This window comes from Molossus molossus, unplaced genomic scaffold, assembly GCF_014108415.1.
Source record: "Molossus molossus isolate mMolMol1 unplaced genomic scaffold, mMolMol1.p scaffold_m16_p_19, whole genome shotgun sequence".
NCBI lineage: Eukaryota > Metazoa > Chordata > Mammalia > Chiroptera > Molossidae > Molossus > Molossus molossus.
Genome location: NW_023425354.1, coordinates 9,631,142 through 9,775,320, shown reverse-complemented (window position 1 = coordinate 9,775,320; position 144,179 = coordinate 9,631,142). Strand labels below are relative to the sequence as shown.

Below are 144,179 nucleotides of genomic sequence, written 5' to 3'. Positions count from 1 at the left end.
AACACTGCGGCTCTCTGGCGGACACTACGTGTCAGCACCAGCTCACCCGGGGCAGGTTTGAAAAGCACTGGTGAGTTCGTCCCGTGGAAGTGGCCAGGCCCAGGAGAGGATGCGGAATGTCTCAGCACCCCGCTCTCCTTCGCTCTTTCATCAAGAGGGGCACTGAGGGGGGCGGGAGGGGGGTAGGGGAGGGTCAAGGGGCATAAATGGTGATGGAAGGAGACTTGACTTGGGGTGGTAAACACACAGTACACTATACAGATGACGTCTTATAAAATTGTACACATGACACCTGGATAAGTTTATGAACCAATGTCACCCCACTAAATTCAATGAAACTAAAAATAAAAAAGCGGGGCCCTGGATCGAGGGAGTCTACAGCGCCCCAGGCGGAGGGAGCTGTAAACAGCACACGCCCAGGACTGGAGCCCACCAGGGGGTCGCAGGATGCGGGTCTCGGCCTGGCCGCCTTGAGGCTTTGGCCTTTCCCGAAGCTCAGTTACCCACGGGCAGGGGGTGTCTCCCTTCTCCTCTGGTCCACCCCGGAAGGCTGGGATGGGGGAGTTCATCTCAAATTTTTGAGCTCCAGGAAGAAACTGTGTTTTCTGGGGGACTCTCTAACCTGAGTCTGCTTTCCATTGTCTCTTCTTTCTGCCCAGATACTGGCTTAGATTAAGATGTGGGTTCGAGGAGGTCACTCAGTCTTCGTCTGGGCTCAGAGCGCCAGTCAGTGGGGTCCTGGTGGCTTATACACAGGAAGGTTTCCACACAGAGATCTGGGCCCCAAGCTCGTGGTGACAGACAGCAGGGCTTATCTAGATGGCTCCTCTGCGTGTGTCCTCTGTCATCCTGTCCCAGTAAATAGATCGGGGGTTCAGAGCCCGGTTCTCTCCCTCTCTCTCAATCTCTCTTTATCAGAGTCACAGAAGTCGTTCTGAGTGTGTTCAGACACCAACCAACAAACAAACCAAATGGCCTATTCATCTGATGACACTGGCAGCTCAGAACTCTCAGAAAAGACCCTAATCCGAGTGCCTTTTCCAGAGGGCAAGCCTACATCAGAGATTAATGAGTAACTGCTGTTTGGTAGGAACACTCATTGCTAAACAAATAAGCACGGAGCCTTTGAAACTGCCCCATCGTTGAATCTGAATGCACCGCAAGCTGTCAGCTCCCAAGAGATGCAGATTAAATTCTGGGGAGAAAGACGTTTCCTCTCCGGCTCCCCTGCGGGGCACGCACTTGTGCCCACTAAAAACAAGCCAGGAAGCTGCGTGCCGGTTCCCACATTCGGCCGGGAGGTGGCGCAGTCTCAGTACTCCAGCTGGAATCCACAGCAGTTTCTGTTTTTCACACCGAGGTCAAAAGTCCAAAGCAGAACCGGAAGGAGGCCAAAGATTGTAAAAGACCCTAATTCAAATCCTGAAGATTTATACAATTCTTGGGTGTATTTCTTTGGGAGGGCTTGGGGGGAAAAAACACAGGCCACAGAAATCTCCTGTGTACGTCCTGGGAACACGACGTGCCCCTGGTGTTTAAGGGCTGGGTGCAAAGACAAAGCACTGTTGTGTTGTTGTAAATAACAAGCTGGGATGAGGCTGGGAGAAGGGCTTTTCGTTCTTCTGCAAAGAAAGGCTTTGCAATCCCAGTCCCTTGACCTTTCTCGCTGCCCCTCCTGGAATAGAAATTTCCTGACTCGGACAATCGGAGCGTTTGACCATTCTTATTCTCGTGGAATTTAAGAATTGGAAAGGATGTTTGAGAACATTTGGTGCAAGCTCTCCCCGGCGCAGGAGTTGATCTCATTAGTAGAAACGCCATCTATTTTGCAAAACCTCACATCTATGTTGCAAACCTCACCAGGGTCCAACGGTACGTCGACTTTCAGCTGGTTCTCAGACCGACAGAGAGATGCTGGCTCCAGCCGGGCCACTGCCCTGCCTGCTATGCCTCAGGCTGCTAGGGAGCCCTGGACCCACTCACAGTTCACTCATTAAGTGGATATTCGGTTATTCAATGGCTGGTTACCCGTGGCTTCAATGATTGGCACAGGCCACGTGCTCTCCCCTACTGAACCCTATCACTGATACCTGAGACAGGTGCTGTAGCTGCAGGTAAGGAAGGGCTAAGGAACTTATCCAAGGCCACACGGCGAATTCATGGTGGCCGTGGCAGGGGCCTGCTTCGAACCAATTCGGCCTGACACTGAGTTCATACGCTGAGCAACAATGTTCTGTGTCTCCCCAACTGCATGTGGTCGGCCCCTAGGGACCCTGTCTGCTCACTCTGCCCCATGAGCACTCTCTCTCGAACCCTGATAGACACCGCAGCCTTACAGGGCACCTGGATCCGCACCCTTCAGCTCCGCCGTCCAAAGTTGCTCCTCCTTCCATATGACAACCCTTCAGCGAGTTGAATGTCTTAGCACTCACTCTGTTTTTTAAAAAATTTTTTATATAGGCTAAAAAGACCCAGTTTTGTCCGGCTGGTGTGGCTCAGTGGTTGAGCGTTGACCCATGCACCAAGAGGTCACCAGTTCGATTCCCGGTCAGGGCACATGCCCAGGTTGTGGGCCCGATCCCCAGTGGAGGGCATGAAGGAGGAGGCCAATCGATGTCCTCTCTCATCGATGTTTCTATCTCTCTCTCCCTCTCCCTTTCCCTCTCTCTAAAATCAATAAAGGCAAAAAAAAATTTTTTTTAAATAAAAAAGCGACGCAGTTTTCCACCTGTTCCCTAAAAGACATGGCTTGCGACCTCTCCGTCCTCACTGTCGAGGTCCCTCTCTGAGCATCGAGCCCAGCGTGGAGGCCCAGCGGGAGATCCGCGCTCTGGTCACGGGTTGGCCTCGCTCAGCATGTGTTCAGCGAGAGGACATGGGTTCTGCTACGTTTCTGCAACCCGACCAGCTGCCATTTGACCCTGGGTGAACCTCTTAATCCCGTGGGGGTTCTGTTTCCTTACTCACAGGCCTCTTTGTCCCAGTTGTAACCTTCTGAGAGCTGCTGTTTCTCCTTGGTTGGAAAGCCGCCTCCCCCGTTCGCCTGTGCTCTGTGAGGCCAGAGGCCAGGGCGGTTCCTGGCACCGGGCAGCTGGTGAGCTGGGGAAGAACGAGTCTACTACATGGGACAACTGTGCCCTCTCTTCCTCCTTCACGGGGTCGCTGTGCGAAGCAGATGAGGAAACACACATGAAAAACACTCTGTCGTGCTAAAAACAACTGCCGTTGCCATTACCAACAGACACCATTGAATATACTTTAAAAAAAAAAAAAAAGTCTAACAGTTGCTTTGCATGGAAGACAAAACTCCCAGGCCTTTTATTCATGCATTTATTGAGGTGTCCATTCATCCTTCATGTGTGAAGAGTCTATCATGTGCTCAGTTCATGTTTTAGTTGGAAGTGCTATTGATAAGCTCAGCGAATTCTTCTCATGGACTTGAGTGCACTATTTTCCTGGCTTCACATCCTGGCCTTTTCCTATTGCCCCGCCTCCTTCTGTCACTTACATGTGTACAGTGTAAACCTATTACTTTTAGTACCACGTGTGAGGAAACGTTGGGTTTCAGCCTGCGTTGGTGAGATACGTAAAAGGGATCTTTATTTGTTTCTCGCTTGCTGGAAAAAGTCGTGCGGGTAGAACACAGTCAGGCCTGTTCCGAGTACAGGAAGGTGCGGACACGCCTTAATCTCTTTCTACTGATGCATGAAGAAAAAGAAAGCAAGGTTCAGGTGGTTTCATTGCACCAGGGAAAACTTCCATCCTACTGCAGTTTGTCCCTTCCTGGCTGTCAGAGGGAAGGACCTTGGAAGAAATTGACAGCGGTGACCACAGGGTATCTTTCTGAACCACGAGAGGTCTTTAGAGTGGTTTTTTTTTTTTTTTTTTTATCCTCACCCGAGGACATTTTTCCATTTTTTGTTCAGATAGAGTGGGAGGGAGAGAGAGGAAGAGAGAGAGAGAGAGACAGAAACATCAACATGAAAGGGACACATCGAGTGGTTGCCACCTGCACAACCAACCAGGGCCGGGGATAAACTGCAACCGAGGTACATGCCCTTAGTGGGAACCGAACCCGGGTCTCTCTGTACCGCAGGCCGACGCTCCAACCACTGAGCCAAACCGGCCAGGGCCCTTTTTACTTTCTAATGCTTTGTACAGACATGTGCCATGAAACTGGATCTAACCAGATTCTTCACAGAAGACTCACCGACTGTGTGCCCTTCTGGGAGATTTGTCACGTGCAGTGAAGAAGCCCATATGACTGTTTAACCCATTATTTTCCAATCTTGACCTTAGAATCCTTTGTTCCTCGGACACCTGCTTATCACCTTGGGAAACAGAGGTGTGGAATGATTTTGGACAGATCCAGCTCTAGGAGCCGAGAGGTCACTCTCAAGCTATCACGGACTCTTCCTTCTAGACAGTCTTCTTTATTCTGACACCTACGCCATTCTTACAACTCTCCAGCAAATATGGAAAGAAGCTAAAAATAAGAGTCTCTTTCCTTCCCGCAATTGGAGATGCAAACATCAGATGAGGTCTCAGGATTCTCTGTTGCAACAGTATCATTAAGGCCCGTGTAAGCCCCGCCCTGAGGTGTGTGGAGCCTCAGACATCCAGAGGGCACGTCCTCCCGTTCTCCCAGCTACGGAGGCTCCTTCTGTAAGTTCCACCAATATGGTCAAGGCAGTGCCACCTCGGGAGAGCCAGCTGAGCGGAGGGGAGATTCCTGCCATTCCGGAGACTCTGCTTCGGTTCCTCCGCACAAGGCAAAGCTAGATGCAGTGGCCACCTAAGCCTCAAGCCCTGCAGGTTCCCCTCTGCCCAACACTCATGAACAAATGCACCTGGGTCGTGTCAAGTGTGGAGTGGGGTTTCCATTAGCGTCTGCTGTCCTATTGTCCTATCTGCTCTCCCTTGGGGGGTCCCACCAGGCGGGGCCTTACAGTCCTTTCATCTGTTCTTTGGAAGGAGAGACCACCGGAGGCGTTTGAAGACCAAGTCTACTTTGGGGCATCTTTCGGTTTCCTGGTCTTAATCCCCGACCCTTGTGGCATGTCCCGGGGCCACAGGCTCACTACTCAGCCTGTCAAGGCTCGGAGCCCAGCTGCACCCAGCTGCTGGTGGGGAAGGTTCTCTTCCTCTCAAGGATGCGCACGTTGCGGGGTCCGGCTCTGCCTGCTCCCCAGGCACGTCGGCGGGCTCTCTGCCACGCCGCCACCAGGGTGAACATAGCCTCATACCTGGCTGCCCTCCACAGACAGGTGTTTACGGTCACACTTTAATACTTCGTCCTTCAATGCCAGCAGCCAGGTCCCCGAGTCGTCCCTAATCACATCGGTTATTTGACATGATCTTGCCTGGTCCTTTCTCCTGGAGGACAGGGACACGCAGTGCCATTGGGCCCATGGAGCAGGCCCAGGTTTCATGAGATGGTAAACATGGAGGTTTTTGCACAGATTCTGGGGTCGGACTGGTTCGGTTCTGGTCCCACCTCTGATGCTCAATACTTAGTGACCCCCTGGTAAGTTATCTGGACTTTTCAAGCCTTGATTTCCTCACTGTGAATAAAAAACTACAAACTTATACAATAGAATCGGGTAATTAAGAACATTAAATTAAATACCACACTTAAAGATTTAGCATAGTGCTTAGCACCAAGTAAGTCCTCAGTAAACAATAATAAAAGGAAGGAGGCATCTAAGAAAGAGTTCTTGGCACCTCAACCTCCAATGCCTGGGTCTGAGGTCATGACCACCATTGTCAGTAACCTCGGATGCCATCCTTCTGTTAAACCGGGGTTTCTCAACAGTGGTAACATTGATATTCTGAGCTAACTTTTTTTTTTTTTTTACTTTTTAAAAATTATTTTATTTATTTTTTGTTAATCCTCACCTGAGGATTTTTTCTCCATTGATTTTTAGAGAGTGGAAGGGAGGGAGTGTTGGGGGAGAGAGAGAGAAACATCGACGTGAGAGAGACACATCGATTGGTTGCCTTCACATGCGCCCTGACAGGGCCGGGGATCAAACCTGTGACCCTTTGGTGCATGGGCCAACACTCTAACCACTGAGCCACACGGGCCAGGGCCTGAGCTAGATAATGCTTTGCTGTGAGATGGTGTTCTGTCTAGTGGTGTTGCTGGCCTCTGGTGTGACAATCAAAAATATTTCCAGACATTGTCAAATGTTCCCCGGGGGACAGTGTGTCCTGGTTGGGACCACTCCAGAGGCCAGAAACAGATTGCTAAAACACGAACGGCTTGAACACATGGCCACCTGCTTCTGGAGCAACACGGTGGTGTTTCATCCACTTTTTCCTTGTCCCCTTCACTGCGCAACACTGGGAACACTCCGTTGCGTAGCAACACGAGAGCCCGAGCTGCGGAGACATCTAAACGTTGTGTGTGTGGAGCATTTTTACGTACTTTTGGACCATCTGTAGATCTTGGTCAGAGACATGTCTCCTTAAGTCTTTGCCTATTTTTCAACTTATTTATCTTTACCTATATTTCAATGTTTTTATCTTTGTATGTTGAGTTGCAAGAGTTTTAAAATATATATTTAGGATACTAGATCCTTGTCATGTTTGATTTGCAAAAAATGTACTTCCGTCCTGTGGGTTCCCTGTCTATTTTCTTGATGGTGTCCTTCAACACACAAAAGTTTTTAATTTCAAAGTCCAACTTAATGCATGTTGCCTTGTGATTTTGGTGCAATAGCTAAGAAACCATTGCTTAATCCAAGGTCACTAAGAGTTATACCTATGTTCCTTTTCAAGAGTTGTATAGCTTTCACTCTTACACGTGGGGTTTTGATTCGCTGCGAGGTAGCTTTTGTATGTGGTGTGAGGAAGGGGTCGGTTTCACTCTTCTGCGTGTGAATATCCAAGCGCGTACTCTTGCCTGGTACTTTCGTGTTGGGAGAGGACCGAGTGGAGTCTTGGCACATACGTCAATTCCAAATCAGGAAAATGATACTTGATTTTCATCGCAAGTATGTGTACCTGGGGCTGTGATTTGGACGCCAACTGTTAAGGGCCAGAATCTCATCCCAACAAAGCCCAAGGGACTCGTAAATGACTCCCGTGGTTTTTCGAGACAGAATTCTGTAGCTTTTAGTTACGTGCAGCGCAGGGCATTCTTGCCCAGGGTGGAGATATCTTTTTGACAGACGGGGATTTGGGGTGCGATGGCCTTTGGCTTGCAAGGACCTTGCGGCACTGAGTTCTGGGACCGAGGGTAGATAATGTGATGACAAGGTCAGTTTGTGACCCGATTTCAGGGAGGACAGCAGGCTCCCCTCTAAGAATCGGCTCCCTTCCTGTTCGCCATATGTTCCTGAGAACTCGAGACATGCCAGACCCAGGAAAATGCTGCAAATCCCACCCTTTCTGCAAAGGGGGTTCAGAGAGTAAAATGAATGGCACCCAGACTTTATATTCCTCCTCAGCAGTGGATAAGCTGGTTTCTAATTTTTTTTTATCACCCTTAATGAAAAGTCAGACTTCATAGAGCTTTACTGAGGGTCCCCTCACTTTTTTTTCCTTATTGATTTTAGAGAGAGAGGAAGGGAGAGAGATATAGAAACATCGATGAGAAAGAACATCGATTGGCTGCCTCCTGCATGTCCCCCACTGGGGATCAGGCCCATAACCTGAGCATGTGCCCTGACTGGGAATCGAACCGGCGCCCTCTTGGTACACAGGTCGATGCTCAAGCTGTGAGCCACACTGGCCAGGCGGGTCCCCTCACTTTTTGAACCATCTCTCTACTCTTAGATTTGATTAAAAGTAAGTGTCCAAAGATTTCATTAGGATCAATATTTGTGATAAAAAAAAAATTGCCCCTGGAGAGCAGGTAAACCAGGAGGCCCCCTTTACCCTGGGGACCAGGCCCAGAGTTTTCACAGAGACCAATCCTTTGACCAGGTGAAGGGGTGACTTGTTATTCCGAGCTGCTGTGCGACTTGCCCTGGCCCATGTGGAGAGTGTGGAATGGAATGTCATGTTGCCCCACAGGATGATCGGAGTTTGGTTTCCACATAATGAAGACTGTCCATCTGTGATCAAATGCCAGTCCTAAGGATGTAACCTTCCTAGAGAAGGGACCGCTTGTTCCCTTGGCATACGTACAGCCCCCGCTGTGTTTGTGTGGCATCGTGTGCCAGTTTCCAGCAACGCCAAGGGACCTTGAGCAGACACCGTGGGACAGGATCCAGGACACCAGTGGCCAGGATTAGGGGACCATTCTGGCACAATGGCCTCAAACATGGCTGGAAGGGAACAAAGCAAGAAGCTAAGGATTTTTTTTTTCCCCACACAAAGCAAAGCAAGTCCCTGTCACCCTGAGGACTTGTCCCTTTGGCACAGAACCTTTATTCCACTTATTAATCCTCCTCACTGTTTGTTCATTGCAAGTAGTTTACGGACAATAAACATCCGAGTAGAATTTACTATGATGACGGTTTTGAATTCCTGGTAGGGAACACAGGATATGGCTTATAAACCCCTGCTGGGGAATAAGTGTTCATTATCTTCTCTCAAGGAACTGGAAGACATCCTGGCGGGCAAACGTGAATGCAGCGGGTTGCCCCTTGCCATCGGATGTTTAAAGCAGCAGGAAAAACTTCTGTTCTTCTCCAACTGAGTAGAAACACAGTAACAACCTGGGTTAACTCACATTTCCACTCCCCCAACTCCCAGGAGTGAGGTTACTAAGGAAACATGCTCCGAGCATGGAACACACTATTTTACCAATAGAATACTCGCAGAATACCGTGTTCACACAGACCCATACTGCAGCTGAGCGAAGCAAATCCTACCTGTACCTGTCTGCATCTTTGCCTACAGGGATACTTGCAAAGGGAAACCCAAGATCTAATTTCTGCTGATCATATTGTATCTTTAATGCTGACTGTCATTAATTTTTAATACTCAAATCAGAGGTAGTCAGGTGATCTTCTTATACAATTTTTTTTATGCTTTAGAATTTCATATTCTGTGCTAGAATTTGCTGCCCTGAAGTCACACAGGGCTTGGTTTCATATTTATAATTTGTCCACCTTATTACATACAGCTGGGAATGCTTTCCTCCCTTTTTGGGGCTTATTTTCTTCCATTTACTCAGATAGATTTATTAAATGAAAGAATTAAAGCAAATTAAAAAGCGCCTGACAATGAAAAAAATCCTCCCTCCCTCCCTCCCTCCTTCCTTCCTTCCTTCCTTCCTTCCTTCCTTCCTTCCTTCCTTCCTTCCTTCCTATGTTCCTCCTACCCTCCTGGCCTCTGTCCCTTCCTTCCTTCCCTTTATTTTCTTAAAAGGCGTAGTGGAAAGATCCTAGACTTTGGATCCAGGCAGCCCTCTATTCATCTCAAGCTCAGACACTTAGGAGCCATTTCCTTTCCTTCTTTGAGCCTTAATTTTTTTATTTGCAAAAGGTGGAATTACTCAACCAAAGCACAATTGATGCACCAGGCACTATCCTAAAAAAGTACTTTATTATGAGAAATCTACAGTTAATAGCAACCCCGTTCCTTTCAAATGAGGACCATTTAGTTCAAGATTTACTGAGTGTCCACTGAGCGTCAGATGCTGGAGTTTCAGAGATCCTGGTAGTTAACTGACAGGGACACAGAGACACGGAGCAGCCTGACCGTCTCCCTAGTGTGTGCAGAGCACGGCGCCGAGGACAGGGCTGAGTCCCGCCGGAGGGGTCAGAGGGCCTCCTTCCGCGTGAATCACGGAGAATGAGCTGGAGTTGGCAGGAGAAAGGGAAAGTGAGGATAAGAGAGAAGAGGCAACCAGGTGAAGGAGAACACCATGAGCCAATACCCGGAGGTGTGAAACAGTATGTTGTGTGCCTGGAACTGTGGTGGCTGGAGGTGAGCATTATTGTCGCACTCTCGCATCCCCATGAAAAAGCTACCCCCATCGTACATTACTGCTCAAAGATGATCACACAGTGCAGACAAACAAGTAGGCAGCTCTTCAGCCAGAAGGGAGGGTACGGGGAAGGAAGACAAGCAGAGTACACATGAAGTCAAATCCTGGGCTTGGCACATATAAGTTTGCAGGCAACTAGAACTGGCACCAGGCCAGAGAGCATCCCGTTATGGCAGCTACAGTGGTGGCCAGTGAATCAAGTGTCATCATCTCAAGTTGCACGTCTGGTCTTTAATGTCATGTTCCAACATGGGGCTCTGCTCTTGGTGTGAACGTGTCAGCTGCAGGGGCTGGGACTTGGCACAAGCAAACTGGGTTCAAAGTGGACCCATGACGATCCCGAACTCCTACCCCCAGACATCCAACCGCGTAGCAGAGCCAGCCCTACTACCCAAGCCCCCACGCCTAACGAGAACAGCTGGATTCTGTCACTGGCCACGTGGGCTACGGCGGGTTTGAGGTGATGCACTTCTCCTCTTCTCTGCCCTCACCGAAGCCAAGAATGAGAGAGGGTCACCATGAGAATATTTAGTAACGATGAGGGGATGGGGGGACACCTGGTGGGATTCCTGCTTAGACCCTGCACTTGCTGACCTGTTCCTGGGGGATGAGACCTGGGAGGGCGGGGAGAGGGGTGAGAGCGGAGTAGTCACTCTGTCAGCATTTTACGTCTAAGATGCAGAGTTTCGGAGTCGTGCTGGGCCACCCTGGAAGGCGACTGGATTTGCACCATCTTGACTCCCAGAAGGGTTGCCCTTGGGGTGAGGGGGGCACTAGCAGCCTGAGGATGAAGGTTGCAATGCTCAAGCAGAAAGTAGGGGGGAAGTTGCATCTCCTCTGTTAGGGAACTCGGCAATGGGAGGGCATGGAACTCACAGAGGGCTCAGCAGGGGGCCAGTGTGGGCGGACCCGCCTCTCAGACAGCAATGAGGGCCCGTGTTGGCAAGAGATGCATCTTACGGTGAACTGAGGTCCACAGAGCAGCTGGTGAGGCAGGGATCCATTCGTGCCCGCATCCACCTCAGTCCTTCCTCCCCAACGAGCTAGACTCAGAGGGAGGGGACAGGGAGGTGTTTTAGAACAGACCTCACTTTGAGAAGTCAAAGCCCTAGCTCAGTCCTGCATTTGGCCGTAAGGGTTTTAAGGCTTATGAAAGGAAAGGACAGATGGCTGGAGGAGTGGATAGTCAGAGATGGGGATAAGCTCGACAAAAAACACAGGTCAGATGAGTGTGTCGCCTTTTGGTCCACAGGACAGATCTGAGTCAGGACAGATTTGTCCTAGTGTGCCTGGAACCTTCTCCTTTTTAAAACCTCAAGTCCTATGTCCCTGGGAACGCCCCTAGTGTAGGTCACCCAATCTGTCAGCAATCGTGGAGTGAACCCTGCTAGAGACAGCTTCACCACTCCAAGTCTGACATCTTCTGGGGCCCACAATGGCCCAACTTATATAACGTACATAAGAGACATCAACTTTTAAAACAATAGCACCTGGGTCCCTGGACGCCACAATACACATAGATAATAAGAGACGAGAGGATGTTCTTTTTGGTTATTTATCTCTAAAGTCTAAAAATGTATCAACAGCTGCAGGAAATCATTAACCAATACCAAATGTCACCCCTACCCAAAATATCCAGGCGAGAAAAAGTGTCCAAAATACTCCATTCGAAGCTCAACATGGAGATAATGGTGACCAGAGACAAAGACCGTGAACTCATTTGCAGCTGCTGGTCAGTTTCTTGAACTCGCCCTCTTACGATAAGTGAGGCATTTCGTTTGCTGTTTGTGATGAATTTGTCTGAGACTCAAATGAGACCTTGCACAATGTTCTCTGAAACGAGACAAAGTCAACATCTTCCGACTTCTTTTTTTCTGTCCTTTCTCTCTCATTTCAAAACAAATATGTTAATCTTTCGCCAAGATTCATTGCAGACGACTGAGTCATGTGTGAGTGGGGAAAACAGGAGAACCCAGGGAAAAGGGGTTCGGTGATTGTCACGCATGAGGGGCGAAGGGAGCGACAAGACAGGTAACGGGAGCCTGGCCTTGAAGGTGGTTTTATAATTTACAAACATTGTTTATATTTCTATCACACAGAGCTAGAAGGACAAAGGGCAAAAAAGTGGGTGAAAGAGAGTAAAAATGTGGGTGCAGGGAGAAACTGTCTCCATGAAACATTTAGTGCCTCATCTCTCTGGAATTTAAATAGGTTTAAATACATGGTAGTTGGGACAATCAGAATCCAAATAAGAATGAGAAACAAGCAAAAAATGTTTTCCCCATACACCATGTTGTCATCAATAATAACAAGAGGTTGGTTTTGTGTTGTTATTTCTGTACATATTGTAAACAGAAGGCTTTCTCTGTAGATAGGTTTGAGCATCATGGATTTCCCTTGTTTTGTGGTTTATAGACCACTGGACATATTTATTCCCATGATAAATCTGGAAGGGAAATCAAACTTTTAGCCGGGATCTTTGCCATCTTCTTTCCTCTTATGAACCAGAGTTGATAAAAAATTTTTTTTTCTTTTTGGCAATATACACGTTGTTATTTTTTTTGCATACTGATGCTTGGGCTTGGGGCACATTCCGCAGTACAACTTTGAACTAGTCATTCTATTTCATCTTTCGGCCTCCACAGAACAGCCTAACCAGAAAAAAAAACATCATGAATCAAAGCTACAAAGGGCAGTTATTTCATGTACCTAGGCCCATGCTGGTCAGATCATGCTGGCTGGGAATCACCATGTGTCTGTATCTATACTACTATAGGCTAAAATGATAAAATCAGGTAACATCACCCTTAGGTCCCCAGGGCTGGGACCTTTTCATGGGTTCTGCAGCAGGTAGTGTTAGCCACATTCTGCCTTCCTAGAACCAAGTATTCTATTGTCCTATGCTGTAGTAATACACTAATACTAGATTCCAAGATGAATGCAAAGTCAACCTTCACATTCTGTGCCAAAGGAAGATACATTTAATTCTGGGGCTATTTCTGGAAAGAAAGCTTCCTTTTGATAATCTTCATTTATCCTCAGGGTTTCTGACAGTGGCTACTGGAGGTTAAAGGACATCAAAATAGTATCACTAAAGTCAAGACTAAGTAATGAAATTAAAAGTTTATTTTACATCTAAAATTTTTTTGAAAAGGAAGGCAAATGAGTAACTTCTACAACCACTTTTCCACAGTCAGAATACTAAAATATAGAGTGGTTTTTTAAAAATTAAACGTTTTCCCTCTTGGAGCATACAACTTAAGCACATGCATGACTGATTTGTTTTCAAGAAGACAGCATATGTTCATGCCCCAGAGAGTCCTCCTTCCTCAGATGGAAATTTTCTCCTAAGTAGTTCTAGAAGGCAATGTGGTGGCATTCTGGCTACGAAAAGGTTCAGAGGACCCCATAAAATTATGTTTAAAAACATACCAACAACTCTGGCTAGTGTGGCTCCATGGTGAGAGCATTGGCCTGCGCACCAAAGGGTCATGGGTTCCATTCCCAGTCAAGGGCAAATACTTGGGTTTCAGGTTCAATTCCGGCCCTGGTTGGGGCACGTGTGGGAGGCAACCAATCAATGTGTCTCTCTCACATCAATGTCTCTCTGTCTCCTCCCTCCTTCCCTTCCACTCTCTCTAAAAATAAACGGGAAAAATATCCTCAGGTGAGGATTAACACACACACACACACACACACACACACACACACCAAAACAAAACAAAAAATGTACCATATAATGTAATAGTTCCCTGTCCCAAAGGACGATTGACCAGAAGGCTGGAGCCTGGTCCTCCACCTGACAAATCGTCTGATGCACAGACGAGAGCCTGACGCTAAAAGTTTGCAGTGCTTAGCTCAAAAATGAGGACTACAACAGAAGACTTGGAAGTAAAAATGCTCCTTGGTGTGTTAAAAAAAAAAAGATTCAAGTGAAAATGCAACCAAACCCAGAAACATGAATAATCCCATTCTATGCCTCTTGTCCCTGGGTGGATTTGGGTCAGGGTCATGGAGCCAGTGGGCTGGCACTAGGCTGTTTGCCTGGGAAGTTGCAGGGCTTTGCAAACCAGCTACGACTCAATGCACAAGGAGTTATTTGAGGTTTTCAGAATCAGAGGAAACTGGTCTATGTTTGCAAGAAAGTGGTCTGGCCGGCCAAGCAGCATAGAACCACAGCATTCACCCAGCGTGGGGCGTTCCCCACCAGCGTGGGGCGTTCCCCTGAACACCGCGGAGGCGCTGGCCCCGGAATGGCCCTGCTTCCTTTCCAACGGCCATGATTCAAGCTTCTGTGGGTGAAGAACTGAATTCTGCATCGTTACTTTACTTAAATTGAGGCCTTTTCTTGGTTGTGCAGAGTGGACCCCAAGACAGCACAAACGCTAAACGTTGACAGAAGGGGAAACACTTGGAACTTTGAAATAACAGAAACCATGGTTCCCCCTTTACATAGCAGGGTTTTGTCTGTTTTTCAGAACCAGCGCGTTCTCCAGCTGTGCACAGCCCCAGATGTTCTCCCTGTGAGGTTCGGGTGCAGAGAGCCCGCCCTCCGAGGCCCGGAGCCCACCCACTCTGTCCACGTCCACGCTGTGTACAAGAACAAGCCATTATTCTTTTCATCAGCCACTTGCAAGTCTGCATAATGCTCTAAGGGCCGGAAAAATAAACACGAGCGAGCTAGAAAGAAAATGACGGAAATACGGTAAACTGCTGGTACATCCAAGAGCAGGAAAAGAAAACCTGAGAAGAAGCTGGGAAACAAGGCAGCGGGCGTGTTGATGCTTTGTGAAGGGAATTGGCCAAAAAGGTTTTTAAAACACAACCAACCAACAAACAAAAATAGACCCCCTCCAAAAAACCCCCAAAACCAAACAAAACCAAAAAAACACCCACCCCTTCAAACCCTAACTATTCATGTATTTTGTTGCCATTTGCAAAATATTAGGTTTAATGGGCTTTCGTTTTCCATCAGAACAAGTTATTTTTATCTTACAGATGCAAACAGAATGAGAAACTAGGACCAGGACAGATTCTCGTCTTGGGCTCTAAGTCGTTACTGTTCGGTTGAGCCACACGAAATTGCCAACAGTCGATTTCATGTGGTTCAGTATACTTGGTTACAGAATGCAGACAGTGGTCACATATGTCAGGAACAAATCTTAGGTCTACGAGCTAAGAGTGGCTTTTATATTTTTATTCCACACCCGAGGATATTTTTCTATTTATCATAGGGAGAGAGAAACATCAATGTGATAGTAAGAGTGGCTTTTCTATTTGTAAAGATTTGTAGGAAAAAAGAACATGCAACCAGGACCCTATGTGGCCTCCAAAGTCTGAAATATTTATGATCGGACCCTTTACAGAAAAGTTAGTAACCCATGGAGTCCCAAGGAACAACAGCACCCTTGCCGCTTTATCTTGTCTTGTTTAGTCTTATTTTATTTTTTGCCTTTATGGTGATCATCACAACCTAGTATTTATTGAGAACAAACCATGTGTCAGGCATTCTAAAAACTTACATGTGTATCTATTTAATTCTAAAAAAAAAACAAAAACATCGGAAGTAGGTACCATTGTTATCATCCCCATTTTACGCAACTGGGAAGAGCTGGAATGGGGATTGGAACCCAGGGACCGGACTCTGCCAGTGTCACATGTGACACGATTTCCTTCTGGTGTGATTTCAGACTTTTATCACCTATCATTCTGACAAACTCCATCCTGGTGGTTTGTGACGTGGGAGCTAAGGGCAGGAGGAGAAATTAATTCTCTAAGCGAATAAAGCATGTTTATTCACTTGAATGCCAATTGCTATGCCAAAGTATTTTACTGAACGTTTAGTTCAGAGGTTGAACAAATATTTATTAGGTGATTGTTTTGTCTTAGGTATTTGGGAGCTTAAGCTTGTTCTCATCATTATTGTATGAAAAGATTAAAAAAATAAGAGCAAAAAATCAAGAGCCCAGCAAAGCAGTTATCTCAGGTAAACTCTGACCCCCAGAGTATGTTTGGGTGTCTTCTTAGTAGGAATTCTGGTCAGTTATGGCCCACTGAATGTATTTAGGTAGCATTAACTTGTAGTCAGTCTACTTCTGAGCAGGGTTTCCAAGGAGGATAAAAGAATATTCACAAGACCCACCCAAAGAACTGCTAGGAAATCAGGATGAATTAAACATTGATAATCAGGAGGCTTCTCCCACACCGTTCACTGGAGCCATAGCCAACCTTGGACTTGGCCAGTGTGAGACATTTAGATGGAAGGAGCCGCTGAGCTATGTTTGAAACATGATCAAATGTTATATTTTCTTATAATATTTTTATAATTTGTGCTGTGTGTGTGTGTGTGTGTGTGTGTGTGTTTGTAGCTTTGCAAATAAATTTGTAGTTTTTATTTCTGAGAAATGTGAGGTAGAGGTCTATATTTACTTTTCCAACAATTTTTGAAATACAACTCTTCCAGAAAAATTTCCCAGCACCCTTTATTAACCACTCTATCTCCCCCCTCCAAATGAAATATTTATATTTGTGTAGGAATATGTGTATAAAAGAACGTTCATAATAGTTGCAATTGGAATAATAAGATACAGAACCACATTTAAAAGTCCATCACGACTTAAATGTGTTTTTATTGTATTTAGGCTGCTTTGGCTGTGAGTCCCGAATCGGTAGCTTGATATTTCCAGCAGTTTGGGAGAATTCTCTGCTCGTTTTTCTTCAGACACTGCTTCTGCCCCATTTAGTCTCTCCTTCCCTCCTGGGAATCCCAGTGATAGGCATGTTAAACCATTTGACTACATCACAAGTATTTCTTGTGCTCTGTGTTACCTTTCCTTTCTTTTTCCTTTTTTGTGTTTTAGTTTGGGTATTTTTCTGACCACTTATCTCTGAGTTCACTAATTCTGTTTTCTGCTGTTTCTAATCTGCTGTTAAGACCATGTGATGAGTTGTTAATTTCAGATATTATATCTTTGTCTATAAAATATTTACTTGAGCCCAGCTGGTGTGGCTCACTGGTTGAGCATCGACTCATGTACCAAGAGGTCACCAGTTTGATTCCTGGTCAGAGCACATGCCCAGGGTATGGGCCTGATCCCCAGTGGGGGGCATGCAGGAGGCAGCCAATCGATGTTCTCTCTCATCGATGTTTCTCTCTCTCTCTCCCTTCCTCTCTCTCAAATCAGTGAAGGAAAACAAAACAAAACAAAATAAAATATTTACTTGGTTTTAACGATGCATCCCGATTCTCTGGCTTGCCTATCTATTCTTTCTTTTCTTTCTTTCTTTTTTTTTTATCCTCACCCGAGGACATTTTTCCATTTTTTGTTCAGGTAGAGTGGGAGGAAGAGAGAGGAACAGAGAGAGAGAGAAACATCGATGTGAAAGGAACACATCGAGTGGCTGCCACCCGCACAACCGACCAGGGCCGGGGACAAACTGCAACCGAGGTACGTGCCCCCAGCGGAAACCGAACCCGGGTCTCTCAGGACCACAGGCCGACGCTCTAACCGCTGAGCCAAACCAGCCAGGGCTATTCTTTATTTTCTTTAACAAGTCAGGAGGGATATCGAGGTCCTGGTTTGCTCAGTTCAGTATCCGAATCTCCTGAGGTCCCAGCTCTCTTGTTGGCTCTTTCTCTTAGTTATGGTCAACTGATTCTTTTTTATCATTGACTGAATAATAAAGCATAGGGATTCTGGAGGCTGTTTTCCTTCAAAGAGGATTAAATTTTCTTTTGGCAATAGACCGAGAACTAGCAGTTCATACTGATCATGACTTAGCAAGGGCTTGTCTGCTTAAGTTTTGCCTTTCTGGCTTTCAACAGAAAATCCCAGGTGCGTACAGAGCCCTCCAACTTGGCAGACTTTGCAAGTACAGGGTAGCTGCTGACCTGTCTGTCAGCAATACTGCCCCCTTCTGCTGCTTTCTACTACATTTCTTTGAGTCTCAGTCTACACATTGCTGCTTTACATAGACACCAGCTCTTTCAGAGGCACTCACGTTGTGGGTCTCTTCTCTCCAGGATTAATTTCCAGCCACTACTGAAGCCGTGAACTCTGAGCTCTGTCTCCTAAATTCAGTATGACCTCTGCTTTCTGCTGAAGCTCTAGTCTCAAAATTGGAAAGTATTGGAAATCTCCCTGAGGAGAAAAGCTGGATAAATATGGAGCTTGTCTAGTGTGTGTACCTTCTTTCAAGGGTCAGAGCCTATCCAGTTATTATGTTAATTGGTTATTCTCTGCTGCTTTTGAATATTTTCCCCCAAGTTTTGTAACTGCTATTATCAGGAAGGTTGCTCTAACATAAAGCTCTTTGTCATGGTGGGAAGTGGATTTAGGTGGTTCATTGCACTCAGAAGAGTAAGACAGGACTGTAAAATTTGACCTGATGCATTATTTAGTGACTCAAATAAGGGAAGTGCAACACGTGGAATAAGCTTCAGATTCCAGGGTTGATGCCATTTGGAACATGTATGAAAAACTGTAAAGCACGTGGTTTGTGGACTTTTGGTTCCTTTGGCAAGAAAAACCCTATGGGGCAGCATCCCGTCCCCAGTGTACAGGACTAAGTGTATTTGTGAAACACAATGTTGACACTTAAAAGCTGCCTTTGAGTTGGCACGCACGGCGCTTTTGCAATCCTCATTCTGTGGGGGTGTGTTTCCAGCCAGCCTTGCCAAGAGGCTTGGGTCAGATTTTCAGAAGACTGAGACATTTGATGCCACCCAGGTGGCTGGAAGTAGAAAGTCAACATTTCCCTGTCTGTGCAGGGTCACTGAATAGTGAGCTTCTAGAAGCATTGGAAGTCCACGGACATTTGAAAAACCAGACTCTTAGATGGCACCCTTTGAAAATTAGCTTGGCAGATAAAAGAAAACAATACACAGAAAGGTGTTCTTTCTTTCTTTCTTTCTTTCTTTCTTTCTTTCTTTCTTTCTTTCTTTCTTTCTTTCTTTCTTTCTTTCTTATGTCAATTGTAGAAATGTAATGCACAGCTGGGAAAAAAAACCAGCATTTTATGAATGACCTTAAATAACATCTTAATGATGGTGTGAGGGAGATTTGTTGTTAGGTTGTTTTCAGTTTTAAAAAATTGGCAGAGGAATTTCATGTACTTTCTGGGAAAGCTGGAGACGTTCTACAGTGTTCCAAAGAGAGCTGCATACAAAGGTTTTTTTTGTGGTTGTTAATAACAGGATTGAGTGGGAGGCTCTTTAAAATTTTTTTTTTATTCTTTCTTTACTAGGTAACAATAACTACTAGCTAAAAAGGCAGGAAATAAAATAAGGCTGTAAGCCTTGAGTTTTCCTGCACCAATGTTACATGTTGGTATGATTGACTTTCTAATACCTAACAGCAAAGTTAATTAGTTCTTCCCATCATGAACCCAAAGTGCCCCGGATAAGAATTTAATGAAAACCCTGCTATGTTTAGAAGCTGTAACACATTGGAATATCTTTTGCTCTAACTCAGTTGGTATTCATATTCTGCATCCATATCTTAGGATATGGGGCTCGAGATATATTGAAAATTGTAATATGCTGTTTCCAAATTTCGGGAACCCACCCTTTAGCTGACAGCCTTCAGGACGCCTTCTGTGCTCTGGGGATCCCCGTGGTTTTGCTCAGAGTGTTATCAGCGATTGGGAAAGAGCATCTTAGCTTCTCTATTGTTCCTTCTCTAAATCACTGTGATCCCTTCACCTGTCTACCTGCACTGGTTTGTTGCCAGGGATCAAAGAGTTATTGGCTCATGGCCGACACGAGGTGTTGCCGAGACAGGTGGGAGCAAGACCTTATGAAGACACCAAAATAGGAAGCCAGCCAGGTAGCCCAACCTGGTCATTGATCCTGAAGGACAAAGATGCGAAGGAAATGCAGTTCTGGGATGAAAGACAGAGTTCAAAGTAGAGAGAAGGCGGAGCTTGGAGGAATTCTCTGGGCTGTAGGGACACTTTTCTAGATTTTCTAAGTGGCTCCCAGCTACACACAGTTACTCTCTTCTCCCAAGAACTGCCTCTGGCCAAATGGGAGCCACTTCATCACCCCTGCGACAGCCAGCTCATGACGAACTCACACGGGGTGCAAAGGACCAGCACACTGCGTCACATGTGGGGCAAGTCATTGTCCAGAGCTGCTCACGGAAGAGGCTGACTCTATTTCCCAGCCTAGAGCTCTCCTGGACTATTGGATGAAAATGCCAGGCAGTGCCCTTCGGAGGAGAGGGTGTCTCCTCTTCCCTGACCACTGTGGCACCAGGATTCAAGTCCTCACCAGTACAACAGGGGCACCCCCCTGGGGAGGTCAGAGCTCCTCACACCGGCTGTGCAGCCAAGGCACGCCCTCCTCTGTCGCCGCAGACCTTGCTGCTGCCGCACCTCTTGCCCTGTCCCTGGGAGATATGTCGCTCTCACCCCTGGCCTGTGCTGGCATAAGACCTACTGGCCTGATACAAACAGCCCGAGTACCAAGTTCTGGTGCCACCTAAGACACCCGAAGAAGTTAGCAAGCTCCCACTAAACGGAAAACACCCATAGGAGTGGCCTGGGCACTGCTCAGCACCCCGGGGTGCCCACATGCCAAAGGGCTGCTTCTAGGCTCTCGGGGTCAAGGGTCAGCTCCAGTGATGCTGCTGCCATTGTGGTAATGGAGGGGGACCCCAATCCTAGTGAGGTAGATTGGGACACCCTGGAGAGGGAAGTAGCCATTTAAGATCTAGCCAATGGGGACACCCACCACAGATCTTTCTGGTAACAACTCATTAGCTCCAATCAATGGGAGAAAATAGAGAATTAGAAACTGAAACTCAAAACTTCACATGTCTGGAGATTCAACCTATTTTAAAAAGACTTTGAAGAGCAGGAGGGGGGTTCATCTTAGCTCGGAGCTACTACTTGCGGCCCCAGAAATGAGGCAGCTACCTGGCATTTCCAGAGGCTCCAAAATGCATAACCTTTGAACCACCTCCGTAGTCTGAGGGCCGTTCTCCAGGGACACTGGTGCTCCCCCACCCACCAGGGGCAGCCCCAGGGCCCATGCCACTAAGTCAAGCAAGGCTGCTGCTGTGGGTGTTTCCAAGGCCACAGTCGAGGTTTCCAATGATGAAGGACAGTCCAAACCCGAAGGCCCGCATGCGCATGCGCACGCAAACACACACACACACACACACACACACACACACACACACACACACAGCACGGGGTATTCGTTTAATATCCAGGGGAAGGCCACCGGGGCCTTCTACACTTTCCAGTCATTGAGCCAGGAACCTTGGACCGCATAAAAAGGCCCCTTTTCCCAAATCATTGGCCCTGGTCCATTCTTCAAGCCGTTTGTCCTCTAGTCTCCCAGCATGTGACCTTCTGCTCCTTCTATTGATTCTTTGGACTGAGACCCCATTTCTACTTTCTCTTGACTGAGACCCCATCTCTACTTTCTCTTGGACTGAGACCCCATCTCTACTTTCTCTTGGACTGAGACCCCATGTCTACTTTCTCTTGGGCTGAGACCCCATGTCTACTTTCTCTTGGGCTGAGACCCCATGTCTACTTTCTCTTGGGCTGAGACCCCATGTCTACTTTCTCTTGGGCTGAGACCCCATGTCTACTTTCTCTTGGGCTGAGACCCCATCTCTACTTTCTCTTGACTGAGACCCCATCTCTACTTTCTCTTGACTGAGACCCCATCTCTACTTTCTCTTGGACTGAGACCCCATCTCTACTTTCTCTTGGACTGAGACCCCATCTCTACTTTCTCTTGGACTGAGACCCCATCTCTACTTTCTCTTGGACTGAGACCCCATCTCTACTTTCTTTTGACTGAGACCCCATCTCTACTTTCTCTTAGACTGAGACCCCATCTCTACTTTCTCTTGGACTGAGACCTCATCTCTACTTTCTCTTGGACTGAGACCCCATCTCTACTTTCTCTTGACTGAGACCCCATCTCTATTTTCTCTTGGGCTGAGACCCCATCTCTACTTTCTCTTGACTGAGACCCCATCTCTACTTTCTCTTGGGCTGAGACCCCATCTCTACTTTCTCTAGTGACAAACCACAACGTAGAATTATAGACGTTCCTCAACTTATTATGAGTACACATCCCAGTAAACCCATTATTAGTTGAAAATATGGTAAATTAAATACATCGTAAGTCGAAAATGCATTTTATATACCCAGTTTACGAAACATCATGGCCTAGCCTAGGCAACCCTAAATGTGCCCAAAATGCTTATGGGAGCCTACAGCCGGGCAGAATCCTCTCGGACACAATGACTACACTATAGAGTCCGTTTTCACCCTCCTGACCACGTGGCTGATGGAGAGAGGTGACCACTGCCCCTGCCCAGCACCACAAGATGTCGCTTGCCTGGAACAAGATCAAAATTCCAAATCAGAAGCATGGGTTCTACTAAATACATACTGCTTTCACATCATAAAGGAAAAAAAAAAAAAAATTGGATACTTGAGCTAGAATAAAATTCTAACTTCAGAATTCTTTTCATTTATTCACATTGAAAATATCACTCCAATCTCATTTCATGTACACGATTCCTGTTGAAAAGATCCTGAGTGCTCTTGTGGTCTGTCTGCTTTCCCTCTCTCGATGCTATAAAATCCCCTTTCTATCGGGTGCTCTGACATGTCAGGACATGGTGGTTAAATGTGAACTCACCTTTCATAGCCCCATGTTTAGCACGCTATGCACTTGAATCTCGACTCTTACATCTTTGATTCTAGAAAACTTCAATTAGTAGTCTTCACATATTTTCATTCTTCCATTTACTTTTTCCTTCTTAGGAGGACCCTAAGATGTTCTTTTGACCTGTTTCATCCTATAAATCTCTCATTTAATTGTATTTGTTCTCGTAGGGTTATGCTTTGCAGGGGCTTTCGGGGAGAGTTCCTTGACCTGGCTCGGTGTTTTTCACCGGCATCCCCGCTGGAGCTCTGAGGCTGGAGCTCTGAGGTTGGGGTACCCGCGTGACTGGGCTCTCGTGAAAGCATTCTTCCTGGCTTCAGGAAGTCACCTCTGTCTCTGTGCTTATGTGGCTTTTCCTCCTTGGTGTCCACTTATGACCTCACTGAACCTTAATTACCTCCTAAAAGCCCTGTCTCCAAATACTGTTGCCTTGGGGGTTAGAGCTTCTACAAATGAATTTGACAGGGGACACGATTTGTCCATCTTTTCTAACATGTGCCATTGCACATAGTATACTCAGTAAATCTTTTTTAAAAAAACCACACTACATTAATCCCATTAACCTTTCTTAAGCAGTGGTGTAGATCTGCCAAGTGTCATTATTTTTAAATATGACATATTTTGTATCGAGCTGTTTTTGTTTTTTTTTCCCTTAAACCTCAGTTATTCCCGAGGTTACCTCAGATTTGTAACAGTAACACAGTGTCCTTGTCAGAGAATAATGCTTATCTTTGTATGTGCCAGGGCAGAGTTCATGCGTTACAAATTGTAACATCTGTTCAACATCTCTGAGTCCCAGGAGACATGCAGGGATTTGAAGTCACACACAAGTGTGGCTCTGTCACTTAGCTTTTGACCATAGGGCAAACCTCAGTAAAAACTTGTTGAGCTTCATCTCAGTTTACTCATCTTTAAAAGAGAAATAATTGCTCTTGCTTATTGGGCGATGACGGCAATCAAATTATATAAGGATGCTCTTAAGAAAAAATAAAATATTTTACATTTCAGTTGATAGGGAATCATACTTCCTGTATCAAGAGAAACTAAAGAAAGTGTCCGAGCTGTGTGTGGTTTCTGCACCCTTTCTAAGACCTTTGCCCTCCTCCCCCAAATTCAAACTCAGAGGCTGGCACTACCCTTGTTAAAGTTTTAGTTTAATGAGCCAGAGACTGGGAACCCAGCCCAAAGCCCATTAGAATCTATTGTATCATTTTAGCTCTCTCTGTGCTCCCACGAAGTTTTAGAAGTAAAGAAAAATATCTTTTAGGTAGAGAATTTAAATAAAATATTTGAATAAAACAAAATGTTTCTTTACTAACTGTGTCTCCCAGAATCTCAGCTCTGCAGTGACTTCAGGAGCAGGAGGATCACCTTGTGGGGACAGAGGTGGCAGAGGCTGTGGTAGACGGAGCACTTACTGCTTGTTCCCGAGGGTCGCTCAGTACCATTAAGCCCACCCCACTGTTGTACACCCACCACCGTCCTGCGACCCCAGATCTCTTCTGTTCTTGCAAAGCTGAAACTCAGCATCCATTACATACGAATTCCCCATGCCCCTCCTCCGTCTTCAAGTCAAGAGCAACTTGAGACTGGCTTCTTTCTAGCTTTGTGATTGTGAGTAAACCCCACCCCTTGCCTGATCTCATCTTACATCCTACTCACCCGCAGGGCTGCCCCGGGACTCGAATCCAGAGGTGAGGAGGGAGCGCTTGTGAACCCTAATATTCTTCATACACGGCATCTAATGTAATCACACAGCAACTTCATTTCTTTGCTATAACCTTTTCTCCTGTCTTTCCTTTTGATTCAGACTGGCCGCATCCAGCCCCTTGACGCACCTGCCCCCTCTCGTGCATGTCCACTCCCTCAATCATTAAGCCCGCAGGACAACGGGGCCTTGGTCAGCAGGGAGCAACCTCCAGAACAAAGCCCGGGTCTGTTGACCACAGAGAGAATTTCAGTCAAAGTACAGATAACATCTAGCCCCCCCCACCCCAGGATATATTTTTATTGATTTTTAGGGAGAGATAGAGATAGAGAGAGAAATATCGATATGAGAGAGAATCACTGATCCATTGCTGCGTACTCGCCCTGACCCTGGATCGAACCCACAATCTAAGTATGTGTCCTAATCAGGAATTGCAGCCACAAGCTTTTGGTGGACAGGATGTTACTGTAGCCCACTAAGCCACCCAGCCAGAGCAGGTAAGCAATCTTCAAAAGAAAGAAAGAAAGACAGAACAGGCCCCAAATGGAGCCATTTGCTCCCAGACAGCAAACCAAGACTTGGCTGCAGTTTCCACCACTCCTAGAAGTGTGAGCATTAAGCAATCAATCTGACATTCCCCGATAAGCACCAGTGAGGTCATCACCATGATAAAACCTCTGCCCTTCCCTTCTCCCCTAAAAGAAGACGGCCAGGTCTGAAATAATCATTTCTTTTCTTTGGCTAATGACTTCCTTGCCCCTCCCTCCTTCTGCTCAAAAAACCCTTCTGCTTTGTACAATTCCTTGCAGCACCTCTGTATTTGCTCAGTGGGATGCTGCCTCATTTGTGAACCACTCAATAAAGCCAATAAGGTCCGACTGGTGCGGCTCAGTGGACTGAGCACCCTCCCATGGACTGAGAGGTCCCGGTTCAATTCCCGGTCGGGGCACATGCCCAGGTTGCGGCCCGATCCCCAGTGGGGGGCGTGCAGGAGGCAGCCGATGGATGTTTCTCTCTCATATCAATGTTTCTATCTCTCTCTCCCTTCCTTTCTCTCTAAAAAAAAAATCAATGAAAATATATTTAAAGTAAATAAATAAAGCCCATAAGATCTCAAATTTACTTAGTTGAATTTTTTTTTTTAACACTAGTACCAACAAGTGTGCCACCAGTGAGAATTAAGGGAAGAAAAAGATATTGTGCACTAGGCAGAGTTGGCTAAACTTTTCAATAGGTGGTTAGACATTTGAGCTTGACTTGGAAGAAAATGTACAACATAGTGGGGGAAAATTAAAAGATAATCGAATGAAGGACAAGCCAAAGAGCATAAGAGCTGAGTGTAATTCTGTAGTAATATTAAGAAGTATTTTCTCTGAATCGATAACAAGCTAAAGCAGAAAAAGTGATATCATGCTAATGAGGTTTTAATCCAGGAAGGAAGGAAGGAAGGAAGGAAGGAAGGAAGGAAGGAAGAAAAAATGGTCTTCAAGAAACAATTCAGGATCTCATTACATTACTGAATATATATATTTTTATTTTATATTTATTTTCTTTTTTTATCCTCACCTGAGGATATTTTTCCATTTTTGTTCAGATAGAGTGGAAGAGAGAGAGATGAAGAGAGAGAGAGAGAGAGAGAGAGAGAGAGAGAGAGAGAGAGAGAGAGAGAGAAACATTGATGTGAGACACACTAACTGGCTGTCTCCCACACAACCCCAACCAGGGCCAGGGACCAATCACAACCGAGGTACGTGCCCTTGACTGGAATCGAACCTGCAACTCATTGGTCTGCGGGCCAATGCTCTAACTGCTGAGCCAAACCAGCCAGGGCCTGAATATATTTCTTAGAAGAGTGAAAGCCATTTCCTAGTGCACCACTCTGAGAAAAGGGCAGTTCTGGTCCTAGAACCACCTTCAAAAGCTAATATAATAACTATGGCAACGATATGGACTCAAAATCCTCTGCAAAACAGGTGCCACGTTTCTGCTTCCCTACCGCCGTTCTTGGACCCTAACCACTTGGGAAATAGTTTATGAGCTTTAAATAAAGTAGAGATTTCAAAATGTTTCTGATTTGCCCAAAGAAGCCCAAAGAAGCTTGTTCTGCATTAGGAAGGGGCGGTCAGAGCTTGGGTGTCATGGGGGGCAAGGCCCTGAGACGGGAGAGGCAGCGGAAGGTGCCCCCGCTGTGGTGACGACACGGTGGAGTGAGAACTGATTCCGGAGAAGATCATGTTCGTGCCCCTTTCAATCAATTTCTTTTGCATTCCCACTTTTACCTGCATGTTTTCACTATTTCCATCCTGTTTTTTAAAAGTTCATCCCAGGATATGTTTATTGATTTTAGAGAGGGGAAGGGAGAGAGAGAAACATCCATCGGTTCCCTCCTATATGCGCCCTGACCGGCGATTGAACCTGTGACATTTTGGCCTACAGGGCAATGCTCCAACCAACTGAGCCACCCAGCCAGGGCCACACTGTTCCTCCTTTCAGAGAGTTAGGACTGCACCATCTGCTCAATCAGGTGTCATCTCCAGCAGTCCTTAATACTCATCAACACTGGCTTGAGACACAAAGACAAACAAGCCACATCCTGGACCTCAGTTGGGTTACCTTTGGGTTGTACAAGTTAAAAGGAGTCAATGAATGAGGATTATACTGGAAAAAACTCCTGATAACCACACCTGGGAGAACACTGAACTGTCAATGGTGGGTAGATGCCAGTAAGTGCAGAAGGTGCCACACCAGAAATATTAGTCGTAGACATTTTAGAGCAAAGAACAGCAGCAAATGATAGATGTTTTCCCTAAGGGATGCCCCATGAGCCTTGGTCACATGACCTGAGGGCACCCATATAGGCCTAATTGTATTACTTCCTTCAGCATCTTTTAATTTTACGTTCACATTCCCTAACTAAACAACACAATCAGCCATATTTCCTTTTTCTCACTGCAGAACTTTCTTCAAGTTAATTTTGAAGCAAAATGGGACAATCATGCTGTTGAACTGCCCGTTTAATCAAAGTGACATAAATTTGGATTTGTGAACTTTCAACTAGCCAACCTGGCTGGAGACATAGATTTCACTGATCACTTCCTTGTAGCACTGAGAAGCAAAATATGAACAGGAGGGCCAGACCTTTGATGTGTCTGGAGTGTGAATTAGAGATTTTTTTAACAGCTGCAGGGAGTCAACAACTTAATAAGAAACATTACAAATACTTCATCCATCCAGGGTGACCAAAACACTAACTTTCCACAACAGAGAGATGAGCACGATGTTTTCTGAGCCCAGCAGTGTGAATCAAAGCAGATGTTAGCCTCTTGCTTTCAAAGCAGAAAGTTAGGGCTCAGTGCTACTGACGCTTCTCTTGGTTGTGTATCAATGTGGTCAGGTGTCAGGGGCTAAGTCGTTCATTTATTTCTTGCAACATGGAGACCATCAATGCTTCAGTGCACAGGACGGTGCCCAACCCACTGAGTCACACCAGCCAGGGCTGAGTGCCTCTCGTAAACCCTTCTCACCTAATAGAATGTAGCATCTCAGGTACAACTGAAGGTGTAGTGAGTAGCCCTTGACCTCTGATCTCCACCTCTCTTGAACTGCATTTCTCTCTGAATCTGGAACATGTCTGTGGGCAGCTCCAAGCTTTTTTCTCCTTAGCTTCACCATCAGAAGTTAAATAGAATCCTCAATCTCGATTCTCAACACAGAATGATGGATCTAAGTGCCCTCTCTTGGGTCACAGGCTCACAACTGTTTTGGACTAACTGCTAGGAACTTTCGATGTGCTTCAGATACTGAACTAAATAATAGCACTTGATATTTTAATATATAATTAAAGATCAAGTTCCTCTATACCACAGCCTAAGGAAAAATCATTAAAACCCGAACAACTTGCCTAATGTTAAATTATGCTAATGGGGTCATTACTTCAGAACCCAAATTATTTCAAAATCAATGAAGGACCTAAATTCTTGAAGACACTAACATGATGGTTAGATCCTGTCTGTGTGGACACAGAACACATGTTTAATTTTAAAAAAATAGAGTCAACAATTAAAAAACAACAACAACTCACAATTTACCTCTCACCACCCTGAGCTCAGAAATTAATTCCTCTTTGATCAAGATCCATGGTCATGTCCTCAGAAAAACCTGTTAAAATTATTAGGAAAAGCTATTAAAATTATTCTTTGTCTAATTTCATGGTAGTATGTTATGTTTATTATGAACCCCAGACTGCTTTCATTCTGATCTGTTTTTTCAATATCATAATTGAATACAACTAAAATGACTGTGTTTGATCAGAATACTATGTCTGCTATAGAGGATTTTTTTTTTGGGGGGGGTACAGCTTTCAAATCCTATTTCTTGCCAGAGTTAGTAGGAAACACCACAATACTGGGTCTTTCTAGCTCATTTCTCTCCTATCTCTACAGCCCAATAGATCCTTTGCTGAAATCTGTGCCCTTGTATTACTTGAGTTTTGAGGCATGAAGAATTCCAGGATTGGGAATTCTAGTAATTTGCACTTTGGGGGTACCAGAGCCAGAGATCCTGGCAGGCAAAGAGTGGTAACATGTCAGGTGGACATGCCCAGGTCAGGAAGCGATGACTCATGAGCTGCTTTTCAGAGAAATCAAGGCTGGGGCGTTCCTGATCATCCCAACAACCCTTGATAAATCAGAATTAGTAAAAGGAAAGAGACTCGGGCTGGTGAGAGAAGAGTTAATGGCACAACTTAGTGACTTCAGTGGGGAAGAATTGATACTAACGTAAACAACCTGCTATTATGAGAAACAGATGTGGCTTCATTTAATTAAATACCCAATGAGGTGAAAAGCTTGCAGGGAGGTGTATTCAGGACTAGTCTATTAGAAATGCAGTATTAGTCCTAATACGTCCCTCCACCGCAGTCCTGGTTAATCACTCATTGCCCTTTTTTCTCAAATATTCCCTATCATGTAGCACGAACACTGTTGGCCCAAATGGAGGGTGTTGTACAGAGTCAACCTTTCCCAAACACCACCTGTGATTTGGCCTCGGGCCTCACTGCTCCTGGTGCCCCCCCCCCCCCCCCCCCCCCCGCCGACCGGGGTTCTACATCACTCTCCCTTTCTCAGTCCTCTGTGATCTGCACGGGGGGTATGTTTCCTTTTTCTAATGTGTTCTTGGTAGCTTTCGTTTCTTCAGGAATTCTTCACAGTTTCTGGTCTACCAACTCTCTCTTTTTTTCAGACTCATTGTGCATTTTTCTCTTCTTTTTGAAATCTCCAAGGATTTGGAGTGGGAGGGAAGACTGCATTTATTTATCGTGAAAAAGAAACCTTCCATTTAAGATCAAGATGGCAAACAAGGAAACCAAGCATTAGACTCCTTCTATTCTCCCCTCTCCACGCGCCCAAGACACACCACCTTCTAGAATATTTGAGAAAGAATGACATGTTGCTCTACACACAGACTTGACTGAACAGTTAGAATAACCAAGGAAGCAGCATAGGGCTCCATCCTCCTCCTGTTCAAGCAAAACCTTGAGAGAGCGTAGACAGAGTTCCTCAAGTTCTCACGGGACAGGGTGGTAAAAACTGGATTCACTTAGAGCCAAAGTCTCAAGAACAAGCAAAAGAATAAAATGTACTTTATTTTTTTTTTTAAAGATAATTTACAGAAGAGCCCAGGTGGTGTGTTTCTCTTCCAGCATCCATCAAAGGCACAAAGGTTCAGATCTGAGTCTATTCTTCTGACGTGCAGAAGGCACAGATGAAGTTATACTCAGTTCTTAATGACGGGCCTACTGCGTTTCCCAGTTAGCAGGTTAAAAGCAAACAGTGTTGGAGAGACGGTCTTTTATTAGCCTCTACCGATTAGTCCCAAGTCGGTGAAATTTCGGACTCCCCTCTTGACCTTGAATAGGTTCACTTGGCTAACTATCCAAATTGTCGCATATCCTCTGTTGAAGACAGTGCTCGGTGTTTGGCTCAGAAACAAACTTGAACTGGAGAGAAGAGGGAAAGGCCTCAGAGGAAAGCTTACATACAAAGCTGGAACCCAGGACAGTTCTTGGTGAATCTGAAGAGTGTTAACTGTGTTTCCACTGTGCCATTAAACAGTGGTTCAGGACTGAAACCAAGTGGTAATCACTCTTGTCAACATTCAGGAAGTTATTTGGAATCTGTAGGCTGTTTGTCAAGCAACCAGCAAAGTGGTTTGCAACTACAACAAAGTAGATGTAACCAATCCTTCACCGAACCCTTTGGTCATCACGTTGGGAACGATCAATTAACCTGAGCAATCAACCACTGATAGGATTTCATTACTCTTCTCTCCATCATAAAATATACAGATATAGACATAGACATCGATGTAGATATTAAACTAGAAACTTTTCTGAGATTTAGAGTCTATGGTTAGTGATTTATTTTTGGGCCCAGGGTATTATTTGGATATGGAAGTAAGTCTTATAGGAAGTCCAAATATTTAAAATATTTAAATTCAAATAGATACTTGATGGGTATCAAGAAAAGTATGAAGGTCTTGGAGTAGTGACAAAAAATAATTTAAAAAACCAAAACAAAACATGACAAAGAATAGAACAAGAAAACCCTGGGACAGGTCGGATTTTTTCTGTGTCACTGAGTGATCTTCCTCCTCTCACACTTCCACAGTGTTCTCTCCTGTGACTTTTTGTCTTTTAAGGGATTTATTCCATGATAAGTTAGTCTTTTCCATCCCTTGAAGCTTTACTGGCTCAAAGCAAGCCATTAAAAATAAATCTTCACGCAACCTTTCTTAAATTTAGTACAGTTCTTTCAAACACGAAGTTGGGCAGTTGATAGAGTCTAAGCCTTGGTGGAGGGTAGAATTTAGCTGCTCACCAAGGAGCCAAATGGACAGACCTTGCCTCTCAGCCCAGCCAGTAGAATCCTTCAGCTGGAGACTTCGAACCCGGGGTAGTGAGGTGAAGGTGGAGGGACAGTAGAGACGATCTTCGTGGTGGCAGTGTCGGAAGTCCAGCAGCAGGGACAGCATCGAGAATTCAGGGGCTGTGACGACTCATGTTGGCATCACTGGTCTTGCAGTAGCGGTGTTGGTGCTGTGAGCCCGAACCGGATTGGCCCTGAGGTGTGACATGGGCTGCATGTTCCTACTGCCTCACCCCTTCTGGTTCCTGACCACTTTCGGAGACAAAGTCTTCCGTTCTTTCCAGTGTTTGTGTGAGCTCCCCAATATTTCTTTAGACTTGATTTCTATTAGTTCAACCAAGACGGTTACATCATCCACAAAACAATTCTTTGAAGGTTTGGCTTGTGAGCGGGACCCTTCTTGAGTTTCTGGTGGTGGCACAAGGCTATCACTGTCCTTAGCCATGGGTCATCAAATACTTAAATTGGATTATCTTTCCAGAGAGAGGACAGAGAGAAAAGAAGTTCAAACATGTCCACGCAAATTTGCTATCTTGATCCAGGTCCTTTTCCTATGAACTACACTGTTTTGGTTCAAGGTCATTCAGGAAGGCAGAAGGGTTTGTGTCTACCTCCCCTTGCTGCTGTCTGGCTCCCACCAGGAACTCCTGAGATTGAAACACTCCTGTGCCTTTTTCTCCCCAATGAGTACATTTTTCCATCACACACGGTTACACATTCCTCTCTCTAGGGTCAGAACCGTCTTTCCTTGTGCTGTGTATCTCTGCTGACTACACTTTCTATGGTGCCCATCACTACCCACAGCTCCTGGTGCGTAGGTAGCTATGATTTATATAAATGATCCCGTTCCTCATCCCAGTGCCCCAAAGCTACCTGAAAACCAGTGTCGTGCTGGGGCAGAGGGAGCAGTGGGTCACAGGACAGGGGAAAGCAGACCGTTGTCAGGTTTTGCAGGGATCTACTTGAGTCCTTGCACTTGTGAGGTCAGGTGGTGATTTGGGCCGGGAAGGTCTCCTCCTTGGGCTGCCTGAGCTGCAGGCGAGTTAAGAAATGCATTCCGAGTCCTAAGCAGGTCCTCACGTCTCCCTTTGCTTTCATGTTTTGCCAGACCAGCACGGCATTCATAGGGTCGTGGACAGTCGTGCGCATGCAGTGAGTTTATTTTCGCAGGCTTTCTGTGGCTTGCTAATTTCTGGGATCTCTCCGTTAAATGTCTAGCTGCCGGAATTGAGGTCCCTGCTTGCAGCCGCAGAGTCGTGGGTCTTCACTGCGGCTCTGAGCTGTTCACGGTTTCCTGCCCGGGTAAGGCTGCAGGCTCTGCCACCTCACCAGGTGTGGGTGGGACCCTTCCAGGCAAGAATGCCGCACACTCACCACTGCCTGCCCACACACAGAGGCATGCTTTCAAGAGGGAAATCTTCACAATGTCTTGCCTTCTTTTGGTCATTTTTAGTACCTTGAAATGGTCGTTTATAACAATTCTGTTCAGTTTTATACTTGTTTTCTAGGAAAGAGAATTACTTGCTTGCCCCATGCTACTTTTACTGGAAGTAGTCTTACCATTGCTCTGTGGTCTGTGAAAGACAAATTTAAGTATTTAAAAAAAAATTTTTTTAAAATATGTTTTTATTGATTTGAGAGAGAGAGGAAGAGGGAGAGATAGAAACATTGATCGGCTGCCTCCTGCGCGCCCCCTACTGGTGATTGAACTTGCAACCCAGGCATGTGCCCTGACCGGGAATCGAACTTGCGACCTCTTGGTACATGGCACAGTACCCAACCAACTGAACCACACTGGCCAGGCAGACAAATAAACTTTCATGTCAGTTCGTCTCATATACCAGTGTTTATTTTTTTATAGGAAAAATTAAGTTTTTCTTAAGACTATGTCATTGTTATGGAGTTATTTTCCTACCTACTTTCAAGTACTATTTTTTATTTTCCCTCTGTTTTGTGGAATTGTTCCAGACTGATACATTTCTCTCCCAGAGGTCTTTTGCAGCTGCAGTATTTTCAAGTGTTCATTTGTTGTGAAATCTAGCTGGCCAGACTAGGTATATTCTTTTGAGATACAGCTGCAGTCATTTTTAAAAACAATTTATTTATTTTTGCTACAGATGTTTCTCCTTTCCCCCCCATTGACACCCTCTTCCCTGCTACACTCCCCTGCTTGCCTTCACCACACTGTTGTCTGTGTCCATTGGTCATGCATATGTGCATATACGTCCTTGGTTTATCTCTCCCCCCACCCCGTGCCCCTTCCCTCTGAGGTTTGTCAGTCTGATCCCTGCTTCCACACCCCTGGGTCTATTTTGTTCATCAGCTTCTTTTGTTCATTATGTTTCACAAATAAGTGAGATCATGGGATATTTGTCTTTCTCTGACTGACTGACTTCACAGGTGCAGTCATTTATTAATGAATAAAAATTATTCAGTTGTCTTTTAAAACCATTTTCAGACATGGAGTATCATTTTCTGTGTGCCTCATATTTTATTCATCTCTTTTCCTCCTCTCGCAGTGTCTTCTTGGTGGTGTTTAGTGTTTCTATTTTTTCCCCCTTGTCCTAATAGTCTGGTGGTATTTTATTTTTATTGTTAAGTACCTCGACTCCATTAATCAGTATGAGGTAGCATGAATAATTAATAACCACTAAGAAATCATATTCAGTAATTCAGCCATTAAAAAAATCCTGGTACATTTACACTAAAGATACATTCTTTATGTGGGGAGCTAACATCTATTAAATAACCCACATTATCCTTTCTGTATCTGATACTTCACCGAGAGGGAATAAATAAATCTTTCAAACCACGTTTCTCAGTTTTTAAAAATCCAAGTTCCCTTTCAGTGAGCAAAATACTCTCACCGTGTTTTTGATATTAGGTGAAATGTAGAACAAACACATTATCATCATCTTGTTTAACTTGAGAATATCTCAATCTATCAGTTTAATATCTTTGAACCCCAGCAGAGGAGGAAGTTAGAATGATAATAGTCTTCACTAGAACACTCCCCAATTTTATTTTAATTCACAAACGTAGTTAGGTGCTCGAAAAAAACGTAGTTAACGCGACTTGGTGGCATCAAAGTCGGGAATACAACATGGATATGTGGAGAAGGGCAGAGAAGCCCACCCACTCAAGTAAACTGTGATGTTACTATCAACTCTAGAGTTACCTTTTATTACAGCCAAAAGGTAAGGAACCAACATTAGACGAAGCTCTTATAAAACTCTTGCCCGGGAGTGTTGGGAGCTTACAATTAAGTAGCATGGCTTGATAAAAATAAAAACCAAAGCAGTGGATTTTGGAAGTCCTGGTAAGCAGAAGTAATTTGCATGATGGTTTTGAACTGTTCTTGAATCGGGATTTTTATGCCAATTGCTCTTTCTCACTAGTCTTAAAGGCTCTAGTGGCTTAACTGACCTTCCCTGATGCTTTTTATACAAACATCCATCCTTCTAGAGTTCTGGCAAACTTTCATGACCGCCCCAAAAGCAACAGAACGGCTCCTTCCCTCTGCGGCTCAGGGTCTCTTGGCACCAACCCTCTCTTCCCAAAGCTCACTTCCTCCTGCTCTGTGTTCTTTGCCAACCTCTTCTTTCTGCTCTGCTGGGAATTCTTAAGGAAGCCAGGCTCTTCAACTTTCTGAGCCACAGAATACAGTTTCTTCATAAGTTCCCTCTTTTTTTGGAGTCAATATGCAGCGTAGAGGGTCAGAAATCTGTGTTCACAGCGAAATAGCATCTCCCTGTATTTGTGCTGAAACTGTTCACAGCCCCTCTTCAGAGCAAACAAAGGAAGTGGCTGTTCACAAAGGAGCCCACAGGGTTTATGACAAGCACAAACTGGGCATGTCATTGCTTAGACAGCTGCAACTCAATGCCCAGCAGCTGTGGTTTGCGTTTTGCAACAAGTCCATCAAAATGCAATAAAGGCCACAAATCATGGCCATGTCCATTACAGAAAAAATGGTCGAAGGGCACAGGTCTGAAAAAAGGGGATGTGGGCATGCTTTTGGTCTCCCTTCCCAGTAGCCCTTCCTTCAACTTTCCCGGCCGTTCAAAGAATTATCTTATAGTTTATTGATCTTGGTATTCTCTACCTTGGAATAGGAACTGGAGAAGCCAGTTCATGATTCTCGAACTTTTCACCTGCTATTCATTCTTTCCCTTGATGGTTTGTTATATTCCTACTCATCCTTTAGAATCTAAGCTAATGGAAACCTCTCCTGGAAATTTGCTTTCCTTCAAACTTTACATGTCCTCCCAGGACGAGCCAAGAGTTGAAATGTTATCATTTTGGTTGTATGTACTTATTCTATGTTCATTCTAGATACACTGAAATGATCACAGAGTTTGGGAACCAGACAGACTTGCGTTCAAATTCAAGCTCTGCCGATTGTGTAGGTGAGTTACTCAAACTGAAATTTGGTTTCCTCACCTGTCAAGTGGTAATAATCATCCCTTTAAGACAGTAATCTGAATGCCTGGTACATAGAAGATAATTAATTGAGCCCTCTTCCTTCCCCTTCTTTTGTTATTTTTATCCTCACCCAAGGACATTTTTTCCATTTTTTGTTCAGATAGAGTGGGAGGGAGAGAGAGAGAGAGAGAGAGAAACATCAACGTGAAAGGGACACATTGAGGGGCTGCCATCTGCACAACCCAACAAGGGCTGGGGACAAACTGTAACCGAGGTGCATGCCCTTAGCAGGAACCGAACCCAGGTCTCTCTGGACCGCAGGCCAATGCTCTAACCGCTGAGCCAAACTGGCCAGGGTTCCTTCCCCTTCTTAATGGCATTTTATTGTGATATTCCTATAACTGTATCAGTGTTTTGCACATAAGGGGGTCAGAAGGATATAGTTATTGAGGAAATGCATAAGATCTCTCTATGAGGTAGATTACACCTCGTGTATTTTTATCTTGAAATAAAGTAAATCACCCATCTTAAGTTTGTTCTATTTTCCTAATCGTTGATTTTGTCTTTTCCATTTGTAGTTCAATTTTCTAGAGTTCTTTGGATTGTAGATGCTCCCAGATTATAACTAGAAGAATTAGTCACTATTGCTCAAATGCGAATGGCCTTTTGTCAAACAACACTCAGTAAGAACAGTTTGTCTCAAATAATTCCTAATCCCCAACATGTCCTTTTGTTTTTAGTTGGAGATGGCTTTTAAAGTAATGGCTTGGGCCACTTGGAGAAGTCCCTCCTTTGTATCAAACATGTTATCAAACTTCTGTTTGTGTTTCTCCTATTCATCTTTTTATTATGGGATGGGGGGTGGGACTTAGCCAAGGGTAAAGCAAAATTATTTTTCCTCCCCTACACTTCAAAAAGTGATCGTCTAATGGAGAAAAAACTTCTGTGACAGATGATTATATTTCACAGCAATGAGTGCTAGAACAGAGAGAAGTAGGGCTTATATTTAGGTAGCTGATTAATTTAGTAACTAGTTAGTGTTGTCTATTATGGGACAAATATTGTTCCCGTCTACGGGAAAACAATAAGACAGATAAAATCCCAGCACTCATAAAGGTTATCTTTAGCTGGGGGTTAGGGGAGGGAGACAGTTCATTCACAAATAAATAAATACACTAGATAATTTGAGAAGAATAAAGCAAAGCAAATAGTGAATGCGTCTGGGAGCGACTTTAGATTTGGTGGTCAAAGTGACATTTTTGAAGCGGAGACAGCTAAGCTGAGGCAGACATGAAAGGTAATCCAGAGCCAAGCATGTGCATATCCGGGAGAAGAAGGTTTTTGGCAGAAGGAAAAGCAGATGCAAGGTCCTGTGGGGAGAACAGACTTGGTGTTTTAAGGAGCAGATGCAAGGCCATGTGGCTGGAGTCTCAGAGAGGTGGGGAGAAGCCGCATCATGGAAGGATCTGTAAACTTGAACAGGGAGTTTATTTTAGTGCAATGGTGGATTTTAAAAGGAATGTACTGATGTAGTCACAGAACCAGGTCAAAATAGTCATATCCTGTTTAATAAGATACTGAGTTGCTGTTCAGAGACAACAGACCACAACGGCATGTTATGCAGCCGAAGCACGCTCAGAGCAGATACCTTGAATCTCCAGCAGCACCTGGAACCAAAGTCCCGTACCACCCCCGCTACAGACACACAGACACAGAGAACCAGAGGACCAAGACGTAACTGGAGTTTGAACACCGACACCCTTTCAGAAGTGAAGGCTGTTGTCCAGGAAGACCCAGTGCTGATGCCTTTTACCATAAATGGCCAAGTTCCAAGATCCTCCAATTAAAACCTGTCCCACCAGCTCTGTTGCCCCTAACTCCTCAGAACCCCCTAACCTCGTCCAGCGAGCAAGATGGCTTTGAGGCACCATTAGCTCTCCCATCTTCTCAGTTGGCACCTTCTTGATCAATAAACCTGTCCTGACTCCAAACTCTGATGTTTTGAATTCTGGCCTTTCAAAATGTCGGGCACACAAACTTTGGTTTAGTAACAGTGACGTGAGATGATTTGTGGCTGCTGCATGGAAAATGAAGTATAGAGTAAAAGACTGGATGCAGGAACAATAGTATGGAGGCCAATGCAGAAATCCAGATGAGAATGTTCCAACCATGGTGGTAACAGTAGATGGAAAGAGATGGATGGACAAACTGCTAGATTTAATAAATGAATTTGGCAATACAGGATTCAAAACTAACATCCAGAAATCGATGACATTTTTATATACCAATAATGAACACTCAGAAAGGGAAACTAACAAAACAATTCCATTTACCGTTGCAATAACACAACTACAAAAAATATACCTGGGAATAAACTTAACCAAGGAGGTAAATAATCTGTATTTGGAGAACTTTAGGACATTGAAAAAGAAAATAGAGGAAGATACAAGTGATATATACCATGCTCACAGATTGAAAGAATTAACATCATTAAAATGTCTATACTACCCAAAGCATTCTACAGATTCACTGCACTCCCTATTAAAATACCAATGGCATATTTCACAGATCTAGAACAAATATTCCAAAAATTTATATGGAATCGAAAAAGACTCCAAAACAGCCCCAGCAAGCTTGAGAAAGAACAAAATTTGAGGGATCACAGTACCAGATATCAAGTTATAGTACAAAGCCATAGTGATCAAAACAGCCTGGTACTGGCACAAGAACAGCACATAGACCAGTAGAACAGAACAGAGACCCCAGAAATTGACTCATACCAATATAGTTAATTGATATTTGACAAAGAAGAAAAAGCATAAAATGGAGTAAAGATAGTGCTTTTAATAAATGGTGCAGGAAAAATTGGACAGGTATATGCAAAAAAAAAAAAAAAAGAAATTAGATGACCAACTTACACCATACAGAAGAATGAACACAAAATGAATAAAAAACTTAAATGTAAGCCACAAAACCATAAAAATCCTAGAAGAAAACATAGGCAGTAAATTCTCAGACTTTTCACGTCATAGTACTTTCACCAATACATCTCTTAGGGCAAGAGAAACAAAGGAAAAAATAAAAAATAAACAAATGGGATTACATCAAACAAAAAAGCTTCTGTACAATAAAAGAAATCACCAACAAAATGAAAAGATAACACACTCTATAGGAGAACATATTCAACAATAATACATTTGATAAGGGGTTAATTTCTAAAATATACAAAGAACTCATACAACTCAACATCAGAAAGACAAACAATCCAATTTAAAAAATGGGCAAAGGACCTCAATAGATGCTTCTCCAAAGAGGAACTACAGCTGGCCAATAGACACATGAAAAAATGTTCAACATCACTAATCATCAAATTAAAACTACAATGAGGTATCACCTCACACCTGCCAGAATGGCTACCATCAATAAATCAACAAACAACAAGTGCTGCCAAGGATGTAGAGAAAAGGAAACTCTCCTGCCCTGTTGGTGGGACTGCAGACTGGTGCAGCCACTGTGGAAAACTGTATGGAGTTTCTTCAAAAAATTAAAAATAGAATTGACTTTTGACCTAGTGATCCCACTTATGGGAATATATCCAAAGAATCCCAAAACACCAATCAGAAAGAATATATGCATCCCTATGTTCATAACAATGTTATTTAGAATAGCTAAGATCTGGAAAAAGCCCAAGTGGATAAAAAAACTGTGGTCTATTTACACAATGAAACACTATGCAGCTGTCAAAAAGAAGGAGCTCTTAATCTTTGTGACAGCATGGAAGGACCTGGAGATTGCTATGCTAAGCATAATAAGCCAGTTAGAGAAAGATAAATATCACATATATGTAGAATCTAATGAATAAAATAAACAATGAACAAAATAGGTCCAGAGGCATGGATGCATGGAACAGAATGACAGATCTCAGAGGGGAGGAGTTGGAGGGGATAGGAAGAGATTAACCAAAGAACACATATGCGTATATACATGATCAATGGACACAGACAATAATGTGGGGAAGGCCTGGGGTGGTACAGGCCTGGGATGGGGTGGGGACTGGGTGGAGGGGGGCAAAGAGAGGAAATGGGGGATATCTGTGATACTGTCAACAATAAATTTTAAAAAGAGGAAGAGCCCTGGCCAGTTTGGCTCAGTGGTTAGAGTGTTGGCCTGAGGACCAGAGAGTCACAGGTTCAATTCCCTGTCAAGGGCATGTACCTGGGTTTCAGGTTTGATCCCTAGCCCCAGTCGGGGTCATGCAGGAGGCAACCAATCGATGTGTCTCTCTCACATCAATATCTCTCTCTCCCTTCCACTCTATCTACAAAAAAAAATCAATGGAAAAATATCTTCAGGTGAAGATTAACAAACAAAAAGAGAGAGAGAGAGAACGAGGAAATGGATTTGGGATACAGTTTGGAGGTAGGGTCAACGATACCATTTGATGAGCTGAGGGGAAGGAGGGAGAGAGAAATCAAGGATGGCTTCTAGGTTGGCAACTAAGTGTTACTATTTACCGAGAAGGAAAAGGCTAAGGGAAATATATTAGGACTTCTATTTTGGACACATTTTGTTTGAGATGTGAACTAGACATTCAAATGGAGAAATTAAGCAAGTGGTTGGATATATGAGCGGGGCTCCAGGGCAAGGCCAGGGTTGGAGATATTTGAAAGTTTTGTTGCATTTGAACGATCAGATTCCAACACTTATTCCACCCTCCTTCCATGAACTTTCCAGTAAGTATTGTAGAGGCTAGAAATTTAAAATGGTGCAGTCTCCTGTCCTTCATTACAGGACCACCTTAACCAGTTCAGGGAGTCAGACTTCAAATAACCAACATAATAGGAATCACTAGCATGTTTTATACTTCTCATGAGTTCTCTAATGTTAGCAGAGCCACTTCAGCCTACTCAGAATGTGGATACAGATGACCTCTCACTCCCCAAATCAAGACTTATATCACTCAGACTCCCACTGGTTAAGATCTCAACATCAGAATCTCTATTTAGTTTGAGTCTCATGCATTTTTTCCTTGGATGTGAAAAAAAAGGTGAAAACACATATTTCAAATCATCAGAAAAACTGTAAGGAAATTCTGGAACTTATAAAAAGAATATCAACTCTTCCCCTTCCAAATGTTGCTATTTCCCCTGTGTTATGTGATGATAATGATTCGTCTCGCCCCTCAATCCTTTCACAGATGTGAATGGTCTCCTTGTCTGAAGTAGACAAAGGATGTCTCTTGAGACATTCAACTCTCACCATCGTAAAGATATTTTCATATCTTCCCTGTCCCCTTAGGCATCTCTCATTCAATGTAATATATTACTTGGCCTCTCTGGGATCTTGGAAGACTAAGTGGTGTTTTTTTTTTTTTAATTGTGGGAAAAATTCTCTCTCATGGTTTTAATTCAACAAAGTCTTGGAAAAGGTTTTAAAAGTGTCATAGACCTAGAAAGAAGAAAGGGATACAAACATGTGAGCAGAACAGGAATCACAAGCATAGAAACGAGAATAAGAGGAGACAGAGGCCAATGTTTCCTTGCAGTTATATACCTGGGTGAAAAGTAACAATGTTGGTCATTAACCAGGAGTATTGTCTCTACCATGACAAGCAATTTACTTTAATTGAACGTTTCCCGTGAATACATTTTGTATGGTCTCTACACAACCAGAGAAGAGGCAAAACCAAGGAGGTTAAATGAATATTATGGAATATAAGTGAGACGATGATTTATAAAAGGATGGACAGAGTAAGATTGATGATGCGAAGCAGAAAGAATGATCTTTTGCACAGCAATATGTTTCCTGACTTCTATGGTCTAAATATGTAAGTGGCTGTGACATGTTGAGGGTAAACTCTGCAGTTAATCTGTGCTTTTAGTTCTCATTGGCCTCAGAAATGTCAACAACTGCCATCTGGTCATCAAACATTTCAAAGGTCACCATCCTCCCTGTAGCGTCAGATTCCTGGTAATGGATTTCCTTTGTAGATGAAGAGGACCAAACGTTTTGTTTTGGGGGGAATACTGATTTTAAGTTGTTTCTTAAGAAACAAAAGACTCAGAGAGAAACTCTGACCCTCTCTTCTTTACTGCCCAAGAGATTCAAATAGGAAAACCTACTTCGGGAGGAAGTCTTAGGATGTTTACCTTAGCCAATTTGAATCCAGTACAGTAAGTGGGGAGGCGTTAGTGTCCCATTGTCTGTGAGTCACCTAGGAAGAACGTACCTGTGATGTGTGTTCTGCTCCTCAACTACCTATGAATCCCCTGAAATCTAATAGCCCATTCTCCCCCTTTTCTCCCTTGTCCAAAATGACATATAGACCCCGTGTTGCCTTGCATCTTTGCAATTTTCATGCATATGCGAATTCCCCATGTGCATGTATTAAAATTTGATTTTTCTCCTGTGAATCTGTCTCTGCTAATTTGAGTATTAGCCCAGCTAGAAGAACTTCGAAGGTGGAAGGAAAAGTATTAATTTTTTTTAGCTCGCACACAGATATATATATATCACTGGACGCCAACACCGGACTTTTGTTCCACATGAAGCCGCATGAAGAACTGGGCAAGCTTCGCCTTGCCAAGAGCAGGGAACACTTAGGCTCAGGTTTGACATAATCATCCGTTTCATTTTCCCAAAGACCTGTTTGTCTGTGCTATCAAGGCTGGTTCAATCCAGAGGCTGAATAAAAAGCTCTTTGATCGCAAAAGTTTGGCTTGTCCCAGGGTCTCTCTCCCGCTCACTGGTTTGTATTATTTCTTTGGGTTACAATGTGAAATCCTCCATTAAAATACATCTATTCAGTGTTCTATTTACACACACCTCCTCTGGCCCCTGGGGAGGGAGTTGAAAACACATCCACCTTGATGTGTCCTTGAGAAGTGAAGGAATTGGAACAAGAAGGGAGCTGTCCCGGGCATAGCAGAGCTCCCTGGAGTCCCTAGGCACTGGTAACAGCCGGGCAGCAGGTTGGCAGTGTTGCTGCCCTTGTTATTTTTGGTTGTCATAGTAACCTTCAGCCATGGGGACTGAGATCTCCATGTTATAGATGAGGAAACAAGATCTGCACAGATAGTAGACAGTAGATCCAAGATTGAATATAGGCCACGCTCTGAATCACGGGCCACACAGCAGCGTTCCCTCGAGGTAGGAACTGAGTTTCATTCATCTTTTTCTTCCTAGCACAAGGTGAATAAACAGCTCACACGAGAGCCTGGGAAGGCAGTCCAGGGAGGGAGTGCTCTCCAGAGCAGAATTTTCTGGGATGCTAAGAATTTTTTGAAAGGGATGAAAGGATATGCAAACCACTGGCAAGAAAGCTCAGAGACTCATCTTCACAACTTGGAAATCCTTGCATTTATGCATTTATCACACCTGGTAGGTTTAGAAAATTTCCCTAGGAAACGTCGCTGCTTGCCACCACTTTTTACTTCCTTACTCATGGTGTGGTGTGGTCTTTGTTTAGACCTTGGTAGCACATTGATTAAGGCAGCAGACTTGCTCTTATATGGGAAATTATTTTTAATTGGATAGCCATGACCTTGTAAATGGGAGGCCGATGAGTCGAGAAGAAGACACATGAAACAGACATTTCAACACTGAATATATGATTTATTTTATATTTTCCACCAATTTGGTCATTTGACCTGTTACACTTATCAACTGCTGAGATGAAGTGGCGGTATTCGTAAAAGATCAGATACAATTGATGAAGATTTAAAAATACAATTAAAATAGGACTCTGTTGGTTTATAGAAATAGAAAAAAGTATAATAAATTCCTAAGAACAAGTTTTTAGTTTTTCAGACTATATCTATATGATTGATAGTGTTGCCACTAGATATATTATCAAATATATTAATATCAGATATCATGACCAATGAATGATGTTTTAATGTTTCTAGTCATAAAAAAATACATTAAAATCTGTTTCAATAAGTATGATACTTTTTGACATGGTCACTTAAATTATTACTAAAAAAAAAAAAACAGCTCTACAAAGTATCAAACTTGCTGAAGAGTAAACAGCTGGATTTCTCAGTTTAGGTTAGAAAAAAGAGTTTTAAGTTTTCCATAAAAAAATTAAACAGTTTGTATGTAACATTCAGAAACTGAAACAATCCTATAAAAGTAAATTTATTTATTATTTATTAGAACAGAAATATGGGATCAGGGTGACCTACAGAGACACAGAGGCTGTTATTGGGAGGTGGGCTCAGTTGGGTGCCTCTGTCCCTATTCTTTTTTTAATCATCACCTGAGGACATTTTTTTTTTTTTTTTTTTTTACCATTTTGGCCAGGGACCGAACTGCAACCAAGGTACATGATCTTGGCCAGAATTGAACCCGCGACTCTTTGGTCCGCGGGCTGACACTCTAACCGCTGAGTCAAACCGGCCAGGGCTCTCTGTCCCCGTTTTTACTGTGTTTATCTAGCACTCGCTCCACCACACCAAAAGCCATGTCAGTGTTTCCATTATAGGGTCTAAATATAAACCCTGGTGCTCTACAAGGAAATGCCGACCACACGCTTGAATGGAAACACGGGTAGTAGGGGTGTCACGGGTCTTCCTGTGGGAGCAGCTTCCACTTCATGGAGGATTCAAATTCATCATCAAAATTCTTCAGCTCCTGCTCCTTGGAGAGCTCCAGGAAGACCTGAGAGGGGGTAAGGAACAGAGAGAGGGACGTCGCATTGTCTCCTGTAGCTCCAAGTGAGTGGAAGGTGCACATACTTATTGTACATTTATATTCCATGGATGCCACCAAATCACCGCAAGGACCCACCTGCTCCAGGGTGGACTGAGAGAGGCTGTACTCCTCCAGGTCGAAGCTCTGTTTAACTGCAGAAGGATGAACATTAGGGGGTTGAGTGTTTTTATATTCAGATGGTCTTAGAAGTCAGCACAGAATACAAATGATAATTTTTTTAAGTAGTAAATGAAAAGGTCAAGGCATTGAGAGCTGATGGTTTAAGTACAGCACGCAGCTGAGAGCACGGATGCATCCACTAGGTTAGGGGAGTTACGCTGGGATGCAGCACCGTTTCTGAGGTCTCTGTGGAAGGGAGGGAAGGCCCGGAAGGCCTCCTTCCCTGCAGGTGAGCAGGGTCCCGCACAGGCCGCACAGGAAGAGGTGGAACAGACACGGTTTATAAAGGGTCGCATCAGAAGGTTGCAGAGGAAGATGTGTGCAGTGTGCTAGGGAGCAGGTAGTCCTCACGGGCCTCTTTCCGTCCGTGCAGTTGGACCCAAATCAAGTTGAAAACCCTTCTCCTTGACCACAGTGGACTGGGCAGGGGGCGAGAGCCCGGATGAGAGCCCAGCAGACTGGACATACGCCGCCAAGAGCACCAGGTGGGAAATACACCACCAAAGGTGCCGGGCTAGGACTGGCTGCGCCAGCCTGGGGAGCCCTCAGAACGCTGGGGTGCTCCGTTCAGAGACTGGAAGGAGGAGGCATCCCCGCGACCACGGATGCTACCCACACGAGTAAGACGAGTCTTCCAGAGCCTGGAAGCTCGAACCTGTTCCTCAGGGAAGGTGTGAAACAAGCGAAGAGACCGCCGGGCAGTGACAATGAAAGAAGAGAAGGGGGCGGTCCAGCCGGCACAGGAGAGCAGCCAGGTCAAAGGGCTCGGCTGGCAAGGACGCCGTGAGACCGGCCGCGACAGATGCACTGCGGTCAGTTTAAAGTGCAGCAGACACAAGAAGATCGTCTTAATGACCAGACAAGAGGTCAGTTTTTCAATATAGATCCCAAAGCAAAATGATAATAATAATAATAATATGCAAGTCTACATAAAATTTAATTTAATTTTTCTTTATTGATTTTAGAGAGCGAGGAAGGGAAAGAGAGAGAGAGAGAAACATTAATGAAAGAGAACATCAATTGGTTGCCTCCTGCATGTCCCCCACTGGGGATCAGGCCCACAACCTGGGCATGTGCCCTGACTGGGGATCGAACCAGTGACCTCTTAGACAGCATTCTTCTTATTCTTCTTCTTCTTTTTTTTTTGTTCAGGTAGAGTGGGGAGTGGGGAGAGAAACATCGACGTGAAAGGGACACATCGAGTGGTTGCCATCCGCACAACCCAACTAGGCCCGGGGACAAACTGCAACTGAGGTATGTGCCCTTAGCAAGAACTGAACCCGGGTCTCTCTGGACCGCAGGCCAATGCTCTAACCACTGAACCAACCCGGCCAGGGTGACAGCATTCTTCTTAAATGCACGTGTAACTGAATTTTGACTTCGCTTGTACGAATATATATACAGAAAGACACGGAAAAGACCCAGAAAGCAAGAGAAAAATCACTCCCATTACCCCACCCCCACAAAGACACACAGAATTCCTCTACTTCCTTGATAGTGTGCTCCTCAAATTCAATCTGCGACTTTAACGTGTGCATTGAACATTATAGCACATTTTGGGTTTGTCCCGGAGAGGGGTTATTTTATGCTCCGAGATGATCTGCTTTCAGGCTCTTATTTCAAAGTGCATCACTCTTACCGCTCTCCAATTTGAAGAAGGCCTGGGCCAAAGGTCGCACATCCTCCATCGGCAACTTATAGACCATCAGAGACGAGTACCTGGGCGGAGAGGAGGGAGAGAGGGGCTGTGATACCACCTGTGACCGATGCAAACGGATTCAGCATCTCTCTGGGCTTGGTTTCTGCAAGTGTGGTTGGGTGTAGGTAAAATGCATAGGGGGGAGCCATAGTAAAAAAAAAAAAAAAAAAGAAGGAAGTTCACACAGAAAACTGGGGATGGGAGTCAGACTCAGGTTAATGCCCTTGGCCACTGGGATGGAGAGGGACAGCAACAGGCCAAGGGAAATGTTCAGATCTGCCCCAGTCACCTTCTGCCTCACTTTCTTTCTTTCTTTTTTTTTTTTTTCATCCTCACCCGAGGACATTTTCCCATTTCTTTGTTCAGATAGAGTGGGAGGGAGAGAGAGGGAGAGAGAGAGAGAGAAACATCGACGTGAAAGGGACACATCAAGTGGCCGCCACCCACACGACCAACCAGGGCCGGGGACAAACTGCAACGGAGGTACGTGCCCTTAGCGGGAACCGAACCCGGGTCTCTCTGGACCACAGGCTGATGCTCTAACCGCTGAGCAGATTGGCCAGCGCTCACCTCACTTTCTCAGCTCAACACTTATTCCGTGGCCTCATCCTCCAACCAGGCCCTCACACCAGGGAGTTTCTTCAAGTTTCCCAGTTCAGGCAGAAACCTGAGTCTATTCTCCAGAGAATTTATAGCTCCCCCACGTTCCCCTCTCCTTCTCAAACTGCTCTCTTAATACAGGATAACATAACCGAGTCTCTGATTAGGAGACTAGAAATCTCTAGAATGCAAACACCAAACAATGTCCGGCAACGATTTTTAAAAATAATTAGTTTCTCAGAGCAGTTTGTCTTTCCATCATTTGAAAATCAGGAAGATTTAGATTTCAAGCCCTCAGATACGATGCCCGATATTGATGGAGCAATTGTTCTCATCCACTGTGCTCATTTCCTGTCCCTCTGTGACATGTTTCTATCGAGTCCTGGGCTGTACGACGAGTTACAACTTGGCTTTTCTCTATACTCCACTGTAGAAATATATGTTCTGACCTTGTCATTATGACATATTTCTCTTGACTATTTCCCTCCCTAACTCCTAAATTATCTGTCTTCTGCAGTAAATTGTAGTTGTTAAAAATGACCCTAAAGTTAATCTTTGTTTTTCTTTGGTGCAATACTTTTATGAGGACTGTTCCATATTGCCAGACTCCAGATAAAATTGAAAATATTAATAGATTTGAAATAAAATAATCATTTTTATAGCTGAGTTCTGTCACTTCTTAGCTGTCATGTGACCTAACCTATCTACCAGTTTCCATTTATTAAGGTCCTTGCTTTAATTTAATTTGTGAGGGCCAGACTCTCACAAATGCCTTTTTGAAATCATCTCATTTTTCACTGGGGTACCAGAGTCCACTTTAGGAAGTTTCAGTGAGGATTAAATAAGATAACCCAGATACTTCCCCAAACAGGACACACAAATGGCCAAGAGACATATGAAAAAATGCTCAATGTCACTAATCATCAGAGAGATGCAAATTAAAATGACTATGAGGTATCCCCTCACACCCGTCAGAACGGCGGCCATCAACAAATTCTCAAACAACAAGTGTTGGCGAGGGTGTGGAGAAAGGGGGACTCTAGTGCACTGCTGGTGGGAATGCAGACTGGTGCAGCCACTATGGAAAACACTACGGAGTTTCCTCAAATAATTAAAAATGAAACTACCGTTTGACCCAGTGATCCCACTTCTAGGAATATATCCTGAGAAGCCTGAAACACCAATCAGAAAGAATATATGTACCCCCATGTTCATAGCAGCACTATTTATAATAGCTAAGATCTGGAAACAGCCCAAATGTCCATCAGTAGACGAATGGATAAAAAAGCTGTGGTACATATACACAATGGAGTACTATGCAGCTGTAAGAAAGAAAGATCTCTTATCCTTTGAGACGACATGGAGGGACGTGGAGAGTATTATGCTAAGCAAAATAAGCCAATCAGAGAAAGATAAGTATCACATGATCTCACTTACTTATGGAATATAATGAGCAATATAAACTGATGAACAAAAGAGATTCAGAGACATGGAAGAGGGGGACAGACTGACAAACCTCAGAGGGAAGGGGGGAGGAAGAGATAAACCAAAGAACTTATATGCGTATATGCACAACCAGTGGACACAGACAACAGTACAGTGAAGGTGGAGTGGGGGAGCAGAGAGGAGGACATCAAAGGGGGACAAAGGAGGGACATCTGTAATAAAAATATAATTAATAAAGTATTTATAGAAGATAACCCAAGACCAGGACAGTAGCTGGCACACAGTAGGACCACAACGCGCAACAATAGCTCTCACGTCCGCTCTTCTCTAGATCACTTTCTGCATATCCAACAAACCATTTCTTTCTTTCAGATTTCCTTTTGGCTACACATGGTCATGACCACATGAATGACTACACATCAGTGAAACTGACCGGGAAAAGCTGGCATTTGATACAGATCAAAGCCGGCCACCAACTTTACCTCTCCTGCCGAGCAGCCTGGGGGAAAAGCCGCAGGATTTCGCCGTGGAGGGGCTCCACCTGCGTGGGAGTCTTCACCTTCATCTCCAGCAGGTAATCTTTGCCAAATTTGTTCTTCAGGTGCTGGATGGAACCGATGCATCTGGAGGGAGGAGGAGGAGGAGGAGGAGGAGGAGGACAAGGAGGAGGAGGAGGAGGAGGAGGAGGAGGAGGAGGAGGAGGAGGAGGAGGAGGTCATAAGAGAAAACCATGTAAAGTACAACATTTGAGACTTGTGACTTCCTACCAGCCTTTCTGAAGCCTCAGACATGGGGCTCCTGCAAAGCCAGCTCTGTGGTGGGGCCATTAAGTCAGATCCCAGGCTGGGGTCCACCATGATCCCCAGCTTCTCCTCTCTAATCATGGGGCTCCAGTGAAGAGGAGCTAGTTTTTCTCTTCCAAGAAGGGAGAAAGGGATGAAGAACAGAGGAGAGTGAAGAGACAGAGCAGGCATTTGGCGATGCTTCACTGGTAGAGCTGCTCAGGTGGTCCCAGTTCCTCGCAGCGACCCCTCTGCCCACCTGAGGGTCAGGCGTGGGCTGACACCCACCTCAGCCTCCCGGACACCATGATGGCCACGCGGTCGCACACGGCCTCGGCCTCCGCCATGTAATGGGTGGTCAGGAGGGCGCCCCGCTCCGTGTTTCTAACGGTGGCCCGGATCGCCTGCCTGCAGCGTGAAGAGAACATCTGCAGTCAGGGGGCCTCCGGGGTCATCGGAAACGGACAGAGAAGAGCATTTCAGCGGGAGGGGTGTGAACGGCTGAGATCGAGCAGGGGCGAGCGGGATGAGGACGTGAGAGCTGCTCCCCTGGAGGCAGGCTAGGAGAGGGGTTCACCGAACACAGGTGTTGTGAGGTTGTCCTGAAGGAGAAATGCTGAGCCAGAGACTGTTCAGCACAAGTCTATACAGAGGGTACAGAGTGGTCACAGCCTGGCAAAGAAAACAAATGCACAAGAAACATTCGTGACAGCAGTCAGCCCCCCCCCTTCACATCCTGATGCAAATGACCTTCTCACGAGCAGTATGGCCACTGGGTGATTGTGTCATAGTGTGTCACAGAGATGCACCATCGCTACGGACACGTCAATCAAGCAATCACAATACTCAGAGTGGGTATCCCTAACCATGATTGTTTTTCCTTTAATGAGAAATGCTTAGAAAGCAGCAGGAAAAGATTTTTTTTTTGCAAAGAATTGGCTATACTAATGATATTGAGAGTTTTGTTTTGTTTTGTTTTTTCCCTACATTAAGAGACAGTTTAAGGGAGGCGTGGAGTTGGTGGCTGTGGCCTCTGGCTGGGACGCACTGGGTGCAGGGGTTCGAGCCGGAGCCACGCCTGTAGGGGGTGGGGTGGGACTGACCGTTCCTGCCGCGGGCTGTGCGGGCTGTTCTGCTTTATAAGCTGTTACAGAGGTGGGTTTGAACCCCAAATAACAACATGGGAAGCAGCATTGACATAGGTATCAGCCCTACTGCCGGTAAAGGAAAAATAAGAGCTGTTCATCGAGGAATTATGCTTTTAAATACCCCACACAAGGGAGGAGCTCTTTATGTAGCAGCCAAATCAATGCCGCTAGGTTCACTAGGAGGTCAAGCTGAAAAATGAAGGAAACGTATGATGAATTTTTTTTTTTAATCCTCATCTGAGGATACTTTTCTATTTATCTTCAGACAATGGGAGGAAGAGAGAGGGAGAGAAAGGGAAAGAGAGAGAAACATTGACGTGAGAGAAATACACTGACTGGTTGCCTCCTGCATGACCCTGACCAGGGCTGGGGACAAACCGCAACCAAGTTATGTGCCCTTGGCCGGAATCGAACCCAAGACTCATTGGTCCGCGGGCTGATGCTCTACCGCTGAGCCAAACCGGCCAGGGCCATATTATTAATTTTAAGTTTTTATCAGCCATATACAAGTACCAGCTTTTTATAATAAAATGTCCTGAAGCTGCAAATTTTAAAAATGATTTTGCACAAAGTAAGCCAAAGCCTCGGTACACGTTTCCTGTTTAAATTTGAGGATTTTAAAAATCAGATTGTAGACTATTTGGAGATTCATGCTTAATAATTATTAAAAAAAAACACCATTTGAATGGAAATATTATTCATTACTCATTTAGCAACAATTTGGTACTTATTTCAAGGCAAAATGAGCATGAAAGTTTCTGCTCTCAGGGAGCCCCAGTCTAAGCGGAGACTGATACACTGGTACATGAAATAACACGAGGAACACTATAATGGGGTTCGTGCAGGTTGGTAAGTGAACTCATCTCACTGGGTGCAGAGGCCTGGCTGAGCTGCTTGCCTCTGTGAATTTATTTTTTTTCTTTTCTTTTCTTTTAATCCTCACCCGAGGACACTTTTGCATTTATCTTCAGATAGAGCGGGAGGGAGAGAGGGAGGAAGAGAGAGGAAGAGAAACATCGAAGTGAGAGAGACACATGGACTTGTTGCCACCCACACAACCGCAACCCGGGCAGGGGCAAACTGCATCCCAGGTTCATTTGTGCCCTTAGCAGGAACCAATCCCGGTCTCTCTGGCCCATGGGCCCACGCTCTAACCACTGAGCCGAACCGGCCAGGGCAGCACTATGAATTTAAAAGTGAACTTAACCACAAATTTGACCTAAGAAGTTGATGTAATAAGTGTGTGTGTGTGTGTGTGTGTGTGTGTGTATATATATATATATATCTATATATCTCAGTGGAAGAATTTAGATTTCATTCATTAAAAACTTGGAGAAAAAGAAAAAAAACCAGGAGCAGTTTAAGGGACGGTGTTGACGGGAGTACAAGGTCACAGATTCCCGGCAGGCCTCCACACTGGCCCTGACTGAGCGGGGCTCTCACCACATCTGCAGCTGCCCCTCGGGGTCCATGCCCGTGGACGGCTCGTCCAGCAGCACCACCGAAGGGTTTCCCAGGATGCTCAGCGCGAAGCACAGCTGCAAGGAGAGGAACAGCGTCTGGCTCCCACCTGCGGGCTGCGCAGAGTAACCCGAGCCCCGCCCCTACCTTTCTCTTTATCCCCTCGGGTAAGGCCTTCACGGGCCGCCTCTGCTGGTCCCACAGCTTGAGCGCCTCCACCAACCTGGAGGAAACATGATAGGGCCTTGCAGGCTTCTTGACAAGGACACTTGGTGGGGGGACGGGCCACGCAGACAAGGGTGAGGCACAGAGCTCGGAAATGTGGCTCTGAAAATGGACGCTGGGCCCTGTTACAATGGGCTGGGTTCACCCTTCCTCCCCCCAGATTAGTTTTTCCTTTGAAAAGATTTTAAGTACATTTCATGGTATCCAAATAGCTGTCCTAGCATAGCTTACACTTAAATTTTAGTATTTGTTTTTTTATCTTCACCCAAGGACATTTTTTGTTCAGATAGAGTGGGACGGGGGGGGGGGGAGAGAGAGAGAGAGAGAGAGAGAGAGAGAGAGAGAAACATCGACGTGAAAGGGACACATCGAGTGGCTGCCACCCGCACGACCAACCAGGGCCGGGGACAAACTGCAACCGAGGTACGTGCCCTTAGCGGGAACTGAACCCGGGTCTCTCTGGACCGCAGACCGACGCTCTAACTGCTGAGCCAAACCGGCCAGGGCTAAATTTTAGTATTTTTGATGCATTTACCGACAAATGCCTTTTTCTTTCCATATTTAAGATGAGAAAGTAGTGTAAAACTTGGAAATCACAGAAAACAGTTTCTGATCGCAAAGCTGCCCAGTGTGGTCTAGGTCGGCATTGACAGTCTCTTGCCAAGTCCTGAGTTTCCTGGGAAGGTTGTCACTCCCAACTGTCCCTGGACCCCTCCAGTAGAGGACGGTGTGTCTCCCCCACGTACCGCGCGATGGTGACCTCGGCGTCCGCTTTCCTCAGCCCCTTCACCGCCGCGAACACCTCCAGGTGCTGCCTCACCGTCAGGCTGGGCCACAGCGCGTTCTCCTGGGGACAGTACCCCAGGAACTTGGGGGCGTCCCCTCCGCTGCTGCCTTTTAGTAGCACCTGAAGAGAAAAATTCCTTTCAGACACTGACCTGCATTGCTCCTCTGGGATTCCAGGACATCTGTCTCCTTTCAAACCTAGAAGGACTTGGAGATCTTCTTGGATCTCATTGACTTGGATCACCTGCAACCATTTTGCACTGGAGGGAGGTTGTCAGAGTGTAAATGCATGGAAACAAAGAAATATTTGAGGGAGCTCTGGCTGGTTTGGCTCAGCGGTTAGAGCGTTGGACCCCCAGACCAAAGAATCACAGGTTCGATTCTGGTCTAGGGCATGTACCTCGATTGTGGTTCAGTCCCTCACCCTGGTGGGGGTCATGCAGGAGGCAGCCAATCGATGTCTCTCTCTCATGTGATGTTTCTCTCTCTCTCTCTCCCTCCCATTCTGTCTAAAATTAAAAAAATAAATGGAAAAATATCCTCGAGTGAGTGTGTGTGTGTATATGTGTGTGTGTATGTATGTATAAATATATGTGTGTGTGTGTATATATATACACAACTGTGTGTGTATGTGTGTGTGTATATATATATCTATATCTATATATATCTATAGATATATATATTTATTACTGGTTGAGTGATCCGATAAAGACTGTCTGCTGAGGGACCATTTCAGCAGAAAGATGACAGGGCACTTGCTGTGGAAAAGGCTAGAAATTCAGGGCAGAACAGAGCCTTGTGGAGGGATGATGCTCAATGTGTTCTCAGACCCTGGGCAAAGGGTGGGGACCTGGGGCAGAGTAGTCCAGGGGAGAAGAGAGACATGTGACTGCAGGGACATGGAAATCAGCTCTTGACCAGCAAGTGTGGTGAGAGGTCATTGAAAGTATTAAAGCAGAACAATGACATTGTTTATAAAGATCACACTGGCTGATCTGATTAAAGCTGATTTCATGACATCCAATAGTTGTTGGTTTTATTTTATTGTTTTATTCCTCACCTGAGGATATTTTTCTACTTATTATCAGATAGAGTGAGAGGGAGGGAGGGAGAAAGAGAGACAGAGAGAAACATCGATGTGATTGAGCCACATTGACTGGTTGCCTCTCACGCGATCCGACCAAAGCCGGGGTCGAACAGCAACTGAAGTATGTACCCTTGACCAGAATCAAACCCGCGATTCATTGGTCCATGGGCCGACGCTCTAACCGCTGAGCCAAACTGGCCAGGCAGTTGTTGGTTTTATAATTAAGACCTCACTTAACCTTTAAAATTTTTCATTCCACTCTGTCAATGAATGGTTACCTCTTTTTTGCCCATGCTTAAGAAGAAATAAAATATTGCTTTAGGGTGCAAGTGGTGATTGAATTGGAGGGTGGTCTCAACCGAACTTAGGGTTGGCTGAGCCACAAAAATCACTGAGAAGCACCCTTAATGAACACCTGCTTTCCCAGTGGTGTGACCACCACCCGTTCCCCATGGTGTAGCCCACAGACCTCCGCCTTAGGTTCCGTTTTCCACGCCCCTTGGGCATACATTCCAAATGCGTTCTTAGGGTTATCTATCTTCTGCCCTAGAATCTGGGGGGAAGTGTTCTCCATAACTCATGTTGTGTCTTTAATGAACTGAGCTCTTTTTCTGTTTGCCTGGCCTCCTGTGCAGTTGAACTGCATGGACAGTTCTGTTGACTTCGTATCTCTATTGCTCAACTTTGAGCCTTTCCTTAAAAACACTCCCCCAAGGTGATGTATCCATACCGAAATATGTGTTCCACTAACTGAGCACCTTTTTTGTTTGTTTGTTAATCCTCACCCAAGGATATTTTCCACTGATTTTTAGATAAAGTAGAAGGCAGGGGGTGGGGGGAGAGAAACGTCGATGTGAGAGAGACACATGGATTAGTTGCCTCCCGCATGACCCCAACCAGAGTGGGAGATGAATGAACCTGCAATCCAGGTACACGCCCTTGACTGGGAATTAAACCCACGACCCTTTGGTCCTTAGGCCGATGCTCTAACCTAACTGCTGAGCCAAACCAGCCAGGGCTAACTAAGCACTTTTAAAGGACAATGACTATAATTACTTAATAAAGTTTTCTACTTTTGAGAATGTGTCCAAAGAAACTTGAAACACTAAGTCAAAAGCATATATGCACCACTATATTCACTGCAGCAATAGTCAAGAGTTGGAAACAGCCCAAGTGCCCATCAGTAGATGAGAAGATAAAAAAGCTGTGGTACGTTTACACAATGGAGTACTATTCTTCTGTAAACAGGGAAGAAAATCTTACCCTTTGTGACAGATTGGAGGGACCTGGAGAGCATCATGCTAAGTGAAATAAGCCAGTCAGAGAAAGACAAGTACCACATGGTTTCACTCATGTGTGGAATTTAATGAACAAACTCAACTACCAAGCAACATAGAGACAGACTCACAGAGAGCAGGCTACAGCTCTGGTGGGCTGGCGTGTGGAGGGGTGTTGGTGGGTATGGAGGAATTGAGCAAAAAGAGAGAGAACTCATGGACAGTAGGGTGGTGTTTGGGGGGGGGGGGTTGGGGGGTGGAAGAGGGTCCAGAGAGGATTAAAGGGTGATAAAAAATTAAATTAATTTAAAAAACATTTTTATTCATATTGGGAGGGCAGTGCTCATTGAAAGTGCAAATCCACATGTTTCGTTATAAATAGATCGGTATGCATTCTGGATTCTGATCTGATATTGGACGTCCCCACGAAATGCCTTTGAAGGCATGAATGATTATCCACTTTTAGTGATCGATTCCGGTATATACGAATGTGATAATTGGTGATGTATTATTCTGCCACATTAATCACTTCCTTCATCTAATGAATCAATGAGACTTTGCTGTGTATAATATTTTAACATCTTATAAAATTCATTTTCAGCACCAGTAGAAAACATTTTCCACAGGATTCACGTACCTGTCCAGCAGTGAGTTTTGTGTCTCCAATAATCACTTTAATGGATGTGCTTTTACCAGCTCCATTGTGTCCAAGTAATCCTAAAACCTCACCTGAAAAAAAAAATGGTGACACCTAATGCAAATTGATTTTAATAGTAACGTTAAGAATAAAACATAGTCTGAAGTCTCACTATGTGACAAGTGGTCTGTGTGCTTTGTATATAGTATCTCATTTAATTGGCACAACTCCCCCGAGAGGTTGTTATCAAAGCCCTTTCTTACATACTTGGGGACAAAAGCTCTTCGGGATGAGGTTAGTTGCTCAGTCACACTGAAGGGAAGTGACAAAGTCACTTTGGAAAGCTAGGTGTTTCAGACGCCATCACCTGTGATCCTAAGAACTGTGCAATCATGTTACAAAATGGGGTCCTCTAACGTCTGCTGGTACATCCTGTTCGTTTTATTGTGAAAAATAATGAACACTAGGAAATTAATCGTGCTCATCAAATAGAAATGTCTGGTTTCGGGGGTTCATTTCAACAGAGAGCTCATGGCTTCCATGTGGATGGGACTAAGCCCCTCTCCATGGGCATGCATTCATCAGTTTCTTTAGAAATGAGCCATGTAAAAGGAGCTGTCAAGGTCACCCCACTGAAGGGTCTGAATTAGAGGTGGTGCACAGAACGGTTCTCATCAAGAACCATCACGCTCTAAGGAGGGTCCTGAGTCAACAGCGGAAAAGCCTCGATCTCCAACCTTTTCTAACACAGAAAGAGACGTTTCTTGTGGCAATTTTCTTCTTCTTCTTGGACCAACAGTGCTTCCCCTTCCTCATGTACTCCTTGCGTAGACAGCTGGCGATAATGGCTGGTCTCTGTAAATGACAAGTATATTATATCAGACCTTAATGCTCTCCTTTGGCCTTGAAAAAACTATCCTCCCACTGGGCTGGCTCCTCACTGCACAAGCCGTACATCAAACAAGACTTTCTACTAGGTGACATATTTATTGGCCATTCTTCACTCTTAGCACTTGTTTTTGAAGAGAAAGGACTTTATTTTCCCCTCCTACAAAGGAACTCAGGAACACATTATTTTATATGGCCAGTCCATCTCCCAGAACAGAAGCACCGAGACTTGGAGAAGCACCCAGCCCATCTCTCAGATCAGAAGCACCGAGACTTGGAGAAGCACCCAGCCCATCTCTCAGATCAGAAGCACCGAGACTTGGAGAAGCACCCAGCCCATCTCTCAGATCAGAAGCACCGAGACTTGGAGAAGCACCCAGCCCATCTCTCAGAACAGAAGCACCGAGACTTGGAGAAGCACCCAGCCCATCTCTCAGATCAGACGCACTGAGACTTGGAGAAGCACCCAGCCCATCTCTCAGATCAGACGCACTGAGACTTGGAGAAGCACCCAGCCCCTCTCTCAGATCAGAAGCACAGAGACTTGGAGAAGCACTCAGCCCATCTCTCAGATCAGAAGCACCGAGACTTGGAGAAGCACCCAGCCCATCTCTCAGATCAGAAGCACCGAGACTTGGAGAAGCACCCAGCCCATCTCTCAGATCAGACGCACAGAGACTTGGAGAAGCACCCAGCCCATCTCTCAGATCAGAAGCACCGAGACTTGGAGAAGCACCCAGCCCATCTCTCAGATCAGAAGCACCGAGACTTGGAGAAGCACCCAGCCCATCTCTCAGATCAGAAGCACCGAGACTTGGAGAAGCACCCAGCCCATCTCTCAGATCAGACACACAGAGACTTGGAGAAGCACCCAGCCCATCTCTCAGATCAGACGCACAGAGACTTGGAGAAGCACCCAGCCCATCTCTCAGATCAGACGCACAGAGACTTGGAGAAGCACCCAGCCCATCTCTCAGATCAGACGCACAGAGACTTGGAGAAGCACCCAGCCCATCTCTCAGATCAGAAGCACCGAGACTTGGAGAAGCACCCAGCCCATCTCTCAGAACAGACGCACTGAGACTTGGAGAAGCACCCAGCCCATCTCTCAGAACAGACGCACAGAGACTTGGAGAAGCACCCAGCCCATCTCTCAGAACAGACGCACTGAGACTTGGAGAAGCACCCAATCACCTTTAAAGGACAAAACAATACGCTGTGGACTGGACTTTGCCCTGAATTTTGTACAGTCTACTTTCTCCTAGAAGCATCACTTTGCTCGGTTTCTAAAATTCACAAGCTCTTTCTTGGCTCCTGTAATTTCAATTTCACTCCACTTGTTGTTTTTTAGTCTAAGAAAGACAAAGCAAGTTAACATGGCTTTTAGTCTGTTCCTTTGGATGTCAAAATGAGGACTCACTGCTAAAATAAAGTTATGATCCTCATTTGTGTGAATTAGAGAAACACAAAATTCGTTGGAGAATTAGACTTGTAGACAGGCCACTTTTTGTTTTTACTCATTTGTGTTATTTGATGAAAGACTACTTTGTATGTTTTATACCTCGTCAAAGTTTGGGGAATTCAAGGCATTTGCTGTTCTCTCTCTTTCCATCTGAACATCTTCGTCCTCCTCTTCCGGCTCTTCTGGGTTTTGGCACACACTGATGCTCCTTGGAGAAATCCTGTAGTCAAAACCACCCATCAACAGTTGATCTTGGGTTTTTATCCTTATATCAAAAGCACTGCATTCTCTAAATCTTATACTTGAGTAGATTGGGTAATTCATAACCCATCATAATCTTCCCTCGATACAGCGACCCCTCCCTACTTCCCAACACCCTGCATCTGTCCATGGTACTACTACATTTAATGACCACTGCTTCTTACATGTCTTTCATTCTTCTTCTCTATAGAAACATTACCTTAAAAAATATCAATGGGTAACTTAGTTCCTGTTACCTGATGGGGAATTTTAATATCATAGCTTAATGAAATAATATTTCTGGACACCCTAGCTCTGACACTAACATGTTAGCAATATATTTTCATAGGGATATTAAGTCAGAATATTTGAAGTCAGGATGTGCTCCACCCCCCCACCCCCCACCACCCCCCCTCGCCGGGCAAAAAACAAATACAAGTAAGGTGCTTGATCTCCTATTAAGCTTGGCCATGTCTTTGGAATATGGGTCAGGTTCACTCTTTTTCCTTCATTCTAGCTCTGTCCTCTTACTCCGAATATAATCTCATTCTCTTCTCTCTTTCTTTAACCTAATCTCCATACGGATCTTAGATTTCTTAAACATCTCCTTTTATCGGGGAGGTCTGCCCCCTGACTCTGGGTCAGCATTCATGGTGGAGCTGACGTTGTGTGGGAGACACACAAGGAGTAAGATGCTAACGGCCGCGTCCTTGAACGGTGCCTCAGCTTTCACGCTCCATGAATAACGGAACCAGTCTGCGGTCCACTAGTTGGACTTCTCACCTGCCCAGGAAAAGAGCAGTTATTGCTGCCTTTGATCTATCGATCATTCTATTCTTCCTTTCTGGACGAAGAGCATTCTCTCACTGCTGATTTATTCCAGTGAGCTGCTGTTTAAACTGAACTAGCTGCATGAAACTTTCCCCAGCGTTTCACTGCACAGCATTGGATAAGAGTCCTTAAGATTCAGTGCTTCAGGTCTGTTTGCTCCACTATTTATAATCTTGGATTGAGGGACCTAGATCTCTATTATGTGTATTGACACATGGTTCCTACCCCAGCCTATTCTAGCACTTGGCACTTTTTAATGGATTAATTTATGCATGAAAAATATGTTTTAAAACTTTGATCACTGAAATAAAAGAATCCAATTTGATTTCTCCCAACCGGAAGAAGGGATCCTTCCTCATCGATTTCTTTCCACACTTCCATTCCAGACATCGAAGAACAAAAAGCAAGACGATAAAATGGAAAAAAGGCTAGGAATAAAGAGATGTACAATTAGAAACACTAAAAGAAAAATGATTTCACATTAAAAGTGAATTAGGAACAATTGGACTTCTACAAAATGCATTTGGCAAAATCATTACCCATTTCCAATAATCATATTCATCAAATTGTGAAACTATCAAATTCACTCCCAATCTTGTTTACAGAAATATAGGAAACAAATATAATTATGTGATGCCATTACTTTAAGTCATTTCCTCTGATAAGTGTACAGTGTTCTTAAAAGCCTATAATCTGGTTCACTGATCTTTATTAAAATGTTCCATTTTGTAAATATTTTATCTTTGTGGGCTACCAATACTTATACATCCACCTTCATAAAAAGTTTCACTGTGTTTACAGGAATTGAAATGGTTTAGTTTAGTAAAATACAGGATGAATTTTAAAGAAGAATGTGCTCTTACAGCTAGGAATGGCAGAATGGGCTGTGAGGTTTCGCCTCCATTAAACAGAGAAAACGCAAAATGCTGCAAGAAGAAAGACAACAGGAAAAGTTTTACTTGGTGAATTTTAGCCATTTCAATGCGAATCAGCCCGCTGACAGCCCTACTGGCTTGTCCCCAGATTTCCCCGAAGTATTAGCTAAGTGTTCATTCCAAAATGTGTAGCAGGGGCTGTCTTCTTTGCTCCCAAGGTTTATGAGCCACTGTGTTTTTATTTGGAGCAACAGGATTTAGCAATCATTCATCACCTGGTGAGAGAATTTGAGGGGTCTGTGCTAGCCTCCCCAAACATTGAGAGAGAGGCAAGATTTATCCTTATCACACAGACCTTCCCAACCCTTCTGGTGCCCATTATTCCTTTCATGAGGCCCCTTTCTTTTCTATCATTTCCCCATGGATACTCTTCATTCACGTATTGTACCTCCTTTCCATTTGTGGAAGTGTACGTATCAGTCAGCTAGAAAAAAAAAAGGGTTGAGAGCTTCTCTAGAATCCTGAAATCCCTAAGATTAGAGACATTTCACTTGCCTCCTGGAGCTGAGCATGCCCAGCAGAGTACAAAGCCCAGCCTGAGTGTAAAGGCTGCTCTGTTTCTCACCACCCGTGTTACTTCCTCCCCACCCATCACTTCGGGCCAACTCTACGCCTACAGCTCAGCTGGAGTGTACTGTCCTATTTGAGAGCAGTTCAGTTGAAATCCGTGAAGCAGACATCGTCAAACGTCATGCATACTGAACATGCTGCAGGTTCCCAACCCCAAGCAAAGCTTTCACTGTTGGCCGTGAGTTCCAAGGTCACCCTGGCGGCATTACTTACATGGAAGGATAAGAGCACGAAGCCAATTAATGTGGTGTGTGGTATTAAAAACATGAAGTACAGTATGGGAAACCCAGGTAACTCCATCATAAACATGGCCACGCAGAAGATGGTGAACTAAAGAAAATAAAAACAGGCATATGAACCACTCTGAATGTCAATAGATGCTCCAAATTAAGATGGCTCATCTTGGAGATAGTTCTAATTTCCACTCCAACCTCAAAAACCCAGCTGAAATGAGCATATCTCCACTGACATTTTGGCTCGGTGACAGCCACATCCCCTGGGCCCAGAGTATCTTCATTGAGACATCACTGAATAGATCGAATATTGAGAGCATTTTAATTACAGAAAAGGGAAACAGGTGGTGTAAAGTTCAGAATAGTATATAAGCAATCATCATAGGTAAAGATTGAAATCGGTATCTGTTAGGAGTAAAGTGATACAAAGGAGACGTTGTTAGCCATACCGATGAAGAAATACAAGCATTTAATCGCCGGAGGGGCTCAGTAGAGGTACTGAAATACCAAATCCGGGGATAAGGGAAAGTTATAAGTACACCTGATGCTCTCAGACTTTTTGTTCTAAACTACTGTGATGCCTCCCTAAAAGTTTCAGTACTTCTAATTTCTGTTATAAACCACCACTTTTATGGCTGCCAGAATATTCTTCCTAACAGCGTATCTCTGATTATAGTTCTTTTCTTAACTATAAGCTTCCATTGGGGGGGGGGGGGAGAAGATTGATTTGGTTTTCCACTTATTTATGCATTCATTGGTTGATTCGTGTATGTGCCCTGACCAGGTATCAAACCCACAACCTTGGCCTATTGGACAATGCTCTAACCAACTGAGCTACCCGGCCAAGGCTGTAGAATAAATTGAGCACATCATTCAAAGCCAGGCCTGGTTCCAACCACCGTGTTCACCATGACTAAGGCTACGCTCAGGCTGCAGACTGTTTTCTATCCACATTCATGCCAGATTATTACCAGTAGCGAGGACTTTCTCCTGACCTGAGCATTCTGCCCTTTGGGTTTCTGCTTGTTCATTATTTTCTATTTACATCATCCTTCTTCTCCAGCTGTTGAAATCTTACTCTCCTTCAGGTGTCACTTCCTACAGAAAATCTCTGCTCTCATTTTTATGAATGACTCTCTCCCTTTGCCGGTTTACCTCTTGATTACTCAGTTGTTTTAGACTTTGAAAGATGGATGGTATCTCAATAACCTTCGCCTCATCACTATGTCTTAGTACGTCACTGTTGACTCAGCCGTGTGCCCTCTGAGAGCCCTTTCAGTGTTGGAACTGTCGGTGACAGGACATTGGAATAGATGCTTCTGGATCGCATATGTACTGCCTCCTCATTCAGAAAGATGAAGTGTTGCTTTATAGCATGAATTCTTAATAGAGAGCTGGAGATGTCGTTTCTAGTTTTAACTATGCTAGTTACAGAACTTACATAACTTCATGGAGATCTTCGAGGTTATTTCTTTTGCAATAAAAAGTAAATTCAGGTGGTTTCCAGGTTTCTGGCTATTAAATATTTTATGGTTAGAAAAAGTGTGGCCACTTTTAAAGAAAGACAGGGTAGAAATATAGAGAGGAAAAAGATGCACATTTTGAGCCCTGGCTGGTTTGGCTCAGTGGTTGGAGCATTGGCCAGTGGACCAATGAGTCGCAGGTTCAATTTCTGTCAAAGGCACGAACCTCGGTTGCAGTCCCTGGTCAGGTCCTGCGGGAGGCAGCCGGTCGATATGGCTGTGACACATCAATGTTTCTCTCTCCCTCCCTCCCTCCCTCTCTGTCTAATGATAAATGGAAAAATATCCTCAGGTAAGGAATAATAATAAAAAAAAAAGATGCACATTTTGAAAAGGATCCCTGGGTAAGGCAAACTTTAAATAATTTAGACTGTAATAGTAATTAATTCTACCAAGAGCAAATTTTAAAGCATTAGCTCAGAATCATATATTACACATTTATAATAATTTCAAAAAACACATACTTACGATAAAGAAGCAAAAAGACCAAAGGCCACAATGTTTTCTCCCCTTGCGAAAAATGAATGAAATTACATACATAAGGAAGATAAGAGATGCAGCATAACCGATAGAACATGGGATCTGAAAGGAACAGGGATGTTGAGTTAAAGACAAATGCAATGTAGAAAAGCACTTAGGATTCAAAACATTGTTACAGCACCGGGCCTCACAGTTCTTAACAATTCATGCCAGTGTGGCTCTCAACGAAAGCAGCTGGCCTCTTCCAAGTTTTAATTAAATCGTACCCTGACATTTGTTCTATGAATATCGTAAATTGGAACTCACCTGCATAAGGTGATTTGAAACGCTAAATATAAAGTCTTGGGAGAGTAAAAGTAATTCCAGCAAATACACAGAGAGGAACATCAGCCAGTACAGTGGGACATCCACCAGCCCCTGTCCAAGCCAGTACGCAGAAGGGAAGAGCCCCGAAATCCGCAGCTGGGACCACGCTTTGTTCTGATCGGAGACAGCAGAAACACAAATGGTATTTTAATTTCGGGTTTAGGGAAATGTGGATTACGTAAGAAAATATTCAAAACAAAACTGTCATTTGTAATAATTCCGCATCATGGCTACCCATGTTATCTGGACCAAGGGATAGGAATCGTTTCAAACATACTAATTACCCATCCAAATATTTGTGTATGTGTACCTAAATATAAATGCCTTCACAAATGTAAATGTATATTGTATCCCTTATCATCGTCTGAATCAACTACTAAATTACATATTTTAAAACAACTCAGCCAGTGATGCGGGTTGGGGTACAAATTATACCTTAAACCTTTCTCATAATTTTGAACATATTGTTTTCTATGAAAAATATTTACATTCACTTGCTGATGGTCACTGATTAGCTATATGATGCTCCTGTCTGAGACATACTTGGAGTTAAGGATCCACATCAAAGTCTCCCAGTACAGAGCAGGTAGTGCAGCTGATAAGGATTTGGTGATCTACTCGATATGGGGGTGAAGCTACGAGGAAAGTGAAGGCTGGTTCAGGTTACCGACGAGATAACCGATGCAGAGGGCTGACATGGACGGAGATAGAAAATATGAAAGGAACACATTTAAAAATATCATAAATTTAGTTTCGGAAGCGTGAAATTGGAGAGTCTGCGATGCCTCCGGTGGAAAAGCTGGAAAAAGAGTCTGAATCAGCGTCAAAGGTGAAATAGAAAGAGTCAAATCTGTGAGCACCCGTAGGGCACCTGAGATCTGACGCCCCAGGGTTCGAGGAGCTTGCGTGGGAGGACATGACATCTAACATGAACAGAGAGAGCCGGGGGTTGAGTTCTGAAGCTCTCCAACATTCAGAGATAAGATAGAGGACAGAGCAACTCCAGAGGGAACAGAGAGACGGTGGCCAAAGTGTCGGGAGGAGCGTGGTGGAGTCATGCCTCACACAGCCCACAGAAAGGAAGCGCTCATGTTTTCTATGGGCGACCTTTTACGTTTGGACTATGTTAATGCTAAAATGATTGCTAGGTACATCAGGCTAGTAGCTGGCCTTTCCCTAGATGCCTGTGGATTCAATACAAGGAAGGGACCACTACATGTGCAACACTCTCCTGAGGCAGCAGAATTCTTCGGAGAGGAACCGAGGATAAAGACCGTGGTGAGTAAACAGAGATGCTTATGGAAGGTTTCATGCACTTTGCATAATAAAGTTACAACAATGGAGCTATTCAAGGATATTCCATTGGAATGTGTAAGCAAAGCTAGTGGAAGTTGGCCTGCATAGATTAGTCATATAAATTCATCACCCTGTGATCACTACTCAGAATGTGTCTCCACTTAGGGCTACTGATCAGAACCTTCCTCTTAACAAGATGCTCTGATCATCGGGAGGCACATGAAAGACTCGTTTGGGTTAATGAGTTTCTGTAAATGAAAATTTATAAATAGATGGTCAGTTAAGCATTGGGATTTTCTTTTGATTTCTCTAAGTTCTTGAAATTTTCGAAACATAATTTCCTTTTATTTCAGCTATCTAACTTACTTGCAATGTAATTTTCAAACACTAAAAAATACCCATATTAAGTATACAGTTACATGAGTTTCGATGAATGAATATATTACTGTATCACAATCATAATGAAAGCATAGAACATTTCTATCCCCCCCTTTCCCATGCTCCTTTGCAGTCAGTGGCCTTCATTGCTGGTTACAAGGAACCACAGGTCTACTTTCTGCCCTTATGGATTAGTTTTACCATTCTGAGAACTTCACATCAATGAAACCATTCAGCATTTACTCTTCTGTGTCTCATTCATATTGGTGAATTTATTAGTGGTCCCTTCTTTGGTACTGCTGAGTAGCAGTACATTGTATCAGTATACCAGAATTTATCTGTTCACAGCTTACTGGGCATTTGGGCTGTTTAGGTTGCTGGCTATTATGAATAAAGCTGCTAACAATATTAATGTAAAAGTCTGCTTGTGGAAGATGTTTTCTTTTTTCTTGGGTAAATACTTAGGAGAGGGATTGCTGAGTCACACAAGAAGCATATTTTTGATTTATAAGAACGAGCCAAAGTGTTTTGCAAAGTGATTGGACCATTTACATTCCCATCAGAAATGCATCAGAATTTCAACTTCTCCACATCTTCACCAACCTTGATATTGTCAGTCATTTTGACATTTATTCATTTTAGTTGGTATGTAAAGGGATCTCATCAGCCATTTTTTTATGGAAGTCTTTTCCATCTATATGTCTTCTTTGCTGAAGTAGCTGTTCAAATAGTTTGCCCATCATTGAAATTAGGTTATAGCCTGTTACTGAGGTGTAAGAATTCTTTATATTGTTGACACAAATCTTTTGTTATATATATGCATTGTGAATATTTCTCTCCCAGCCACAGCTTTTTATTTGCTTATTGGTGTTTTACAAAAAAATAAAAGGTTTTCACTTTGATGAAGTTCAAGATATCACTTTCTTGTATGGGATATGCTTCCTCTGTCCCGACTAGGAAATATTTGCCTACCATAGACCTATGATTCATTTCAAAATAACTGTGTGTGCGGCGGGAGTTGAATGTTGAGAACATTTGTTTCATAACAGTATCAAAGTTGTTTCCATACAGTTTCCTGAAAAGTCTAGACTTAACCCATTTGATTACCCGACAGTTTCATTGAAAATCACTTGATGATATCACTTGTAGTGGTTTATATCTGAAATGTCTATTCCACTTTATATATTTACGTGATCATCCTTAAGAAATACAGCACATTTGCAGTTAGTATGACTGTGGTAAGCTTTGAACTCAGAAGCATGTCTTTCAATTTCATTTTTCTTCTTCAAAGTTATTTTGTTTCCAGTTCTTTGCATACTCATATACATTTTAGAATCATTCTGTAGAATCTATTTATCTACACATTTACATTTCCACTTATAAAATTTCCTTTTATTTTGATGACTTAGGATTATGTCTGACTTGACTGCTCAAGTGAACATATACAAACAGCCTCTTGACATGTTATATTACCTTCAACATGTTATCATGCAGAGCAAGGGCAGTTTCAGTTACTCATGGTTACCTTATAATCATCAATGCTGTTCATGGCGATATAAGGAGCACAACAGGATGACAAAAGCCACCAGACCATGGAAGGCATCCCGAATTCCAATGGACCAAATGGCATCTTTTGAAAAATAAAATGCAAAAAATATAATGAGCTGCATGAACAAATTCAAAATTCATTTTCTGGAATACATTTCTAAAGATATGAAACAGATTGTGCATAACCCTGCCTTACATCCCTTCTGTTACCAACCTCTTAACTACCATCTAGTTTTGAAGCTTGACTTTTGGCCTGATACCCACATTTATGCATAAGGAAAGAGATGCAAAGAAGGTCTGAATCACTAATGCGACAGAGTTGGAAAGTAATACTGGTCACGTCTTTCATTCTCTGACTTCATGATTTTAAAATGGGTGCCGATGCTAAATAACGATAATAACGAACATTCCATTTCCTCACCGCTCTTTATCACTGTTTCAAATGTAATAGCTTGACTCAAAAATCCTATCGGGGATGCTATGGGCACAGCGACGTCCATTCCCTTTTGGGGTACGCCACGAGACCGGAGAGGTATTGGCTGAGGATTCACAAGTGGAGACGGGTACTGGAAGGGAAGTAAAATCGCCGAGGAAAACCTGTGCCCTTGTGTACACACAGTGCTGTCCTGTATGTGACCCTCTTTCAGGACAGAAGATGCACAGACCCTCTTGAAAACAGTCCCTGCTGTTTCATGATTCACACAGTTGTGCCCTGACCAGGCACATTCCTGAAAACCAGTCATAAGCAGAGCCTGATGGTCTCCAGCCCGGCCACCAGGGACACTTCCTAGCCACAGAAGGTGAGATTCAAGTTTACTGTCAGGATATTTCCAAAACACCTGCATGCGGATTGGGGTCAGGACCCTGTGGCAAATCCAACGACTCTGGGCGGGACAGAAACAAGGGCTGAACTGACAGAAAGCTCTTCCTTGCCAGTGAGGAGGTACATTGGAATAGAGTGTAAAATGAGTTGCTGGAGATGGTTAGAGTTAAGGGCATATAATTAATTATAAGACAACTAACTGGTTCGTATCCTCAGACTCACCCAACCGAAACAAGATGTTTTTATAGCTGGACACCCAAGGTAACAACTCAATGATTGTACCCTCCCTCAGAAACCAGAAACTTGGAAAAGCCTTCACAGTCATAGAGGAGGTTAATTAAATAAACCATTGTATATATTTTAAAAGTAATAAATATTTGATGGGTGACTAAACTTTTTTGCTTTCATGATTAAGTTCCTAACGGAAAGGAATGTTTATTTCCTGAGGACATAGTGAGGTATTTTGGAGAACGTAACTCAAGATCTTTCTAGAGCATATAAAAATAATGATGGATACATGGTCCATTTTACATATACATGGGTAGACAGTTATCAGCCAAATATATGATCATAAAAACCTCATAGTTGAGTGGGATATGGGTAACTTCCTTACCTCTGATATTGATATATGTATTTGACAAATAAGTAATTCAGTGTTTCAGCTGCTATCCTAGGTACAGGGTATTACATAGTGTTAAAAATGCACGCCGAGAGAACATTCTAGGAGGAAGGGATATATTTAGGGAAAAATAAAGAGGAATCATTACAGACCCTGACGGGTATGCTGGTTTCCAAACCTAAAGGGCCGTGTACACTCCAATCACCGGGGCCTTTTTGCAGAAATAGGATTTTTTTGCCTTCATGAAAAAGCTGGTTTGGTTTAGAGTAGGCTCTAGGAATTAGTATTTTTGACAAGGAACTGGAGTACTTCTAATGTAACCAGTCTGCAAGTCTAGCCTGAATTTGTCCTGAAAATTTTTTTTTGTAGCATTTATAAAAGTAATAATAAAGCTTCTATTTTTCTCTTTCTTTTTTTCTTTCTCCTCTTCTCCCCTCCTCTCCCCTCCTCCCTCCCTCCCTCCCTCCCTTCCTCCCTGCCTCCCTCCCTTCCTCCCTCCTTCCCTTCCCTTCCCTTTCCTTCCTTCCTTCCTTCCTTCCTTCCTTCCTTCCTTCCTTCCTTCCTTCCTTCCTTCCTTCCTTCCATTATTTTTGTGCTAATCACAGTGCTACATGATTTTACTTTCATTTCCTTACATTCTCTTTGAAAATATATTTTGTTAGTTCTATTTTGCATTAAAAAAAACAAAAACCCTGAAGCTCTGAAAATCATGTTGATTTCCCCAAGCCACAGAGCTCGGATGAACCCGAATGCTAATTTATCATGCAGGGGTTTACGCACTAAGGATAGAATTCCAGCCCTGAACAGAGTGACCAGGGCGTTCCCGATGGAGAGTCATAAAAGCACATACTTACTGGCATGAATGTACTTCTCTCCGTTTGGATCCGTGCTGATGGTGTGACCATCTTAAGTAACCCGTTACTGACAATATCCATAAGAATTGGGAAACAATTCAGTCTTTTGGTATTGCATGCTAATGAAAATCTATAATTCTAAAATATAAAAAGCAAGGTTATAAATTCTCAGAGATCTTCATTTTTTTTCTAAAGAGATCAAAATTCAATATCTTAATTTTAAAAAATCATGTTTTTAAAATGGTGTTCAATAATCAGAACAAATACAAACTCTGTGTAAATAAACCAAAACATGTATATAGGCTGTATCTGATTTTATAGGTGTCTGGATCATGACTAGAACCAAATATTATTATTGTTGAAGAATAGAACAGAAGTTTAGAGTAGATGCACTAGAAAATCCTTGAGAGAAACATGTGTTTTTTGGACTTAAATATGTTCTTCACAGTGAGTATTGTATAGTATTTATTTTGCTAATGTACACAGTTTTTAATTGGTATTCAGCAATTAATATATGAATTATTTATGATACTAATGACTGCAATTAACTAAGTAACCAAAGCAGCATTTGCTTTTCATTTTTGTTTCCTAAACTGAAGGCCTGAGTATATTGATAGTTTATTAGCTTTGTACACCTGCAGGAAAAGTTGCTAAAGAGAGACCAGCGTACCTTCTCATGACTGGACACTATGATGGCCCCATTGTACGAAAGATCATCCAGGCCATTCCTGCTTCCGGACGCATCCACTTCCAAAGCCAAGTTCTGACGCTCCACGGAGTGTATGAAGTCATCAATACTCGCCCCTAAGTTGTAGTTAAATATATCAGGTATCTCAAAACTAAGAAAATTGCCTGGCCGGTGTGGCTCAGTGGTTGAGCATCGACCCGTGCACCAAGAGGTCACCAGTTCATTTCCCGGTCAGGGCACATGCCCAGGTTGTGGGCCCGATCCCCAGTGGGGGGCTCACGGGAGGTGGCCAATCGATGTTCTCACTCATCAATGTCTCTATCTCTCTCCTTCTGCCTTCCTCTCTCTCTCACATCAAGAAAGAAAAAGAAAAATTTTAAAAACTAAGAAAAATCAATGTCAAATTGTGCAGTGAAAGTAAAATTAATGACCTTATGGAATACTTGCTGTAATAAGTACCGTGAGGATATTTTCTCACATGATGACATGCCTGCTACTGTGAATCGAAAAAATCTACTCAGTTCGGCTGGTGTGGCTCAGTGGCTGAGTGCTGACCCACTCACCAAGAGGTCGCCAGTTCGATTCCTGGTCAGGAGGAATGCCCAGGTTGTGGGCCTCATCCCTAATGGGGGGCACGCAGGAGGCAGCCAGTCAATGTTCTCTCTCATTGATGTTTCTCTCTCTCTCTCCCTCTCCCTTCCTCTCTCTAAAATCAATAAAAAAATTTTTTTAAATAAATAAAAAAATCTCACTTCTCAAGGAGTTTATAATATATTTATTCACTTATGATTACTGCCATATGGTATATTTGGAATAGATTTTTTTCTAGAAGATTTCAATGAGTAGCCATACCAATACAGTTTTAATGACACAGATCATCTCTACTAATTAACCACCAAATTTTCTAAAGCTCACGTCACTACCACCAGATTATCAATAGATTTTCAAAATGATTCTTGATATAGGAAGAAACTTGTTGAATGGCTATGTAAAGAGCTCCAAAGACCTCCCCAGAAAAACAACCATAACTTGTAAAAATTATTCAAAAACCAACAAATTAAAATATTTTGATTGTCTTAAAGACATACGGAAAATGAAAAAAAACATTTATTTAAGAAAATCTACTAAATCTGTGTAAGAACACTAAGAAACTGTGACAAAAACCTGTACCTTCACAACCCTTCCTTGATTAGCATAGCAAAAGCTCTACTCTGAATGGGTGTAGGAAAGAAATCAGGGGTTCTTCCTCCTTAAGCCAGTCTAAGGATACAGCATCTTCCAGACAGGAACTGGGGTGGGGATGAGAACCACTTGCCCTTATATTAGAGCTTCTACCTTATGGGGAAGAAGAGAACTCTAGATCTCTCAGTCACTCATTTCTGGTCTCAGCTTCTGCAAACATGAAGCTGAAGGCAATGAGAAAGTTTGGTGGCCTGCCCCTCCCAGGAAGATAAGAGGATATCTATTGAAGTTGCATCCCTCCCTCACACCATACACAAAAATTAACTCAAAATGCACCACAGTCCTAAATGTAAGAACTAAAAGTATAAAAGCCTTAGAAGAAAAGATAGCAGTAAATCTTTGTGATCTTGCATTAGGCAAAGCCTACTTAAATATATCATCAGAAGCACAGGCAAGGAAAAAAATAAGTTGAACATAAAAATTAAAACATTATGCTTCAAAGGACACAAATAACAAGGTGAAAAGACTATCTACAGGATGAAATAAAATATTTGCAAAACATTTACAGTTGATTCTTATTATTTCCAGTAGTTATGTATGCACTTTTAGAAAGTCACCACAAATACTGAATTAGTGAATACTGGATCATTGCTCCTAGGGGAAACAAAAGGGTAGGTTTCCGCATACCTCTGGCCTTTAGCCAATCAATGCATTGCTTTATTTTATGTATGTTTCTTTGCATTCATTGTTGATTCATTAACATTGATCTCATAGCCAACAGCACTGTAATGTATGCCTAAACAAAGCTAATCTAACACACGTTTTCTCTGTAAGGTACATCGCAGCCTTCTTTACTTATGGACATTGGAATGCACTACACTTGGGGGCTATTTTATTTTACTTTTTTATAATGTGTGTGTGTGTGTGTGTGTGTGTGTGTGTGTGTGTGTTGGTAGTTCAGAAAAAAAGTATTTTAGTTTCATAATATATAATTATAAGTTCTACCAGGCCTGTAGATCCCAGCTACAACTGTTATGAAAATGCTTAAGACTGTTGTCAAATTTGGGGAAACTTCTCTTGAATTTCTTTCATATATAAGCTGTAAGATTGAAGTCATTTCAAGTTTTCTTGTGCAATTAGTAAAATTAACTGTTCTTTGAAGTGACTATACTCAGTTTGTCATCATTGTTTTTTTTTTTATTTAAATTTTATTTTTTAGTTACAGTTTGCATTCAATATTATTATTTTTTTAATTTTTCTTTATTGATTTTAGAGAGAGAGGAAGGGAGAGGGAGAGAAAGATAGAAACATTGATGAGAAAGAACATCGCTTGGCCGCCTCCTGCATGCCCCCCACTGGGGATTGGGTCCACAACCTGGGCATGTGCCCTGACCAGAAATTGAACCAGTGACCCCTTGGTGCATGGGTCAATGCTCAACCACTGAGCCACACCAGCCGGGCTCAATATTATTTTGTATTAGTTTCAGGTATATAGCATAGTGGTGAGGGCCATTTTAAACAACAACAGCAACAAAAATACCAAGAAAACCACAAAAATGTAAAAAATGTGGCACTAAATAGAATACAGAAAGGATATTTGTTTACAGTATGAAATATTGTTAATGGTATTAGAGTTGAAACAAGAAGGCAGATTGACACCTTGTTCTACCTCAGCTGGAAATGTGTACATCAGGTGACACAACATTTTTCCATCTCTGAGCATATCTGTGAATGACCACAAAAGTGCCATGAGTATTGGATTTGGGGACTACAAATACATTTTAGTGAGTAGACAAGTTTATAAGTACATAATCTGTGAATAGTGAGGGTTTGTTTTATCTAATAAGAGGCTTGTGTCTAGAATATATAAAAAACACTTAGAACTCAATTAAAAAAAAACACAAATAAGCAAATTTTAAAAATGGGAATAAAAGACATTTCTCCAAAAAAGATATGCCATCAGTCAGGAAGCACATGAAAAGATGCTCAACATCTTTAGCCATTAGAAAAATGTCAATCAAACCACAAGATACCACTTGACACACATTAGAATGGGTCTCATAAAAAGACAGAAAATACCAAGTGTTGGCAAAGATGTGTAGAAGTTGGAACCCTTACAAAAGGCTAATATAAATGTAAATTGGTGCAGGCACTTTAAAAAATAGTTTGGCAGTTCCTCAAAAGATTAAACATCATCACCATATAGCACAACAATTCTACTCCTACATTTATATCCCAAAGAAATGATAAAAACACATTCACATAAAAACTAGTACATTCATAATTACCAATTATTTAAAAAACAATAAAATATTCAGCCTCTGATGAATAATAAAAGGTGGTAAAAGATGAAGTACTGACATGCTACAACATAGATGAACCTTGAAAACATCATGCTAAGTGTAAGAAGTCAGTCACAAAAGATCTTGCACTGTATGAATCTACTCATATCCAATGTCCAGAGTAGCAAATCCATAGAGATAGAAAATAAATTTGTGACTGACCAGAGCTGGGGACAGAATGAATGGGAATGATTACTAACGAGTATGGGATTTCTTCTTGGGACGACAATATTCTGAAATGAATGGTACTGAAGATCACACAGCTCTGTGAATACACAAACAACCATTGAATTGTATATTTTAAATGAATAAATATGGCATTTGAATTTTATCTTAAGCTGTTAAAAATGTGTGTTTGTGTGTGTGTACAAACCCTTTTCTTTTGCAAAATGCCATCAGATCATTGATTTCTCCTTGACAAATTCTTTCTTAATTTCTGGTCTATTTTGGCTTGTCCATTCATCATCCCCGAGCCTCAAGAATTGTTTTGAACGCATGCTTAAGAAGTAAAAAACTGATCCAGCAATACATCAAAAAAATTATTCACCATGACCAAGTGGAATTCATCCCAAGGATGCAAGGCTGGTACAATATTCGCAAATCAATAAATGTGATACACCACATAAATAAAATGAAGAATAAAAACCACATGATCATATCAATAGATGCTGAAAAAACCTTCAACAAAATCTAGCATCCATTTCTGATAAAAATGCTCAGCAATGTGGGAATAGAGGGATCATATCTAGACATAATAAAGGCCATATATGAAAGACCTACAGCTAACATCATTACTCAATGGGCAAAAACTAAAAGCATTTCCTTTAAGAACAGAAACAAGACAAGGATGACCACTTTTCCCACTCTTATTTAACATAGTACTGGAAGTCTTAGCCACAGCAATCAGACAGGAAGAAAAAGTAAAAGGGATTCAAATTGGAAAGGAGGAAGTGAAACTGTCATTATTCGCAGATGACATGATACTATACGTAGAAAACCCCAAAGACTCCATAGAAAATTTACTAGACTTAATAAATGAATTTGGCAAGTAGCAGGATACAAAATTAATTTCAAGAAATTGATGGCATTCTTATACACCAAAGATGAACTCACAGAAAGAGAAACTAAGAAAACAATCCCATTTACCATTGCTGCAAAAAAATTAAGATACCTAGGAATAAACTTAACCAAAGAAATAAAGGACCTATTTGCAGAAAACTACAGGTCATTGAAAAAAGAAATAGAGGAAGATATAAAAAAGTGGAAGCACGTACCTTGTTCACGGCTTGGAAGAATTAACATCATTAAAATGTCCATATTACCCAAAGCAATCTATAGATTCAATGCAATCTCCATCAAAATACCAATGACATATTTCATAGAACTAGAACAAATACTTCAAAAGTTCATATGGAACCAAAAAAGACCCTGAATAGCCACAGCAATCTTGAAAAAGAAGGACAAAGTAGGAGGGATCACATTATCATATTTCAGGTTATACTACAAAGCCACTGTAATCAAAACAGCCTGGTACTGACACAAGAACAGGCATATAGACCAGTGGAACAGAATAGAGAACCCAGAAATGGACCCAAGGCAATATGCTCAATTAATATTTGACAAAGGTGGCAAGAGCATACAGTAGAGTAAAGACAGACTCTTTACTAAATGGTGTTGGGAAAATTGGACAGCTACATGCAAAAAAAAAAAAAAAAAAAAATGAAACTACACCATCAACTTACACCCTACACAAAAATAAACTCAAAATGGATAAATAACTTAAATGTAATCTCTGACTCCATAAAAATTCTAGAAGAAACTGTAGGCAACAAAATTTCAGACATCATACGCAGCAGAATTTTCACTGATACATCACCTAAGGCAACAGAAACAAAGGAGAAAATGAACACATGGGACTATATCAAACTCAAAAGCTTCTGCACAGCGAAAGATATAATCATCAAAACGGAAAGGCTACCCACTGTATGGGAGAGCATAATTGCCAATGATATATCAGATAAGGGGTTAATTTCCAATATATATAGAGTGCTCATACAACTCCACAAAAGGAAGACAAAGAACCCAATTAAAAAATGTGCAGAGGGCCCTGGCCAGTTTGGCTCAGCGGTTAGAGTGTTGGCCTGCGGTCCAGAGAGACCCAGGTTCGGTTCCCGCTAGGGGCGCGTACTTCGGTTGCAGTTTGTCCCCGGCCCTGGTTGGTCGTGTGGGTGGCAGCCACTCGATGTGTCCCTTCACGTCGATGTTTCTCACTCTCTCTCTCTTCCTCTCTCTCCCTCCCACTCTATCTGTACAAAAAATGGAAAAATATCCTCGGGTGAGGATAAAAAAAAAAAAAAAAAAATGGGCAGAGGAACTAAATAGACAGCTCTCCAAACAGGACATACAAATGGCTAAGAGACATATGAAAAAATGCTCATCATCACTAATCATCAGAGAGATGCAAATTAAAACAACAATGAGGTATCACCTCACACCTGTCAGAATGGCCGCCATCAACAAATCATCAAACAACAAGTGTTGGCGAGGGTGTGGAGAAAAGGGGACTCTAGTGCACTGCTGGTGGGAATGCAGACTGATGCAGTCACTATGGAAAATACTATGGTGTTACCTCAAAAAATTAAAAATTGAACTTCCATTTGACCCAGTGATCCCACTTCTAGGAATATACCCTAAGAAGCCTGAAACACCAATCAGAAAGAATATATGTACCCCCATGTTCATAGCAGCACTATTTACAATAGCTAAGATCTGAAAACAGCCCAAGTGTCCATCAGTAGACGAATGGATAAAAAAGCAGTGGTACATATACACAATGGAGTACTATGCAGCTGTAAGAAAGAAAGACCTTTTATCCTTTGAGACAACATGGAGGGACCTGGAAAGTATCATCCTAAGTGAAACAAGCCAAACAGAGAAAGACAAGTATCATATGATCTCACTTATTTGTGGAATATAATGAACATAACAGTCTGAGGAAGGGGGTAGTCCCAGAGACGTGGAAGTGGGGTACAGACTGACAATCCCCAGAAGAGGGGGTGGTGGGGGAGAGATAAACCACAGAACTTATATGCATGTATGCATGAACAGTGGACATGGACAACAGTGGACATGGGCAGAGGGGGAAGGGGAGGGGGGAATCAGTGGGGGGAAAAGGAGAAATATCTGTAACAAAAATTAATTAATAAAAAAAGAAGTAAAAAACTCATTTTTTTCTCTCATGTTTATGTTTTCTAACGAATGCTCTGAGCAGTGAATGTATTGGACCTGAAGCACTCACCCCGTTGTTACCTGTTTTATTGATGATTAATACTCGAGTGAGAGGGTCATGTGGTGGTTGTCCAGGAGCAAGGAAGTATGAATGAGGAGAAAGTTCCCAGGTGTAACTGTCGAAAGATATTTTCCGGCTGATGAACTGCCACAGAATCGGTAGAAGTCCGGTTCCGAGAATCAGCAGCCTGCACAGAAGAAAACGGCAGTGTGAACGCACGTCCATCCCTCACCTTTGACCTCGTGCAGGCAGAGTATAGTGTAATGAGATCAAGAAATCATGCCAATGAAACATGTAGCTCTCGGACTCATTTATTGAGTATTTTGTCCTTTTTCTACCTCAAAATTTGAGAGGATACAAGGTAGACTTAGCCTTTTGTTCATTTCTCTTGTTCCTCTCTGGCCATGAACTACCCTGCACAATTTCATGAGAAATGGGCCCTTGCATTCTGTGTCCAGACTCTGTCTGTTCCTGGAATCCAGCGCGGTGTTGATTCACCAAAACGTTATATGCAATTTTCTCCACGGTCAATTCTCTTCCCATACGTCCCCATTCCTCTTGGGGATGACTGCACGGTTTCCTGAATCTCCAGGCTCAAACTTCCAAGTGTTTTTTATCCTCACCTGAGGACATTTTTCAATTTTTTTGTTCAGATAGAGTGGGAGTGGAGAGAGAGAGAGAAACATCGACATAAAAGGGACACATCGAGTGGTTGCCACCCTCACGACCCAACCAGGGCCAGGGACAAACTGCAACCGAGGTACCTGCCCTTAGCGGGAACTTAACCCGGGTCTCTCTGGACCACAGGCTGACGCTCTAACCGCTGAGCCAAACCGGCCAGGGCTCAAATTTTTTTTTTCACTCTTTATTTTCCTGAGTTCTCCATTTCATAGAAGCTGAACATTTTGATTACGTTTTCATTGTATCCTATATCGAAACCATTCTCCATGCCCAATTTCTAATGTCACAATACAGCTCTTCCTAAAGGACTGGCATCTCTCGAACGCTGTCCTAGGGTGTTGCCGAAAGATTTTTTAAAAAAGCATGCTAATCTCCTTGTCAAAGATTCTTGTGAATTCTCACTCCTTATTTATTTAGCAAGTACTTATTGAGATTCTATTACGTGCTGTCCTCCGATTTCTTTGATGCTTAATCGACGGTTTCATAGACAAGGACTGATTAACAGCTAAAGTCCTGTGGACCTCAGGGTGCTAACGACAGGTGATGTGGTCCCTACGAGCAGGGACAGTGCCCATTCGGCGCTCAGCCGTGTGGAGAGGGAGCTACCACCGCGTCAGGGGCCTGGGGGACGTTTTGACCTGCAGGTCAGAGCAGGCGGGATGCAGTGGGCGCTCAGGGCTCCCAGGGAAGGCAGCTGCATGACCACGGCCAAAGCCAGACCTCGGCACAGGAATGCTGGGAAGTAGACCTACATCCCCAAGCTTCTGTCGACGAAAATCTAAAGGGGAGCAAATATTACAGGAAAACATCCATCACTGCAACTTTCCCCTTAAAACGGGCTCGGAAACATTATACATTTTACCTGCTAGTCGGCTAGGAGGTAAAACTAGGACCACGAACTAGACCGTTACACTTTCCCCAGGTTTGTAGATGCAGAAACCCATTTTCTGTTCATTTTCTCTTGTTCTTCGACCTCGAGTCTTTAAGCTGCATCGACTGAACAACCGCTGCGGCAGGCTGATACTCACAGAGGGAAAACGCATTTCCTCTCGTGCTTTAGTTTCAGTAGGCGGACCCTGGCGATGGCACGGAGTTGCTGTCCCCACAGAGCCCAGCCGCTGACCGAGTCGCGCATCTCACTCAGCAAGGACAGGACGTGTTCCATGTCCACAAGCCTGTCTGTGTCTCCAGCTTCTTCTGCTTGGGCTTCTCCCGACGTGGCAACACCTGCGAAACACGAAGGGAGTCATGCGTGGGGCCCACTGCACGTGGACTTTGTGGAGCGCACTGCGGGCGTTTGTCATACCAAGGACGTCCCAGGTCACGTCTGCCCATCGTTATAATTCGATGAGATCAAGAAATTATGTTTTCCTGTACTATGTGCTCTCCTTTCGATGTTCTTGGACAGACACATGGGGCTGCAGGTCTTATTTCTCGCATTCCTGCGGCATTGTGTGCCATTACTGGTGGGTGCCATGAACTAGAAAAACTGAGGGAATAGTCACTTCTTGAACAAAAGGACCCGAAGAAGAAGATTGTAGATAATTTGGATGCAGACAATACATTAAAGAGGTTAAGCCCTGGCCGGTTTGGCTCAGCAGTTAGAGCGTCGGCCTGTGGTCCGGAGAGATCTGGGTTTGGTTCCCGCTAAGGGCACGTACCTCGGTTGCAGTTTGTCCCTGGCCCTGGTTGGGTCGTGTGGGTGGCAGCCACTCTGTGTGTCCCTTTCACATTGATGGTTTTCTCTCTCTCTCTTTCTCTCTCTCTCTCTCTCTCCCCCCCTCCCATTCTATCTGAACAAAATATGGAAAAATGTCCTTGGGTGAGGATAAAAAAAAAAGAGGTTAAGACAAGTATGCAAGGTCATCGTGGCACCTTGTTGTGACCTGGAAACGTGGTAAAGGGAACAGTTATCTGAGGTGTTCACCTAGAGAAACAAGCTGCAAATGGGGGTTATCTGTAAATTAAACATGACTATGGCAATAAGTGCATTAAAAGTAAACGGACTAAATATACCACTCTAAGAAACATTGTAAAATTTTAAAAAGCAAAATTCAAGTATATGTTGTTTATAAGAAATGCATTTTATGATTTATTATTTTTTTACTTTAATCCTTACCCGAGGATATTTTTCTGTTTCTCTTCAGATAGAGTGGGAGGGAGAGAGGGGGGAGAAAGGGAGAGAAAGAGAGACATCATTATGAGAGGGACACATCATTGGGTTGCCTCCTGTGTGACCCTGACCAAGGTTGGGGACAAACCGAAACCAAGGTATGTGCCCCGGGCCGAACTGAACCAGCGACTCATTGGTCCGCGGGCCGATGCTCTACCTCTGAGCCAAACCAGCCAGGGCTATAAAAAATGCATTTTAAATAAAAAGCACAAGCAGATTAAAAAAAAAATTTAAAGTTGCAAACACAAATTACATTAAATTAAAGAAATTGTATAAATATTAGACAAATTGGGCTTCAAGATAACTCATTACCAGAGTAAAAGGGGCCTTTCATAATGATAATGAATGGAATTAATCAAGGAGACGTGCTAATCCTAAATGTGTATGTGCTTAATAATGTATTTAAAGTACATGGAGTAAAAACATACCTAACAGAAGAGAGAAAAAGGCAAAATTAGATACATCTAGAATTACAGTTGGAGATTTTACTACCCCTCATTTGTAAATGATAGAAAATGTAGGCAAAAAATGCCCCAGTAAGGGCATAGAATATTTGCAAAACACTGTTATCCAATTAGAACAAACTGATATTCATACAACTCTCCATACAACTGAAATTCTGTAAATATACAGGGTGTCCCCCCAAAATGTATATATAACTTTGAATAATTAAATCCAGTGTTTATTAAAATATATTTCATTTTCAAAATGTAATACAATCTACAGGCACCCTATATGAATTTTTTGGGGGACATCTTGTATATATTGTACATGTATACATTTGTATAAATACACGTGCATATATGCACTTTTATGTACGTATGTATAAATGTTTTTAAATGGACAAGAAATAGTCACAAAAATAGATAAAATGCTGATTCAACAATTCTCAATAAATTTAAAAGATTTTAAGTCATAGGTTATGTTTTATGACTACACCAAAAATGTAATGTCAATAACCATAATTTTTAGGAAATTCGTAAGTCATTTTTACATTGCATAACACATGTGTAAATTACCAAGTATGACAATAATGTCCCATAAAATAGGGCATACCATCAAAGATGTAATAATTATTGAAAATAACCAAATAGAAATTTTGTATTTGAAAAGTGTAATAACTGAAAAAAAATTGTTGAAAAATAAAATCTCAACAGATTTCATCTGGTGGAAGAGATGGTTAGTAAACATGACAAAAGATAAATTGAGATGATTAAGTCTAAGGAATGAAAAGAAAACAGAATGAAGAAAGAACAAGGAAGTTTCAGAGGAATGGGAGACACTATGAATCATACTAACAGATACCACCACATACAATAATGAGGATTCCAGAAGAACGGAATAGAGAGAAAGAGACAGAAAACATAGTTGAAGAAACAGTGGCTAAAATCTTCCCAACTGTGAGGAAAAACCCTAATCTATACATATAGGAAGCTCAACGACCACCACGTGGGATAAACAGAAGGAGGTCCATTGTAGTTGAATTGTCCCAGCCAAAGACAGAAAGAGAGTCTTGAAAGCAGCCGGAGTAAAACAACTCATTACACAAAAACTCCTCAATTAGATCTAGAGCTGACCTCTCATCAGAAACCATGGAGACCAGCAGGCTGCATGATGACACATTCAACATGCTTGGAGAGAGATTTAGAAGAAGTGTTTCGTCTGAAATTGCTTTTGGAAAATGGGAGATACTGAGGGCTATGAGCTTTGGTAGAAGAAAACAGGCCGACTTAATCTGAAGGCAATATTGGCGGGGGGGTAACAAATGTGAGAGCGATGCATTTCACTTCAATATATTCTTGTCCAAGATCAGCCTTAATCACAGAACCCCACATGTGGTACTATGTTGTTGGAATGGTGTCTTCTTTTTTATATATTGATTTTAAAGAGAGCAATGGAGAGAGAGAAAGAAAGAAAGAGAGAAAGAGGTATCTATTTGTTGTTCCACTTATTTATGCATTCATTGGTTGATTTTTGTATGGGCCCTGACCAGGATCGAACCCGCAGTCTTGGTGTAGCAGGATGATGCTCTAACCAGCCGAGTTCCTCAGCCAGGGACTGGAATGGTGTCTCCCTGAAGCATATACTGCACTAGGTGTTAGGAATACATTTGCATGATAATTTTCATGTATTTTATTTACCTGATTCGTCAATACTTGATTTTCCTTCTAGTTTCAGGAACACTTCATTCAAGGTTGTCAGGGAAACACCATAATTCTCAATTCCCAGTTTAGGACAGAGATCAAGATTCTCATAAAGTTCTAAAAAACACATACACAGTAGCAAATCAAAACAACAAAAATCACATGTGAACTCAGGACCACTTTTCAAACTAACAAGCACAAATGTATAAAACTATACTTGTATGTCAGACATTTAAAAAACTAACATTTTATGATAAGCAACATTCTTCAAGTCTATATATTTCCTTTTTATTTCATATTGTGTTACACCTCACACATTAACTTCTTTTGATCAAATGTTAATTTATATTTTTATTAAAATTTCATTTTGATTTTTTTCTAACTTGCTTTTAAACTGTAATTAATAGTGGAACTTCAGATTTTTTCAACTCCAAGCCTAATTAATGAAAGAGTCTTCTGCAGAGAACAGATACCACTCAGAGCCAACAAAGGAATACAATTAATTTTGTGAGAATTAGTTGGATTGTGTAGAAAGTATCTGTCAAAGGAAGTACACAGGATATAAATCATTTTAAAAATTTTCTTCTTTTGACAATGTAAGAAAAATTCACAAGATCTCATAGACAGAGAACAAAGGATTGACTCAGAATGTTCTTGGAATAGTAGGAAATTATGATAGTACACTCTCTAGCAATTCTGCATTCATTCATTCTTTAGTTCATTCACCAATAACACTTCTGCATCAATCATTGTTCTTAAAACAAGGAGCAATGTCCCTGAATTTGAATTATAAATTTTTCATTAAATGAAGCTTAAATAAAAGCCTAATTTTAAATTTTAGTTTGATTACAGAACTCCTGCAGCTTCAACCTGGAGCTTATCTCTAGGCAAAAGGATACCTTAAAAGCTTTTTGTTTGTTTGTTTGTTTGTTTGTTTATTGTTGTTGAGAGTATTATAAATGTCCCTCGTTTCTCCCCCTCTATCCCTTCCACCTGGCTCCCGCCCCACCCTAGGCCTTCTGTCTTTTTGTTGTTGTTGGTGTTGTTGTTACAGATGTTTCTCCTTTTTTCCCCATTGACACCTTCCTCCCCATCCCCCCCACCCCGTCCCCAGCTTTGTTGTCCATATCCATCAGTTATGTGTACATGCATATAAGTTCTGTGGTTTATCTCTTCCCTCCCCCTCACTCCCTCTTCTGAGGTTGTCAGTCTGTACCCTAGTTCCACGTCTCTGGGTCTACCCTGTTCCTCAGACTGTTATGTTCACTATATTCCACAAGTAAGTGAGATTATGTGATATTTGTCTTTCTCTGCTTGGCTTGTTTCGCTTAGAATAACACTCTCCAGGTCCCTCCATGTCGTCTCAAAGGATAAGACCTCTTTCTTTCTTACAGCTGCATAGTACTTCATTGTGTATATGAACCACAGGTATTTTTTTTTTAAATCCTCACCCGAGGACATTTTTTAATATTTTGTTCAGACAGATTGGGAGGGAGAGAGAGAGAGAGAAACATTGACGTGGTTGCCACCCACACAACCCAATCAGGGCCGGGGACAAATTGCAACTGAGGTACATACCCTTAGTGGGAACCGAACCCAGGTCTCTCCAGACCGCAGGCTGATGCTCTAACTGCTGAGCCAAACTGGCCAGGGCACCATCCATCTACTGATGGACACCTTCCGTCTTTTTAAAAAATTAAATTTATTGCTCTGGCCAGTTTGGCTCAGCGGTTAGAGCTTCGGCCCGTGGACCAAAGAGTTGAGGGTTTGATTACGTTCAAGGGCACATACCTGGGTTGGGGTTGGTTCCCCGGCCCTGGTTGGGGTTGTGCAGGAGGCAACTTATCAATGTGTTCCTCTCACATTGATGTTTCTCTCACTCTCCCTCTCTCTCTCCCTTCCACTCTGTTTGAGGATAAATGGAGAAACACCCTCAGGTGAGATTTTTTTTAATTTAAATTTATTGGGGTGACATTGGTTAATAAAATCACATCGATCTCAAGTGTACAATTCTGTGATATATCATCTGTGTATTGCATTGTGTGCCCACCACCCGAAGTCAAATCTATGTCAAAGCTTTCTGTGTTGATTAGAGTTTAGAACACAGAAACAGAGAGGAGTGAGATTTAAACTGCAAATGAGTATTATGTGTCATTCTTCCGTTTCCCTAAAATTATACAAATCTGTAAATTATAACTATGATGGAAACACATTAATTAGGGTTTAACACTTTGCCTGATGTTTCTAAGTGATACTTGTGTTATCACCATGCAGTGCATATTAGAATGACTTTGTGAGGGTGGTTCATGTGTCTTTGATGCCCACACATTTGGTAAGTTTAATTATTTCAACCATTCAGTGCAGGCCCTCATTGGGCCCAGTTCCTAGGTACCACATTCTCTAAGTGATAAGCATAACTGGTCATTTTTTTTTCTTTTTAAATTAAACTCTTGCCCTGGCTGGTTTGGCTCAGCAGTTAGAGGATCGGCCTGCGGTCCAGAGAGACCCGGGTTCGGTTCCCACTAAGGGCATGTACCTCGGTTGCAGTTTGTCCCCGGCCCTGGTTGGGTTGTGTGGGTGGCAGCCACTTGATGTGTCCCTTTCACGGCAATGTTTCTCTCTCTGTTCCTCTCTCTCCCTCCCACTCTACCTGAACAAAAAGTGAAAAATGTCCTCAGGTGAGGATAAAAATAAATAAATTAATTAATTAATTAAACTCTTTATTTTGAGATGACTTTAGATTCACATGCAGTTGTAAAAAACAACACAGAGAGATCTGTGTACTCTATTCAGGTTCCCCTAATGATAATGTCTTAAAAAGTGACCGTACATGATCACAACCAGTGTATTAATATTAATACAATCAAGATCGAGAACAAGTTATTGTGCGTCATGTTTTAACCACCTGAACACACTGTAAGCTCTCGATAGATGTCAGTTACAATAAGTATCACTGATATTATTATGAATAATATTTCAGTATTTAATTTCGTTATAGTCATGCTCATTACCTGGAAATTTATATGTTGTTTCCAAGGGTAGTGTATAGACAAGTTTCCCTTCACTTGCTGCTGATAATTTGGCCTCAGGGATGTGCTGTCTAACAATGGATGTTATTTTCTCTTGAGCACACATTTCATTCAACTGCAAACTGGTGTTTAAAAAAAAAGATGTATATTATTTGACATCCTCTTCAATTGCATGAAGAAAATTACTAGTCTCTAGAGGACAAAGAAAAATCAAATAAACTCTAATGCAATAAAGAGGTCATCTAAACATGAAATAAGAGGACAGAAAATCAGATTATATACATGTGTAGGAGGAAATCAAGGAATGAGCTAATCAGAATTATTGGGTAGGTTATTCAGGGATGATGGCCAGAGAAGGTCAATGTTAAATCAGGTTCTTAAGGGGAGAATAGTTACGGAGTAGAGATACTAGGAACACAACACAGCGAAGTCAGGATTATACAAGATGAAAATGTTTAAGATGTTTCAAAGGCGGTTGTATTGGGCAAGAACAAGGAATTTTGATTGGCTTGGGCACAATACAGTTTCAGTTATTCAATTCAGTCATCCAGCGCAAATTGGAAAAGTTCTTAGTATGTGACAAAAACTGTCCCAAATGCTGAGGGTACAATGGTGAATAAAACAGTATTGTCCGTCTCCTGTGGAGTTTAGTTTCTAATGGGAGAGACAGAAAGAAAAGAAGTAACCAAGCAGATAAGTAAAATAATTACCAATAGTGGTAAGTGCTATGCAGGAAATGGGGTTAAAGATAGAAACTAATTAAGGATAAATGTGGGTTTGAGTTGGTGGGATCATTGATTTTTTTGTTTCTTTATAGTGCTAACTCTAGTGCTTTGATGAAGAACAAAGTGTCATTGAGAAAATCAGCCTATCCACTGAAAAACACTAATGTAGAAAAACAAAAAAGAATGCATTAATGAAGGTTATAAAGTATACAGTGGATAAAATACAGGCAGTAACTTGGTTCGGCCATTTGAAATGTGTTATTTAACCTATCTGAACAGTTTCCTCATTAATAAAATGGAATAATGATTGCAAACATTTAGGGTTGTTCTGAGAAGTGAATACTCATGATGCTTGCACTTAGCAAGCCCCTAAAAATGGTAGATATTTTGTTTGATCAAATGCTTGAGTCGAAATTATTCTATTTACTCAAAAGGTATTATGAACATATAAGAATGAAGGCTATTTTTAGAAGGAGTGGAATTCATTGAGGGAATGAAACAAAAAAATATCACAATTGTTCTCCATGACGACGCTATCAATTCATGAAATATTTCCTGGCAACGAGGTTCTTGACTATTTACAAGAACCTGTGCTGGGCACTAGAGAGGACGGCATGAACCATACGAGCTTATAGCTTGGAAGAGGGGGTCAGCAACCTTGTTCTGTAAATAGCTAGATAGTAAATATTGTAGGCTTTGCAACTATTCAACCTTGCCATTGCGACATGGAAGCGGTCACGGCCACTATCTCAACCAGTAGGAGTGGCTGTATTCCAAACTTTATTTTCAAAAACAGGAAGTGGGCTGAATTTGGCTCATGGTCCATAGTTTGCTGATCCTAATTTAGAAGAAGAAATGAGGCAATTACAGGACTTATTGTCCAGGACAGTCCTGAATTGGTCAGGGATCCTGACCAGCATTTGTTATTTTGAGAACATGTTAGGTGGCCATGCAATGTGCTGGTCACCATCTCATTTATTTTTCTATAACCGTCACTTACAACCAAGAAGTATTACTCCCACTTTATAAGTGAGTAAACTGAGTCTCAGAGAGTTTAATTTCCCAGAAGAGATAAAAACAAAGGGACAAAGGAATCAAAATATTGGGACAATACACAGAGATGCAAGATTGATAAAGGCTGCCTGAGGTGGCAATCAAATCTCTCGTTAGGACTCGAACAGGTCAAACAGGCTCAAGAAAATGCCAGATTCAGGAAATAATTTCAAACAATGAGAAATATAGGCCATGCCATGGCATGTGCAAGGGAGCCATGAATATTTCATTTTAACTGAAGTGTATTGACTTGAGTAAGGGCCGATGATACCGCAGTCATGGTAGTGGGCCACACCAACATTACTTGACTGTGTAGTTTGGACTCTAGTAGGTAACATGGAACCCCTGGAGTTTTCCTGTTTGCTTTGTCCTGTCATATGTTTCTTGTTTGTTTGTTTTGTGTGTGTTTTCTTCAGTTTTTAAAGTGTAGATAGTATACATCAGAGCTGTGTTTTAGACAAACTGACAATTCATGTATAGATTACAAAGTGATTGAAAATATGGATTTGGATACTAAGCTTTGAAATGTCAACTATCCAGGTTCGGTTACTGACTCGACCACTTATCACCCTAGCAAGCCTATAGTTTCACCCGTAGAATAAAAGTAACAGCAGGTCCCACCCCATATAGTAAAAGATTTAAACACAATAGTGTTAATTATCTTATCTCTGAATCAATCAATAAATAGCAGCTAGAATATGTTACTATTTTAAAAGAATAATAAAAATGAAATGAAGAGGGTAGACAGGAGGGAAAGGACAAGAAAGAAGAGGAGGAGCTAAAGGAAAAGAAAGAAACAAGGAGTCTACCTAAGAGATTAGGTTAAAACCCTGGGTGAGAGACGATGAGTGTGAAATACAATGTCAGTTGAGAAAGTTCCCTTAACACATACCTTCCTTACCAAATAATGTGTTGTGGGTATATTTTCTATTACATTTATCTAAACCTTTTTGTTATCTTTTATTCTGAGTTCTAAAATCTACTAGTCAATAGCTTGTGTATATTCATACTAACTCCATATATCTATATCTCCATCTGGATATACATCCCCATATTTGTATTGGTGTATATGTATATATAAAGATCTGTATAAAATAATAAAAGGTCTCCTTGTGTGTTGTAATATGTTGCTTCAGGCATCATGCCTGTTCTAGCCCATTTCTCCTTCTCCAGCCTCTTCAAGTGGCTATACCTTAAGCGATACCCAATCCCCCATTTCTTCTTTAGAAACAGAGATGAGCCTGCACACTTCAGCTTCCCTTTGGAGAGAAACACTTTCCTATCTGAAAGGGAAGAAGTAAAGAAGAAAATTTGTTAAGACATTGCCTATTTCTTCTCAAGAAAAGACAGGTCATTGTCTACATGATCCAACTCTAATTTAGGAGCATCTACATTTTCAAATGCAGGGCTTCATAAAGACTCATTGAAACAGACACATTTTAGCCTGGCCGGCGTGGCTCAGTGGTTGAGTGTTGACCCATGCACCAAGGAGTCACGGGTTCGATTCCCTGTAAGGGCACATACCCAGGCTGTGGGCCAAATTACCAGTGCGGGGCATGCAGGAGGTGGCCAATCGATGTTCTCTCTCATCGAGGTTTCTCTCTCTCTCTCCCTCTCCCTTTCTTTCTCTCTAAAATCAATTAAAAAAAAAACACAGACACATTTTAATCTTATTTATATACTTTAGGCTGTTCTTTTCCCTTCCAACCAGTCAGAAAGGTTATGCAGATATATCTTCTAATATAAAGAATCATCACATTATGCATTGTCATGGAACAAACATCGAAACTGTTCGAATAGTTCAAGTTGATTTACTTCAAGTTTGAGTAAAAGAATTAATGCCTTTGAATACAGACTCTAACTTCCTTGGAGATAAGTGAGTTTCCTGGCAGATCATGCCCTGTGCAATCAAACGATACACACTGGTTGGGAGTAAGACTCCTGGGCCAGGTCCTATCCTTCAAATGGCTGGATACAGATAGATGACCAGGTTACAAAATACGGCTGCTCGGCATATCATCCATATTTCTCAAATCTTATCTAGTCTTCATCACGATACTTAAAGGAAGCCAGTACTTACCAGCCAGGATGTCAGCCTCATCCATGAACTGGGTACTAAAGAGAATCACACGGTTCATTTTCCGCTCCTTCAGCAAGTTCCACACTTGATGCCTTGAAAAGGGATCCAACCCAGCAGTTGGTTCATCCAGCAGGAAAATCTATAGTGGAGAGGTGCATCTAAAAGGGCCTTCCAACAAAGTATCTGGTTCTTCCAGAAACCACGTGGAATATATCTTATTTCCATTTCAAAGGGCATTGTGGTTAGGATTTTGTTCTTATATTTAATGTCCCGTCGTAAATATTTTATCACAGTTGTCCAATGCAAATAAAAGATTTGAACGATAACCAAGAGTTTTATTTTTTGAAACTTGAATCCGTCTCTGATTTCGTCGGACTTACCTGAGGGTCTCCTAAAATGGCAATCCCGAAGGTGAGTTTTCTTTTCTGTCCACCGCTGAGATTTTGAGCAAGGACGTCCTCAATATTCTTCATTTCCAATTCCAGCAAAACTCTTTGTATCTAACCAAATGACAACATTTGTTTCACAAACCAAGATTCTTTGCTTTTTAAATGTATAAATACGAGGCTGTAAAGTGTAATGGTTAAAAGCACGAACACTGAGCCAGACTGAGTGGATTTGAATACAGCTCCGCGTTAACCAGCTGCCTAGTCTTGGCCAAGTTATCTGCTCTCTAGAACCTCCGTTTCCACAAATGTCAAATGGAAACAATAATAGTACTTACCTCATAGAGTCGTTACAAGAAATAAATGAATTACTATATTTAAAGTTAACGATAATGCTTGGCAGATTGTAAATTATACATAAATGTTAGATATTATCTAAATTACATATTTTGTCCATCTTCTATACAATGATTTTGCTCAAAGATAATTTAATGAAAGCATAACAACTCAGTTCAGATAGACTTAATGATCTCATTTTGACCAATGCATTAGTTCTAGTATTTTACGTACCTCTTGTTCCACTTCCTGTGGCTGAATCCCTTTTATTTTAGCAAAAAGCCTGAGATTTTCTCTCACAGTGAGGTAGTCAAATTGCACATTGAATTGCGGGCAAACTCCAATCAGCTTGCTGATATTTTCTAGGTCAGCCGTGTTCGAAAGTTTATTATTATACACAGTGACTGAACCTATAACAAAGATTAGAAGTTACTGTCAGATGATGCATAAGTTAAGATTTTTCTAAGTGAAAAGTCACTACATAGCTATTAATTACATTCTAGATACATGGTTTTATCTTCAAGGTTGATACAATTCAGGCATTATGAACTTGCGTTTTAGTTGTGTGGTGTGTGGTGGGGAGAAAGGTCCCTTCTGCAGCCTTTTCCATGAAGAAGTAGTCTATTTATTTATCCCTCACAGTTAGGTGTGGTTCTATAATAAATGAAATTTTAGCAACTGCGAGATAAGCGAAGGCTATGAAGTGCCTCCACCTTGGCATTGCCCTCTCTTTGCTCTGGGATCATGAACACCACTGGGTGAAGGATCCCTAACTAGCTTCTCAGAGATGAAAGGCCATGTAGGAAGAGAGATGCCTTGGTCCTAGCTAGAGCCCCACATATGTGAGTGAGGCTACATGGAAGCATCCAGCCCCAGGCATTTGAGTCCAGACAGAAAAACTGCCAGGCAACCCACAGAATCAGGAGAATTAGGCAAACATTTTTATTGTAAGCCATTCGTTTTGGGGAGACTTGTCGTGTAGCAAAAGGTAACAGATACAAGTTGGAATGCTAACTGGTAACTAATGACCATGAAAATAATGATCTGGAAACACTCAAGTTCCATATATACCAATTAAATACTGCATACCTCTGTAGAATAATACTACAAATTAACTTCCATTTTCCCTGGTAGTCTGTGTTTGTAATTAATAATCAGAAGAACTTACTATTAGCAGCTGATTTATTTGTCAACCTGACTTTGGGGAAAAAAACTTCTTACCTTTGGTGGGAACAGATACCCCACTAAGAATGTTTAATAATGTTGATTTTCCAGCTCCACTGTGACCAAGTATTGCAGTGATTTGGCCTTCATATATGTCAAATGTCAGATCTATAAAGGAAAAAAGCAAAGAGAAGAAGAATGGGAGAAAGGAAAAAAGGCAAAGAAGTTGGGAGGTAGAAAATTAAACCTACACATTTATTGTGGAGCTAAAATTTGTCTTTTTATTTCCTCAACTGGCCATGTTTTCGAAATATGAATCTACTATGTTGTTAAACTCAAAATTTTAAAAGTGCCCTTTTATAAGTTTATATATTTTGAAATTACTTGTTTTAAAGCCAGGAAACATCTTATACTCCTAGGTTCATTGACATTGTCTGGCATATGGTAGGTGAATGCTAATATTTATTGACTTAAAGGATAGATTAATAGTTCATTAAGTTATTATATGGATAAAAATCCTTTGATGTATATAACATTTTTCACAAAATAAAAATATCAATATCTACAATAGCTTTAGAATTGTTGTTTGCAGAAAACAACCCAGAATAGCGTCAGGCTACTTCAATATTACCCAGTATATATAATTCTAAAACATACTTAATTTTTTCTAACTTTTATATAGTAGCAGTAATGTGTGGCAAAGGAAATTTTATGACATGGCTCAATAACTAATCTCAGATCTCAAATACCACCAGTAATTGTTCACCAAGAGCCAAAAAAAAAACAACAAAAAGAATGAAATCAGAAAATTAATATCAATATGATTACTAAATATTATTATTATTATTTCATTTTATTTTACCTTTATTATTATTATTATTTTACCTTTCAAAGCTTCTATTTTTTCAGGCTTTCCTTTAAATTCTTTTGTAACATTTCTGATTCTGGAAAAAAGAAAAGAGACTTCAAATTATGACAATTTTCTTCAGTTGGTAATTCGAGGTTTGGTTGACAAGATGGATGTATCTGCCCTTCAGAGCATAGGAAGAGCTGGGATTTTACCCTCAGGCAGTCAAGCTTGTGTGAGAGAATCAGCTAGAATATTTCTTCCCAGGCTTGGCTGCACACTAGCTTCACCTGTGAAGTTTGGAAATTTACCTGTGCTTGGAACACCACCAGATCGTATGACTCCAACAACTGAGGTGAAGACTGACATTGGTATTGAGAACTAAGATCATCTCTAAACTGCAAAGCCCAGGCAAGTAGACCGAGAGGTAACATAGGCATTCGTGACTGAAGGGCTCGTTGTGAACTACTTAATCGGGTTGGAGATGTCTTTGGTTATCTTGAGTCAAGGTCAGGGTGGGGTAAGGGAGAGAGGTGAAGATCATGATGGTAGGAACATGGGTTTTACAGTCCTACTCCACTGAGCTCATCCCAGCTATTACATTTAGCAGCTCTGTTACTTTATACCAGGTACATTTCAGCTTTTGCAACCTAAAAATTTGGAGTGCTTTAGGGTTGTGTTGAAGGATGAGTAAAATGCTTCATTGGGCTTGCATAGTGCTTGGCTCTTGGTAAGTATTCAATAACCATAAGATGATGGTGGTTACATTATGATGATTACGGTAATGGAAAGGAATGGAATTAGCATGCTGGGTGCTATTACAGATCTGGAATTCTAGGCAGTTTACCTATTTTATTATATCAGGTAAATATATAACCCATAAACTGAATCAAATTTATGTTTCTTATTTTGTCATCAAACAATTCAGGTTCCATTCATATTGAACAGTTTAGATTTTTTCATTTCTATTTTAATTCATTTTACCATCATTCTATAGTATTTATAGTTGGGTGAGGTGCTAAAGAGATAGAAAAATAGCCCTGGATGGTTTGGCTCAGTGGTTGGAGCATCGGCCTGCGGACCAGAGTCCCGGGTTCGGTTCCCGTGAGGGGCACGTATCCCCCCCCAAAAAAGAGATAGAAAAATAAAAATAAACACATCAAACAAAGCCATTGCTTTGCTCCAAGCTGCTCCACTGGAGGTTAAACCTAGCTTAGGTGACAGAAAAAATATAAGTATGGAAGATAAATATGAAACATTAAAATAAAAAATGAAATGGTTCTGAAAGCTTAGTAACTGGGAATGATCTGAGACAATTTACAGAGGACTGACATGATGCTGGACATAGGTGAATGAATAAAATTTATATAGTCAGGAATGTTGAGAATTTCTTCTTCTTTTTTTTAAATTTGGAAATAAAAGTAACCAGCACTAGGCAAAGCACACTCTAAGAAGCACATCTTGCCCGGCCGGGGTGGCTCAGTATACTGAGTGTCTTCCCATGGACTGAGAGGTCCCGGTTTGATTCCCAGTCAGAGCACATGCCCGGGTTGCAGGCTCCATCCCCATTAGGGGCCGTGCAGAAGGCAGCCAACTGATGTTTCTCTCACATTGATATTTCTCTCTCTCTCTAAAAAAATCAATAAAAACATATTAAAAAATCAAAAGGCACATCTGCTTCAATTCCCTTTTGACTATCTCTAGGTCTTCTTTTCCTTCCTCTTCCCTGCTCTTTCATCCTCTTTGAAAAGGCAATAAATAGACAAGGGAAAAGAAGATAAAAATCTTGCGAGAAAAAATAAGAAGTATACTAAATGAGGTGGGAGCAGAGTGTGATTAAAGAGTCCAGGCAAAGTAAAGGCGAGGGTGAGGCTGACGTTGGAGAAGACAAATAACAGGTACAAGATTGAGAATCTAGGTAAGGGTTTTGTTGAATTATCTTTGTGGGTGAAATATCAGTTTGTATTTAATGTAAGTGTCAATAATATAAGACAACGAAGGGTCCAGGAATTTTTCTTTAAACTTGCAGTGGGAAGTGGTGGACACTGCATGGATGAGGTGAGGTGGGAGCCCCCCAGGGCACGAAAGAGAACTTGGCTTGTTTTAGGTGTGAACTACCAGATCCTCATTCTTTGGTCTGTTCTCCACTTGCATCATTATTACCTGATGGCTTCCTTCCCATGGAATTCTGGAGACACTGGTTCAAAACAGTCATTAGATGAAGGACCAGGATCTATTTCATCTTCAAGGACCATGTGATCAGCATTATGTTGTCGTGACCAAAAGGAGGACTTTAGGAAAAACAAGGGTGGATATCGATGTCCATATTTATCTACATGGCCAGGAGACAGATACTGGGTCAATCACCATCTTACGGGAGAGAGTCACCCCAATGTGGCACAGCAATGTAAACATTTTGCCAATAAACATGAACACATGGTTGACACACACAAAAATACACTTTTTGATATGTGTAGCTTCATAGGGAGAAAAAAAATCACTAAGATGTCTCTCTATTATAATGATTGTTCCTACAGGAAGAACTGAAGATGTGACTTTAAAAAATTCTGGAGAAACTTAAATAAATGTTAAGACTCTTCTTAACCCCAAGAAAGCCAGGTCAATCAAAAGCAAGACACATCAAATCAAGCATGCTGAATTCTATCTAGGAGTCCAGGTGTTACAACATGGCAAAGGAGGAAGAAATTGAGGAGCGACTATGGGTTAAAAAAAAAAGCAAATATTCCAACAGAAGATAAATTAGGATTTCACAAAAATAAGTGACACCCTGTAAGAAAGGGAGATAATGGGGCAAAAGAGTTTATTGAAATTGAACACAGAGCGGAATGCTAAAAAGCAAATTTGTATTTATGCCTTATCTCATCTCCAAATTATAAATTTCCTCTGAAGCAAATTTATGATCTGCTTTAATAACATATTATTCATGAGCCTCTTTCTGGGAATGAATCCACAGTATATTTGCTCTTCTGTTTTCCTTCATGTGAAGAGACATTATGAAATCGGAGAAGTTCATTTCTCTAAATTCTACAACCTATAAGATTGATGGGTTTTCAAACTTCTGTGTACTTTTCACATGTTCAGTCATTCATTCATACAATAAATACATACTAAGCACTTTCTCAAACTGCAGCCGAGGTACATGCCCTTAGCGGGAACCGAACCCGGGTCTCTCAGGACCGCAGGCCGACGCTCTAACCACTGAGCCAAACCGGCCAGGGCGTGAGCACTTTCTCTATACCTCACATATGGTATATTATTAGTTGATACCCATCTTTTCCCTTTGATTAGGAAGCCTAGCAAATAAAAGCATGTAGCTTAATTGGATACATTCTGCCATGAGATTTATTAATACATGATTCTATCATTTTATCTAGTTAGTTTTCCTTTCTGTCACTCATACTCCTTATCTTTAAAAGAATTTTTAACAAAGTCACCTTGTTCAAATTCAGGCTTAAACTCGGGCTTAATAGATGGATGATGCAGATAATTCCAACTATATAATAAATGCATGAGCAAAAAATTGTAGGTCCTGACATCTATTATTCTGGATTCTTCTCAAAGGCAGAGGTAGTTACTGTTCTTAAGGGATTATCTAAAAACAACACGATCAAGTCACTGCCTCCAGACTTTACTCTGCGTCTTCACTCTTCATTCTTTCCTTTCTACAAGTGTTTAGTCATTGTTGACCTTTTTACCTACTTAATGTGTTCATTTTATTAGTGATTCTCCTATTTTTTCCAGCTTTACTGAAGTATGATTGACAAATAAAAATTGTCTAGCCCTGGCCGGTTTGGCTCAGCGGTTAGAGCGTCGGCCTGCGGTCCAGCGAGACCCGGGTTCGGTTCCCGCTAAGGGCACGTACCTCGGTTGCAGTTTGTCCCCGGCCCTGGTTGGGTTGTGCGGGTGGCAGCCACTTGATGTGTCCCTTTCATGTTGATGTTTCTCTCTCTTTCTCTCTCTCTTCCTCTCTCTCCCTCCCACTTTATCTGAACAAAAGAAATGAAAAGAAAATGTCCTCAGGTGAGGATAAAAAAAAAATTATCTATATGTTTAAGGTGTACAATGTGATGTTTTGTGAAATAACTACCCCCATTGAGCTAATTAACATATTCATCACCTCACATAGTTCCCATTTTTCTGGGTGTGTTTGCATAGTGAAAACACTGAGATCTATCTTAGCAAATTTCAAACGTATAATACATTATTACTAATTATAGTGATCATGTTATACATCAGATCTCCAGAACTTCATCTTATAAATACAAATTTATAACATCTCCCATTTCCTCACCCACCCCTACCCCCAACCCCTGGCAACCACCATTCGACTCTCTGTTACTGTGAGCTTGACTTTTTTAGATTCGATGTGTACATGAGATGCAGTACTTGTCTTTCTGTGTCTGGCTTATTTTACCTAGCATAACGTCTCTGCGTTTATCCACGTTGTTGTAAATTGCAGAATTTCTTTCCTTTTTACGGCTGAAAAATATTCTATTGTAGGTAGGTAGATAGATAGATAGATAGATAGATAGATAGACAGACAGATGGCACATTTTCTTTATCTATTTACCCACTGATGAGCACTTAGGTTGTTTTCATATCTTGGCTACTGTGAATAACACTGCCGTGAACAAGGGAGTACAGGTATCTCTTTGAGACAGTGATTTCATTTCCTTTGGATATATACCCAGGAGTGGGATTGTTGGATTAAATGTATAATAGAGGCTCTTGGTGTTCTGTTTTGAATAGGAAATGCAGAGGTCAAAGACACAGACCTGCCTTTTGATCATAAAAGGAGGAAGAAAAAAAATAATGCACTAGCATTTCAGCCACAAGTATTTACTGAGTCCCGAGCGTGCACCAGGCACTGAGGTGGGTGCTTGGGGTTTACCTGTTCACAAAACAGATCTCTGTGGAACTCACATCCTTTTATGTTGCAAGGTAATAAAAATGAAAACTGATCGCCTATTGACTTTCCTACTGTGAAACTATGCAGAGATTTTAAAAAATACAGACACCTTGGTCCCACCACTGACTAACTGAATCACAATCTCTTGGAGTTGAGCTGGGCTTGGAAGTTTTTCAAGTTCCCCAGGTGGTTCCGATGTGCAGCGTGGAGCTAAAGACTTGGACAAAGCACCGAGACCCACTTAGGAACTAGCTTTCTAAGCATCTCTTAAAAAAGAAGCAAGCTATACAACTGGAGTGGAGTGAAGTTCAAACAAAGGTTAGGCATTCTAGAAGCAAAATTCCGGCTTTAGTTCTGACCAGTCAAATAGCAAGAGAGAAATAAAGAACTAATTTGGTCAGTGGCAACAACCTTGTTCATTTCAATGACCTTGATGCACAACGTGGTTCCTAAACCATAATCAACACGGGTTAGGAGATTCGTTTTAGGAAGTCAAACGATTAAAATGATGTTCGATTTTAATCGTATCACTACTCACTTGGCAAGATTTTCTCAAAGTAAATCATCAATGCCAGGTAGAGGAAAATATCAAAAGCCAACATAAAATATACTGCTATTATTTGATTTAAGTAGTCCGATGAATCGGGATATGCGTTGGAATTCACATCATAGTCCACCCGTAAAATCTGAAAATTAAAAAGCAGTTAATGAAAGGAAGTTAGGTTTATGATACATTTTAAACAGGTTTAGCATAACAATGAAATAGCTACTCTTTGCCCCATACCAGGAATACAGAGTTGAGAAAGACTGCCTACTTGACATTTCTCAAATCAGCTACAATGCAATTTAGTAGCTGCAATGCTATAAAACATGTTCCAAATGAAATGGGAGTGCTAGGCGGAGGAAGGGAATTATGGGAAAAGATGACATTTGAGCTTGGCCTTCGATATATTTTTACCAAATTGGACATAGAAAAAAGGTGTGGTGCGCCTTGAAAATGAGCGAGAATTTATGCTCCTGGAAAAACCACCGGTGTGTTTCAGAACGAGGGACTGAAGTGGGCTGGTCTGCAATGTGTAGCTAATGAGCACATTATAACGAGCGATCCTTTTGTCAAGCACTAAATAATGGACATGTAGTGATTGACATTCCCACTACATTGGAGGGATGCAAAGGAAGTTCAATGTGAGAATCAGATAAAGAGAAGTGACATCTCATGAACAGAAATGTAATTTACTACTCGATGCATTTTCAAGGTGTTTTTACCTTTGAATTGTCTTTTACTTTATGGTTCGGCAATCATGTGTGCTGTTCAATGACTAAGTCAAAATATAAACTGGAAGAGTTATTTAGTACGAGATTTAAAATTTGTTGTTAGTCATATTTAAATGTTACTCAGTTCCACTCTTTTTTAAAAATTTGTTTTAGAGAGGAAGGGAGAGAGAGATAGAAACATTGATGTGAGATAGAAATATCGATGGGCTGCCTCCTGCACGCCCCTCACCAGGGATCTAGCCCACAACCTGAGCATGTGCCCTGACCGGGAATCGAACCGGGACCTCTCTCTCCATGGGATGATGCTCAGTCCACTGAGCCACACCAGCCAGGCCATCGTGTCCATATTTAATTAGAAGCGAAAGAAAACAGTTAAAAAAATTTATATTGGCCTTACATATTTTGCTTCTAAAGCTTTTGAAACCTCACAATAGTCTTGATTAGGATTTTATACCTTTCAACACAGCATAGAAATGACTACAGACAATTAAATTCCAGAGAGGAGACACACATAGGGTTAATACATAGAAATACAAGACTTTATTTCTTATTTAAATGTAATTTATTTTAGTTTATAGTTTTGCATTCTGAGATCTGAGTTACTCCTTTTCCTCAGTGCATAGAGCATTATAATTGTTGTGCTGAAGGTAATTATTATACCTAATTTCACCAGGAGGTTGTCTATGGACACTTACCTATGACTGCATAGCAAATGTAACCAAAATTTAACATGTCGGTGTTTTATTTCAATAAAGTAAACAATGTAATAAAAAATATTCCAGAGAGGAGAGGTGGTTCAGAACTGTCACTAATAAGCAATGAGATAGCTTCTCACCTGAGCCATTCCCAGAACGAAGGCAAAGGGGCTAAGAAGACCCAACGTCCACTCCAAGGGTGCGGGAAGATGCCTGCTCAACACCATGAATCCTAGGCTCCCCCAAAAGACAATGAGGAGGAACACAACCAGGCCAGTGAGGAAGGGTTTCTTTATCAAGACGCTCATTAGAAAAGCCAAGGCTATCTAAAATGGGAGAAGATGCAGTTGGTTTATATTTCTCTACAAATTATTCCTGACACACACAAAAAATAAGACAGCAAATATACAACGTTAGAGTTATATTATTAGTCTATGTATAAAGTACAAAATGTTGGTCTAAAATTTGCACTACAAACTGGCATTATAAAACACTACAGATCAAATACCAGTCCACAGACCTTCACATGCAAATAGGCAGAGAAGAAAAGGGATATGTAGAACAACAACCTATTTGAAAACCAACACTTGATCCTGTTAGACAGAAAAAAATTTAATTCACCAACTCACCAAGGACAGTCCATAGAGGAGAAAGAGGGTGAAGATCTCCGTGAAGCCAGTCCAAATGATAAGTGGGATAGATTTTATAATAAGCACCAAGAAAGGGGTAACAATGAAGATGGGACCACAATAGAGCAAACCCCAGGAGAGCCTAACGTGGAAACAAGATGTTATTTTAGTATTTCACCTTCAACTGGAAAGGACCTCCTATGGATTCTAACATCATTGATTCATTTATTCCAATCATACATTCATTCACTCAGCAACATATTTTATTGAGTGTTTGGGATATGTAAATACTAGGTGAATATTTTGGAAAGAATTCCTAAGAAATTAAGAATACTCTTTCTCTTGAAATTACTTCTGGAAATACACACATTTGCTGACACCACTCCACACACATTATTATGAGAAACAGAAAACATAAGCTTCTAGTCTGATAGATTTTGGTTCTACATTTTCTCGGTTGTGCTCTTACTCTGTGACCTCAAACACACTCTGTAAACCTTCTAGATCCTTTTAGTACTCTGGACATTTGGAATAATACCACAGTGAGGCTCCAAGAGGTCATGTCTATCAATGACCTTGTCCTTGTACGTGGTAACCCCTCAGTGAACCTCAGATCCTGTTCTCTTCTCTGGGGGTGAGGAGTTCATGAATTTCTTTGGAGATTAAAAAACAATTATTCCCTAGGTATAATTTTGTTACTTCTCTCTATTTCCAAAAGCTGTTTTGTCTTTCTCTAGGTGTGTACACCAAAGAGTCTACATACTTGCCTATCCTGTAACATTATCCATTTTCTGTTAAGTTAGGATAGTTCGCTTTCCTTTATTCAATTCCTTTATCTTGTTTATTAATATTCTTTGAAGGGTATAATAAAATGACATTAAACAGCAGGTGAACCAACAAAATAATAACTGACACAAATAGCAAGTACTGGATAATATTTTAAGAACTTCGCAAATATGAAATTGTTTTATTCTCACAGGAGTTCAGTGCAAAAATACCATTATTTTCCTCATTTTATAGACAGAGAACCTAGTCAACAAGGATGTTAAGTAACTAACTATATTTCAAGTCCAGGTATTTTGGCTCTAGAGTCTTTAGATTCCACTGTTTTGCCAAACTTCCCTTTATTGACTGTTAATTCGATAAAGGGGTCTATCTTGATTTGTAGGATTTCCTTCCAGATTCCTAATTTGTTTCCATATGCTATTTCACCTGGCTCCCTAGCCTCTCTGTTATTTAACTTCCTCCTGACTATTCATAAACATCCCCTCTGTGCCCTATCAGCCCGTTATTTACAAGTTCTCACACAGGACCTTGTCCATACCTGCAACTGCTCAGTGTGTGACATTTTAACTTCAAATTACCCAGCCCCTAGTGCCATCCTGTTCTGACAGTTGATCCATCACACCTGATCTCCAAAAGAGCTTCTGAGGCTGGACTTCTGCTTTTCGCTTTCAGGCTCATCCTGGCTTGAATCCCACTTCCGGCTGAGCCACCAAAGCCTATCACCTCTACCACACTCCTTCCTGCTGACCCAGGGGCCTTGCCCTACGACCTCTGCTTTGCAATCACCCAGAAGACCCAAACCTGAGGTTCTCCCTTTGGTCCGAGATGCATGGTAACTCCCAGCCTCAGCCCGGCAAGCATTACACGAAGTACGATTCATTCCACCCATAGGAAAAAGGCAGGAAGTCATTAGGTTTGAGTAGTGATGCTTTGAAGAAGCCCACTCTCCCTGAATTCCTACCCTCGTTGACCCACGCCGCACACACTACTCACCAGAATGCGGAATTGCGAAGACCCATCATAGTCATCAAGCCCTTCATCTGTTTCCTCTCTCTTGTGACATTAATAGAGGCATAGTAAGTGAATGGGGTGAAGAAAATAATGTAGAAGAAAACGAGGATATTCGTGCTGAACCAATCTTGATGAACGAAGGGATGTATCTTCATAGTTTGTCCAGTAACGGACATCAGTTCCTCCAACACTGAGTGATTTGTTGTGACCTGAAGAAAGACATTGATGCACATATTGGTATTTTCATGGATGACAGGGTCTGTTTTCTTCCTATCCTCTCTTTTCCTGTGAACACATGACAGGCGTGATGCTAGCCCTTCTCACTTCCGTGGTCTGCCACTGGCCCATTTGGAATCTCCACTCCAGGTGCCCCTCACCTCAAGTTTCTGTTTTAAACATCATTTCAATGAGGAATTCTCCATGCCCTCCTTGAAGTGCTTCCCTGGTTACCTATAAGGACTTCATGAACACCTCCATGATAGCCTGATTCTCCTCTTCTAATAATCTCATTATATGCCTGGCGTCCTGAGAAGGGTGTCTTCTCCGAGGAGAAAATTTCTCTTCTTATTTATGTGTATTCCCCACGGCACAGAGCAACTTAAGCACAAGTTGTGAAGGAACCAGCAAGTAAATGAGAGAACAAGGCTACTGACTTACATTTTCTTTGATGAAACTTTTTAAAAGTTGATTTTATTTATTTATTTATTTATTTTTATTTTTTATCCTCACCCGAGGACACTTTTTTTTCCATTTTTTGTTCAGGTAGAGTGGGAGGGGGAGAGAGGAACAGAGAGAGAGAGAGAAACATCGATGCGAAAGGGACACATCGAGTGGCTGCCACCTGCACAACCGACCAGGGCCGGGGACAAACTGCAACCGAGGTACGTGCCCTTAGCGGGAACTGAACCCGGGTCTCTCAGGACTGCAGGCCGACGCTCTAACCGCTGAGCCAAACCGGCCAGGGCTTAAAAGTTGATTTTAGAGAGAGATGAAGAGAGAGGGAGAGAGAGAGAGAGAGAGCGAGAGAGAGAAACACGGATGTGAGAGAAAAGCATTAATCAGCTGCCTCCCATAGGCGCCTCCACCAGGGATCAAACCCACAACCCAGATATGTGCCCTGACTGGAATTGAACCTGCAACCCTTCGGTGCATGGGACGACACTCCAACCAACCGAGCCACATCAGCCAGGACTGATACCGCTAATCTGCATTGAACATGAGTTTGCACTGGACTTTTTGGTACTCACTTCTATAATGGCAGCATTAATGGCAGCTTGAAGAGCCACAAAACCTTCATCCCAGAATTCTGTAACTGTACATCTAACATCTTCCGTATACACCGTCCAGCAATGAGCTTTAAGGGGGGGAAAAGCATAACTGTCATTATGGATTAGTTCGGTCTTGGTGATGCGAAACAGTGGCCTTTACCATGGTCCTCAATTCCGACTGTTCTTGTTTCAACTCAGAGCGTGTGAAACAGAAATGATAGTAATGATGCACAAACAGGGGTGGTGGGCAGAGCATGACCAGAAAACAAGGTGCATCAATTATAAGGCACACACTAAGCTTTCTCACATTCTCTCTGCTTCCCCGCCTATCGAGGGTCCTGGTACGCTCCTTTCCGCGTTTGCATGGTGCATACGGCATCATTTGATGTTGCAAAAGTTAGCAGGGCCTTGTATGAACTGAGAAACACTACTCTAAAGTTTAGCCTAACATGGCTATCACGCAGGTACAGTAAGCAAATGTAAGTTTGGATGAGATAATTTACTATGTTTAAATCATGTCAATCAAAACATCTTTTGAAGAAAAAAAAACCATACTTGTTAAAAAGGTTTACCAGCCCGGCTGGTGTGGTTCAGTGGTTGAGCGTCAACCTATGCACCAAGAGGTCGCCGGTTTGATTCCTGGTCAGGGCACATGCCCAGGTCGTGGGCCTGATCCCCAGTCGGGGGCCTGCAGGAGGCGGCCGATCAATGTTCTCTCTCATCGATGTTTCCATCTCTTTCTCCCTCTCCCTTCCTCTCTCTAACATCAATAAAGAAAAAAAAATTTTGTTTTAAAGTCTACCAGTCCATTGAGAATTAAACTACATTAAAGAGAGATCATTTAATATGACAAATTAAAATTGAATATAGAAATTAAATACATTTTTCATTATAAATACTTTTTAAATCATTTAAAATCATTTAGATATACAAATGAAAAAAGGCAATAAAATAAATACATATGTACCTGTGATCAAATTATAAAAATAAACTTTATTTTCTTTTAATAATATATTACATATATGTATACATGTATTTATATCTATACATATATGTATATATGTAAATATAAGTATATATATATAAAACCATCATATAATACAGTATGTTAATCTACTCCAAAATCAATGCACAGTTAAAAAAAAAACCTTTTCTTTCTTTATTGATTTTTAGAGAGAGAGGGAGAGGGAGAGAAAGATAGAAACATCGATGAGAGAGAACATTGATTGGCCATCTCCTGCGTATCCCCCACTGGGGATCAGGCCCACAACCTGAGCATGTGCCGTGACAGGGAATCGAACCATCGACCTCTTGGTGCATGGGTTGACGCTCAACCACTGAGCCACACTGACAGGACAATGTACATTTTTAAAATATGTTGATTGTTCTGTTGATATCACCATCATAGATAAAGATTTTAAAATTCACTATACTGCTTTGGCCAGTTTGGCTCAGAGGTTAGAGCGTCGGCCTGCAGACCAGAGAGTCCCCGGTTCGCTTCCTGCTAAGGGCATGACCCTCGGTTGCAGTTTGTCCCCAGCCCCAGTTGGGGTCATGTGGGTGGCAGCCAGTCGGTGTGTCTCTATTACATCAATATTTCTCTTTCTATTCCTCCCTCTCTCCCTCACGCTCTATCTGAACATGAATGCAAAAATGAACTCAGGTGAAGATAAAAAATGTAAATAAAAATACGTTTAAAAAAATGTACTGTACTAACATTTATTTCCACATATGGCTTGTGTAATGATTGAAATAAAAAGTACTGGAGTCGTAGAGTTAGAAAGCTACCTGAGTGGTCCTTGTGTTCCTTTATCACTGGAATTCTTTTTCCTGGGTAGAATTTCAAATTATACAAGAATGTATTCGTAAAGATGACTCCTATTGTTTCCCCAGGATAATTTGACGTTAATTCTTGCATTCTTTCTTCACTAGAGAGTCCCAAGATTTCTTTATCTGCCATTATAAGAAGGAGATATTATAGTTAGTAAATTATTAGGAGTTTAACTTCAGGTTTCATGTTCAATTGTTTGCCCTAAAGTCTTTATGGAAATAAAAGGAAATCAAATATTGATTTGGAGTAAGTCAGGCACAGTAAAGGTTGGGGAGAAACATTTCTATAATTTTATCCAGATAGTGTATAGTCAGAAGGCATACATAAAAATCAGTTCTTTCCATATGTTGAAATTATTGAACCAATTTCAACTACACATAATATACTATACCAATCAAACTATTCACAGAAGAATTCACATTACAATAAATCTAAAATGGTATACATCTATATGTAAATATACTTTTAAATCATAATTAGGTACTGGTTTATATAAGATTAAAATAACTATATAACTTTATTTTCCTTGAACAACTCTCACAGTAGTTAGTATGCTGAAGAAAAAAGTGAAAACTTCAAAAATATGTTGAGTGATTATGTTGATTTCGCTAAAATAATTCCTCTTTTTTGCTAATATTGTGTTCATTTGCAAATAGATGCTTTATTAAGACTGAAAAAAATGAGCCCTGGCTGGTTTGGCTCAGCGGTTAGAGTGTCGGCCTGTGGTCCAGAGAGACCCGGGTTCGATTCCCACTAAGGGCATGTACTCTGTTGCAGTTTGTCCCCGGCCTTGGTTGGGTTGTGCGGGTGGCAGCCACTCGATGTGTCCCTTTCACGTCGATGTTTCTCTCTCTCTCTCTCTCTTCCTCTCTCTCTCTCCCACTCTATCTGAACAAAAAATGGAAAAATGTTCTCAGGTGAGGATAAAAAAAAGACTGAACAAAATGAGAAGGAATACAGGAAAGTTCTGGATTGGTGTGGGAATGCCCGAAATGGAAGTGGAGGGAGCAGGCAGCATGGACTCTGATAACATTAACTCCCCCCCGGAATCTATTCCTTAAATAAGTTATGATCATGAGCAAATCACTTAACCTTCGTTACTCAATTTTCATATTTGTAAAATAAATTTAACAATATCAATGATTAGTAGTAGTGAATATTAATACATAGTACAGATAGATATAATACCAGATAATACTATTAATATTATAGAATCGCCCAGCCGGTGTGGCTCAGTGGTTGAGCGTCGACCCATGTACCAGGAGGTGCCGGTTTGATTCCCGGTCAGGGCACATGCCCAGGTTGTGGATCCCCAGTGGGGGGCATGCAGGAGGTGGCCGATTGATGTTCTCTCTCATCAATATTTCTTTCTCTTTCTCTCTCTCCTTTCCTCTCTCTAAAATCAATACAGGAAAGAAATTTAAAAAATATTACAGAATAATATACTGTTACTAGAAAGTCCAAAAATACAGCACATAGTAGCATTTGTTGAATACTTATTATCATAATTGCAATGACCTTCCTTGTAAAATAAAGATGATAACACATTCATCGTGAAGAGAAACTCTATGTGAAGATCTTGCAGTGGTCATGTATGAATATTTACTATCACAATGGCATGTAACTTTTTTTAAATTTTTTATCCTCACCCGAGGATATTTTTCCATTTTTTGTACAGATACAGTGGGAGGGAGAGAGAGGAAGGGAGAGAGAGAGAGAAACATCGACGTGAAGGGACACATCGAGTGGCTGCCACCCGCACGACCAACCAGGGCCGGGGACAAACTGCAACCGAAGTACGTGCCCTTAGCGGGAACCGAACCCGGGTCTCTCCAGACCGCAGGCCGATGCTCTAACCGCTGAGCCAAACTGGCCAGGGCGGCATGTAACTTTTAAGGAAGGTATTGTTGAGACGCACAAGTTCATGACATGGGGATGCTCAGGAAGACACTGTGAAACAGGGTGAGAGCAAACACATCTCAGGATAGACAGAAAGACTGCACCTCAGGTGCACAATCAGATCAGGTTAAGATCTTGAATCAAAAGTGGATTCAGCCCTGGCCAGTTTGGCTCAGCGGTTAGAGCGTTGGCCTGTGGTCCGGAGAGACCTGGGTTCGGTTCCTGCTAAGGGCATGTACCTCAGTTGCAGTTTGTCCCCGGCCCTGGTTGGTCGTGTGGGTGGCAGCCACTCGATGTGTCCCTTTCACATCAATGTTTCTCTCTCTCTCTCTCTTCCTCTCTCTCCCTCCCACTCTGTCTGTACAAAAAATGGAAAAATGTCCTCGGGTGAGGATTAAAAAAAAAAAAAAGTGGATTCAGTGTTTGCAGGCAAGATGCACAGTGTAGACATGAACTAACAGTGTGATGTTTGGTGAGGTGCCATGGAAATGTTGGGATGTCTACAGCCACCCACCTGGCCTGTGTGCGGTGAAGCAAGGACAGGAAGTTAAAGTCCACATAAACTGGGAACTGTGGTCATAGGCACTCCAAATGATAAGGGCCTGGATATAGACTACAGAGTGAGTGGACTTCTGGAGACTGAATTCAGATAAGGGGCCAGAATCCAAACACAATATTAATGGCTACCTAGGCTAGAGTGGAATTATGGACAGAGGTTGACAAAAAGAAGAGACATTATATAACTTCCAGTGACTGCATGGAGCAAGAGTCACAGGTTTTCTTACAATAATACCAGTCTTGGTAGGGAATTATGGTGCCTAAAATTAATTCTGAGTATCTTCTAAGTGATGTTTTTATATTCTTTTTAAAATTGAGTTTTAATTCCATAAAAGTCATTCTTTGAAAGTGCAATTTCACAGTTTTCAGTATATTCACCAAGTTGTGCAAGCAGGAAGCCAGTGTGAGATTGTAACTCAACGCGCCTTTATGAGACAAGCACCATAGGTTCCCCTTTGAAGTGTGCATTTGTAAAGAAAACAAAACTGTTGTTTTCAATTGCCTGGCATTCAGTTACCTAGTAAACACCCTAAAATTTATCTAGGATACTGCCCCTCTTCCATTCACACACTGTGTGATTTGGATGTGGTTCACAGGGTAACCTGGGAGCCCAACCTGTGGTCAAAGACAATACTTTGTCTCCCTATCCAATGAGATTAGTTATGATGGACCAAGATCAAGACTCATCTAAAGTAGACCACCTGTTTCAATGGGCATACTCTCTGAAATTATTTTGAGCTGTTGGAAAAGGTCTGTATTTTTTCACTGGAGTCGTTTATGTGGTTGGGCTTAGAACTGGAGATTCTGAAGACCACCTCTGCGTCTTTTGGGGAGAGCCAACCTGTGAATGAAGGCAGCGTGCCTTACTGTAGACCTGAGAAGTAGAGACATATTTCTTCCTCTATTGTTGACATTCCTCCATCCAGCTGTAAGCTGATACTCTTTTTCCTTAAGCTGGACAAGAGATGTCCCTTTTCCTTAAGACAAGATGAATTGGAATTCTCTTGCTCTCAACTGAAATATTCATGAAAAATACAGTATTGCTAACCTTATTTCAAATATGGTGGTAATGAGACTCAGAGAAGCTGACAATTCGTAAAACGTACTATAGTCACGATGAGGAATTGCTTTAGTCAAACGTTCTCTGACCCTATGTCCAGTTCTCTGGCCTCAGTGCGAGGCTTCTCCTCGAATGTCAGGAAATCGTTACAGACCAGAGCTTGACAGTAAGAATGCTTGTCTTATTTTTCATTGATAAATACCTTCACACTGAAGGGCAAAAACTTAAAAACATAGAATGCTCTTCAACAGAATCTTCAAATATAGTAAGACAATCTTTTGGGTAGTAAACAGTGAGGGTAAAAGTCCTATAATCAAAAGTAAGAAGAGAAAACACTGGGTTCTTGTTTTGTTGTTTTTGTATATAATCATAAGCAAATACTAGAGGAGCAGTCTCATTGTAGTGACAAAGCTTCCCCAGCTACAAGTCAACAGCTTGCTCAACACTTCTACTTTTCAACGTCTACCCATTGGTGTATTCCATGCTTCCCCGACCAAGATCAGTAGATTTTTTTTTTTTCCCCCCGAAGGACTGTGTATTCCAAGTGGTAATCCCTTGCTGGGCAAGAAATACATTCACAGTTTTGACTTCGATATTGAGAGATGGCCTCTTACTTCCAACGAAAGGGAAAATACATTCACATTTCACATAATCTAGAAATTGTGACAATGGACACAGTGCAAATTAAATGCATGCATCTTTAGTCAAATGAACCAAATATTGAAATTTTAAACTCCTCTCAGGTTGCTAGAAAACTCACCATGCATAAAGGATACCGAGGCGACTTTACTCATGATCTGCTGGGTAGTATTGGTGACGGGTGTGTAGGTCAGAGTAAAGGTAGACAGGTTCAGTGAATCCACCCGTCCCAGGTCTGGGGTACTCCGTGAAGACAAATCAGTAACCTCATGACTAGGATAGAGGTACAAAGTAAGTAGCAGGAACAATGAGCCCAGGCACTCCTACACAACGAAAGGGAAAAAATGAAGAAAATGATGATTTCAAATTAGTTATCCACAGTCATTTGGTCATGCAGTTTGTCCTATTCACTTTTCTAATTTTGGTACTTCTCACATTATGACCCATATAAAATATGGACAGTACACATTTCAGCAACCTGTGTAATATCAATGAGCTAGTACTAGAAATTAAAACTTTTTTGGATCCACAGCACCAGTCTAAAGCAGGCACTGGTCATGAAAAGATGACAAGTAATAGTTTCAGGGCATTACTTAATTAGTGGTGATACACTGGTTAACGCCAAGATTCTAGTGTTGGAAACTCAAAAGCATGTTGGCAACCTGAGAAACACTATCTTGATTAGTTATCAATACCGGTCACTTAAAAACTTCCAATACGAAATCACTCTATTTCCTAAATGCATGATTGTAGAAGAAATTCACAATAGACATACAGTAAAATTTCTACTTAAACACGTCACTTAGCTATACCTATAAGATATTTTATTTTATTTTTTAAAATTATTTATTCATTTATCTATCTATTTTTATCCTCACCCAAGGACATTTTTGCATTCATCTTCAGATAGAGTGGGAGGGAGAGAGGGAGGAAGAGAGAGAAAGAAACATTGATGTGAGAGAGACACATCGAGTGACTGCCACCCACACGACCCCAACCGGGGTTGGGGACAAACTGTAACCGAGGTACCATGTGCCCTTAGTGGGAACCGAACCCGGGACTCTCTGGTCCATGGGTCGACACTCCAACCGCTGAGCCAAACCCGCCAGAGTTATCCAATTTTTTTAAAAGATACCAGAGTTTAACCAGGATTTTGTTATGTGGTAAGATTCCAAGTTCGAATACTAATTTTCTTCTTGGCACTAATCACATTTCCAAATTATCCACTTTTTTTGAAGAGAACAATTTACTTGAAGAGAGAGGGAGAGAGAGAGATTCAAAAGAACAAATGTTAGTTACTGCTCCTGCGGGTTGGTTTGTTCACTGTGTCTTTGGAATACCCGCATCTTAACCCAAGGGTCTGTGGTGGGAGTTATCCGACAAAAAGTGTGGTTATTGACTTTTTAGACATCTGATGGGTTCTCAGCAGACCACCGTCAGTGCTTTTAGAACCCAAATAATGAGTCTGTGTAATCAAAATATCTTGAGGTGGGAGAGATAAACCACAGAGCTTATATGCATGTGTGCATGAACAATGGACATGGACAACAAAGCTGGGGACAGGGCGGGGAGGGGGAGGGGGGAATCAGTGGGGGGAAAAGGAGAAACATCTGTAACAAAAATAAATTAATTTATTAAAAAAATATCTTGAGAAAGATCTGTGATTCAAAGAACACCTTCTTCTGTTGCATAAAGGTGCTCTATTGTTTGGGAGGGGAAATAAACCAAGCAGAGATACCTCCAAGGAATGTACATTTTCCAAGCATAAATACAAAAAGAAACAGATATCGGATCCTACCATTAAGGTCTCCCTTTTCATTCTCCATTTTTTAAGCAAGTTCTTGCAGAGTAAGGCCCAAGTCTGTCGACACACACTGATCTCTCTCTTATTCATGTTGCCTGTTGAATAATAAAAAAGAGGGAGAAGGTCAAGTCAGCGCGAAGGTCCTAACGCGAAGAAACACCCGGCAGACACAGAGACGAGGGAGTCCAGTGCTCGGGATGCGTGCCTGGCATCTGACTGCTCCGAAGTCAGCGCTGTATCGCCGGGACCTGCTCCCCCCTCACCCACTCTTCCCCCATCGTTTTATTGTTTTGGTTGTTGGTCACACTCCGTGCCCCTTGTCAATTAATTGCCTCTCAGCTCCGAATGCTCGCTCACAGCCCTGCTCTAGGAAAACGGACCTGGGCTCTTTAGATGTTGTTCTTTGTAGGAAGAAGAGCATTTCTTCCTGCTATCAGCCCCACTGCTCGGACTGAACATCTTCTCCAGTGCAAAGGGCCAGGGCAGAGCAGGCTTCACTGTGTGTTTTCTCTCACTCCTGAGTCTGGGAGCCCTGCTGTGACCCGTAGCCCCAGAACGCTGGCGCCTTCTCCCCAGAGCTCTGTTTCCTGCTGCTCCCCTGTTGCAAAGACAGCGCCCCCCAGTCTCTGCGCCTGTAGCTCGTCCATCAGGCTCCTCTGCCGTTCGGAGGACTGAAACCACACCTCATCCAAGCACACCTATTCAATGCCTTATCTCTCCACGTGGTACCCATAAAAATGATGGGGGCGAGACGAGGGACCTGGGAGACCCCCTCAGTGGCTCTCAGGCTACAAACCTGCCTTTTCTCAGAACATTTTCTCCTAAAAGGCAGAGCGATAAGCCCCTTAGAGAGGAACAGGGGTCCCAGTCAGCCCCACGCAAACACCTGCTGTAGCATCTTGGGATGAAGCAGTAGAGAGCAGCCACCCGGCTTGGGGGATCTGTGAACACCCCACCCCTACCTCTACTTCTGTTCTCAGAACATTTATAGTGCTGCTAAGGAACATGCGCACGGCCAGCTCCCCTGAACCAGAGGAAAGAAACTTCCTTCCCCTTCACATGACTCTTGTGCTGTGTAAGATGCACCAGCCACGTGTCACTGAGGGTGGGATGGAGACCCCCCTGTCCCCATTCCTAAGCAAGAGAAGTCGCCAGGGAGGTTTGCTGGGGATGGGAGAGGACACTCTCACATGCCCAAGACCTCCCAACATCTGCAACATAAATCAGAACATAGGCCGCAGAACAAGTCTGAGAAAATGTAAGGAGACTGAAATTATACTAAGCACCCTTTTTGGCCATAGTGGTGCGAAACTAGAAATCAACAACGAGAGGAAAGCTGGAAAATTTACGAATACGTGGAAACTACACATCATGCTTCTGAACAACCACGGGGTCAAAGAAGACCTCAAAAGGGAAGTCAAAAGAGGTCTTGAAACAAGTGAAAAGGCACAACGACACCAAAACCTAGGGGATGTGGAAAAGCATGTCTAAAAGGGAAGTTCACTGTGATGAATGTAGGTGTGGCTCAGTGGTGGGGCATCGACCCCTGCACCAAGAGGTCACCAGTGTGATTCCCGGTCAGGGCACATGCCCAGGTGGTGGGCCCGATCTCCAGTGGGGGGCGTGCAGGAGGCGGCCAATCGATGTTCTCGCTCATCAATGTTTCTCTCTCTCTCCCTCTCCCTTCCTCTTTCTCTAAAATCAATAAAGAAAAAAACTTTTTAATATTAAAATAAAAGAAAAATCCTCAAATAAGTAGCCTAACTTTATACCTCAAGAAACTAGAAAAGTACAAAATAAGCCCAAAGTTAGCAGAAGAAAGGAAAGAACAAAGATCAGGGCTGAAATTAGTGAAATGGAGACCAGAAAACAATAAAAAATATCGAGAAAACTAAGAGCTATTTTTTTTTCTTTTTAATCCTCACCTGAGGACACCCTTCTGCATTTATCTTCAGATAGAGTGGGAGGGAGAGAGGGAGGAAGAGAGAGAGAAACATCGACGTGAGAGAGACACATCGAGTGGTTGCCACCCACATGACCCCAACCAGGGCCAGGGACAAACTGCAACCAAGGTACATGCCCTTAGCAGGAACCGAACCTGGACTCTCCGGTCTGCAGTCCGACACTCTAACCGCTGAGCCAAACCGGCCAGGGCCTAAGAGCTATTTTTTAAAAGATAAACAAAATTGACAAACTTTTAACTAGACCAAGAAAAAAAAAAAAAGAGAAAAGACACAAATACATAAAGTCAGAAATGAAAGAGGAGACATCATAATTGATATCAGAAATATATAAGATCATAAGGGACTATTATGAACAAACATATGCCAACAAATTGAACAACCTGGAAGAAATAGATACAACTTGCCAAGACTGAATTATGAAAACACAGAAAATAGAAACAGAACAATAAAGAGTAAGGCGACAATCAATAATCAAAAGCTTCCCAGCAAAGAGAACCCCAGCACAAGGTGGGTTCACTGGTGAATTCTACCAAACACTTAAAAAAGAATGAATGCCAATTCTTCTCAAACTCTTCCCCAAAATTCAAGTGGCAGGAACGTTCCCAAACTTATTCTCCACGCCCAGCTTTACCCTCATGCCGAAGCCAGACAATGACACATTCCTAAAAAGAGAAAACCACAGACTAATATCCCTGATGGATATAGGTGCAAAAATTCTCAACAAAATATTAGCAAACTGAATTCAATTTACCTCTGAGATGTGAGGGTGGTTCATGATAAAAACCCTCAAAAATTAGGTGTAGCCTTGGCTGGTTTGGCTCAGCAGTTAGAGCGTCGGCCTGCGGTCCAGAGAGACCCGGGTTCGGTTCCCGTTAAGAGCATGTACCTCGGTTGCAGTTTGTCCCCAGCCCTGTTTGGGTCATGCAGGTGGCAGCCACTCGATGTGTCTCTTTCACATCGATGTTTATCTCTCTCTCTCTCTCTTCCTCTCTCTCCCTCCCACTCTATCTGAACAAGAAATGGAAAAAATGTCCTCGGGTGAGGATAAAAAAAAAAAACTGGGTGTAGAAGAAACACACATGGACACAATAAGGACCATACACAACTAGCCCACAGCTACCATAAGGCAGAGGGCTTTTCCTCTACGATCAGAAACAAGCCCAGGGCCCTGGCCGGTTTGGCTCAGCGGTTAGAGCGCCAGCCTGCGGCCCGGAGAGACCCGGGTTCGGTTCCCGCTAAGGGCATATACCTTGGTTGCAGTTTGTCCCCGGCCCTGGTTGTTCGTGCGGGTGGCAGCCACTCGATGTGTCCCTTTCGCATCGATGTTTCTCTCTCTCTGTCTTCCGCTCTCTCCCTCCCACTCTGTCTGTACAAAAAATGGAAAAATGTCCTCGGTTGAGGATAAAAAAAAAAAAAAAAAAAAAAGAAACAAGCCCAGGGTGCCCAATTCTCAGTGCTCTAATTCAACACAGTGGCTCCAATTCATCACCTCTACTTGTGTCTGCACCCTTTGTCTGGTAACCTAGGAGCTCCTTCCATAAAGGTGGACTCTAACTTTGACCAATAGAAAGAGGTGGGAGGGAGGCTGTCCCGTTTCTGAGCGTAGACCGGACAAGGTTTTGAGTGTGTCCCCTTGCTCCTGGGGCTCTGCCTTTGCCCTGAGAGCGGATCTGGACCCTAGGGGATGAAAGGCACGTGAGTGAGCTGAGTCATACATGAGTGAGCTGAGTCATGCCAGTCATCCCAGCATAGAGGAGTCCAGTCCACATCAGACAACGGCCCGCCAAGCCTCAGGGAGGTGGGCAAGCCTATCCAAGACCAGCAGAACCTCTTAAGAATCACCCCAGATTGCTCTGGCTGGTGTAGCTCAATGGTTGCAGCATCGGCCCACACAATGAAAGGTAAGAGGTTCAATTCTGGTCAAGGGCATGCACCTGGGTTGCAAGTTTGATCCCTGGCCCTGGTTGGGGCACATGCAGGAGGCAACCAATTGATGTGTCTCTCTCACATCAGTGTTTCTCTCTCTCTCTCTCCTCCCCCTCCTTCCCACTCTCTCTTTAAAAAAAAAAAAAAATTCCTCGGGTGAGGATTAACAACAGAAAAGAATTACCCCAGGCATCCTAGCTATAGTTGCTTGCTATTTGCTGCTTTTTTTTTTTTTTTTTTTGCCATACACCATAAAGGCAGCAATTGACCACAGATATATTACTTAGGATTATCTGTTTAGCTTCTATGATATTGATGTTTCTTTGGTCTTAGTGACTTTTTATTTTTAAAGTCGTAATCATGTTGTGGTCAGAGGATCTACTACACCGTGAGATACTATTTCTTTGAAATTCCTTGAGACATCCAGGATGGTGCCTCCTATTTTTAATGTTTGGAAGTATTCCACGTGTACTTGAAGTAAATGTACATGACCTTTTAGCGTGTTTTATAGATCCCTGTTCAACCTTTTGAATTTTGTTCTTCAAATCTTCAGCATCCTTTTTTATGTTATATTGATGAAATTAATCATTTCATGACAGAATTCCGTTCTGATATAGGTTTGCCAATTTCTTATTCTATCCCTGTCAGTTTTTGGTTTGTGCATTTAAAGTCTAAGTAGTTAGGTGAATAAAACATTGCTTTATTACTCAGGCTTTATTGGCCTGTTGCTTCTATTTCTTTTCTTTTTTAAATCCTCACTGAGGATATTTTTTCAATTGATTTTTTTAGATAGTGTGGAAGGGAATGAGGAAGAAAGAGAGAGAGAAAGAAACATCAATGTGAGAGAGACACATTGGTTGCCTCCCGTGTGACCCCAACCGGGCCAAGGATTGAACCCACAACCAATATATGTGCCTTTGACTGGGAATCAAACCTGTGACTCTTTGGTCTGCAGGCCAACACTCTAACGACTTAAATTTATATATAAAATATATATATATATATAAAATATATATAATATATTTATATCAAGAGATATAGATAGATATTTAATCCTCACCTAGGATATTTTTCTATTTATTTTCAGATAGAGTGGGCCAGGGACCAATCCACAACCAAGGTACATGCCCTTGACTAGAATCGAACCCACACTCTTTGGTCCATTGGCCAATGCTCCAACCACTGAGCCAAACTGGCCAGGGCTAGATACTATATTTTTAAGAGGTAAATTTAATCATGTATAAATTCTTCTTTGAAAGGATCACTCACTGTGCTTTATTCTCATGTTAAACCTACTTTTTCTTTGCTTCTAGTTTTGTCCACATTCTTACCTTTGGTTGGACTCCATCAAGTTTTCTTCCCCTCTATGTTTTCTTTATTATCCCAAAGATTTAAAAAATACTTCTATTCCTTTAAAGGTTACTTTTAAATTTTGGACTTTCCTAAGGAATGGTCTTTTTTAAAAAAAATTATCTTTATTATTGAAAGTATTACCAATGCCCCCCCTTCCACCCCCATTGACCCCCTCTTCCGTGCTCCACCCCTCCCCCCTCCTCCCACCATCACTGCACTGTTGTCTGTGTCCATTGGTTGTGCATATGTGCATATACATTCTTTGGTTTATCTCTTCCCTCTGACGTCCACCCCTTCATAAAAACCAAGAGTTTCTAGATACCTTACCTCTGCTGAATTCTAACCTGAGCATTCTAGTTATTCCTGAAATTTGGCCCAAACTTTCATTTGAAGTACACATAAATTTGATCTGTTTTTACCATGTATATAGTTAACTAGATTTGCTGATAGATTATACAGTTTCCAATAAGGAGGATGTCATGCATTTGAGCTTGGGCGTGAGATGGAGGGTAGAAATTCCACCCCATTGGGCTTGGATGGGCTTTACCTGGATGGAAAACTCAGGGCCCCTTGACTTGTGTGTGGGCTAGTTCATCGTGAAAACATTCCACGCAATCTATCTAAACTGTCTGCAGAGAGCAGCGTTATCCCTCCGTGGATGTTGCACCAGGGCTACAGCAGTGGACCACGCCCCTCCCCCTGGTAAAAGCAGCAAGTCACAGTCTTAGCATCTCAACCATGAGCAGAGTACAGGGCATCCTAGCAAGTGTCGACAGGGTGTCCGTAGATTCTGTTGCATTGGAAATGAAATGTATCTTAATAAGCACTGGCTTGATAGTTATTCAAAGTTGTATATACATTTTGGGGGACTATATATATGCATGTGTGTGTGTGTGTGTGTGTGTGTGTTGGAGGAGTTGTGGTGGTGAGGATTAGGTAGGGGAATTTATACATATACATATTTTTTATAGCAGGGACCCAGAATCCTCTCAGAAGGAGTCGCCTCGGTGCATAACAATAATACTGAGCCTTTCCCTGGTCACCCAGTATTACTCACTATGGTCTGCTGGCCTGTCCTGAGACCCGTGGGACTTGAATGCCCACAAATGTTTTCCCTGCAGGAGGAAACTGCAGCTAAGCTGACCTGCAGAAAGCAGACAGTTGGGAATAACCCGTGTTCTGGGAAGCATGCGGGTGAGTTGGAAGAAGGGCTCAGGACTTGAGCACAGAGCAGCGTCTCTACCCTGAATCAGGCTCTTAAGTCCCAAAGCAGGAGTGTGCGGTCTCCACCCTCTGTGTGGACACCATGTTGGCAAGGGACGCACCACAGGGCTGTCATAAACTCCTCCATCATGAGAATGAGTGGGTGTGCCCTGCCTGAAACTCTCATTCCATTCATGGGACAAGATGTCACGCAGGGCTGTGCTATTTCCTAGAGATGAAGCTCAAGGAAGGGGTCCAGGGGCAGACCCAGTGGGAGCACAGTGGCCAGGACCCCGCAGAGCGCCCTGCGGGGGAGCCTGCCCGGGGAGAGGCCGAGCGAGGGCTTAGACAGCGTGGAGAGAGAGCTGGAGGGAGGCAGAGAGGCCAGGAAGGCAGCATGGGCAGGGTGTCCAGGGAGGGGGGGCTGAGGATCCCCACAGATTGTGTCTAGTACAGAGAATTCAGGGTCGTCACTTTGCAAGGAGCCGTGCAGGGCTGTGCCGCTGGGTACACTGGCCGAGAGGGTGAGCTCCTCGCTGTGGAATCGGCCGGGGCCCAGCGAAGCATGAAACGTCCGTCTGGCTCCAACCCTCCGACTCCCCACTGTAAATTAGCATCGCCTACTGTATTTCCCCGGTCACACCTGCTCTACAGTTCCTCCGCAGGCTGACAACACGGACTCCTTTTTATACCCATGGTCGGCAGTTCCCACTGCGGTGGCTGGGACTTTTCTCGTGTCGTATGGCTGCTACGTTCAGAACAGAATGTTTACACTGTGGGATCATGAAGAGTTCTGTTTACTGCAGAAGAATGAGTATCTGAACCAATATTGTGATGAGGAAAAGCTACACATTTCACAATCAGACTCAATACATGGTGTGCAGAGAGCAAAAAGTCCAGTTTGAAAAGTCTGAGAGCCGAGAGTAAGAGGCAGGACAGATAAACGTGCAGGGTGGGCAGGGGCAGGCTCCCCGTTGTTCGTATGGAATATGATGCCATCATTAATAAATGACAATAAGACAAGAATAAACGCTGTGTTTCATGTATTCACAACTGTAAACTTACTTTTGCCCACCCCTGTATTTCCGTACATGTTTTTCGTAAACAGTCTCAAAGTCAGAAAAATAGTTCATGCAGAATGCCCCAAGTAATTGTGCAATGACAGTAAAGACCTTCGAAACAATCCCGGTTTATATATGAAGTCTCAATATTCTTAGTTCTTCACAATCTATGAGCAAATTTCAGGCTATTCCTACACTCAGTTTCTAGCTAAAAACTATGTAGTTCTTTTTTAAACGTATGTTTTAGCTCAGTGCTTTCCTCTGTACAATTTTAAATACCAGATGTCCAAACACATCCAAATAGTCCATTAATTTTCAAAAAAGTTTCTCCGCAGATGGTTGGCATTCAATTCCAAAAGACTTGTTTATAATTTTGTAGTGGAAGGAAGGAAGGAAGGAAGGAAGGAAGGAAGGAAGGAAGGAAGGAAGGAAGGGAGGGAGGGAGGGAGGGAGGGAGGGGGGAAGGGAGGGAGGGAGGGAGGGAGAAAGAAAGAAAGAAAGAAAGAAAGAAAGAAAGAAAGAAAGAAAGAGAGAAAGAGAGAAAGAGAGAAAGAGAGAAAGAGAGAGAGAGAGAGAAACCCTTTCCCCAAACCAAACAGGAAAAGACAATGAACTTACCTTGAAGCAATTTGCCTCAGGTAACCTAGAAACACATGTTGTCCACCGGGCTTCTTTAGCAGAAGGAAACGAGCTACCGTTTTCCCTGGTCGCTAGTGCATCTCCAGCTTTTGCTTGAACTGTTTGGCTTTTGTGGAAAGTTCCTGCGAGGACTATTTTCAGAAGAGGTTATGATCACAATCCTGCTGGCCCTGCCCCAAACCCCAGTCACATGATTGCCCTCAGATTAGCTGTCTCTCTCTCTCTTTTTAAATGAACTACTTATATTTATTTATGAATCTAGGAGTCAAAACCCTTTATCTTTATTCTCATTGTTTCAGTTGTGCTCATAGAAGCATGAGAGTTTCAGGATAAACATATTTTTACCAAGGAGCAGACCAAAGAAAAAGTTAAAAAGTTTTAAAAGTCTATTTTCCCCACAGAGTATCCTACTTAGAAATTGATACTGTCTCACAGGTAACATTCCTTTCACATGCTCAAAAAGCAACAATTTTCTGGAACTATGTTAACCGGCCTCAGTCTTGGAGAGCAATCTCTAGACCATTCTAATTACACAATAACACCTTTGTCCCGATCTCGGTCAGCGACGGACACAGGGAAGAGCCAGAAAGCGTGTCTCTCTTTGAGCTCTGCTTACCACACCAAGATCTCATGAAGGATTTTGAACAAAACCAAAAATACAGCGCATTAATTAGTTAAATCTGCAATCACTTTGAGATAGAGATGGCATCATGGAAACAGTTAACTAAAAACCAAACTGTTTCAGACTTGCACAGAGATTGAAAGCAGTGATTTCTTCTACAATTAGGACTTTATGTTCATTCCCAGCCAGAGTGCCTCAGTTGGCTGAGTGTTGTACTGTGCACCAAAATGTTGTGGTTCGGGTTCAATTCCCAGTCAGGGCCAAGACCTTAGTTGTGAGTCTGATCCCCAGTCAGGGCACATATGGAAGGCAACCGATCAATGTTTCTCCCTCTCCCCTCCCCCTCCCTCTCCCTCCCCCTTCCACTCCTCCTCCCTCTCCCTCTCCCCTCCCCCCTCCCTCTCCCCTCCCCCTCCCTCCCCCTCTCTCCCTTTCTCCCCTCTCCCTCTCCCTCTTCCTCTCTCTCCCCTCTCCCTCTCCCTCTCTCTCTCTCCCTCCTTTCCTCTCTCTCTAAAATCAATAAACATATCCTCAGGTGAGGATTTTTTTTAAAAAGGTAGTTGAGTCTTATAGTTGATCAGAGGAATGAAAGCCAATAGTCTCTTTATTTCCCCTTTTCAGTATCACCTAAACTCTTTGCAATCCCCTGCTGATTGTCTAACTCCAAAGCATTTCTCTGTGTTTCAAAGTGTGCTCGTTTAGTGGTGGTGTACAGCACCTACCCAACAACTTGCAGGGCAAAAGACGAGCACTTGGGGAAAGTTCAATGGAAAGTTTAGCCTCTGCCTAACTTGCCAATTAGAAAACACAATGAACTCAGTAAAGTTGAACTTAATCTCTCGAGTGTATTCACACGTACATTGGATAAAATGTGTTTCTAGGTTACCTGCTTCAAATTTCTCCAAGGTAAGTTCATTGTCTTTTTCTGTTTTGTTTAGGGAGAGGGTTTCTTTCTTTCTCTCCCTTCCTTCCTTCCTTCCTTCCTTCCTTCCTTCCTTCCTTCCTTCCTTCCTTCCTTCCTTCCTTCCTTCCTTCCTTCTCTCTCTCTCTTTCTTCTACCACAAAATTATAAATAAGTCCTTTGGAATTGAATGCCGAGCATCTGTTGGTATTTTGAGTGAGAGTGTGGGTATGCAGCCCTTTCGTTTAGTTTCAGAGGACTTCTTTGAGTCTGATCGGAGTTGTGAAAATGGGAAAGTCTCCTCCCATGCCTAAATTACCTGTCTATCCATAACTTCCAGCCCCTCATGTTGTAAACATGAGTCATTTGGTCACTGACCTGCAGGGTAAGATTTATCTAGAAACGACTGTCAAGACAAGGTTGTTGAGTAACCAGAGATAAAAGGTATACTTGTCTTCTCATTGACAGTTAGCCAGTTCGTGGCAGGTACACTTGGCATCATATTGTAAAGAGCAACCTTATGGAGAAAATCCAATATTCATAAGTTTTTTTCTATTACATCCGAGATGGTTGTGGCTCATGCCAAAAATGTTAAGCACTGTCTTTAACCGTAAGAACAGGAAGCGTTTCATCCAAGGGAAGCTCCTGTCCACAGAGCTCTCCACTGCCTGATTGATAGCATCACTTGGGAAATCAGGGTTTTCATCCTCTGTTTCTCATTTTCATTCAGTTCCAAATATTTTCTAATCTCCCTCAAGACTTACTCTTTGACCCATGAATTATTTCAAAATACGTTGTTTCATTTCTAAGTCTCTGGGGATTTTCTTGTTATCTTTTGGCTATTGATTTCTAGTTCGAAACTATTATGGTCAGAAAATTTATTTCATATGTCAGATTGGTTAGGGCTTGTCTTGTAGCCCAAGAGAGAATCTGTCTTGGTGAATATTCTAAGTGAAAAGAGATATATTCTGCTTTTGAGTGAGTGGAGTGTTATATAAACATCTATTAGATCTAGCTGGCTGATGTTCAGTTTTTCTGTTTTTGTTTTTCCGTCTACTAGTTCTGTTGATTACTGAGAGAGGTAGTGATGATTTTAACAAAAATTAGAGACTTTCCTTTTTCCCTTTGTATATAACAGATTTTGCCTCATGTAAGAGGAAGCCGTAGTCCTGGGTGCATACGTGTTTAGGATTGCTGTGTCTTCTTATCATCACGTAATGTGCGTGTCCAGCCCCGGTAACTTTCTGTGCTCTGGAGTCTACTTTGTCTAGTGTTACTATGTCATTCCCTCTATCTGTGATCAGCTGACCAGATATCCTCTATCATCTCAATATTCTTTGCATAATTAAATTTTCATGGAGCGCATTAATCAGAACACGCTACAATTCATTTGCTTAGATTTTTTGTTTTCTCGCGCATAAATGATTTACAGATGATAGAGCCTCTTGGTTCTTTGTACTGTGCCCTTTTGCAAATATCCACAGACCCATAAACCTCAAATAGAAGCTTGCTGGGTGCTTCTGTTTGGGCTGGATGTAGCAGATCGTGTCAGATCAATGCTTCTGCCACGGCAGCTACAAAAATCCACACCATTGTAGTACAGAAAGAAATTAGTCCACTTAGATTTCTAGTAAAGTAACTATCCACCAAAAATGAAGACAAAATAAACACTTTGCAGAAAAACAAAAATAGCTGAGAGATTTTGGCACACTGTAAAAAAAAAAAAAAAAAAAGTCAAGAATACATAATGTCAATCCTAGAGTAGCCACTAATAAATAATTAAATAAACAAACTAATAAATACATAAATAAATTTAATATGCCAGCAGTATAAAGTGGAATACTAAACTTATAAAATGGTACCTCTAATCCAACCATTTCAATAATTACACGAAACACAAATAATCAAAACATCCAACTGAAAGGGAGATTCCCAGACTTAATTTACAAAGTGTGACATAAATATATGCTGTCAACAAAAAAGGAAAGCCCACCCTGGCCAGGGCTTAGTTTGCTAGAGCATCATCCCAATATGCCAAGGTTATGGATTCAATGTCCGATCAGGGCACGTAGAAGAATAAACCAATGAATGCATAAATAAGTGGAACAATAAATCTCTCTCTCTCTCTCTCTCCCCGTCTCTCAAATCAATCAATAAATAAAAATTAAGAAAAAAGAAAGCCTACTTTAAACTTAAAGACCCAAAGATGAAAATTACAATGATGGGAAAATATATACCTTAGAAAGAGGAAAGCTGAAGTGTCTATATTAATACGATACATGCCAGGACAAGAATTGTTTCCAGAGATAGAGAGAGAGATTCCCTAATAAAATAGCAGTTAATTCATCAAAAGACATGAAAAACCTAAATGTATCCGAAACTAATAGAAGATTAGTTCTTGAAAATTTTCATTCTTGAAAATTCATGAATGAAATACAGAACTGAAAAGGCCAGTTACTGAGTCCACGGTTATAGTTGGAGATTTCAACATTTATATCTCAATGATTGATAAAATCACTAGATAAAAAGTCAGTAGCTGGATAGATTTGAACAACACAACCAAGCTACTTGAACTAATTGGACACTCCAGGCCAAAAAAACCCACAAAAAAACAAACAAAAACAACACCTCCATACAAAAAAAGTTTGTTTGTTTTTTACCAATACACATGGACAACTGGTTGAACCTCCAGCCCTCCTCTCCTGGTGATGAAGGGCTGGGACTAAGAGTCCCAACCCTTTGATCGCATGGTAGATTCTCTTGGCAACCAGCTCCCATCTGGAGGTTTTGGTCCTAAAGTCACCTCATTAACATAACAAAAGACCCCTTTACAGATTTTATCACTTAAGGATTTCAAGAATTTAAGAGCTCTGTGCCAACCACTTGGTGTATCTCTCTCACATCGATGTTTCTCTCTCTCCCCCGCCCCACTCTATCTGAAGATAAATGCAAAAATGTCCTTGAGTGAGGATTAGAAAAAGTTCTCTCTCGTTGATGAAGTTTCTATCTCGTTGATGAAGTTTCTATCTCTCTCTTCTTCTCCCTCTCTAAAATCAATAAATGAAAAAATTAAAAAAATAAAGAGCTCTGTCCAGAAACAGGGATACAGCCAAATATAAATTTCTCATTATTAGATTACAGTATCACAAACAACAACACAAAATATCTCCCAGAAGGAGAAGCTTCAGTGTCCAGTCGAATATCACATCTTTCCACAGCCTCAATCAACAAATCCCATGCAAATATGATTCTCTGGACCCCTCCTGCAAACTGGAAAATGTAAGTATTCAAAAAAGGTCTTAATTGCATAAGAAGATAGAATTTCTCATCTGAATTACCAAACGTAGTTATTTTAGAAGGAGTATACATTTTCTGGAAAGCATGCCAGGGACATGGCTTGCATAAATGGGTCAGGGCTTTTAAGCACAAAACCAGAAGCTCCATTCTGGCCTTGTAACTCAAACCCAGGTTCAGCTGCCTTCCACCTTGAAAGCCAAACTCCTAGCAAAAGAAACAATCATCAAAATGGAAAGGCAACCCACTGTATGGGAGAACATCATTGCCAATGATGTATCAGATAAGGGGTTAATTTCCAATATATATAGAGTGCTCATACAACTCCACAAAAGGAAGACAAAGAACCCAATTAAAAAATGGGCAGAGGAGCTGAATAGACACCTCTCCAAACAGGACATACAAATGGCCAAGAGACATATGAAGAAATGCTCAACATCACTAATCATCAGAGAGATGCAAATTAAAACAACAATGAGGTATCACCTCATACCTGTCAGAATGGCCGCCATCAACAAATCATCAAACAACAAGTGTTGGCGAGGGTGTGGAGAAAAGGGGACTCTAATACACTGCTGGTGGGAATGCAGACTGGTGCAGCCGCTATGGAAAACAATATGGTACTACCTCAAAAAATTAAAAATTGAACTTCCATTTGACCCAGTGATCCCACTTCTGGGAATATACCCTAAGAAGCCTGAAACACCAATCAAGAAGAATATATGTACCCCCATGTTCATAGCAGCACTATTTACAATAGCTAAGATCTGGAAACAGCCCAAGTGTCCACCAGTAGACAAATGGATAAAAAAGCAGTGGTACATATACACAATGGAGTACTATGCAGCAGTAAGAAAGAAAGATCTCTTATCCTTTGAGACGACATGGAGGGACCTGGAAAGTATTATCCAAAGTGAAAGAAGCCAAGCAGAAAAAGACAAATACCACATGATCTCACTTATATACGGAATATAATGAACATAACAGTCTGAGGAATACAGTAGACCCAGACACATGGAAGTAGGGCACAGACTGACATCCCTCAGAAGAGGGGATGGGGGGTGGGGGGGTGGGAAGAGGTAAACCACAGAACTTATATGCATGTATGCATGACCAATGGACATGGACAACTAAGCCGGGGACAGGGTGGAGGGGGTGGGGGTGGGGGGGTGCCAATGGGGTAAAAAGGTAAAATATCTGTAACAAAAAAAATAAATAAAAATTCATAAAAAAAAAAAAAAAGAAAGCCAAACTCCTGAGACAGGTGCTGGTGAAAAAGGAAAGAGGTTTATTCAAGTGTTGGCCACCTGAGAAGATGGAGGACTCTTGTCCAAAGCCCATCTTCACATCTCAGTCAGGCGGAGGTTTTTATAAGGAGGGAGAGGGGAAGCAGAACAAAGAAATCGAGGGGAAGGGGTTGAAAAGTTCTCTATGTGCAGGAAGGGGTTGAAAAGTTCTCTATGTGCAGGTCTGGTGTGTGTCATCTTGGTCTTCATCATTCTGGTTCTACAACTGAAGGTCAGCAATTCTCAAAGAGTTGGGATGACTGAAGGTCAGTGTCTGCATCTTCTGAAGTCAGTTCCTAGGATTCTTGTACAAACATGCTATTTATCTACAAGTTACATAATAATCAGATTAAGCATTTACAGAAACAATGTCAAAAGAATGGTGAGGTGGGTTACAATTCCCCACTGTTACAGTTGGCCCTTCCATCTGACATTTGAGAGAAATAACCTCCTTCCTTTATACCATGTTGACCAGGAACAGTCCATGCAGTTGTCACAGAATATTGCATAGGGCTAAGAAGCATGGTATACCCCATCTCAAGGCTTCATCTTATTCATGGAGCAGGATGATGCTCAGGTTTCTACTATTTCCTAGAGATAAAGCTCAGGTAAGACATGCAGGGGCCAGTTCCAATGGGAAGCATAGTAGCCAAGACAGCCTCAGAGAGCATTGCCAGAGGAAGAACCTACATGTGGCCGCTTCATGAGGCTGAGAGGCAAGTCTAGGTAGAAGCAGACTGAGTGAAGGGGTTAGAAAGCCCATGGAGAGACAATTGGAGGGAGGAAGAGTTTCCAGGAAAAAAGCATTAGGTCAAGGTGCAGGATCCCCATGGATTGTTCCTATTCATGTGGATACTTGTACAAGGATTATGAGTGGGGGTGGGGAGGTTGCAGTGAGCTGGCCAAGAGAGTCATCTATCTGTGAAATCCATCATAGTGCAATGTAGCATGGAGAACTGAGTCTGACTCCAACCCTCTTAGATTTTCCAGCATGAATCAGTTTTGCAATATAAACAACTTCAGTAACCCCTCATGCTTACTTTCTTTTTTCATTCCTTGGTTTTTGTATGGTCTGTAGCTTATAACCAAATAAAAAGTACCAACAACATAGACTTGTCATTATAAATTTCGTAGATTGCTCTTAACTGTAAATGTTCTGATTTTTCTCCTGTCATATTAATGTTAATGTCAGAAAAATGCTCTTCCTCATGAGTGGGAACCACTAATTATACTGAACAGCAAAGAGTGTGGATCTGAAACAATACCACTGTGATGAAAAGTAAATACTATTCATTCCGATTGAACACATTGTGCCCAAAGAGTAAAAGAAAGCATCCTAAATTTATAAGAAATCATCATACATTTCGAAAATATAAGTCCGAGAGTGAGCAGGGACAATGAAAACATTTTTAATGTTATTGGTAAAAATGTATCCAGATTAGAGAAAATGTATCCAAAATGCTTGAAAATTGTTATGCCATAAAATATATATGCTCATTTATGCTTATCTGTCTCTCTGTGCATTTGTAACTTGGACTTGCAAATGCATTCACACGATTGACTTACTTTCCTCATGATCACTCCATTAGTAAATTTCTAGCTTATTCACACACTCATATTTTTTTTTGTCTCAACATGATAAAATAATTGCAAAAACTTTTAAATTTATTAACCCAGCACTTTTTCCTCCTTGTGGAATATAAATAAGCAACTATTTCTTTTTTTTTTAATTTTATTTTTGTTACAGATGTTTCTCCCCCCCCCCCCCTTGACACCCTCTTCCCCATCCCCCCCACCTCATCCCCAGCTTTGTTGTCCATATCCATCGTTATGTGTACATGCATATAAGTTCTGTGGTTTATCTCCTTCCTCCCCCTCCCCACCCCCTTTTCTGAGGGTTGTCAGTCTGTACTCTACTTACAAGTCTCTGGGTCTACCCTGTTCCTCACTCTGTTATGTTCATTATATTGCACAAATAAGTGAGATCGTGTGATATTTGTTTTTCTCTGCTTGGCTTGTTTTGCTTAGGATAATGTTCTTCAGGTCCCTCCATGTCATCTCAAAGGATAAGAGATCTTTCCTTCTTATAGCTGCATAGTACTCCATTGTGTATATGTACCATTGCTTTTTATCCATCTCTCTACTGATGGACACTTGGGCTGTTTCCAGATCTTAGCTATTGTAAATAGTGCAGCTATGAACATGGGGGCACATATATTCTTTCTGATTGGTGTTTCAGGCTTTTTAGGGTATATTCCTAGAAGTGGGATCATTGGGTCAAATGGCAGCTCAATTTTTAATTTTTTGAGGTAACACCATAGTGTTTTCCATAGTGGCTGCACCAGTCTGCATTCCCACCAGCAGTGCACTAGAGTCCCCTTTTCTCCACACCCTCGCCAACACTTGTTGTTAGATGAGTTGTTGATGGTGGCCATTCTGACAGGTGTGAGGTGATACCTCATTTTTGTTTTAATTTGCATCTCTCTGATGATAAGTGATGTTGAGCATTTCTTCATATGTCTCTTGGCCATTTGTATGTCCTGTTTGGAGAGGTATCTATTTAGTTCCTCTGCTCATTTTAATTGGATTATTGGTCTTCATTTTGTTGAGTTGTATGAGTACTCTATATATTTTGGAAATTAACCCCTTATCTGATGTATCATTGGCAGTTATGCTCTCCCATACAGTGGGTTGCCTTTCCATTTTGATGGTTGTTTTTTTTTGCTGTGCAGAAGGTTTTGAGTTTGATGCAATCTCATGTATTATTTTTTTCCTTTGTTTCTGTTGACGTAGGTGATTTATCAGTGAAAATTCTGCTGTGTATGATGTCTGAAATTTTGTTGCCTACATTTACTTCTAGGATTTTTATGGATTCAAGGATTACATTTAAGTTATTTATCCATTTTGAGTTTATTCTTGTGTATGGTGTAGGTTGATGGTCTAGTTTCATTTTTTTGCATGTAGCTGCCCAATTTCCCAACACCATTTATTTAAAAGGCTGTCTCTACTTCATTGTATGCTCTTGCCACCTTTGTCAAATATTAATTGAGCATAATGTCTGGGGTCCATTTCTGGGTTCTCTGTTCTGTTCCACTGGTCTATATGCCTGTTCTTGTGCCAGTACCAGGCTTTTTTGATTATGGTAGCTTTGTTGTATAACCTAATATCTGGTATTGTGATCCCACCTACTTTGTCCTTCTTTTTCAAGATCACTGTGGCTATTCGGGGTCATTTTGGTTTCATATGAACTTTTGAAGTATTTGTTCAAGTTCTGTGAAATATGTCATTGGTATTTTGATGGGGATTGCATTGAATCTATAGATTGCTTTGGGTAATATGAATATTTTAATGATGTTAATTGTTCCAATCCATAAACAAGGAATGTGCTTCCACTTTTTTTTATATCTTCTTCTATTTCTTTTTTCAATGTTCTGTAGTTTTCTGCAAATAGGTCCTTTACTGCTTTGGTTAAGTTTATTCCTAGGTAATTTAATTTTTTTGCCATGATGGTAAATGGGATTTTTTTTCAGTTTCTCTTTCTGTGAGTTCATCATTGGTGTATAAGAATGCCATCGATTTCTTGACATTAACTTTGTATCCTGCTATTTTGCCAAATTCATTTATTAAGTCTAATAGATTTTTGATGGAGTCTTTAGGGTTTTTTATGTATAATATCATGTCATCTGTGAATACTGACAGTTTCACTTCCTCCTTTCCAGTTTGAATCCCTTTTATTTTTTCTTCCTGTCTGATTGCTGTGGCTAAGACTTCCAGTACTATGTTAAATAAGAGTGGTGAAGATGGGCATTTCTGTCTTGTTCCTGTTCTTAAGGGAAATGCTTTTAGTTTTTGTCCATTGACTATGATGTTGGCTGTGGGTCTTTCATATATGGCCTTTATTATGGTGAGATATGATCCCTCTATTCCCACATTGCTGAGCATTTTTATCAAAATGGATGCTGGATTCTGTCGAATGCTTTTTCAGCCTCTATTGATATGATCATGTGGTTTTTATCCTTCACTTTTGTGTGTGTGTGTGTGTGTGTGTGTGTGTGGTGTATCACATTTATTGATTTGAAAATATTGTAACAGCCTTGTATCCCTGGGATGAAACCCACATAGTCATGGTGAGTAATTTTTTTGATGTATTGCTGGACCTGATTTGCTAGTATTTTGTGCAGGATTTTGGCATCTATGTTCATCAGGGATATTGGTCTGTAGTTTTTTTCTTTGTAGTATCTTTTTCTGATTTTGGAATTAGAATTATGCTGGCCTCATAAAATGAGTTCAGAAGTCTTCCTTCTTCTTGAATTTTTTTGAAATAGTTTGAGGAGAATTGGTGTTAGTTCTTTTTTGAATGTTTGATAAAACTGCCCTGTGAATCCATTTGGACCTGGGCTTTTGTTGGGAGAGTCTTGATCACCTCTTCAATTTCTTAGTTGTTATTGGTCTGTTCAAATTTTCTATCTCTTCCTGGTCCAGTTTTGGGAGACTATGTGTTTCTAGAAATTTGTCCATTTCGCTTAGATTGTCGAAATTGTTGCCATATAATTGTTCATAGTACTTGTTAACGATCCTTTGTATTTCTGTATATTTCTGAAGTTGTTACTTCTCCTCTTTCATCTGATTTTATGTATTTGGGTTCTCTCTCTTTGTTTCTTGGTGAATCTAGCTAAGGGTCCATCAATCTTGTTTATCTTTTTGAAAAACCAGCTCTTTGTTTCATTGATATTTTGTATTGTTTTTTTTTGGTCTCTATGTCATTTATTTCTGCTCTGATATTTACTATTTCCTTCCTTCTACTTGCTATGGGTTTTTTGTTGTGTTTTGTTTTCTTTCTAGTTCTTTAAGTTGTGAGGTTAGATTGTCTATTCGAAATTTTTCTTGTTTCTTGAGGTAGGTCTGTAGTGCTATGAACTTCCCTCTCAAAACTGATTTTACTGCATCCCATAGATTTTGTGTTGTTATATGTTCATTTTCATTGGTTCCCAGGAAGTTTTTAATTTCTTCCTTGATCTCCTTGGTAACCCATTCCTTGTTTAATAACATGCTATTTAGCCTCCATGTGTTCAAATGTCTTTGCATGTTCTTGTTGCTATTGATTTCTAGTTTCATGCCATTGTGATCTGAGAAGATGTTTATTATGATTTCAATCTTCTTGAACTTGTAGAGATTTAGTTTGTGTCCTATCATGTGGTCTATCTTTGAGAATGTCCCATGTACACTTGAGAAGGACGTGAGTTCTGCAGTTTTGGGGTGTAATTCTCTGTAGATATCTATTAAATCCATTTGGTCTAGTGCTTCATTCCTGCTATGATTGTATTGCTGTCGATTTCTCCTTTGAAGTCCTCCAGAAGATTTTTACTATATTTTGGTGCTCCTATATTGGGTGCATGTATGTTTACCGAGGTTATATCTTCCTGTTGGATAAATCCTATCAATATTATGTAGTGGCCTTCTTTGTCTCTAGTTATGGCCTTCATTTTGAAATCTATTTGATCAGATATGAGTATTGCTACCCCAGCTTTTTTCCTTTCTGCTTGCTTGGAAGATATTTTTCCATCCCTTCACTTTCAACCTATGTGAGTCTTTTGTTTCGAGGTGGGTTTCTTGTAAACAACATATATATGAATCATGCTCTCTTATCCAATCAGCTACTCTGTGTCTTTTTATGGGAGCATTTATTTACATTTGAGGTGATTATTGATATGTACTTATTTATTACCATTGTTGTTTAGTGTGGTTATATTTTTCTTCTTATTTCTTCTACTCATTACAGCAGTCCTTTTTAACATTTCTTGCAGTGCTGGTTTGATGCTAATGTATTCCTTTAGCCTTTTTGTGTCTGGGAAGCTCTTTATTTGACTTTCTATTTTGAATGATAGCCTTGCTGGGTAGAGTAGTCTTGGATTCATATCCTTGTTTTCATGACCTTGATTACTTCATGCCATTTTCTTCTGGCCTGTAGTGTTTCTGTTGAAAAGTCAGATCATAGCCTTATGGGGATTCCTTTGTAGGTAACCTGTTGCTTATCTCTTGCTGCCTATAGGATTCTCTCTTTGTCTTTAATTTTTGGAATTTTAATTACTATATGTCTTGGTGTGGACCTGTTTGGGTTCTTCTTACTTGGGGCTCTCTGTGCTTCTTGAACTTGAATGCCTTCTTTCTTCACCAAAATAGCGAAGTTTTCTACCACTATTTCTTCAAATATGTTCTCTAACACTTGCTCATTTTCTTTTTCTTCTGGGACTTCTATAATGCATATATTATTACGTTTCCGTTGTCCCACAGTTCTCTTAAGCTGTCTTCCTGTTTTTTAATTTTTTTGTTTGTTTTCTGACTGGTTGATTTTTTTCTAGCCTGTCTTCTAATTCACTGATCCGCTCCTCACCTTCCTCTACTCTGATGTTTAGTACTTCCAATGTGTTCTTTATTTCCGCTGTGCCATTCTTCATTTCGTCCTGGTGGTTTTTCATTTTTAATTGGTTGATTTTCAATGTTTCTATGTCCTTACTCATGCTGTTGAGCTTCCGCAAGATGATGGCTCTGTATTCTAGCTCTGTTAACATGCTTAACTGCATTTCATTTGTCTCTTGTTTGGTAGAGATCTCTTGTTCTTTCAATTGTGATTTCTTTCTTTGTTTCGCGATTTGGCAGTCTCAGTGGGTTTTTGGAGCCTGCCAAATTTTCCCAGTGGGTGTTAGTGTTCTGCTGTTTGTGGCTCCCTCTAGTGGGTTTAGATGAGTGCAGAAGGACTGAAATTAAATACCACTGTCAAGTCTTACTTTCCTGGGTAGAGTTGCAAGTGCAGGAATGGTTCAGTTATCCTCTAGCTTTTTGCCCAAAGGCTATTAGTCACAGTTACTTGAATAGCCTTGGGTTCTCAGTTGAATGAAAAACTCCCTCAGGTGTTCAAGGGAATTCCCAAGGGTGGGGCAGATGCTGGTTGTTAATGAGTCTCAATTTGCATTTCAATGGCCCACCTGGGTGGGGTTGAATCTCCCAGGGAGGGGCGACAGCCTCCCCCCAGAGCTCTGAGTGCCCTCCAAATCCTGAGTGTCCCCAGACAGTTCCAGTCCAGTCCACCCTCCCTCTGCTGGAGCCACAGGTGAGTGGCTGTGGCTATTTTAGTGCTCCTTCCCGGCTCCCTGCACTGTGGAGCGGGCTTGGGAGTTTAAACCCAAGGACGCTGCTCACAGCTGACACTGCTGCTGTCTGTTGGCTCCCAGCCCCCCTCTCATGCCTCTGCAGTCCTACCAGGATTGATTCACTGTCCCTAGTTATATGGTCCTCACTAGCTGCTTTTCTGTTGATTTCTCCTGATGATTTGTCTTTACTTTAGTTGTAATTTCGGTTTGGTCCTGGGAAATGGTCTGTGTAGCTTCCATTCACTACACTGCCATTTTGAAATCTCCAGCATAAGTTTAGGTTAAGAATAATTAATAGTTGTTATTAACTATAAAGTCATCATTTTAGATGTTTATGTATATATGCAAATATTTTCATGAATAAGATCTCCAAAGCTTCAATAAAATGTGTTATCATGCCAATGTTAAATTATTTTTCACTTCTTTTCTTAGGATCAGTTACCATCTACAATAAAAATCTCTCTGAAATGCAAGACTTGGAGAAAATCAGAAAGAAAACTGGTGTTTGTCCTGAATTCCATGCTCATTTTGACACACTTACTGTGAAGGAAAACCTCAGGCTGTTTGCTAAAATTAAAGGGATTCAGCCACAGGAAGTCGATCAAGAGGTAGATGGGCATGCTTGGATTAATTAAACTGCCAACCATTTGTCAAATTAAATCATGACCATAGAATTCCCCTTAGTGAATGACCTGTCAAGTTATGAATAGACTTTAGACATTGAGGTTCTATAAAAAAATATCTACTGATGTGTAAGGAACAGTTAAAACTGCATAATATGAATTATCTTGGATTTTACGCTTTGTATATTTTCTTCTACAAGTACAAAGGATTTTATTGGAGTTGGACATACAAAACATTCAGGATAACCTCGCTAAACATTTAAGTGAAGGACAGAAAAGAAAGCTGACCTTTGGAATTGCCATTTTAGGAGATCCTCAGGTAAGTGCCATCATGCCCGTGGAGGAATGCAGATGGAATATCAATAAAAAGCCAAGCTCTTCTTTTACCACTAAAAATAGTAGAGTTTCCATTGTTATGTACCAGGAGAGAATCTGCTCTGTTCAACTATGACTACAAGTATATCAGACATAAATGGTTGGATAGTTAATATTTTTTGGTTTTTATTGCTTTCCATGCTATCATCAGGAAATCGTTAACTTGGGAGAGAGACATATCTCACCTGTCATCATCCTCTGTAGGTTTTGCTATTAGATGAACCAATGGCTGGATTGGATCCCTTTTCAAGGCAGCGAGTGTGGAGCTTCCTCAAGGAGCGCAAAGCAGACCGTGTGATCCTCTTGAGTACCAATGTCATAGATGAGGCTGACGTCCTGGCTGGTGACTGTTGATTTTCTCTTCGTGCTACAATAATGAATTTGAGCAATATTTCCAGGGCCACAGCCCTGCTCTCGTTGCCTCGGGGTGCCTATTAGCACAGCCGTCTGGGGGTGACAGGAGCCCGCTAGTCCCTCTGTAGAATTCCTCTACTGCGTGGTCGTGAGATTTTGACCACTAATAAAAAATTGTGATCCCCCCCCCCCCACATCAGCTCTCAATGAATGTAAACATTCAATTATTCTTTAATATATATTTGGCTGAAAATATCCATGCATCCTTTAGCATCCCGTTCAGAATGGAAAACGCACCCATGTAATTTCTGTTTTTTCTTTTTTTATTTATGTTTTGAAGGACACTAAAGTGAACTGGAACTCATAAGCTCTTTTAAGTGTATCCATTTCAATGTGTATTCCAAAATTTTCAATGGATAGTAGAAATGGCAATGCCCATAGAACACTTCTATGGAAATCTGAGCATTGACTCTTCATTTGTATTTTCTAGAGAGGGAAGAAATGACTCCTATTGTCCTTTTCCTCTTGCTCCTCTTTACTCAGATAGAAAAGTGATCATGTCCAATGGGAGATTGAAGTGTGCAGGCTCTTCTGTCTTTTTGAAGAGAAAATGGGGTCTTGGATATTGCTTAAGGTAAAGAATTTGGGGATAAATTGGATATATCTATATCCGTATTTTCAGTACTGGTTTATCAAAAAGGTAGATAATTGTGAGAGAGATTGGGCCTTATGATTAGCTCTGGGCCATTGTTTTTCCTGCATCCCATTGTGATGAGCAAAATTTCAAAATTATCAGCCCAGACTTATAGGTCATAGCAGGGCTGCTCCATGGACTCTCCTCCACTTTCCTCAGCTGGTCCATGCAACCCTGTGGCATAGTTTCCTTCTTCCATAGGGTACAAGATCAAATAATTTCAGAAGCTAGTATCCAAAATGGGAGTAAATCGGGGGGCAGAGAGTAAGAGGGCTCTGTCTAACAAGAAAGTGTGTCCAGGCAAAGAATTAAAACAAAAACTCTCTGGACAAATGAAGCATGCCATTCGGCCAGATTTTTCTAATAGCCACTAATTTCTGATATCTACACAGTCTGGTGTAATAACGATTTTCCCTAAGAAGTTTCTTCTGTTGAATGTTCTCACCTCCTTCAATTTGTCTTCCTACTTGGTATATAACAAGTTTCAATCCCATCATGTATTTGTATATTTGTAGTTGTTCTGAGTTTATACACCTTCTCTGTATAGACCAGAAGATTTTTCAAACTGATGGCATTATTATTATTATTATTATTATTAATTATTAGCTCATTTTGTTTGCTCCCTAAAGCCAAGTAAAGTAGTACTCAAAGGCTAGATATTCAGTAGAAAGCTCCTCTTTTGTGATATCCCTGGAGAAAACACAACTGTATTGTCTTTTCTTTTAAACATTAGTTTGTACAGAAATGAAACATGTGATCCAGAAAAAATAACATCCCTCATCAATCATCACATCCCCAACGCTAAATTAAAAACAGAAAGCAAAGAAAAGCTGGTGTACACTTTGCCTGTGGAAAGGACAAATACATTTCCAGGTAACTTAAATATGATTACAATTGAATTAAAGTTGGGAACAACTGTTTATATTATTTTTACAAGTTTTCTTGTGTAGTGGACTTGGATTTCATTTTAGGAGGTGTTTCCTAAGAAGCAGAACTTGAGGTGAGGATGTTAGTGCAATTTGTTTGGTAACTTATGCCTAGAAGCACCAGGAGGAACTGGGAACATGAGAGAGGGAAGAGAAAGAAGCTGGGGAAGTTTGAATTATCGAGCCGGGGCTCAGAATTACGTCACCAGAGGGGTGAGAAAGCTGGGGTGTTTACTTGCTACTTCCTAACCATCCTTGGTTAAGAGATGTGTCCAGAAACATTCGTTTTCTGACTTATCTGGCTTGTGCTCAATATGAGCTTAGCATACTGCAGAGCCTCCTCAGGGAAATCCCAGGCCTCTGCAAGGCCAGGGGCGTACTCTGTCCCGGCAGGACCGTCCCTTGCAGGCCATGTGCAGACATGAGGAGACACAGTGCTTCTGTAACCTCAGTACTCATCTAGCTCCTCGCAGTGACGTTGCTGGACCACCACCCCGTCCAATATAGCGGCTTCTCCAAGTATCCATCATGGAATATTACACAATAAATGTTTATTGGGAATGTATTGTATAAAAGGTACTGCTCAAGATGCTAAGAGTACAGGAATATATAAGACTTACAAGGTCCTATCCTCCTAGAACCTACATTCCATTGGGTGAGAGATGTGCAAACACACAATAAATCAAACTATGTATAGCTGTATCATAAACTAACAAACAAGGCCTATGGATCAGAGAGATGACTGATGTCAGGTTGTGGTTTGCACAGTGTCAGAATGCCGCAAGAAGAAAATGGTTCAAAGTACTCCAAGCACCGGGGGAAAAGGGGTGTCTGGAGCTCAGTGAGTGAGGAAGTAGAGGGGCCAGTGGGGATGGGTAAGAGTAGGAATAGATAGAGACTCTCTCGTATAAAGCTTCAGAAGCTGTGACACGGTCTTTGGATTTTATGGATGTGCTGAGAAAGTACTGAAAGTCATTATAGAGGGGATTGATGTGATGTGACTTGTGTTTTCATTCTCTGGATATAAAAGATCACTCAGGTTCTAGAGGAATAAGAATGGACGCTGGGAGACCAACCATCTGACCATTTCAGAGGGATCAGTGGAAGATGATGGTGATGGTCATTGGGCTACCATGGCACCAGTAGAAAGGTGGATGGAAGTGGGGGGATTTGAAACGTACTTGTGGATAAAGCCAGAGAATCTAGCTGATGGCCAGTCTGTGGAGCACAAGGAAACGTGGTCAAGAGGGACCTAGAGAATTTCGGTTTGAGTCACTGGGTGGAAGGTGATGACATTTACTGTAAAATGATGGGAGGGGCAGTTGGGTAGAATGGAGAGAGGTAACTTAATGTTCTCTTTTGGAAATGTTTACTTTGAGATGCTTTTAGGCTCCCACGTGGAGCTGTCAAGTGGCCAAGCATCTAGTTGGTTTAAGATTTTGGAAGTCAGAGAAGGAAGTGAGAATTGGATTTGGGGATCACTGGATACAGATGGAGTTAACGCCAAGAGATGGTATCAGAGGGCCGGAAATGGAAAGTGGTCTAGGACTGAGCCTTCAGGAGACAGCAGAGGAGGAGTCAGAGGGTGCTGGGAATCAAGAGCCCTCGGGGAAGTTGAAGACAAAAACAGGAGAATATGTTCGTATTAACTCAAGGGAGAAAATGTTTCTAGAAGGAGGGAATACTCAACAGCTTTGATTGTCTGAGTTTTTTTGTTTTTGTTTTTGAGCATAGAGAGACCAATATAAAGAATAAAAACAAACAAAACACCTAGACCATTGAATTAAAAATGTGAAATTGCTCTGGCCAGTTTGGCTTAGCGGTTGAAGTGTCGGCTCATGGATCAAAGAGCTGTGGGTTTGATTCCGGTCAAAGGCAGGTACCTCCATTGTGGGTCAGTTGGTCCCCAGCCCTGGTCGGAGTTTTGCAGGAGGCAGCCAAATAATGTGTCTCTCTCACATAGATATTTCTTTCTCTCTCTCTCTCCCTCCCTCCCTGCTTTCTACTCTATCTTAAAATAAATAAATAAATGGGAAAATACCCTTGGGTAAGGATTAACCAAAACAATAAAATAATAACAATAGTAATTGGCCTGATGAAAATTGACAGTACAGTCCATTTCTACAGACTTTAAGAAGTTGTCTTTTAACCTTAGATGCTAATAATTTCACAGATCGAACATGCTTTTATACATATGGCAGAGCACTTATTAGTAAATATGAATATATGATTACTGGAAGTTCAATTTTACTGAAAACGTAGATGGAAATGTTTCCCAAGACTCTGAACACCCAAGACAAAAAGGAACCCGAAGTGCCTAATCCCAGCACTTTGTGTTCCTTTTAGCTGATACCCTCAAACCAGTGGTGGAACAATGTCTGTCTTGCAAACGCAGCTCCCAACTGTTGGAGTTGAAGTCCTGAAACCACAAGAGGAAGCAGAAGCATCTGCTAAGAAAACACGTCTGCTGTCGCCCACTGGCCTCTATCAGGAATTGGCCTTAGACTGTTCTGGTCAGCAGGTAGCCGTTGCCTTATCCCTTCTCAGTGGACAGTACTCTGATCTGGCTTCTCTAGATTGTATTTCTGGGCATTCAGCAGGTAATGTCTATGACTACCCCTCTTACCACCAGCAGGACGATGCAGTACGAGTTCAGAGATACTGCACCTCACTTGGAAGACTGGCGTCAAGGCAGGCATGAGGGCCTGGCACGCTAGTCCTTCCATTCACATTTGCGCGGAGCTGGTAGTTCAGTCCACAGACTGACTGCCTTTGCCCATGTGCACCCAGGTGCTGGGCAGGCAGTGCAGATGTCCGAGAAAAGACTCTGATGCATAGTTGATTTCCTTCCCACTCTTACAGATGTCCAGCAAAAGTTAACAAACTTTGTATTTTCTAGTAGTTTCAACTCTGAATGAAAGTCTCTTTCAGAGCTGATGTTCAAGCAATGTCAGGGGTATTGCCGATAGGACTGTGGACAGGTCTGTTAGTGCCATCCTGAGGCTTGGAACAGCCCAGCGAGTTCCCCCCCAGACACTCCTTAAACTTATTGTCTCCAGTCCTGAGCAATCAGCCTCTTTGTCCTTCTTGTCTCGGTTCTCCTTAAACAGAAGCCGTTCCAGACCAGGACACAGACAAGTCTGTAGGAATGTGGTTTTTCTTTGTATCAAGTGAAAAACCAGGCCCTGCTTTACCTTATACTCACAAGTCACCGTGCTTTGTGTAGCTCTGACCGTCGCTCGGGTGGCGGGACGTCGGCATCCACAGTAGACCCCCCTCAGCCCTGACCCTGCAGCTCTAAGTGGAAAAGCAGGGCAGGGGGGGGGGCTCTGCTCGGAGATGCAGGCTCCGCAGTGACGCTTTGGGACAAACACGCAGACAGAGTTTTCTCATCCAAGTTCTGGAAATTCAAAGTGCATCAGTTCCACAGAACAAGACAGACCTTCCCGAACTTAAAACACCATAATCTTCCAGAACCATAGCTTTCATCTCTTGGCTCAGGGAGCAGAGACCACTTCCCTAAATACGGTACATACGTACAACAAGGGATGAAAGTCTAACGAGGACAAAGTTCCTTCAGAACATGGTAGAGGGCAAAACAGAACCTGCATTCTCACGTGACGAGTTCCTCCTGCGTAATTCCTCTGCTGCGCGTGCACAGGCGAGCAAATGAAGAAACCTGACCGTTATTCTAGGGAAAGTCACGATAATGCAGAACACCTTTTCTATAAGGTGTGTGGACAAACGTTTGTGGCTTAAGATGTTCTCACTGTGACGGGAACAAACTATAGCAAATAAAGGGCCACAGCAGAGAATCGAACAGGTGACTCTGAAACACTATTTTTCAAATTGAAATATATCTATAGATGATTGAATATCATTTTTCCTTTGCCAACCATTTTTGAATTATTGCGTATTAAAATAGGGCAGTATCACAGAGGCAAAGTAAAGTTTTTAAAGTAAAGATTTTTGTTCAAAATGTAAAAAAATTACATCATAGGGATATAGTATAATACGTGTTTATAATTTCCGCTTTTTCTTCCCCCTTTTAATATTAATCTGTGTACTTGTCTATTTATTTTATTTTCATACCATTGAAAAGAATCTACATATTTATGGTATATTGAAACACAGATTTGAAAAAAATTCAATGTTATTTAGTATAATTCCCCTCATTTCTTTAGAGTGAAAATAATTAAGTAATTTGTTCAAGGTCACATGAAAACTAGTCACAGACTCAGGAACAAAACAGGTCTCAGACCTTATGTTGTTCCTCATGTCAAAAATATGAGATGGGCCCTGGCTGGTTTGGCTCAGCTGTTAGAGTGTCAGCCCTCGAACCAAAGAGTCCAGGGGTCTGATTCCTGGTCAAGGGCCCTTACCTCAGTTGTGGGTTTGATCCCCAGCCCTGGTCAAGGTCATGTGGGAGGCAACCAGTCAATGTGTCCAATGTGTCTCTCTCACATCGATGTTCCTCTCTCTTCCTCCCTTTCCCTCCTCCTTTCGCTCTATCTGAAAAAAAAAAAAAAAAGAAATCCTTGGGTGAGGATTAAAAGAAAAAAAAGAGATGGTAGCATGATCGACAATACTGATGTAAAGTTTGTGTTGATCAGCATCTTGATTTGAGTAGCCTAAGTTATACATCTTCACCGAGACCTCAAGCAGTTTGCAATAACTTTATGCCTTTTACCAAGAACTTTTAATTTCATTCAAAATATGTATTGAGGGTAAGCACCATGATAACTGACCTTTAACCATGCAGTGAGTGTACATTTAAACCAGTTTAATGCCAGTCTTAGGACTGAGGTCATTGTTTTATTACTCGCAGGATCATGTATAAAAATGTATCATACGTTGATGTCCTTTCTTGATCTTGGATATACGTGGAAGGACAGTATAGATGATGTCTCCCCGTCACTGAGTAAAGCCACAGTCAATAGTTAATTTGTTTCTAGAGTCCAGTGGACTTCTGTACCCCCAAGGGTGTGGCACCTCAGGAGTATCCTAGGCCCTTATCTAATAAGGAAGCATCCTTTCAGCCCTCATTTCAGCCCAGTGGTGGACACATGGTCACATCTCACTGCACCCCGGGCAATGCAATATTTCTTTTCATGCGTTTTGACATCTTCTCTTGTTCCAGTGGGTGAGGAAGGAAGAAAAGAACGAGTCACAACAGTAGAAACTTGGAGGCCTCGTGGAATAAGCAGAGTCAGCTAATTGGACTAAAGGACACATTGTTATCAAAAATAAGGAGCTGGGGGGAAAAATAGAGAAGTGAGATGTCATGAAAACTAAAAGGAGACATACGCAGACATGGACACTTGTGCAATGCCTTTGTCGAGAGATGTAGGGCTGCCCAGTGAGAGAAGTCTCTCTGGACTTCCCATCTAACACGCTTACTGTGCTCGTACTGAATCCTTGATTATACGTTTTTGGTGTTTTTTGTCCCCAGTTGTTTTTATGCGTAGATAACATTTTCTCCCATAACTTTAAATTCACTTAGTAACAAGACAACGTTCCCTTTATATAACAATTCTTCAAAACAGTATGGTTTTCTGACATAAAGACTTAGCAGTCACGCCCACCCAGAGTTTTCAGTTCCAGCTTTGTTCCTACGAACTGTGTCGTTTTGAGGATGTTATTTAATGTCCCTGGACCCTGGATTTCCAATATATAAAGGGAGGGATGATAAGAATAACTCCATTATAGAGTTGTTGTGAGGGTTAAAGTAAACAGTGCATGCTCAATTCTTTTTCTTTTTTAATTTTTTTTTTCTTTATTGATTTTAGAGAAAGAGGAAGGGTGAGGGAGGGAGAGTTAAAAACATCAGTGAGAGAGAACATCGACTGGCCGCCTCCTGCATGCCCCCCACTGGGGATCGGGCCCACAACCTGAGCATGTGCCCTGACCAGGCATTGAACCAGCGACTTCTTGGTGCATGGGTTGATGCTCAACCACTGCGCCACACCGGCCGGGCTAAGCATTACTCTTTTCTTTGACTTAGATGTGATATTTCCATGAGGTTAGACACTTCTGTTCTGGGAAGGCAGTGAGCCGGCTTCCCTGAAATGATGCTGTTTTCCTCAGCCCATTGAGAAGCAAGACACATGAACGAGTGCAGGTTACCTTGGAAACAAGCAATAGGACCACCCTCCACGCCAACTCTGATGTGGTTTATGACACAGGGTGGGAAGGGTTCCAGGAGGGAGGACATGGGAACTCCAAGTCTCTGAAGTTTCAGAGGACAATCACCTTGTCATCTCTTCCAGAGACCCGTCATAATTGCTAGCTGTCTGCACAAAGAATATGCAGGCCCGAAGATGAACTGCTTTTCAAAGAGGAAGAAGGAAGCAGCAACAAAAAATATCTCTTTCTGTGTTAAAAAAGGTTTGGAAGACCCACTCTTTTTGTAATTCACCATTATTTTGAGAAATACCCACTGAAGCCCTGTGTAGTAGGCACTACGGTACATGCTGACGCCCTCATTCATTTAACGGGTGTGTTTTGAGGGTTCCAGGGACTGTGTTAGGCTCTGAAAATATAATTATGAAAGAAATAAACAAGTTCATGACCTAATAAATTTTTATTTTTTTTATTTTTATTTTATTATTATGTTTTTTAATATTTTTAAATCTTTATTGTTGAATGTATTACAGATGTTCCTCATTTTTTCCCCATTGACCCCCTCCTCCCCACTCCCGCCCCCCTCCCGCCTTTTCCCACACTATTGTCTGTGTCCATTGGTTATGCATATAAGTTCTTTGGTTTATTTCTTCCCACCCCCCACCCCCAACCCCTTTCCCTTTGAGGTTTGTCAGTCTAGCAATGAATTTGTGCTTCTTAATCCCTTCACCTTTTTCACCCATTCCCCCAACTCCCCTCCCATCTGGCAACCAACAAAATGTTCTTTGTATCTATGAGAATGTTTCTGTTCTGCCTGTTCATTTTGTTTGTTGATTCTATTGTCGATAGATATGTATTCATTGCCATTTTGTTTGTTCATATATTTTATCTTTTTCTTCAAAAAGACCCTTCAACATTTCATATAATAACGGTTTGGTGGTGATGAACTCCTTTAACTTTTTCTTGTCTGGGAAACTCTTTATATGGCCATCGATTCTAAATGACAGCTTTGCAGGATAGAGTAACCTTGGTTGTAGGTTCTTGCTTTTCATCACTCTGAATATTTCTTGCCACTCCCTTCTGGCCTGCAAAGTTTCTTTTGAGAAATCAGCTGACAGCCTTATGGGAACTCCCTTGTAGGTAACTAACTGCCTTTCTCATGCTGCTTTTAAGATTCTCTCTTTGTCTTGAACCTTTTGCATTTTGATGATGATGTGTCTTGGTGTGGGCCTCTTGGGGTTCATCTTGTTTGGGACTCTCTGTGCTTCCTGGACTTGTATGTCTGTTTCCTTCACCAAGTTAGGGAAGTTTTCTGCCATTATTGTTTCAAACAGGTTTTCAATTTCTTGTTCTCACTCTTCTCCTTCTGGCACCCCCAAGATGCGAAGTTGTCCCAGAGGCTCCTTACACTATCCTCATTTTTTTGGATTCATTTTTCTTTTTGCTGTTCTGATTGGGCGTTTTTTGCTTCCTTATATTCCAAATCGATGGTTTGCTTCTTGGATTTACCTACTCTACTATTGAATCTGTGTAAATTATTCTTTATTTCAGTTAATGCCTCCTTCATTTCTGATTGTGAATCCATCATTTCTGACTGGTCCTTTTTTATGCTCTTGAGGCCCTCACTAAGTTCATTGAGCATCCTTATAAGCAGTATTTTGAACTCAGCACCTTTTAGATTGCTTATCTCCATTTCACTTAGTTCTTTTCTTGGGGTTTTGTTCTGTTCTTTCATTTGGGACCTGTTTCTTTGTCTCCTCATTTTGGCTGCCTCCCTGTGTTTGTTTCCGTGTAATACTTAACGAGAGGTATGGGGCTAGATGAGACCAGATGCTGCTTGTTTGAAAGAATTTAGGAAAACCTGAAGCAGGATCCAAGACAGGTCAATCCTATGGTTAAGCAAGTGGCAACAGCTTGGGTGGGCCTGAAAGTTGGGTGGGGCGGGGCGGGGACTCAGGGAGTCAGCAGGGCGGGGCTACCAGTGTGAGCCAGATTGCTGGAGCCCCAGATATGGCTTCTGTCTGCCACCCCAGGGAAGGGCTCACCAAAGGAACAAAGGCCTCTGACAGCACGTTTGTCCCGGAGAAAGCCCCCTCTCCAGCCCTCGCTCCAGTGCCAAACAGCTCAGTTCTTCCCTGTATGTCTCTGGCGCCCCTCGAGCTGCCTCCCCTCCAAGCTTAGCGGGAGAGAGTCCGATAAGTCCGTGCGCGGGCCTTTAAGGAGCTGCCTGGGGCTCCAGCTGCGTCAGCCTCCCTGAGCCTCAGTTCCCGCTGGTTTTTCCAGCCAGAAGTTATGGGGATTCTCTTCCTGGCACTGGAACACTGAGTGGGGCGCCTGGTGTGGGACGGGGACCCCTCAGTCCTCAGGGAGGACCTTCCCAGCCGAGGTGTCCTCCTGATTTTTATCTGCCACACGTGGGTGTGGGACCAGCCCGACCCCTCCGCCCCTCCTACCAGTCTCCATGCGGCTGCTGCTTTAATTCCGTAGTTGTAGGACTTCATTCAGCTCGATTTCAGGCGGTTTTGAATGATGGTTGTTCTGTAGTTTAGTTGTAACTTTGATATGGTTGTGGGAGGATGTGATACCGCGTTTACTTACCCGCCGTCTTGACCGGAAGTCTTGACCTCATGGATTTTACATTCTAAGAGGGATCAATAACCAAACATCACTTGTCAAGAAAAGTATCAAAGATCACACAGGCAAGTTCTATGCGGAACAGGCGAACATGTGACATGGTGTGTGTGACCTGGGGCTGCCTCACCTAGAGTTAGGGAAGACCCTCCGGGAGCAGTATTCTGGGGGATGAGAAGGTGCCAGCTCTGTGAGCACAAGGGTAAGGGCCCCAGGCAGAGGACACCCCGAGGGCAGGGACTCAGACAGGGGGATGCCTTGGGAGGGGAGAGGCACACAGGAAGAGGGCGGGGCTGCATCTGCGGGAGGCGGGGCAAATCAGAGAGGCGGGCGCCCAGCAGGTGCAGCTTTGTGAAATACAGCACAGAACTCAGACTCCACCAAGTCACTGGAACGCTATGGAGCGTTTTCAGCCGGTGTTATGTCACAGGTTAGGTTTGAGGAAAAACACACACGGGCTATTACTTGTCTATACATTTGGGTTGTGGACAAGTTAAGAGACTTTTATCTCAGTGCAGGTGAGAGATGGCTCGAACACAGGTGGTGGAATTGGGGATGGAGCAATGTCCCCAACTTCCCGAGTGAGCTATCCTAGTCCGTGTACCAGCAGGTCAGCCCCCTGCTGTAGGAAACAATCGGGGCACATTTTTCACTAAAAGATTTTTAAAAAAAGATGTATTGACATCAAATTCATAAACTTTTCACTAATAGTTTATACAATGATAGGAGTTCAAGAACATGTGTTGGTAGCATGGATTACATGTATGTTATACATTTCAAAATGGCAGTAAGGTTATTAAAGAAGGTTATTGAAGAAACAGTTTCATGTTGACCAGCACTTCACACCCAATATGGATAATCAGTGATTCTCTTCCAGGTGAAATACTGGGATTGCTGGGACCCAGTGGCGCCGGTAAAAGTTCATCCATTCGAATGCTATCTGGGGTCGCGAAGCCGACGGCTGGAGAGGTAGTTGATGAAGCCAGTCTCCATTCCCAGGCCCACAAGTTCATGCTAAATATAGATTACATCTCTGTATGACTATGCTTTGAGTCATTGGAAAAGTATGAACTAATACATATAGGAAGTAATTTCTACAAATATTTCTTTGATCCTCCAAAAAAAAAAAAAAAAAAAAGACATTTATTCACTGTCTGCCAGTTTCTGGAGTTACTGTGTGACTGCAGAAAAGGCTGCCTGCGTTTCTAAAATCGCTTTGCTTCCTTAGGTGGAGCTGGCAGGATGCAGTTCAGTTGGGGACCCTCAGGGAGACAGCACGGTCCGGTTCCTGGGGTACTGTCCCCAGGAGGACGCGCTGTGGCCCAGCCTGACGGTGAGGCAGCACCTGGAGGTGTTCGCAGCGGTGAAGGGGCTGAGGGACGCGGACGCCGTGGTCGCCATCACACGGTACAGAGAGGTCATGCGGTGCCTTTGTGTCAAGAGGCAGGGAGGCTATGCAGGGTGATGAATTGTCATACAGAATGGGGAGGACATAGTGACCAAAATAAGCTGTCGACCAAAAGAGATCCAGAGTCATGGGAGTAGGACACAGACTGACAAACCTCAGAGGGACGGGGTGGGAGGGGTGGGAAGAGAGACACCGAAGACCGTATATGCAGATTTGCACACCCAGTGGACACAGACACGAGGCTGGGGAAGGCAGGAGCGGGTGGGCGTGGGAGGAGGGGTCAATGGAGAAGAAGAGGGGACATCTGTACTACCTGCAACAATAAAAATAAGTAAAATGGTGAAAGACCAAAAAAATATGACCAGGTCATT

General features: G+C 42.2%; 1 protein-coding gene across 1 annotated transcript; it reads right to left on the bottom strand.

Moving 5' to 3' along the window:
* Nucleotides 1–44,075: 44,075 nt before the first annotated feature.
* On the bottom strand, nt 44,076–117,546 carry LOC118634537 (ATP-binding cassette sub-family A member 8-like). Its single transcript, XM_036269129.1, has 39 exons — nt 117,403–117,546; nt 109,272–109,372; nt 107,595–107,796; nt 103,275–103,439; nt 101,466–101,572; nt 100,201–100,427; nt 98,422–98,563; nt 97,933–98,118; nt 96,361–96,508; nt 93,056–93,224; nt 90,931–90,989; nt 90,103–90,213; nt 89,116–89,291; nt 88,540–88,659; nt 88,160–88,298; nt 87,272–87,362; nt 84,284–84,423; nt 81,270–81,389; nt 77,984–78,182; nt 76,295–76,461; nt 69,444–69,577; nt 68,774–68,911; nt 66,455–66,559; nt 63,196–63,369; nt 62,878–62,991; nt 60,867–60,983; nt 60,012–60,074; nt 59,485–59,576; nt 58,177–58,297; nt 56,465–56,582; nt 55,728–55,819; nt 52,687–52,847; nt 51,863–51,938; nt 51,698–51,792; nt 49,395–49,514; nt 48,807–48,947; nt 46,219–46,298; nt 44,496–44,551; nt 44,076–44,366 (listed from the first exon to the last, which is right to left on the bottom strand). Exons 2-39 carry the CDS (start codon nt 109,365–109,367, stop codon nt 44,268–44,270), a joined length of 4,860 nt encoding a protein of 1,619 aa, XP_036125022.1. The 5' UTR covers nt 109,368–109,372; nt 117,403–117,546; the 3' UTR covers nt 44,076–44,267.
* Between the last annotated feature and the right edge of the window lie 26,633 nt (nt 117,547–144,179).

Excerpts from the sequence above, each read along its gene's own strand:
- LOC118634537 (XM_036269129.1), bottom strand. The coding sequence starts at position 109,367 with ATGAATAAGAGAGAGATCAGTGTGTGTCGACAGACTTGGGCCTTACTC. Across the intron at positions 84,424-87,271 it reads GGGATTGGGTATCGCTTAAG|TTTGCAGTTGAATGAAATGT; the intron begins GTATAGCCACTT and ends TTTAAACACCAG. Across the intron at positions 51,793-51,862 it reads CCGAGGGGATAAAGAGAAAG|CTGTGCTTCGCGCTGAGCAT; the intron begins GTAGGGGCGGGG and ends CTCTCCTTGCAG.